We start from the raw sequence: 121896 nt of genomic DNA, 5'->3' as shown, positions 1-121896 counted from the left end.
ACTTATTGGAAAGCCAAGTATAGCAAAACTATTGTAGTTCAAATGTAAATAGCCTGTTTTTCTCTAAAGGGAAATCATTCTGCTTTCTGTCAAACATCGATAATCTATTATTTCCATGTGAACAAACCTCTCTCGACAATTTTCTTTTGTACCCACAGAGCATAGAGAAATCACTGGCATATTTTCAGGCTTTCCTAACAAGAGCCAACCTGTGCTGGAGCTTTTTTGGTGGCATCAAACCCAGATACTCACACATTTTTCACTAGAAACTCGAACTGATACAACAAAGCCAATGGTGTTTGAGCCCAAATACATCATGATAAATCTCTGTTATCTCAGTGTCATTGTACAGATTACTAAAGATGCCCTGTTACTTCTATGTTTGTGTCCATAGAATGTATTTATAATCTCGCAAACTGGAGTAATCAAAAATAAAATATCTATTCTTTCTGTATCTTATTGTGGTTCTCATGAATATAGAACATGACATTCACTTTCAGCGGGCGTGAAACCAGGAAGTTTGGTGCTGATAATAGTGTTTTTGTATATTTTGTATCCAACAAAATGATTATAGAGAGTTGTTTCTAAAAATTAAGTCACACAGCTTTTGCATGAAAGAATGAGGCCAGCATATTTTATCTTTTATTTTTGAATCAACAAATCCACCAACAATAAATTTATCCTGCTAACAAGTACTGACTTCACAGCCAGAGGTATGGCATGCCTCTGTGCCATTGAACCCATTGCAGTCCAAAAACTATTAAAAAGACAGAAAAAAAAGAGCCAGACTGGTGCATTTGGTGACATATTCTTTAATTACAATGAACAAACACAGTGTAGCTCCTTCCTCACAGCTCGTCAAACTAGCGAAGCAAAGAACCACATGCCCCAGCATGGAGCTTCTGTCCAGAGAAAAGGCTGCTGCAGAGTTGTGTAAAAATAAACTAGATTATCACCCAACGGTGTTGCAGTTTTATATGGTTTTAATGGTTTTTGGATGGCGATGGAGATCTGTGGCGCAGAGGCATAAGCTACAAGCTGTGGCTGCACAGACAGCACTTGTTAGCAGGATAAATTCATTGCTGTGTTTTGGTATTTTTTTTGGGATTTGTTGGTAAATAATAATAATAAAAAAGATGAACTAACACAAGCTTAGTCCTTTAATGCAGCTTTGGTTGCAGCAAACTGTGGCAGCACTGTAAGAGTGGAACAAGCTCAAGTGCAATGTACTATTCAACAGTAAAAGGGGATGGTTTTGTTTTTATGGAGGTCTAGTAAAGAACAGCAGAAGCCCATAGTTCATCTAGTACAAGCAGTCCCGCCTGCAACCGGCCTAAAGCTGCCTGTCGACTACATAATGATCTGCCCTCTGCAAGATGGATGGCCTGGAGATACCACTGAGGCTGCTGAGAATAAAGCTTGCACGCTCTAAGTGTGTGTGAGAGAAGTAACAACAGCGGGCAACAAGCACATTGTACGCCTCTACATGGTATCTATTCTGTTTCCTGTCCAGAAAACCCTGGTCCCTCAAGATGCTGTTTAACGACAAATTTTTCCTACCTAACAAGTACAAACTTCTTCTCCAATCCCGCTGGAAAACTGGACTAACAGTCCAGTTTTCCAGCCGGAGAAGAGGTTTCATGGCAAGATTCACCACTTCTAGAGTGTTTCGCTGCTTCACTAACTGCTCTTGTTATTCACAGCATTATCTTACAGGTTCAGAGCTATTTTGAAGAGGCGTTCCTAGCCAGCTGAGGCCAGACCCAAGACGCTATCTCTTAGTTACATCAGCTGGAGTTCACCATCAGATGGCAGTCCACTAATGCCTTTCTCAGATGTGGCTTACTGGTGGCAGAGGAAGGTTGCGTCAGTGGACCTTTCGTGTATGAACTCACTCGCCAGCCTTTGGTGCTCACAGAATACAGAGGACTCCCAGAGGACTTCCCGAAAGTATCTTATCACTTAGATCACATTACAATGACTTTCAGTGGCACTCAATTTGATTTTCAGTGCTAATCCAGGCTACCAGGCTTTTCACAGATCTTTCAGATCAAATACACTGCAAGTTTCACATCAATATCTGAGCTTACTCCTAAAAAAATCTGCACCATTTTTTTATGTGAAAACTACTGGAAACATCCTTTGAAGTTAAGCCTATTTTTGCCCCAAGAGGCTGAGACGTTCATTCGTCAGTGATGCCTAAATGTTAGTCCTGTGAAGTGAATTCTCCAATTTTTCTGACAAATTGAATAGATGATTGCATGGTAATTTTTTAACCCAAATAGCAGATATTGTTAAAACTTAATCAGAAAGTTTAATAAATGTCTGAACTCACGAAACTTCTACAAATGTATTTTTAAAGATGCAATAGTTTTGCTGATGGGAATCTAATTTGAAGCCCACCATATCTCAAAAGGGTCCGTTTGCCTTCAGTGTTTACGCATTATATACAATACACTTACAATACAGTACAATCTACGCTCTGCCGTAAAATACATTTGGAGTACCTGTTATGTTATTAGTTGTGGTAAAAAGATGACAGCTAATCCATTAGAAATAAGCATCATCTCAACCACAAGAACGTTTCACACCACTGAAAAACATAAGAAAATTCAGCAGCAGTCTGAACTCTCATTTCTCTCTAAATGTTGTTTCTATTCTATTCGCTCTCCTGAAACTACTGATTCACTGGAAACATTTTCACAGCTGTAAAGATGCACTGAGATGTCTTTGTGTGACTGACAGCTTCCCATCTTAGTACGATGCAATAAAGAACATGTTTTTTCCTGCCCACTAGGTACTGGAGAGCATGGCATTTGTTAAAGTGATGTTCATTGTCACTTCCTTTTACACATTCACATCTTTACTCCCTATTCTCACCAGTGTTCAATATATAACCAGAGCTTACATTTTACATTATTTAAAATACAGAGGCTCCATAATTATCAAAAATATTTGCGCTCTTTGATAAACTTTGTGTTGTTGGCTTGACTCAGTAACGATTTCGAGTAAATTGCCTGTCTGAGTTGAAAGAGGAAGGGTGAAGTGGTGTCGAGAAATCCCCAGTCAGCAGTGATGTAATGGCTCATTTGAAGTCCAGTGAAGGCTGGATGAGTCACATTCTTCAAGAATGAACTCCTCTGAAAGTAATTATACTGCTTTCCTGTTCTATACAATGAAGTCTGGAGCGTAAGAGACCAAAACAGGAAATTACATGGGCTATAGGTCGAGACTTGGATTTACGTGACAGCAACCACAAACACATCCAAATAAGCCATGAATATGTTTTCATTGCACTTTTAAATGAGGGAGTAGTGATTAAGTTCTCCTGAATGAGTCGAGTATTGGCTTGTAAATCTATTTCACTTCATAATCAACAGAGGAATTATTAATGTGTCCTGATGCTTTGAAAGTTTTTTTGCATCAGTCATTTTGGTAAACACAGCAGAAAAACTGTTCAAATGCTAAATTATGATATGTTTACAAACACAAAATGCGGATTTTGCATCTTTAAGATAAACTCTTTAATTAGTATACAAATATCACTCAAATAAAAAAAGTAGTGGACCGACCAACCAACTGACATTGCCATCCCAGAGAGGCTGTCACGGCTAAAAAATGTAACTATGCAAGACTGTTGTATAGTCGCGTACTGCCCTGTTATGACATTAAATTAAAATAACCAAGAAATTGTTTTACAGTATTTATGGCTTACAAGAATAACTCACTTCCCTTTTAAAGTGGTGTCATGTGAGAGATATTATTTCACTCCACCAAGTCATGTAATGGTTCAAGCTCCTATTTCTGCCTGTTGTGAGCTTGTGCAAGAATAACAAAGCAGTGATCACAATCCTTGATCCGGGCTCAAGGAAGCGCCTCAGTTATGTAAGACCCAGTCAGAATCTGATAATTCAGTGTGTGTGTGTGTGTGTGTGTGTGTGCGTGTGTGTGTGTGTGTGTGTGTGTGTGTGTGTGTGTGTGTGTGTGTGTGTGTTGGACGGTTGAGCCAGCTAATTCCTTGGGAGAGCGTTGTTAGCCTGGACCATTTGGGGATCTCTCAGGAGAGAGGCACTGCTCCGTTCTCTCATCAGACAAATGACAGAAGGCTGCGTGCTCTGCATGCTGCACTCATCTAGGCCATGATAGCTTCACTGCACAGGCCATATCTCTGCTTCATTTACTCATTGTCTGATAATAACAAGTGTCTCCTTTCTGCTATACTCAATTACATCGTCATTAGCCTGCTAACTAGCTTAAAACAAACCCGCATTGTGTGTCAAGATTTTAAGTTGATGTGACATTTATTACCAAGATGCCTGAGTCTATAGGTGAGGGCCGAAAGGGGAGTAGCACAATATTTATTATGTCTTTATCTACTCTCAAGACCATCCACTGTCTCATCGTAACATTAATTCATTCCAATTTATCAGCTAATGAACTCAGTTAATTCATAATTTCCTCTGTTATCTAAACAATGCGACTGGCTGACATATTGGCCCCTTACTTTGGTTCCCTGCCAGTGAAAAAGTGTTCTCATAGTAATTAGCAAAACAATGGGGGGTTCAGAATCAGATCCAAATGAAGAGCAAACTAGTGAAAGCCATACAGCATAATTGGCAGCCGGGGAGTTTTTACGTACAATTAAATGAGTGTGAATAAGAGCAGGGAAATGCGGCAGCAATGTCGAGTGCCAGACCAGAAACAGCTGCAAACCTGAGACACACTGTAACAAAACCACCATGGGAAACACAAAGGGAGAATTCCAATCGAATGCCTTTTAGTTTCATCTGTACTACACTGTCACATTTCCTGCATTCTTGCATTCTTTCTCTGAAAACAGGATGTGCCCCTTTGTTTGTGAGGGAAGTTCCATCATGTCAAAGCAAACTTTGTTTGCTACCATGCTGAACAGCTGTGGCCTCAATCAGTAATCCTCGCCTTCCCCGAAGTAGAACAGACAACACAGGAGGAGCAAGTTACTTTATACCACCCATGTGTATTCCCCCATTGTTTGAACACTCTCATTTCCCCCTTTGGTCTCTCCCTGTTCCAATTATTCCTCTTTGCTTTACTGTAATGTCAAATTTTCAGCTCATTTGCTTTCACCACCATACCCTTCGCTCCTCGAACCTGCGCCAACTCTCATCCCAGTCACCAGGGTTAAATACTGGGCCAGAGTTCAGAGCAGTGAATTAAACAGAACAAAAGTGTCTTTTAATGAGACAAAAACAGACAGGAAACAGTATCTTGAATATCCAGCATTCCTTCCTTTGTTCGCTGCCACTGACATGAAATCAAAAAGCAGGTCCACCCAAGCAGTCAAACTATAATACATCACCAGGGCTGGGGGTATATATGGCAGGCCGTTTCAACCAGCTGTCATGGGATTTTTAACGAGAAAACAATGACAATTTAATATACTGCTGGTTCATGACGTCTCTGTTTCCATGAGGCCAATACTTTTCCTTGGCTCTCAACACTCTGAAACCAGAGTCTTATGCGGGATTAGAATAAAATGTGCAGCTAAATACTTCAGAGATTGTTTACTGTTGATTGTAAATCCTCATTCGACCTCATCCTGAAGTGAAATCTGGCAGTTTCCTCGTAGACTAAAAATATTTTTTCATTCTTCAGCTGGATTATGCAGCACGTCACTCAATGTAAAATCACAAGTCGCTAGTGATGAATCACACCTTACAACCGCAACATTCACCTCGGCCTTGTCTGTTTCTCTAAGCAGTGTTGCTCTGACAACGGAGAGGAGACACCTGTAAATGAATCGGTGAAGGCAAATGACAGCGAGATATCAACAAAACCATGGTGGAAAAGTCATTGCTAGGAAAGTGCAAGATGCTCTTTTACAGGTGACTCAAACTAAGCAGAGCAAGTTCTTCCTTTTGTTCAAAGCTTGGATTTGTAGTAATAAGTTACAGCAGAGTCAAAAAATTACAGCACAATGTCTTAATGAGCATTGTTTCTCACAGCAAAGCTGACACACTTCCTTTTTTGAAGCTGTCTTCACATGGTGTCTGAGCTAAATTTGTGGGTTTCCGGATTTAGAGGAAGAAGTGAAACTCAAAGCATAACCAGTACCGACATACAGGAAGCATATGCAAACTAGGGCGAAGGGCTCCAAAGACGTGTGGTGTGACAGAAGCAACAGTCAATTCAGGAGATACTGAAGGTGGAGGCACATGAAGTACAATGTGTTGTCACTACTGTCGGAGTATTTTTTCAGAAAGGTGAAAAGCTTTCAACATTGCATGTTAGAACCAGACATGGCCAGCAAGGTCAGCCTTTTCTCTGCACTCAATCTGAAACTAAATTGAATTAATCAGATTCATCAACAATAACAACAAAAACGTCTATGAAATTCAATGAAAAGGCATCTTTATTTATGTGCATTCATCTGTACAACAATTTATAAAAAATAAAAATAAACATATATTAACAAGAACTGTACACAAAAACATAAACGTAATTTGATTAAACAACAGATCTGAACCCCTTGGACAGTTTAAAATCCATAATCTGTCATTTGTAACACTCTCCTTTTTAAAAATGTAAGTATTTACTGGCATAATATTTAATGTAATTGTCAAATGTGGTACAAAATGCTTTCTAAACTCTGTGCAGCGCTTTCTTGTACGGCCAGACAGATGGAAGCTGTGTCTGGTTTCTGGAATATGTCTCACATATCCGATGCGATGCTGCAGGGATGTAGTCTTGCCGGCTGGACGCAGCGTCGCCAGGGGTCTGAGGGTGTTCTTGCATTTTGGAATGGAGTGCCCTTTTAATTTCTGATGTTAACCTTTTCCCCTGGAGCAGCCAGGGGAGCATTTGCTCCGTCAGATCGGCTCTGGTGTAGATCTGCCTGTCTGCTCTGCAATGGCCAGCCATGTCGCCCCCGGCCTGTTTCTCCCCTACGTGGCTCGCTTTCTCTTTCTGTTCACATCTCTGCAAAAGAGAGGGGAAGAGAAAACTACAAAAGCTCAGGAGCCAGAATAAGAGGACGCACCGGCATATTAAACACAAACAGAAACATGCACCGAGGTGAGCCTTGTGAAGATGCAGTGGAAGGGGGGAGGGGTTACAATTAATTTATTAACATTCATTCTCTCTGCGTTAAGACCTCTAATAGCAGCAGATGTTTTTGTTCTTTGAGGTTTGTGTGTGTGCACAGGCCTCAGAAACACCACTGCGTTGGTGCTGATAGTAGAATCATGGTGCTCATGCAGTCAAGTATGCTATTACCACAAAAGGTTGTGTAGATAGTCCACCTGAGTCTCCAGACATGGCATTTACACACAAGAGGTGCTTAGAGATAAATGGAGGTGGGGGTGGGATAGTAGTACAGGGTAGAAACAAGGTGGCTACTACTGGGGACTTTTCAATTTGTAACAAAACATGCACTCTCTCTGGCACTCTTCTACCATTACACACTGCTGCCTGCTGGCTTGTCAGCTTAAGTGCTAAAGGAATAAAGAAAAGACTGAGTAGGAGGGGGTGTAATTCTCTTAAATACACACCTGCAAGTTCCCGGTCCAGCATGTCGATAAAACTCTCAAGTTCCCTTGTGTCTCCCAGCTTGGCTGCGGAAAGATGACAGAAAGAAATGGGATTTGAGAAACTATAGAAAAGCAGTGGAACATTTTTGTGGAGAAATGCAGCTCAGTTCAATGGTATTTCCTTTGGACCAAAAGCTAAAAACTAATCTAAATCACAGAATTTTGGACCTGAAGCTTTAAAAGAAAAGAAGAAGAAAAATGTCAGATTCTCTTCTATAATCTGAGATACAGCTGTACAATCAAGGCAGTTTGATGCTCCTACCAGGATCTCTACTGTAAATATCTTCAGGTATGCTGCGTAAACACAGACAGAGCGGATGCCACCTCCTTGTTTTCATCCATTGAAATCTAACAATAGTCTTCTGTGCAGCTGCATGCAACAAAATGCAACAGCTCTCATTAATTTACACAAACCTAACACAGTCTCATTGCTACATAACAGCACACAGAAAAGAGAGAAGGGGTCTGAGACGTCACAGTCACAGCGGCAAGAGCTTTGTTGTGTAAAAACAAGAGAGCTCCCAGCCTAATGTAAAGGTTTTTTTTGTGTGGTTGTGATAGAGATCAGAGCAAACGTGATAGTGATCACTGTAAGAACGAGGGCTATCTGGATGGAGATAGGCTGATAGGAGCCTCCAGTACCTTTCCGTGCCAGCGTTATGCCTGCTGTGTGAAGCTCTTCCTCGCTGGTGTTCAAACTGTTTCCCAAAGAAGCTTCGCTGCCTGCGGGGAGACGGAGGGAGGGAGGAGAGAAGAGGGGGAGCGGAGATAATAAACAGAAGACAAGCACTAAGGCCAGCCCGTGCAAATGAACATCAACAACAACAATGACAACAATTTTAAAACAATGCAGGAGCTGCTCATAATGATAATAGCATCCAGTAAATTTAAGATAAATGCGTGTTCTCGGTTAGAGATTCCCAAGTGTCAGCTTTTGAAACGTTCGGGGGCCAGAATGCTCTCAATAATGACGACGCATGGGAACAGAGAAACACACTTCCTTCTTTTATCTCATGACTGTCGACAAACGCACAACAGCAGCAGCAACACACACACACAAAAATTCCAGACAATTACGGAAGATGGGTTGTGCGTAATTGCAGTTCATTCTGGTACACCCACTGCTATTCTCATGCGCAAAACAGCCACTTTAATCGAAGTGTACAGTGATGTGTCCTCTTGTAACACTAATTTCATGCAAATGAAAAGTGTCAAGCTGCAGTTGTTTGTGCTGATAAAGGGGCTCAACCGGCACCCATGGGAGCTCCAGCAATGGACACACTAAATAATGTTCTTCCTTTCACACGCTTTGTGAACTAAGCAAATATCATCTTTATCACAGCCGCATTGTTTTAGTGTGATGATGATTTTGCCACTCACTGTAGTCCGAGTCCTCGACGCCGCTGTCGTCCCCGAGCCCTGCGCGACCTTTGGCCTCCTGCAGGACGTGCTGGTATGCATGAGGTTTGCTTTGAGAAGGGGCCTTCAGCTCCTTCACCACATCCTGGAACTCCTGCAGCAACTCGCCCAACTCCAAGTCTGGGGAAAATGTGACAGCAGTTGGAGAGAAACCACATTACTCCACTAAAAGAAAATGTTCTCGAGTTTTTTTTTCAGAAATCAAAAAATAGTCGAAGTACTAAAAAACTAACATTTACACATGTATATTTTTGAAATAAAACCAAAGAACTAAAATCTCTTAAATATTGATGAATATAAGAAATTATAGGAAACAACAAATACATTCTTAGTTAGAATCAAATTAAATGCAGTTGAAGTTTGTCAGTGAGTTGAATCAGATAACTTGATGTAATAAAATACACCTAACAGCCCATAAGGCATATAAAACATCTAATAGCCTGTAAAACATCTGGTCTGCTTACTGTGATACATAAATATTACATTTTAAATCCAAAGTTCTACGCTTTGGGCTGCAATGAAACAACACTTTTGGACATTCCTTACATAATCATGAAATAACGGATGACCACACCTCTGTTTAACCGCGTTTTATGATTATGATGATAGAGTTTTAACAGTTCCCCGTGGGCAAAAGAAAGCAAAAATAGTAGCAAATGTTTGATGCAGTAAAACAAATATATAAGCACACACACTTTCAAAAATGGCAATGTCCTGGTACGTTGTGAAGGAAGACAGCCAGCAGGAAGTATGACATTATTAAAACGTGTAATTTACCCTGTAGTCTGTTCAAAATGCATCAACAAATAGGAAAGCATGCTGAGGGAAAAACATATCAAGCTACATTATTAATAAAACTGCTCACTTTCAAAGTGTAACTTTCATTTGTATTAACTATGTGATATATATGTTTTGTTTTAAAGGATCAGGCAAGTGTGGAATTTGAAGAGGTGAACAATATAGTGTACACTACAGCCTCTGATAAATAATTATACAGGAGTCAGCAGTTTGTTACACGATCACTGATTAAAACTAATGGCTCAAGTAGTCATCAGGCTCACCTGTGGTAATGTCTGCGGTCATGATAGAGCAGGGCAATGAAACACACCGGGCTGCTGCGCGTCTGGATTCACAACGGTTAAAGCTGACAGTCAGGGCGGTAGTTTTATTATGAAGCCCTCCACACACTCACACACACACTCACACACACACATGCTCTGCTAGCGGACCCAAACAACCAATCATGTCGCAGAAAAACCTCAGCGTTCTGCTGTGACTGGAAAAAGTGGGCGGAAAGTTAAAAGGAAAACTCTCCACAAATGAGACAGACAGACAAATGAGAAGAAGCCATTACCTAACTCTTTTTTTCCCTTGCTTTGAAATCAAGAAAGAAACTGTGTGTTCATAATATATGTAGGCCTGTCTGGGTTTTTTTTGGCACGTGGATCTCGCTACAATAGGATTTTACATTAAAGAGGAATCTGAGTTTGAGTGAAGTATTATTGAAGAATACAAACGGGGATGATGTGCAACCACTCTGTAAAGGTGCTGTCACACTGCAGTCAGATCCTATCATCCTCTAAAACATCTGGGATATTTTACTTAGCCACGTCGTTTTGATCGGGTGAATTTGTACTTATTCTTGACTCACTTGAATCTTGTGCACTTGAATAGAGAAAAAAAGTATCCATGAGTCATAAAACTTTTTAATAGCATAATTCTGCTGAGCAGTGCAGTACTTTGCTCCATCGATAGAGGACCCTCAAGTGCAATTTCTGTTGTACTCTGGTCCCTAACTTGAAGTAAAGGTATTAGGCCTACGAGGGTAACACACTCCAATATAGCAAATTTATTCTAACGCCTTTGACAATGCTGAGGCTAGTGTCTGATTCACTGCTTCCAACTTTGCACGGTTAAGAAAAACTGAGAATGAAGGTTTTTTTGCAATTCTAACTGTGGTGCAAGCTTAGGATAGGATAAGGCTTGACTCTGTCTGAAACCCACTTTCAGATTTGTGAAAGCTTTACTCTATTTGTAAGTGTGATTTAGATGTTGCTTTCTTTACATCTAGAGCACATTGAAAAACAATATACTACAAAATAAGAAGTCATTTAAGTCAATTAAGTCATAGTATAGCGTGTCGAAACAAAATCATGAAAGTCACAGGTGAAAAAACCTGCACCTCGGCACATAAAATAATGTAAAATAAAACAAAACACCCTTCTTTGTGTCTTGTTGTTAAATAGCAATTGAAGCAGTTTGGAGTATTTGCTGAATGTTATGTATTTGCATGATCTCTGCAATTTTGAAGATATATCCACATAGTGGAGTGCACTTTTAAGGAAGTTACTTTGGCTAAAAGAGGATGTAATGGTACTAGACTTCTTTAAAATTAGCTTGAAGAAAGAACTTACTTCCTCAAAACTAAAAAGGAAATTTACTTCAAAATTCTTCCAAAGAATTACATATTTTGATAGTTCTTCAAGATATTCCATTTTTCAGATTTTTTCCAAACTAATCTTTCATACAAAAAACAAAAAATGACTTTACAAAAATACCAATTGATGTTATAACTTTTATTAAACGACCACTGGATCAAAACAGCATACAATGAAAGGAACCGGTGCACTCAACAACAACAACAATTACAGTTTTCATTTCAAAGAGTTTAGTTGAAAATAATGTATGAATAAATAGACTTCAACATCCAGTGACTGTCAAGAAATATTCAACACTTGGATGAGCATAAAACTCTAAGTGAAATTTTGCATCGCTCCAGACTTTGGATCGGAAAGATCAGACATTTTAGCTTTAAAAAGGTAGTGAACTACACATCCCAGAGTGCACTGCAATAAGAAACAAACAATCTTAGAGCATCAAATTAAAGGTTAAATTAGAACTTGCGCTTTGTAGAGCCTGCTGTATAAATCCCTAAATTTGATTCAGTTCACCTTTAAAATCATTTTGGAGCAAAATGATTACAAACAAGTCACAAATTGAAGCTACTAATGTAGCTTCAATTTGTGAGATTGTAAAATTAACATCATAAGATGAAAGGCAAATTGTTATTCAGTGGATAAGTTACATGTTTTCGTAGTTTTGTTTGAGCCAGTGACAGCTACAAACTGGCCTCCTGCACTGGCCCAAGCACTTAGTTCCTTAGAACAATAGTTCCTTCTCAGGTTTACCTTAAGGTGGATGGTGGGAATGAATGGCTGAGAGGTGAGAGAGAAACATGACATAGATGTGAAACAGAGGGATACAATCTTGTCCTCCCACTCTTTACAGTTTTTAATATATCTTCTGTCATTAATGTGGGCAAGAACATCCATGACAAGCTAATCTTTGACAGAGAAGTGGCTCATAAAGAAAAATACAAAAAGAGTCTCAAGTGAAAAGATCAAATCTCAGCTCCCCTGTCTAGCTTAACAAAAGCGCTATGAAACAATAAACAAATGTCTCAGATCAAATTGCTCAGGATGATAGATGACTGCCTGCTTGTGGGTTAGATCCTCATGAGGCTCAGTAAATGCTAAGGTCAAACACTGAAAGTGAAGAAGCCAAACACTAATAGTTAGTATCACTCAGTGTGAGAGAAAACTGAAGTCTGAAGTCTGAAGGTTGTGCGTTCAACCCTGATGTGGTGCAGTGCATTTGGAGGTTTCACACCCACTGTTGGCTCTGTGGCTCAGAAGGTACAGCGGGTCAGTGGAGTGGTCTAAAATAAAAATTAAATATAGGGAGAGAATATTAAGTGCAAGTGGAATTGCTGGTTATAACTGGTTTGTAAGGTGCAAATGATGAGTTAGAGTCCTCACACTAGTGTCCAGAGACTGTCTCCTCCTGTTGTATTGGACAGACAGAAGGAGGGCTTTATGAAACAGAAAAACACAAATTGATTGAAAATGCGGCAGGCCAGCCCAACATGGGGTAGTTAAGACCTTTCATGCAGCACAAGACACTGAACGTCGCAGAGAAATTCTGTTGTCTTCAGTGTTCCAGAAGCCCTGCCGTCATCTGAGGAGAAAAGAAGAGAAGACATAGTAATTTGAATCCCATTCAGACTTCTGTGCCAACAACAACAACTTCTGCAACAGCTACTACAACGTCAAACACAACTAGTACAACAGTTACAACAACAACAACTACTACTACTACTTCTACTACTTCTACTACTTCTACTACTACTTCTACTCTAGGTTATTAAGGTTTGGATGACTTGATGACCTTTTAGGGAGCGATCACATGATCGAGGGTCGGCAGGAAAAGTGTAAATTCTGACATTTATTTACACTTTTATGGCATACAATACAATGACATTTTATGATACTATATTATAACATTTTGCTATGCTTTTTTATAACTCTTATGATTTGCTATAGTATGATGTAACCCTGTTTTGTTTAAGGCTATGACTTTTTAAGTATATTTTTAAGACTATATTATAACAATTTACACTATATTATTACATTTGCTATGGCATTTTTATGGTTAGGACATTTTCTGACATAAAATATATAAAAATGTCATATCAAACATATAATATGCCATATTGTACATTATGGCAACTGATAAGACATATGACATATTCCAATGCACTTTATGTTTTTTTATGACATCCAATATTCTATTTTCATGAAGCTTTTCTGACTCATTTCTGACATTTTATACTATGACATTTTTTACATTTCTTATGACTCTTTCATGGCATACTAGGATATGTTATTTAATTTATTTACTATGCTGTGATGTTTGTGATAACATTTTTATGACACATTATACAATCATATTTGTATGATATTCTTTTAGGTTATTATGAGATTTTCTGATTGTGATATGGCATACTATACTTAATCATACTGTAACTATAATGATACTATAATCAAAGTTAAAAGACAACGTTTTGCTTAACAGGTGTTTCCTTACTCTGAGTTCATCCAGCATCCTCTGCTTGTCTTAGATCGCGTCTCGGAGTCCATGAACTGCATGAAGCCTCCCTGTGGTTCTCAAGCTGCTCCTCCGGCACTTTCTGGGGAATGGAGACACCAACAAATACATTGCAGACAAAAAATCATTCTAATATAGGAATCATGTCATTTGACTGTTGCAATTTCCAGCTGTGTTCAGATGGTAAATTACCTATTTCTGTGACATTGTGACTTGGCATCTGCCTACAATTCAAGAAATAAAAGTCGGATTTTGTGGCCAATTGTATCACATAGAAAAATAGGGATGTAAAAAAAATAGAAGATATGCTGCCAAATGTTGTCTATGATGCCTCAAGAATGCACACGCACACACACGGCAGATTATAGCCCACCCAGTCCGTTTTACCTGCTGAAATCCCTCTCAAGGGACAATACAACCCATAAAATGCAGTTTTCCACTTGTCAAATAGTGACTACAGATCCTACCGTGTCACTGAAAGGTTATTTTATGCTTCAGTCTAGAAAGTCACTTTAAGGCTCTGTCACTTTGCTTTGCTCTACAGCTTTTTCAACAAGGGCTCCGACCCAATCTTACAGAAGCTTATTCATTCAATATGGAACAACAGGGTGTTTTAAAGAAACATTCACATTCTGACCATTAATATAGCAGCTAAAAAACTATTGGCCATGCAGAGACAATAATAATTGTCTACACACGCAGAGAATGAAGGCACTCTCCGTCTGTGTGTCTTTGTTTACATAGCCTGGCCAGCCGCATCTGCTTTTAGTGCATGTGAGCGTGGCCCACTGGTTAGCCCACTGCTCTCATACAGCGGTTACAGCCACCCAAACCACAGATGTGTCACAGTAACGTAGAGCCCACCCTATGGCTCCCCCTCAGGTCAACACTGTTAGCTATGTCAGCACTTTCAACATAGTTAGCACTGTTAGCACAGGTAACGTTGAGATGTAGGCCATGTTGAAGAATCTATCAAAATGTACCAAATCTCGGATCTAAAACAAATAAAATCCAACAATGAATGTGTTCTGTGATAATTCATAATTTATCTGTGTTGAAAGGAGTTGTAGTTGCTGTTAGCGGTTAGCTGTAGCCTACTAAGGGCAAGATGTATCCCATGATTGGGTCAAGTCTGTTGACAAACTAGGCACGTGTGCGTGACAGTGCTGCTCTCAGAGGCCACACACAATGGAATACCATAACATTCACGACTACTACTATCATGTGGATTTGTGCCGTTTGGGCTTCAACCAAAATAATAAGTAGAATATCGTGAGTGTAATAAAAAATGTGTGGATTATCCTTAGTGTACTAGGATAATATTGTAAAGCATGCGCCCAGGGCGTATTAAGCAATCCATGGATTATATATATATATATGTGTGTGTGTGTGTGTGTGTGTGTGTGTGTGTGTGTGTGTGTGTGTGTGTGTGTGTGTGTGTGTGTATGTGTATGTCTAGCATATCTTTTGAATTTATGGTGATATAACCATTAATACAAAAGGAGACCATGCGGATCAAAAATGGCCTTGACCACAGATGGATTATGGCACGGGTAAAGTGGACACGTGCCTTGTGCCTTGAGCCAATGCAGGGCACTTGGCCTTACGATCTATTATTATCTTTTTATAAATAAAATATTTTTGTAAAAAAAAAAAAAATGGGGTAAATGTGATTTTGAAAATGTTGTATGATCATGAAATTGTTTGAATGTTTTGTAAATACATTAGCTGATTAAATAATCATGGTCAAACTCTCTCTGTCAACAGTGAGTACTTTGCGTTTATGCAAACACTTACGCAAAGTGCGTTTGCATAAACGCAAAAAAGAAAAAGGAGCTAAAGATATCGCCTTGGTACAACAAATACCCTCCGTTTCAACATTTTGATTAAAACACTGTGGAAGGTGATGCTGGTACTGTTACTGACGCTTCCCGTCAGCAACTGCGAGGGAGAACGGTCTTTTTCGCAAATGTCCAGGATAAAAAATTAACTAAAAGGATGACACATAGGCACCTCAACATGCTGTCACTCATGGTATTTGGATCGGATCGCATCCGTTTTTGTTTTTGTACTGTGGTCGTGTATGGCTCTGTACCATAGGCTGCATATAGCTCTGTACTTAATTTGATGATCATTTATGTATTCTCTCATGGTTTGTTGTTGTTGGTTTTATTCAAGTTTAACAAGTCAAAATAAGAGATATAATTTCAAAGTACTCGTTATATTTTATGATGTTATCGCCTTAAAACATGGGGGAAATTTGATTTTGCGTGACTGTGGTTAAATAAATGTAGTTTATGAAGCTGTTATTGCTGCTTGACTGCCTCATTGGGTGCTTCCCTTGGTTTTTTTAAACTGTTGTTTTTTTTAAAGCACCAGAAAATATGGTCTGACGCAGAATATTTCGTCAGATGAAATATGTAGTGAATTTTGGAAATGATTACATCGATCTTTTTTTCAATACATATAGACTTTTGACTGAGTTAATTGACTGAGTGCTGCATCGCTGACCGTGTGTGTGTGAGAAAGATTGAGGCTAACACTCAATATTAACTTGAATGAATAAAGTGTGCGTGTCCAGGGCCCGCGCTCATGATAATCCATCCAGGGCTTAGACAAGAGGGTTTTTAAACCAACATGAAGTATGAATTAGGGTTGCCTGAGATATAAATAAATACTATATAAATAAATAAAGATTATTAAAGTACTTCATTTTTATTACTGATGCTCACCTAGAAGAAACTACTATTTTTACATGTTCCAAAATGAATGCAACAACAAACATTAAGCATTATTTACGCTGTATTGGTATTATTTAAAGAGGTGTTATAGAGGCTTCTGGTCATTTGGACAAAACAAACAAAAGAGAACAAAAAGCTGTTTCAGAGACCATTATGAAACAAACAGGAGGCAGGTGTGCAAATAAAAAACAGGTGTGTTAGCATATTTGGTAATAAAACATTAATCCTGTCCCATATAGTTTAGTGTCAAGATATGTACACACACACATAAGCCCCACACTTGCTCATTGTTTTATTATTGCGCAAACCATGCGTGTGCAACTCATGCAGGTAAACCTGTTGATCCTCTGACTTCTCCGGCGTCAGTCTGACACGCTAGGTAAGTGTTGTAGGCGGGGCATGTAAGGAATTATGCCGTCAGCTGGTGCAGGTTTAGGTTGCTGCCTGTCCTCAGCATTCACTCACTGCCGGGGGAACTCAGGTAGCATGTGTGAGGGCGATGGGCCATGGGACTCCTGATAATATGAACTGGGCTGGACTATTGCAGGTCAGTGAGTCAAAGGCAATGCAAGGATTTTCCATTCTGATCGTTTCTAAATACTGTGTCAGTGCTTTTGATTTAGAGAAAGGGTGTACCTGGAATGTTACTCGTCTGTGCAATTTTGTTGCGAGTAGCTGGACAGGCACTGAATTGTTTTTTATTTTAAACATTTTACATTTTTCTTTGTAAAGATTAAAAGAAAAACTAATAGAAATATTTGTGCAGATATGTATGCAAATGGTATTAGTATTTTTGTAAAGCCAAACACATGCTCATGTGCGGTTTGTGTGTGAGAGTAATTGAATGGAGACAAGTGAGGGGTATCGCATTACCTTCATTGTACGGTTGCTTGCTTTTAAAAGAGCTCACTGAGGCATTCACTTTGAACCTTATCACCACCAAGGAAAGGTTCTATATGCTGCAAATCAAACAAAGTATAATCATAACCCGATTCAAAAATACTGGTTCTTTTAAAAAGAAAGAATTACTGCTCACAGTTTCTCTCTTTTCTCGTCAGAATCTGCTGGTTGTGGTCCATCTGCAGCAGGTCATATGCGGTTCTGTCCGATTTTCTATCCCAGAGGAGCAGGAGCCTGATATTCTGGCAGGGTCACTTAGTAAACACTTTCCACCGCCGTACCAGCTCCTGACCCAGGAGTATTTGTGGATGGACAAAAACACAGGGAATTTCTACACCACTGAGCAAAAGATGGATCGGGAGGCCCTCTGCCCCAAGGAGACAGAAGCTGAGGAATGCATTATTTTACACAATGCTGTGGTTGGGGCCTCTGGAGACCTTATTCAGTTTCCTGTAATCATAGAGGACATCAATGACAATGCACCTCATTTTGAAAACAGTGAAATACACCTGAGGGTGTCTGAGGATATGACTGTGGGCACCAGTTTCTTACTAGATGACCAGGCTCAGGACACGGATGCTGGGCAAAACGGCCAGCTGCATTATCACCTCGAAGATTCTGATGGAGTTTTCCATTTAAAAGTGGAAGAAGACGGGCCTCTCATCATGCTGGTTTTGCAAACAGCTCTGGATAGGGAGACTCGTGACATGTATCACATGGCACTGGTGGCCACTGACTGTGGCTCAGGGCCTTTGAGTGCAACAGCAACTTTAATAGTCACAGTGACAGATGTTAATGACAACTGTCCAAGCTTTGGCGCTGACAGCCCCCGCAATGTCACCGTCCCCGGAGACTCCCTGAAGAACATGCTGATTGCTCAGGTCAGAGCCACAGACCAAGATTCAGGCCCGAATGCTGCCATTGTCTACTCCCTCAGTCCCAAAGTCTCAGAGCGAGTGAAGCAGCTCTTTAGCCTCGACAGCCTCACTGGACACATCAGACTAACACATGACCTCCAGAGTGACAAATCCGAGGTGCTGCTGTTGAACGTGTTAGCTAGCGGCCATCACTGCCCCCCAGCAGACACTCAGGTAACCGTATTCGTCCTCCCCAAGGCAAACCAAGAGCTGACGATCAAGATCGGGTTCATAGCAGAGCATCACAACCAGACTATGGTGTTACCAGAGAACCAGCCCCCCACCGTCTTAGCTGTTTTAGAGCTTGAGGGTGACAGCAGCTTTAAAGACTCATCTCTTGCCATTGAGAGTGAATTGCCTTTCACTTTGAGCCCACAGAATGGCAAATATCTGCTTTCCACATCAAAGCCCCTAGACTATGAGATGAAAAGTGAACATTATATTTCGGTGGTAGTGCAGGGGAGATCAGCTGAAGGATCTGTGATCATTTTTTCCAGGCGGGTGATCAGGGTGTTGGTGGCAGATGTCAATGATAATACTCCACATTTCTTCCAGTCTCACTATCAACTGGAGGTTGAGGAAAACAACCAGCCGGGGAAGTTACCACTGAGGGTCTCGGCGTCAGATGCAGACAGTGGATACAACGGCAGAGTGACCTACAGGCTGGACAAACACACATCTACCATCTTTAACATTGGCCCCGAGACAGGTCAACTGTCCGTGTCAGCCGTTCTGGATAGGGAGCAGCAGGGTGTGCACAAGCTCACTGTGTTTGCACGAGATAGCGGCTCACCTCCCTTGGAGTCAGCGGCCACAATATCCATTCGTGTTCTGGACCAGAATGACAATGCACCTGCTTTTCTAACCCCTCACTTCATCTTTTTTATCCATGAGAATGTACCACCGTTCGCCCCGGTGGGTGGGGTTGAGGTCACAGACCCAGACGAAGGAGAGAATGGGAACACAGAGTTGCGTGTTGTAAACAGCAGTGGACCTTTTGTTGTGGATAACACCAAGGGGACGCTGCGCACCACCAACAACTTGGACCGCGAGACAGACGATCGCTATGAACTCTTCCTGCTGGCCAGCGATCATGGGCACCCATTCGCTTTAACTTCTGCTGCCAGGGTAACTATCTTTGTGGAGGACATCAATGACAACCAGCCAAAAGTGATCCTCCCCAGCAGCAACTCCTCATGCCAAACTGTCTCTCCAGCAACCATTGCAGGCACCTTTGTAACAAAGATCTATGCCATCGATGAGGACTCGGGGCTGAACTCTGAGGTTACCTACACTGTTGTGGCGCCAGAGTCGGTGCAAAACAGCAGCCCCTTCCAGTTGGATTCAAGGTCAGGGAACATCACCGTAGCTCAGCAACTCCTACAGAAAGACCTGGGAATGCATCACCTGTTCATTGTGGTCAGAGATGGGGGGAAACCAGCTCCCCTTTATACCACTATCTGGGTTAATATTTTGGTCAATGAGAGCATGGGGCCCTGCAACTTAGACAGGGCGCCCACCTGGACAGGGACTTCGGACTTGGATCAAACCCCCTCAAAGGCCCCTATCTGTGAGGTGGAGGAAACCAGGTCTGCTCAGCTGACACTGTTAGTAGGCCTGGGTATGATGCTGGTATCCTCATGTTTGCTTGTGGCGACAGTTGTTTTATACCTGAAACAGAAGAGAAAAGGTCTACAACAGACCATGAGGGGGCACGTTGAGGAGAATGAGATTCCACTCAGGCTCAAAGATAAATATTACTCTGATGATTAACAGAATAAAGCAAGCAATGTGTGTAATCCTCGCTCGCACTTTGTCAAGGATGAAATCAGACTGTGAATTGAATACATTCTGAATATTTGATAGTGGGTTACGGGGTTGCATGAATATTTGTCGAAGGCTTCTTGCCTTTGTCGAAGGCTTCTTGCATTTTGATAATCAAATTTGTTGAAATGTTCAGCTACACAGTGTATGCAAACATTGTAAAACTGCAACATTCTGTGGAAATAAAGTTGATCCATTTTCTGATAAGCTGCCTGGAAAGCATAAAAAAGGTGATCTGATAAGCAGGGGCGTAGTTTGGCCTATTTTAAAACGCACAGATGCCAGTTCCCTAGGGGCTAAGCCCCCCCCTTTCCTTGAATCCTAGAAACGCCCCTGCTGATAAGTGCAGTATTTTAAGTTACAAGCAGAGACTTGCAGACAAAAGTAGAAGACTTTGATCTGACATTTGATGTCTACAGTGTGGTCATCATAAAATGGAGCATATCGCTAAAATACCAGTCATTATCGTCAGGGATTATTCAGTGACAAGAAGACGGAGGTAATGGTCCACTAAGTTGATTGTGTCTTTCTCAGATTTCCAACTCAATGTGGTGGGGAGTCTAAAGTATTTAGACACACAAAGAGGTTTAATGTTCCTCCACCGGGGAAGTGATGAAAGTCTATCAAGAAGCAGCTCTGAGACCACCACAGGAGGCAGAGTGCAGCTGTGGACAGGTGAGAGGCCGCCGAGGGAAGGCACATTACCATCTCAAGTCACCGCCTCACACCTGTTACCCGATAGCGCTGCTTCTCACCGACAGCGCTGGATCGCACCCAAAAGGCAGAACACTCTACTGTACTGCACCCAGTAGCCCAACAGGCTCGTTGTTTTGATGACAGCTGTGTGGAGTGAAATCACACTGTGTTCAAAGAAATCGTTATAAAAGACAGTTGCTCGCTTCATGTGTTACTGGTACATTTGTGTGCATGGGGAACAATTGAGATATCAAAACCAGGTTAAGTGGTGCATAAAATATGAATGAGTCAGGGTAAAAATGTGTGAACACACAATTACATAAAGAGGGTGGAATAATTGTTTTAGCATTTACAAAAGAAAATGTGTGTTTTATCTTTACGGTATCATAAACTATTGAGCGATGCTTTTAAGATACACCTGTGTAAGAAGAAAGGAGGAAAGCCACAAGTCAAAGCCTGTAAAACAGAATGTACAACAAGCTGGTTAGTGGAGAACAAGGCTTGTATAACATGAGTGGTGCGTCTCTGAGGATTTCTGAGCTAGCGGCCCAAAAATAAATAATCTAATAGGGTTGTGCTGTCACACTAACGGCATTACATTTGAAAAATTAAAAGGGCCACATTACAAAGTAATTTCAGATCCCATTTGATTCAAAACGTGTACAAATTAGTAAGAAACTGTGGTGATTCAAAAGAGACATTTTTGACCTGTTGTTAATGTCTAACATCCATACCGACTGGATTTTAGGACCGGCATGTTTATATGCTTTTTGACTAAACTGAATTCTCTCAACAAAAAAAATAGTATTGTGGGATAAAACTTGTCTGCTAATGGCAAGAGAAAGCCTGCCATCTGCTGGACACAGATGAAGCCAGATCCGGTCCTTTATTTCTGGTATTTTGCCAGAGGGTGTAGATGAATCAGAGGGCAGTCTCTCACTCCGCCAGTCAGGTCACCTGAGATCAGTAATGCTTCCCTGCTGCATGCTACTCTGCTCTGCTCACAGCACATCTTAAACAAATTCTTTTTTGTACTAAAGCTGAATATTTGATCGTGGGTTACGGGGTTGCATGAGCTGACATGGACAAAGAGCCCAGCTGGCATCGACCCAAATACCAGTGGATTATTTCCGAGATACACATCAGGGGTTTTATGATCACAAATGACATAACAATCCAGTCTAATTAAAATAGCAGTGATGTTTTTCTTATCAAAGGAACTCTGTAGTGATGATATGAAATACCCCTCTTTGCCCCTCAACTATCTGGCTTAAAAGGCTCTATCTCACTTGATTAATCCACATATTCATGGTCTCTGAATGCAGCTTTAAGCTTGCTTTAAAATTAAAAAAAAGAACATTGCAGTACTAAATAGACCCATTTAAGAGATAAATGATAAAGCTCATATCAATTTTTCCAGCTGGGATCTTCTCATGTTCAGTTCTGTATCTCAAACACTGCAGTCAAACAGATAGTATCTGACCATTTCCGAAGCCTGGAGTGCATCGCCTGACTGACCACAGGCTCATATTAATGGTGTAACTTCAGACAGATCTTCTTCACTAACCACAGACATACAGCATCTCATCATTCCCATATAGACTATCTGCATAATCCATCAGCTGTTTCTCATATACCAAATCAGGCTGAAAACGTTGCTATAGGCTTTTAAAACAGAAGGCCTTGGAGAACCAAGGACTGAATGCTCTAGAGTTGGGATGGCCAACTCACAGAGGAGGCTCAAAGTGGTTTTAATATGGGGGGAGAAACGTTCCCTGTTCTGTATTTGCATATGAAGTTGCAAGTGGCTCTCTCTATATGCAAATATGCGTCAACAATGAACTAAGGAAATTTCTGCAAGCGCAAGAACCTTGACCTCCTCATTATTCTCCGCCTTGAAGTTCATTGAAAAGCGACATTGTTTCTTTAAGATTGCAGTCGCAGTCATCAGCGGGTCTGTCCATTGTTGGGCGAACAGAAAGCGAGTTGAGGTTGATATACGGGGGCCGGAGACCAGTTGCGCATATCATCAGTGGACCAGCTGCGGTGCATGCAGCAGTAGTCGACGAGCCTTGAACGCATCCTTCCAGACATGGGTAAGAAACTCCAGCCACTTCTTAGCCTTCAGCAGATAGAAGACGTCGCCTTATTAAATCTGCATTTTATTTCACGCGATTGCACGCTGATATGTGAATGGGACTATGGAAGGGCATCAGAAGTTATTAAGTTTCTATTGTCAGTTTAGAGGTCGGCTACTCAACGGCTGACGCTCCATTGATATTATGAGATTTATTTCATGCTTGAATTGGCAGGGCTACTTTCAGAGCAGACTTGTCGCATTTGCTTTCGGTCACAATCTTTCTCAATTTTTTTTTTTTTAAAGAGCCGAACTTGGCTTCAGCTTTGCATTTTCCACCAGGACGAGGCCTGTTTTCATTTGAGTCACAATCGAGAGACTGTGGGCAGCTTTGGCTCAGGGGGCGCTGTAGCTCTTTGTTCGGACTGGTAACGTCACTAATTTGTTAATTGGCACAAGGTGTGTCTGGTGCTATATTGGTGTTTTAAGGGTCTGGTATGTGCATGCCGTATACTTGTAGGCCAAACGCTACTCGTGGTGACCAGAGTTCTTGGTGACTTTAATACTTTCCTAATATAACAATACTGGGAGGGAAGTGTATTATTAGCTAGTTTTCTGACAGCTTATCAGTCCGCTTCCCTCATCCATACCATTGTGAAGTTATGCCATCTGAATGACAGTGATCACAGTTTGTCTCCCACATACTCTGAGCAGTTAAAGAGCTATCTATTTGCCCCTCCTGCCATCTGTGTTTACTGTAATGGTACCAACCACAGTCTGTCTGCCACCATTGTGCGTGTCTGTGTGGATGCAGGCATGCAAGCGTGTAATGGCACACATGCACACAGTTGCATTGTTTGTTTATAGCTTTGGCTTTTTCCATCCTCTTCCAGCACAGACAGCACCCCACTATTGCTTTCTTGTTCCCGTGTCTCCCCAGAAGGAAGTCCATGAGTATGTGTGTGTCCAGCATAGAGGTGCCTCTGGCCTTTGTTTGCTTGACATTGGTGGCCCTTGTATCCCCATGTTGCTGTGGGACAAAGACTGTTGTCTCTGCAGTCACAAAAGCTGCCTCTCTTTCACTTTGTCTCCTTTCTGTCCTCCCCCTTTTCTCACACTCCATGCTGGGTAGTGAATGGAGTCAGGGTGTGAGCTGGGGTCAGAGCAGACGCATCCCCATGCCCTTGTCCCTTTGGCATCCATTCAACGGGCATATGCCTATTGGGGAGAATGCACCGCTTTACGAAGGGAATCAAAGTGTTAACAGCTGCAGCTCGGTCCAGTGTCAGCGTAGCATCAATTCAGATTTGAAATTAATTATTGCTTACCTCTAGGTGTGGAGACGTTTCAGTTTTATGTGGCCTTGTTTTGAGAGAACCATTGCTAAGATTTCTCCCTTTAGTCCAGTTTAACGGATTCTGTGTGGCGTTCACACCATTAAAAAAAAAAAAAAAAAATGATAGTGCTCCTCTGGATAATCCAACTCATTGTGCATTACTTTTTTCCCTGTTTACCAAAGAAACAGTCAGTATGGATCTGTGAATCATCCAGCAAAACAAACATGTATTGATTTGTGGATCAAAAGAAATTGAATCTCCAATAATTCCATATTGGATTATTTTGAAGATGTCAATTTGGGCTCTAAGAAACTGTGGTAGACATTTCATTTAAATGTTTTAGACTAAAACAACAGATTGGTCAATAATGATGGTTGCAACCCGAGTTACAAGCAGCACAAACAAAATGTAATTCACTGTAATGAGGTGGAGCCAAACAATCTCATGGAAGGATATCTCAAAGCCAGTGCATGGCCAACACTTTAAGTGAGCAATTTTCTTCAATTTGGGTAAACTGACCGTGTATAGGTTACATGTCCTTATTACCTTAATAGAGAGGAAAGAATAATTAAAAAAAAAAAAGATTCCTCCTTCACAAAGCACCGCCACTACATTCTGCTGTGCATCATTTGCACATTGGAACAAAGTCTGTCTGTCATATTGCATCAGTTAATGATGTGCCTGTCACGCTGCTGTGTCCCAACCATCAGGTTGCTATGACTGCTGTATGCGCTGTTTGGGTGGAGTGCCGTACTGCTCCTTGGTCGCCACACTGCTGTGTTTTTCTGGCATTGCCCTCTTCTGTGGTTGTGGGCACCAGGCACTCACAGAGACGGAGAGACTCATCGAGACTTACTTTGCCCGTAACCTTCAAGACTACATCACCCTCGCCTACATGTGAGTGCTAAATTTAACCTTTTCCATCATTAGAGAGACATATTTTTACCCCCCTCAGGTTCTATTCAGAAGATTTAGGTTCTTTGTAACCCAGAATTTTGACTTTTTCCCCTTCTCAGCATCCAATATTTCCAGTATGTCATCTATGGTTTGGCCTCATTTTTCTTCCTCTACTGCATCCTGCTGTTGGCGGAGGGCTTCTACACCACAAGCGCTGCCAAGCAAACCTTTGGAGAGTTCAGGAGCACCATGTGTGGCCGCTGCCTTAGTTCCTCGGTGAGAGGGCCCAGAGTGGGACAAGTAAAGGGGATTGAATGGGATTAATACACATATCACTTCCTTGTGGGTGCTGAGCAGAAAATCTTAAGGTTGCTAAAAAAAAAAAACCTTGCAAAGATAAGCATACAGTGTCTGTGTGTTTGAGCGGTTCGGGGGGGGGAGGAGGAGAGTGAGATATTAAGTAAAGCTTATCAGAAAAAGAAGTGACTGGTCATTCAGTGAGTCACTGCTCATAAAAACCCTCTTCGACTATGCATCAGTTTATTATGATGATGCAGCCTAACGTTTATTCTGCTCCCTCCTTGCACAGTTTATAGTGCTGACCTACGTACTAGCCGTGCTGTGGCTGTTGGTGTTTGCCTTCTCTGCCCTGCCCGTCTACTTCTTCTACAACATGGACGCCACCTGCCACACTATTGACGTTCTGACTGAGACACCAGCGAGTATCAACCAGCTCTGTGTTGATGCAAGGCAATACGGTAACGAGACAAGCTTCTGACACTAGTTCATATCCCACGAAAAGACCGACATCTAATTGTTCCTACTGATGGCCTGTGTAGCCAAATGTATTCCTATATGCCATGTGATGGCATTCTTTAAAAAAAAAAAAAACAGCCATCCCAGTAGCTCCGTGAAGCTGTCCTTGGGCTCAGATACTAATACTTCGGCATGCATGCGAACACGCTCGTAATGACTATGGCAAATGCAGAGTAAAGCTGAGATTGATGGGAATGTCATTAGTTTAAGCAGGTATTTGGTCAAAACTTGGACCAAGATATTGGTTAAAATTGTAATATTTTTGCCAAATTGCAATCCATCCAATAGCTGAGACGAAAGTCTGGGGAACACCCAAATTAAATAGGATTAATCTTCTGGACACGATCTCTGAAAAAGATCTTTCCGTCTGGACTAAAGCCCAGCCTACATTGACGTCTCTAGAGCTCCTCGAGCCACACAATGAGCAACACTGTTGCACTGGGTGGTATGTTCTTTCATGAACATGGGCACACAGTAGTCTATCCCACATTCACTGTACTGATGCCGGAAATATTCACCACCTCGTCAAATATGTATTAATTTGCAGCTGAAGATATTTCCCAACAATTGCACTATTTACTGACGCTTTGCAACATTTGGATAAACTACTACTTTGTATTCATGAACCTAAAGTATATAGATTGATGCTTTCAAAAAATACATCTTCAATAGTAAGCGCTACAGACGAGGTAGGAAAGTAAAATAGTATTGCAAATGAAATGACACGACACGTTGATGGTGTTTGTGGAAAGTAAGAAGAATATAGTATACATTTTTTATATTGTCACCGTACTTGAGAGGTAGACTTGAATGTGGAAATCTTATTTTTAACAGGGCTCCTGCCATGGAATGCGGTGCCAGGGAAAGCTTGTGGTATGACTCTGTCCTCTGTTTGCAAGACCAGAGAGGTAAGAACCAGCACATAATTAAAGCTCCACAGTCACGTCCTACAATTTTCTGCAGTTTGCCTGACATGATACAAAGACGCACGTCATCACCACCAACACGAATCTCCTATCTCCTTTTAGTACCGAATGACCTATGACCTCTACATTGCTGCCTTTGCCGGTGCGGGCATCACTCTCTTGGCTCTGGTGAGTGATTATGCTTCAGATGGGGATAATTTGGCTTCTCTTCCACAGTGGGGCACAGTAGTGGTACGGCTCATGTGACTCAGTGACGCTCAAAGTGTAGGCGGTGAGGCATCTCAAACCTCCATGACTGATGACTTTTATACTATTGCTCTCTGTTCCTCTTTCTCAGCTGACACAAACATCATAATAGTGCCGTAATGTCTGGTAGTTTTCCAGCCAGGCAAATGGTGCGCCCATTATGCCAGCATGCTCCATTACAGAAGCTGTTATACGGATGGGATCTGCTGTCAAGTTAATGCCATTAGCAGTTAATCATATTTCTTTCTTGTTTCTGGATGTTGTGGATTTTTATCCTCTTCACTTCTGTTCTGACACTTTCTGTCTCTGCTTGTCCTTCCATAGCTGACCTATACTGTGTCAACCACCTATAACTTTGCGGTTCTTCGGTATCTGGGGAGAAAGGGCATAGGTGCACGGTGTTAGGCTCACCAGCTTCCTGCTGCTCTATCACTACTCCACCACCAACATGGGGACGGCAACAATTCTCTCCTTCCACATCACCTGCACAGAAACCACTTGTGGTCACGGACTCTTAAAAATATTATCTTTTTTATATTTTTACTTTTTGGGAAGAATGTTACTTTTTCTTATGTGTGGGGTTGTCTACTGTTTTTACATGCAGTTAGTCTTATTTCAGTATTTCTTATGCCATGTCACCAAAATATTTGTAAATTATTGTTCTTGTTGCGTTAATGTCCTCAAATTAATTTCTGCTTCCCGTTGCCTACAAATAACACATCACTAATGAATTAACATATGTAAGACGTACCCATCAATTTGCAACACGCATGCTGCTAGAATGCAGCTGTTGCAGAGCAATGGGATTATAGGTTACAATGGCTACCATCCTTCACATCTGGTTGCCATGGTGGCAGACAAGCATGCATTTGCAGTCTCAGGCTGACCTCAGGACTTTTCTCACGGGCCGGAGAAAAGCCTCAACAATGAAAAAAGGAGCCGGTTGTGGGGGCCACCTGCACTATGAGTCTCTGCCAAGGGTTATATTGCATGTCAAGGGAGAGGGTCCTCCTAACAAAGGGGGTTAGACCTCTCTAAAGCCTCAATGCAGCTCTTCTGGGACAGCAACCCCACACACACACACACACAGGCTGCTGCATGATCCCCTCTCCCCCCTATCAATAATGAAGTGAGGGGACTGAAGGCATTTTAGATGATATTTTTAAGTAGTTTCTTTCTGACAAAGGAACATGTGTGTTTAGTTCTGATCTAGAAAGGTCTGCAATTGTTTCTCATAATTTTGAGATGTCAGAAGCACTAGGTGCTAATTTATCGAGTGACCTCACATTATTAGACCTAAAACACATTGTTGAGGTGTGACCCCCCCTGCTGTTAATGCATGATTCTGCTTTTATAGAGATGAGACAGCTTTGTTTTGTCTCTAATCCTTTGGGAATTTTGTTGTAGTTATTGTATAACACATCTTTTTACTTACTGTAGCTGAATTTACTTCTCTTTTTTTACACTGTGTATTACTAACCAAATCTTATGCAGCATAATGAGTAGATTATTCCATTTGGTGTAAACTTTACCCAACTGTGTGGTGGATTTGTCAAATGGCAGCTGGCTGTTTGAAGATTTTTTTGTGTTGGTAAAATGTGATAATAAAAAGAATATTCTTTTGACAGAGTGCCTCTGAAAACATTTGTTCATAGTCTGGTGTGCCACAGTGTTTAACTGGTGCTCCATCCCTGGCTTTCTGCCATATATAGGGGCCAAGGTATTTTGTAAGGTGTCTTGTATTCATTCCTCTTGTGTCCACAGGTGCACTGTTCCCTGCACCTGGCAATGAATCGGGTGTACCTGAGGAGGCTGGGGCACAGAGAAAAAGAGAGGCGAGGCTACGACCTGTATGGGAGGCTGCAGAGGGACAGAGGGGGGACCCTGTGCTCTCCGTATCCTGCAAACACATCTGACATCTCCTGACAGCGCCTTAGTTTGGCTGCAGGAGCCTTATGATGATTATGACAATTGAGCTGGTTATCAACTTTATTTTGTTTTGAAAAAAGTGTACATATTGATATTATTTGGCAAATTGACTCCCTTTTATTATTTTGAAGTTTTCACAAAAAACATGGGCTACTGTGTGTTCCTATCTAATTTTGTAAAATACAGGGAGTCAAAAAATGTTGTGCTAATTTCCTACAATGTGTTATTGTCTGCTTTAAGGAAATATACAGAAAGAATATTTTTTTTTTCTTCTTCTAGCCTAGTCTAATTTTAGAGTATGTGGTGCATGCTAGGTTTCCTTTTTTAATGAATCCAAAATAAACAGTGTTCACTGTCTCTCGGGTTCCCACATATTCTTGGTCATTCAATGACATTGAGGGAAACCCAAACGTTTGGGATCAAAATTCAAGACTAGTGTTTTACTCAAGCTCTTGTAGAGCAATATAGTAATACTCAATTTTAACACTGCTGCTTATTACTGCAAATCTAGTCATTTTTCCACAGATGGTAAAATGACTTCTGAAAGGTGGAGAGCTGAGTAATATTGATTAATTTGAGTGACCTATTTTCATCTTTAAAAAAAGGCACACGTTCATGAATTTCAAACGAGATGGTTTCTCCATTTGGTATGTTGCATGTTTTATTTGTAGCCAAGCACTGGAGAGTATTCACCGCCTTGCCAGCATGTTGGCACAACCATTTGTATCCCCCGTAGTGCAAAGAGAGGGGAGTTGCCCATTAGATCGACACATAATCAAGATGAACGGTCTAACTTTCACGCAGATTAAATCACTCTCGGGTTGAGCACTGAGGGTAAGACAGACGTTCAGTGTCATTTTGTACATCATTATAAAATGAATGCCCTTTGCAATTTACACACTCCATTAATATGGACAGCCCAAATAGATTACTTTTACATTCATAAATATTACAGCAACATTAAAAAAATCTGACATAAGACAGGGTTGCAGTGAAGACGGCATCATGGGACACACGTATGGTTATGCTACCAGCTGCTAAGTACCCACTGGTTCTCAGGTAAACACTGATAAGCTACATTATCGGAAGATCTTTTTTAATGGTCAAGAGAAAGTATTCCGTTTAATCCAGAAAACATTAACACTGACAAATGATAAACAGCCCTCATTTTTGCTTTGAATTAATGTAGGCTACCAGCTTGATTTAGTTAAAATGCCCTACTCAGTTCACAGTTAATTAAGTTTCTCTCATACTGCTGCGAGTACTCATACTCAACACCCCTACGGTAACCACATGAATAAGCTATTATGAGCCTACATTAAAGCAAAGAACCATGTAATAAGTAAATATGACAGTACCTGATTAGATTCACTTTAACAGTGAAGCTCTTGTAACGTTCACTATTAGTCTGCACACGCATTCAAATATGATGCAATTTTTGACTTGGAAAAGGAAAATCTCAGGCTGAGAGAATACGCAAGATCTAACAAAACTTCACAGGTTTGGATGTTTGACTAGACGCAATAAAAAACACTATTCCAGCAGAAATCAAAATACAGATGAGAATGAATTTAGACCATGTTAAACTTTGTTCGAGGCTTTGAATATCAGCATATCATGTTTGGGACTACACAGGCAATGCCCTGCATGGCCATAGAAGTAAAAACAAAGGAAGCCTGTATGTAAACACATTAAAATGAAAGTAAGGTATCACCAAGGTGAAAACAAGTAAACATTGTTAAATTGCCAGAATACTCAGTTGTATGTTTCACTCAACACTTTATGAATACAGGAGAGGTGATGCATTATTAATAATAGCTTGTCATTGTGCTCAGGTTAATTCACATTCAGCTGAGACCTAGAATAACCAGACATGTAACATGTAATGTATCAGTAAAGCACAGAACAGGCAACGCGAAAGGACTGGAATGTAACGGCAGTCACAGGATTACGAAAATGCCAATATTATGAAAAATATTGATCATTTAGAAAATTATAACCACCTCTATACATTAGAAAAACAGACTAAAATCAACCCTTGATCAAACAGAATATCACACGTCGTCTGCAAAAGAAATAATACGTCGGTCTGAGGATCGAAATGTGCTTCACAGAAAAAATAGGCAGTTTATCAATAACAGCAAAAGCAGTATTATTTTTGAATTTTGAGTAACACTGAACCTTACTTAGTAAACAGGCCCATGTACATTCATCATGGGAAATGATCAGATAATGCCTAACCCGTACACCTGACTCCTCCTCCAGCTACACATTTAAGCATTGGAAAAACATATAAAAGACAAATAGATGAGGGCACAACAAAAGTGCGTACCGAGTGCTGACAGTAAGAGCTGCTAAATTAAAGCTTACAGTTTCCTTCCCATTGAAGACGAACAAGGTCATCCTGCTTTTGTGAGTAGCAATCATTTTAAATTCCTCCTACCTAAAATCATACTGGACATCACACTGATGTTGGGAGTGCACATGCATAATATCTGCCTGGGTTGGGAACACTGTCACTCACAAACACTATCTGTGTCCAGAAAATACATTCGCTCTCCACTTCTGCTGAAAGATCTGAAGACAAGAAAATGTGATGTTGTATTCCCTCTAAAACCCAAGAAAATCAGCTCAAGGACAGACTGCTGAGCAGATACAAGTTTGACTGTATGTTGCTGTGCCAAAAGGTAGAGTGTGCTATTCAAGAGAGGAGGGGCGTATTCTCCCGTCCACTGTTTTAACGAACATTTTCATCATTTCATTTAAAATGAATGCTCTGAAAGCGCTATTTGATACAGCTCCTGCCTAGGCAGACCAAGCTGAAGCTGGGAGAAAATGTGTTTGTGCAACACAACTGAAAGTAGAGCAGAGTACAAAGGAAGAGTGTGCCTGTTACAGTGTGCCTGGACCATCGGTCTGTACCTTTGATTAGCGCAATAATTCAACAACCGTGACTCCGGCTGAATCCTCGACACAGCCCTCCACAGAGCAGCTGCGTCTTATCCACATTATCTTTAGGGGATACCGTACTCAGTACCTTGTACCTTCAGTACATTTACCATTAAAAATACCTCCTGGTCTTTCAAAACTGCCTTGGGCGAGTTTCAGCTAGACACATTAAGACAAGGTGGAGTCACACCTGACCGATCAGCAACAAGACGCACGAGAGATTTTGCGGTTGCCATGGAGATCAATAGTACTACCCAGTAGTGCGTGATCAATCTGGTCCTCGGCAGCCAGAACCTCCCTGACAGCTGCCTCGAATGCAGCGGTGACGTTCGTGTCATCCTTAGCACTGGTCTCAAAGTAAGGGCAGCAGCCGTTCTCCTCGCACCAGGCCCGTGCTTCGTCCTCCCCCACTTCCCTCTTCTCCATGTCTATTTTATTGCCCAGCACCACAAAAGGGAACCGCTCCGGATCTTTAACATCTGAGTAGTACATGAACTCCTTCTTCCAGCAGCACAGGTTTTGGAAGCTCTGCAGGTCGTTCACAGCGAATGTGAGCAGGCAGCAGTCGGCGCCTCGGTAGAAGGGCGTGCGCAGAGACTTAAAGCGCTCCTGGCCGGCCGTGTCCCAGATCTGAAGAGTGACCAAGCGCCCGTCCACCTCCAGGTCCCGGTTCAGGAACTCCACGCCGATGGTGTGAAAGGACTGGGAGTCAAAGCGGTCTGTGACATAGCGGTTCATCAGTGAGGACTTGCCCACGCCACCGTCCCCCAGCAGGATCACCTTCAGGAGTAGGCTCTTCCCGCTCATCATGTTTCCTTCCACCCAGCAAGGCCTCCACACCAGGTGGCAGACCAGGGTCAACTGAACCTAGAAAGAGTAAGAAACGCAAAAATACTAGACGTTCAAAAGGGAAACCAAATCACTAGTAGGGTATAGGAAATTAAACATACTGAATTCTCAGAGAACAATAAAACACCCAAGCCAGTCTGTGGGCTTGACTTTGTGGATGATTCAGTGGAGATAATAAGGGGAAACGACTGCTGTTCTAGCAACGAGGGAGACGTGTAATGGTTGACTAGTTTCAGGGACACATCAGGGGTGAAGGACCGAGATGTCTGCCAGAGGTCTGTGGGTGAAGCTCTGAGCTGTATGACTAGTTTACTACCTGACACAGTAATACTGACTCGTGATAACCTACACATGTACTCTGATAGACAGCCACAGAGGAGGACATGACAATTATCCTACAGAACTTAACACAACATTGTACCTTAGTTATTTGTTCCTACGCCACAATAACAGGGGCGAGTCAAGATCATGAGCCGACCACCGCACATGCGCAGACCACGAACATGCACAAGCTTGTTGTGACTGGCAGCTAAAACTCTTTGATTAAACGGCTTCGTCGAGGCTCCGTGCAGCTGTTCACCGGGTGCTTTCAGAACGGAAGTTAACGAGGAACCGAAACAAGTCAGAGGCTTTTTAAAACTGCAATGCAACGGAGAGTAAGAGGGCGGCGGCTTCACGAGCATCCCGCCGCCTAACAAGCTAGCCGGCCGGTGTGGTGGCTTGTTGACATCCCGCCCTGCAGGCTAACCGTTAGCTTCAGAGCTTATGAGACTCAAAACTAGAAGTAAAGCAACAAAAGAACACGTGTTGCCACGAGGTGATGTATCTATGAGTGAATGCGTCCGATACAAAGAGAAAAACAAAACATAAATGTGGACTCACCCTGTTAATATCTGATATCGCGTGGTCCTCCCTCCTCCCCTACATCGGACCGAGGTTTAGTGTCGTGACGTGCGCGCCCCCATCGAGAAGCTGCACGTGCACACGCCCACACAAGCCGAGGTCCTAAAACCCTAAATGTCATTGTATTTGTTTTATTGTATTATAAATGATGACAAAGTGTCAATGTGAGGTGTTGTTACTGCACAACGTGCATTTTGAAGTGTTTTACCTGATAATGTTTCTATTCGGTGCTACTTTATACTTACCACACTACATTTCAGATTGAAATATAATTTTACTCCGTTGCATTTATGTCACTTTGCATATTAAGATTATATACAACTAACAATGTATAGATCAAATCTACCCAAACACAATTCATAATAATAGGGTCCAATATTCACAGAGGATCAAAACAAGTAGCCTACTTTTACTCGTGGTACTTTACATATATTTAGCTCCTAATAGGTCTGTACTTGTACTTAAGTATGATCCCCACACCTGTTTAAAGCAGAGGAAATCTGTCAACTGTGCCTTTTAGAGAAATATATTTGACAATGATGAAGGTAGAGACTGCAATTACCGAGTAAAGACATACAATTGATATAGGTGAGGATAAAAAAAAGTAAAAAAAGTTCGACCTGTATGAAATTCCTCATTTATACATACAACACAAATCAGAGAGAGCATGGATACTTTTTATGAGAGGCTTGTCACATTTACATGTTGTGACTCTATCGATAGTATAAATGCACCAGACTTGTTTGTATTAGTAGATTTCTCAGCTGTTTTGACTTATGACCCCTTTATTATTATTATTTGTTTATGTATAAAGTAGGCTATTTGCTATCATACCTTTACAACGATCATCGTCTGTGGTATGTACGTGCCTATCGTATTCTAGTACATTTAGGGTTGAATGTGTCCAAACTGAACATAGAACAATGATGTTTTGCAGGTTGCAGTGGTCAGACATCTATTAGAGCAACATGCACTCCTGAGCTGCAGGTGGCGCTGTGCTGTTTGGGTTTGTTTGCTACTCGAAGAAGAAGAAGAAGAAAAACTGAAACGTAGAAGAAGAATCCGTCTGTTTTTATTCCCTCTGCACCGTTGGCTCAGCAGACTCCACTTTCCTCATCACTGCTCCTCAAAACCAACTCATACGGAGACTATCTGTATGTTTCCGGCTTGAAGAATCGAGAAAAACGAGAAAACTTCCCTCCATGTGTTTGCTGCGGCTCTAATGGTAGGAAACAGGGTAGCTGTTATGTGTGTCGATATTAGTTCGATAGTTGCTCAGACACCACTGACACGTATGATTAAAATGTTAGAGTCAATATTGCTCATGTTTGGTCACCGACGTTAGCTGTGAGGAGCAATACTTTAATGTGGGTTGTGCTGAGCACCAAAGCTCATCACGCCTATTGTAAACGCATAAACAGCTGATTGATTCGTTTGTTTGAATGGTGACCCACTTGTATCAGAGTAATGCAAGTCTCAATAATGTATGCTGTTGTTTTTTCTTTTTCAACCTTGTAGATGGCGGGTCGGGTCAAGCTGGTGCCCTGTGCGTGTCTGGGCCTGTTTGGTGTCCTGTGCTGGGTCTGGGTCTCTTTTGCCTCCTTTCCAGATGACCAACTTCCCCTGGAGTCTTTGGATGCAGTGGACCGTGGAGCCTTTCAGCCCCAGAGTGCTCTGTCCGACATGGAGTTTGCCTCCATCGGTCCATACAGAGGACCTGGCAACAAAGACCGCCGCAACAACAAGGAGCTGCCCATCCTCCTTTGGTGGAGTGGGGGTCTGTTCCCACATTTCCCTGGGGACTCTGAACGCATCGACTGTGCCACATCCTCCTGCCTGGTCACAAGCAACCGCAAGGTACCCGAGATATATAACCTCATAAAGCCTTTTACTGGAACTCTTGGCTCAGACAGGGAGAAGGTGCATGCTCACATTAATAAGAATCACGATCTGAAGTTGTTCCGACTGCCAGTAATCTTGAGTTTGATCTTGAAAGGTCCAGCTGTACAAACGGGCCGCATCCATCATCTTTTATGGAACAGACTTCCGGGCATATGAGGCGCCACTCCCTCGCCTCCGCCACCAGACCTGGGCACTGTTCCACGAAGAGTCACCTATGAATAACTACATCCTCTCCCACGGACCGGGAATCAGGCTGTTCAACTACACTGCCACGTTTCGCAGGGAGTCCGACTATCCTCTGACCCTGCAGTGGCTGCCTTCTCTGGATTACTTGCTGGAGCCTGTGGCCGTGTCCCTGGAGGAGAAGAACCGGCTGAGGAGGGAGGGCCTGGGTCCTGTGCTCTACATGCAGTCTCACTGCGATGTGCCATCAGACAGAAACAGATATGTCCAGGAGCTCATGAAGTATATTCAGGTACAGTACAGAGATGCTCTTGAAGGCCATTTTTACAAAGATGTATGATTGAAGAGTGAAGCTGTTTCCAGATAAGTACCTGGTTTGTTAAGACTCGTATATGAAAGCCGTATGCTGCACAGTGAGCAGCAATTTTCCAATTATTATAACCAAGGAGGATTATAGTTCCACAATCCACATGCTGTAACATTTATGTATGTAAAATAGTTCGTAGGCACATCTCCTGGATTATTCCTTCCTTTAAAAAAAGAATAATAATAAAGTAAGGTTTGTTGTAGTATTCTTTAATTTACCAACATTTGCTCTCAAATGAAATACTTTTTTTTGGTCTTGATTTGCCTCTGTCCTTGTTCTAAAAAAATGTCATGAACCATTTCTGCTTGGTGTTGAATACCATTTTCAGTAGTATCCTCAATTATGAACCCTGCCATAGCCGTTCTTTACAATAAAGCTTGACTGGTTCACACGTATTGAACATCTGTAGCTCTACAGTCTTCCTCGTGTACACTTGCACATGTTTTTGCACACAGGTCAAGAGGTAAAAAATATTAATCCTCACGCATACAACTACAGTAACACCTCTGTAAATGCGTTGTAAATATAGCCTGTTTGTGAATCCCCCATCGAGGAATGAAATGTCTCATCAAGATTTTTTTTAAATTGTAGACCATTTAAAAGTGTGAGATTAATAATCTCCTCAAGGTTTCCTGAGTATGCTCTCTCCTTTCTCACTCATTATTTTTCTCTCCAAAGGTGGACTCTTATGGGAAATGCTTGAACAATAAACCTCTGCCTGTACATCTGGAGGACACGTCCACAGCTACCGGCGAAGAGGCCAACTTTATGAATTTTGTCGCACGCTATAAATTTCACCTGGCGCTGGAGAACGGCCTGTGTCCAGATTACATGACGGAGAAGCTGTGGCGGCCTCTCCATCAGGGCTGTGTGCCGGTCTATCGAGGCTCCTCCGTGGTGGCAGACTGGATGCCCAACAACCGCTCTGCAATCATCATAGATAACTTCCCCTCACCAAAAGCTCTCGGTGAATTCCTCAAACGCCTCGACGAGAATGATGATGAGTATGCTGAATATTTAGAGTTCAAAAACCCCAGCCGCATCACTAACCCCCGTTTGTTGGAGGCTCTGGAGACCCGTGAGTGGGGTGTTAATGACATGAGTAAACCCAACTACCTAAATGGATTTGAATGTTACGTGTGTGACCAGGAGAACGCACGACTAGCAGCAGAACGAGCGCATAGGAAAGCCCCCAAAAAGAACCAACCGCCTCAGTTTAAAATGGCCAACAACTCTCACATGGGCTGCCCCCTGCCCAGCCCGGGGTACGGAAATGTCAAAGACTTACCAGCAGATGATGGGTGAGTTTGTCTTAAACTATTCCCTGTGCCAGGTGTGAAAGCCTTCTACTTTCTGTACTTTAATGTGAATAACAACGTCCCGAGGGGAGCGACGTTGGTCTATTTTAATGGTCTAATTAAAATATTCTCTGTGATGAGCCTAATCTGTTCGTGTATCTGTCCGCAGATGGTTGCAAATATGGCCTCAGGATTACTGGCAGAGCCTGGACCAAGCAGAGGGGCTGGAGTCTTTGATAAGACATAACGAGTCAGACCCTTCGCTGCTGTGGAAGCACATCCAAAACATTGCTGTGAGCAGAGCCAGAGGAAAACACTGACACATGCCTTGAAACAAACAGGAGGCTGGAGCACTTCCAGGATTAGAGGTTATGCATCCTCTCGGTTTAAATGAGGGCATGAAGCAGAAATCACAAATACTTTTGCACCTGAGCCAAAACTTCTTTACCCTTATGATCAATTTAGTTACACTATAATAGATTTTGATATTTTGTTCAGCTGATATGATACGTTTGTCCTTTATCCCAAGTTCAGTAATGGGGAAAATGTTTTATATGCTAATATTTTCAAGTCGTTTCATTGCCCTTACTCCGCCTTGTATTGTTAACATTAACTGTGTGCCATGCAGTTGTTCCACAGAGGCACATTCTCACGGGAGGCCGGTTTTCATTGGACTGGGTCAGAGCCAAGGGAGCTCTGTCTAACTGTGTGTGAAGACCATCCAGATGGGAGCCAATGAAGTGCATGAGCTTCTTTACAGTTTACAGCAAGTAGCTGATGGTTATTAGCTAAAGTCACATTTATGTACACGGCTGTTTTAAGTGTCTATGCAAAGAAAATATTATTTCACCAAGGGAGTGGTGAAAGTCAAATGTAAAGTTAAGACACAACTCCCCTGTGGGAATTCACCACTGCTTTCACAAAGTAGTCCTCAGGAACAGCTCATCTAATTAATTTCTTTGGCAATTACTTTATAATATTGTCTGAACTGTTTTCTGTTACATGATGCTAAGATATTTATGTGCAATACTTTTTAATAATGCTTTTCTAAAACATTTAACTGTGTGTCTGCATTACATGATTATAACAGGATTATATAAATCATTTTATTTTTTTAACAAAGCATCATACATGTGGACACACTATTTTGTATCAGGAAGCGAAAAAGAAGTAAACATTTTCTAATAAAGTAATGTTCAACCGTAGCTAAATGATATTGTTGTTCCCCACTAGCCAGTATTAGTCCGTTCATGATACATATCCTTCATAGTTTACGGAGGCAGATACAGCTTTCACCACGAGGAAGAAAACACTACACAAGCTTATTTAACATGTTTGAGACATTTTAACTAATTTAAGAATCAACAGTAAATAGTCCTTTTTGATCACCCTAAACCACATTATTCCTGAGTTCAAACCAAACAGTCCAAACAATGAGAACGATGCGAGTTCCCACTTTCCATGCAAATGATCATGAAGGGAAGAGTGCGAGGACAAGCGGCTGCAGACGGGCTCTGATCATCAGTCCAAGGCGTTGCTGTAGCAGTTCTCACAGTGGACTTTCCCATCATGGAAGAACATACTGTCGAGAAGGTCTCCCATTGGCTTCCTACACACACCGCACTGAAACATTGAAAAAATGTATTTAGGAGAAAGAGCAGTGTTTTCATCCTTTAAACTCACTCATACTAATTTACTGCTCCATAATACACAATAAAATGGTTATACCCTTGATTCCTACACTGGCAATAGCTAAATTCAATTTGTATTTAGGACGTGTAGAGTCTTAAACACAAAGTATTAAGATACTACAAGTTTAAAAAAATCCTTGACCAATGGATAGTGCTCACACTGACTGAAGCTATAACTGGCTGCCGTCTGTAACATCACATTAACTCGACAGACATTAGAGAGTAGTATCAATCTTCTCATCGAACGCTACAAAAAGCAAATAAACACATTTACCAAAATGTCAAACTATCTTTTTTAAAGGGGAAGAAAAGCTCACTTCCTCCAGGTCATTGCCCTTCAAGGACTTTTTATAGTCCAATAAATACCAGATTGCATCTTCAAAGGAGCAGACGGATGAACTACCTTGAAGCATTTGGGGTGGCAGTTGATATTGAGGTGCTCGATGGTGATCTTGGCATCATCACCCACCAGCTCGCCGCAGAAGTTACAGGAGGATGACAGCGGGCCACTGGGGAGACGCAGCGATTGAGACAAGTTACTTTGGCCGTGACTCAAGTAGCTTTAATGCAACTGCAGCTCTGTCTGGAAAAATAACCTGTGACCTTTTCTTTCCTGTGCAAGTGAACTGAATAAGTGTAAATAATCCTTTGATGTCCCCGCTTTGCCTCCTAATGAGCTGGCTCGTTGCAATGTCTGCCCGAGTGCTTACACATATCTAGTTCCGGCAGAACTGGAAGTAACAAGGCAGGGGGAGAAAGGGCTTAGGCTTATGACTGGTTTAAAGCAGGCTAGGGAATTCTGTTGTTACCAGGAGTCAGTGGAGGAGCTGCGTAAGAGAAATGTCCAATAATTTCACTCACTGCAGAAACAAACTAAAAATATTTAGCATAGCAGTCACAATACAAACACTGGAAGTAATTGAAATGACACTAAAATAGAAGCACTAAAATAATTTGAAGTGTAGGCACTGAATTAACTTACAGTCTTACGTTAAATGTTAACGCTAAAGACTAAAGTTTAGTTCAGTTTTTGAAGTGAAAATGCTGAAAGGAGCTGAAAGTGTCCGTGCAAGAATTGTCGACTGAAGTGTAACAGCAGTTTAAGTAGCTTGTGTATGAACAATGACGGTTGTGGAAGTTTTTCTTTTTTTTCAAACGGTGAAGATCTAAACAGGTTTGAAGTGTGTGGAAGCAAGTGGAAGCATTAAAAGGAGTCAAACTGTCAGTTGATGTGTAATTGATGAAAGCAGTTGAATCGTCATCTGAAGAGCAAAAGATGAAAGCAGCTGAATGCAGGTATAATAATCATTGAGGGAATTGTGCCATTACCTGGAGTAAGTGGAGGGGCTGCTGTAAGAGTAGTCGGCGGAGCTGGATGTCAAATAATCTGACCCGCTATAGAAAAAGGAGCAGTTAGTAAGTCATCATAAGAGGAGCGCTGAAAGGTTTATTCAGCCAAATTTTTGTTTTAATCAATATTGTTATTTGATTGTTCTGCATTGGTCCTACATATCAGTTGAGTCTCTGGCATTATGCATGGACAGCTCTGATGCATTGACATACTCCTTCACGTACACAAAACCCCTTGAGCAGTGGGAAGATCAAAAAGAAAGATCGAGTTAACGTGCATGGTTAAAAAATATTAGCCATCACTTTCATCTAAATGTCTAGTTTGTTAAAATCACTCACTTCTTGGCCTCAGGTTCTGGTGTTTGGACACGTTGGTCTTCTTCTGTCTCGCTCCTGGAATAGGTTTCATAACTGGAGACAGAGTGCAGCAGTGTAAGCCTCATCTCTCACTCACTGACGACAGCAGTGTGATAGGTTGTACAGAAGGACTCTACATCTGTCAAATGTAACTCAGGAGGTAATCATTTTCTGCCATCGCTTGTAATGGCGTGCTGTTTAACGGGCTGTGATTTGACAAAAGGACAACCCTAATACACATCATTAATCTGACATCTGGAGACTGATAATTAGAGGGAAGGAAATGAGGGCAAATTGAAAGACAATGGGAGAGCAGATCTTGTCATTTAACTTCAGTAATAGTCAGGCGTCTGTCTAACCAGGAATCATGCAGCAGGAGTTGCAGGTAGCATAGAGCCACACTGCAGTATTAAACAGATACAGCTGCATTCCCACAGGGTTTGGCCTAAATGTATCGCTGCCTAATTTGCAAACACAAAAAAAGGGTGGTGAAAGTGTAACACACGCCCAGATGGCTAAATATTAGATGGTTTGTGTATTTATAATACATTTCATTTTCATGCAGTACCACATCCTTGCTTACAAGACAAGACACAAAGCTCCAGTCAAAGGAGACTTTCTTTACAAAAGTAGGAAAATCAACAGACCAAAAAGCAGAAAATAACACTCTGGAGAAAGTATCCTTGCAATATGATGTGTCTGACATTAAGCTCATAAACTTACCGATCCATAGCGAGCTGTTGTCCACTGTGTACCTCCCTGGAAAGTAAGAAAACTATATTAGACTTAAAGTGTCGGCTGGAGTAGTCAACAAGCTGGACACATTCCATGAAGCAAGAATTGTACAGTATGAGGCTGATCTTTCTTTCTCTGCGGATCCAGAGGGGTCTGGGTTTATTTACCAGGTGTGGTCTCTTTTCTGTTGTATTGCAGCATTGCCGCATTCTGAGGCCTCTCTTCCCCGTGCATTGAAATTGAAAACATCACCCAAATGCTTCTCATGCTGGCAATTCCTTTTTAATTCCCCAATTGTTCATCATAAGAAGTGAGTTTTAAGAATCAAATCAATCATTCAAACCTGATGGTGGTGATGGTTGTGACCGTCTCCGTCGCTGTATACCCTGTGCTACTAAACAGAGGACAATCTTGCATTAAAAACAAGTCTGGCAGTACAGGTAAATAAGTGACAGTATAAAGTAAAAAATAACAAGTTGAAAAGGATTTGATTATTCTCAGGCTAAGCTGTGAAGAAGTTTTAACTTGTATTTAGCTTGCTTTCAATTAAATGGTTGACAGACCTCGCATTTTAAGATGCTGTAATGACTTCCTGCTGAAATTGTGAAAAATAAAGTGATTACATATGCATTTAATGAGCCCAGCCACCATAGCGATACCTTTCCATCTCCATCTCCTTCTCCTCCTCCTCGTCCTCCTCCTCTTCTCCTGTGGTGGTAGTGCGGGTATAGACAGTGGGTGATGTCCACCTGTCCCATGGGGAGTCATTCTCACTGGACCTTGAGCACAAACAAAGACATCAAGTTGTCACATGCGATGATGACATATTTACACACTTTATATTGTGTATAAAAAATATATATATATATATATATTTTTTAAAGCCTTTAAGGGGGTCTATTTATCGAAGTTGTGAAGAAAAGTTGTTACAAATATATGCCTGACCTATTTCCATCGGCACCAGTGCACAATGTTTTCTGGCTCAATGAGTAGATGCTGCAAAAGCCTCGTTAGGAGGTTATGGGAATAAAAAGGAACAGATAGACACACAGGGCTTTTAATAAAAAAAGATGACTTACTTTCTTTCAAACATGACCAGCGTCTCCTGATGTACAGTTTGGCCTCCTGGTACGGCTTCTTGGCTGAGAGGGGGCATACATTGAAAGGCTTTTAGCACATAATGGACATGGATGGGGGAGTGTAGATGAATGAAACATAGTGGACGATATTGTGTGGAAGTGTAAGAGTAAATCAATGTGTGTCATCACCTCTCTTCTGTGTTATCATCCTGCTGAGGTGCGCTGGTTTCCCATGTGCGTGCCCATGACCGCTGAGTGCTGAGACTGGAGAGAGGGAGAGGATGGAGAAGTTATGATAGATCAAGCATTTTAGACCATAGTGTGTGCACTTTGAGAGAATAATTTCCATTTCCCTGCACGTCTCATTCATACATTCATAACACAATTATGCACTAAACCCAGTTTAATACCTTGTTGTTTCAGTGTCGATAGGGAGGATGTCGTCTGCAAGGGATTCCAACGCATTACTGCTAATACTGTCAAACACACGCACACACAAAAAAAGGGGACAATGGCGTGAAGTAAAACATTAGAATTTCAGGAAATGGGATGCCTTGGGGTTTAAAGCACCAACTATGAACCACTATGCCCCGCTCTTTGCTGGATGCCATTTCCTGTCATCTCTCAACTCTCTAATAAAGGCATAATAACTGCTATAAGACTGGATAATAAATCACCTCTGGCCAGATCCACCCTCAGTTGAATCATCAACGTCAACATCAATAACATCACTGTATATACTATATTTACACACTTCATATACTTTGCTTTTTTATTATTTCATTTTCTTAAATGTCTTCTATGTAACTCTGCTTGCTGCTGCCACAACCAAATTTCCCCTTGGGGATGAATAAAGTATATATACTATCCTATCCATAATGTGCCCAAACACACTTTAACAAAACATTTCAAGTAATTTATTGGAAGAAAACCCCCCCAAAAACTTTGGTTCCAGATTCTCAAATCTGAAGATTTTTGCTTTATATCATAATTTGAATACATTTGGGTTTTTGCTTATTTTAACGAGACAACATAAGCAATTTGAAGAACTGACATGGCCTTTTTCTTTACTTTTTACAGCCCCACTTGACTTAATATTTAGCTGGACCACAGAGAAGGTGTTAGATGACACTTACTTGGTTTCTGGACTTGGATCTTTGTTCTCCATGAAAGTAAATGATGCCCTGAAGAAATAATAATTTAAAAAAATTATCAATAAGGTGTACCCACAGAGCTGCTGATTATGAACACAAATGATTGCAATGATAAAGTGAAGCAGTTGTAGTGATTCTAATATTATGTCGCAACGTGACAATATCAGTGCCACAAACAAAGGTTACAATATAGAAAAGGGGGACTTTGCATTATCATTCCAGTACCTGTTGCTGGAAATATCAGAGTGAGGCTGGAACAGGTCAGAAGCCCTGCAATAGAGAAAAGTGGCTCATAATCAGAAACTGCTGCATTATGCATGCAGAGATGCTATCTGGCTGGCTGGAAAACAGTCACAGCTCCAAACCAATATGATTACCTGTTAGAGGATGTGGTCCCTATCGGATATGGATCAAACGGATCAGCCGAGCTGAAAAACAATTTCACACTGATTTCACTCTCAATTGTCAGCATGGCCCATCTTGTGTCAGAGGAATGTTGATCACATTGACTCATAATGGAAAGATTTAATGCAGTTAGAATGGTAAACAGAAACACGGAGGAACCCGGGGCCAAACTCAATCAAAATCAGAATCTGGATGTCTTTGACAAATGGAAAGACTACTTTGCTGCTGAATGTTGAAATCAGTGTCGTTAAGCTTTACTCCACAACACTGAACACTGGCCTTTAGTCTGTACCAATTATTGAAAACAAAACAGATCAAATCTGTTTGATCATAAGAAATGATTTCCTAAACAATTAATTGATATTAATTGCGTATTTAAGTGGAATGAGAATCTATTTTACGATTGAATCCCATTTTTAAGCATATGCCTTTTTTCCACTCAGTGTCAGTGGAGTAAACTATTCCTAAACACATTTACATACATATTGCAATGACTTTAACGCAGACATCTTTAAACACCAGCCCCATATGTGACGTGGCAGTAAATAAACTACCTTGATTCAGTGAATGTGGTCGTCTCACGTGAGCTCCATGGATCTGCATTGTCCTCTTGGCTGCACGGAGGCGTGACAGAAAAGTAAGTGAGTAAGGAGAGTGGTACGGATGAATGACATGATGGGAAGGGAAAGGAGGGCAAGTAAAGGTGAGTGTGGTTCTTCTCATACACTATTTACAATGCCAGTCCATTAGAAAAGCTTGGAACCCACTGAACAATTTAACGAGCATAAAAAACATCTGAATATAGGACAGAACAGACTTTTTTTTTTTCTGTGTGTGTGTGTGTGTGTGTGTGTGTGTGTGTGTGTGTGTGTGTGTGTGTGTGTGTGTGTGTGTGTGTGTGTGTGTGTGCGTTCTTATACCTTTTCTCAGTAATGATCATAGTTTTAGTGGTTGTAGTGACTGTCTCTGTGAGGCTGGCGGGAAGAGAGACACAGCAGAGTTTCAGGCAGAGTTGGTATAAATCATTACAAGACATATCTGGATAGAATGCATTTCTTAGCAGGAACAGCTCTGCATAGATAGATAATTGTTTAAGAGCAGCCTGTCATCTCCCTCTACCTTTGTGTTCCTTTGGCTGTTTCATCTGTCTGTTCCTCCTCTCTCCACATGCTGAGGCGGATGGAGACAAAACAAAGCAGCAATACTAATCAGTACAGAACATTCTCTTCTATTTCCAGTCGCGACGCTTTCTGTTTCAAAGCATTGCTCAGTTGATTCAGGATTCTGCAACTTTGTTTCTATCTAACATGGTGCAGGGGTTAAAATAGAATGCTGGAAGTGGAGGAGCCCGGATTTATGGATCAAACTTGAGGCGGATAGGGTTTATTAAAAATCGTACACCTCAGGGAGCTGTTACACTTGGCTCCTTCATCTGCAGTGATAAGAATTAATGGTACACAAGGATGGGAGGGACGGGGAGCAGAGGCCATCACAAGCCTGTCTCTTTCTCACCTGCGTGACACTGTGTTGATTGGAATGACATCGTCAGCCAGCAGATCCAGGGTGCCACTTGTCTTTGTTGGGATTAACACACTAAAAATATAAAAACACAGAAGTAAAATACAGACAGCTCCCTTGAAATCGTACCAAACTCTGGCAAAGTAATTCAAGGTAATGCCTCTGCTTGCTACGGGCAAGGGAGCTATTGATTTTCTACTCATGAAAGGATAATTCTTTGCGTAACATCTGTATTTAGGTGAAATAGCTTGTATACCTTTCCCTGTTTGGTCCACTAAGCAGATCCTGACTCCAGCGTCCTGGACTGGAGGGGATGGGCTCTGCAGACTCCTCTGGACTGCAGAGGCGGAAGGATGAGAGGAAGAGGAAGAGGAGATTGTAGTGATAAACAAAGGTGGGTTTAGGATACAGGAGATTTCAGGGCAAGAATAGGCGAGTTGAGGTAGAGGAGCTGGGGGTCATTAGAAGTCCAACAGTGCCACCTTGTGGGTAGTATTAAAAGACAATGTCTAATGTGAGGCTTTCTTAAAATAGCAATGTATTTCTAACGAACCCATTGACGAAAGCCAGGAGATCATCCGTCACTGGTATACTGTTGCTGAGCTCTGGCTCCTCTTCAACACTGCAGACGGCAAGAGAAAACAAATGAGTGCAACTGCTTTGGCACGTATATCTCTATATTACATTTAATCATGTCTAATTAGGGAGACCCTCTTGTGTGAGGTAGTTTAAAGGCACCTGAAATAGAGATGTGGGTTATTTTGTGATTACTTCAAAGTGAACACAGTGGCAGTTGGCCATTATCTAATTTCTTGCCAATCCTATGACATGAATGAGGAAGTTGTTTGTTTTATACCCGTTCTCTATGGTTTGAATGTTTGCTGAACCTGCTTCTTCCTCTGCCAGCACTGGCTCATCATCCTTAAAGCTGGAGAGGAAATACACTCATATTATCAGATGCTTGTTGAGGCTGGAACATAAAAAATAAAAATAAATGTCGTATTGGTTTCTGCTGCTTTCATCTGTTTCTTTTTCCAGTACCTGGTTGAACTTGAGTCGAAGGCAATGAGAGTGTCGGACAAGGTGGCGAGCGTGTCAACACTGGAGCTGTGAAAATAGATGGAGAGCAAACACATGACATTCCAGGGCAGCTTTCAATCATACACGTGAAAAGAATAAGAGCAAACACACAAAGAAAGCAACATGAAGGCGAAGCTTGAGAGCTTTTGCTTAGGAAATATGATATTCATCATTTTATTATATAGAAGATATCTTGTTAGACATTATGTTGATGTTTGAGGCTTAAAACCACTGTGTTAGAGATAAAGTATACTGATGAAAACACTATGCAGTGGTGGAATTATTCAGATCCTTTACTTAAGTGAAAGTGTGTATTAGGTTGATATTTGTATTTATAAAAATGAATACACAAAGTACCACCACTGATACTATGTTAAAATATGTGGCAGCACAGATTTTGTTGAGTGGAAATCTAACCTTGGCATTTGAGATGGTTTCGGTGCAATTTCTAGTTCTGGTTCGTTCTTCACTAGGATCTCTGTCACAGCAAACACTGGGGCAGGTGAGAAGGGGACAGGTGAAGCCAGGGCAGGTGAGAGGGCGACAGGTGAAGCCGGGGCAGGTGAGAGAGGGACAGGTGAAGCCAGGGCAGGTGAGAGGGCGACAGGTGAAGCCGGGGCAGGGGCTGCTGAAGTAGGTGATATTGGGGTTGGTGACGCTGGGGCGAGGTCAACCAGAGGGCTGGAAACCGGCCCAGAAATGCCTGAATTCTTGGGTTCCGGCTCTGTAGAGACTGCTTGAAAGCACTTTGGGATGCGCACAGGGAGAGGAGTGGCATTGTAGCCTGGTTCCATGTCTTCAAATGAGTCCTTTACTGTAACAGACACCGGGGCAGGTGAGAGGGCGACAGGTGAAGCCGGGGTAGGGGCTGCTAGAGTAGGTGATATTGGGGTTGGTGACGCTGGGGCGAGGTCAACCAGAGGGCTGGAAACCGGCCCAGAAATGCCTGAATTCTTGGGTTCCGGCTCTGTAGAGACTGCTTGAAAGCACTTTGGGATGCGCACAGGGAGAGGAGCGGCCACCTTGGTGTAGCCTGTTTCCATGTCTTCAGATGGGTCCTTTACTGTAACAGACACTGGAGGGGGGTCCTCCTTCACAGGCTCTGGGGCAGGCTCCACGGCCTTTGGTGCCGCCGGCTCGTTAACAGCAACATCAACAGCTGTTTTAACACTGGTGTCGATCCTGTAAAGAACACAGGGAATGAATACGTTTAAAGAAAGCACTTGTTGCGCTGGATGTAGAAACGCGGGACAGGACTTACACTCTCCATGGCTTGGGCTCGGGCGCGGAGGCAATGACGGGTGACGGGGGCAGAGCGCTGGCAGGCGCTGGTGTCGCAACGCTCCCATCATCATCAATAATCTCCACCCTGCACATTTTTACATAGTTGACAGACAATGTTACACTTGAAGCTTTGACTCACAGGTTTGGCTTTTGGTTTTAAGGGGTGTTAGAGGGAGCCTTTACCTTCTAGCCACAAATGCTGGACTGCTGTTGACCAAAGAGGTTTCAGGTGCCATTTCTTGAGACCTGAGGTTTTTCCAACAAACATGTTTTCATAAATTCCTCTGTAAATGCCCAACATTTCTCCATGTCTTTTAAAACTCAGTCCTATTGAGTGTTAAGATTAGCATTGGGAGAGTGACATAAGACATACATACTCATATTTCTTAGCAGCAGAAAGCACATAAGACCGCTGCCTGACTGAAGATTGCTTCAGAACATTGCTGGCAGCCTCCGTTCTGCAAAATGAGTCATTATGATGTTAATGTAATCTCTTTTCCGGGGCATGCGAGTTCAAAATGCACGGCGTGAGGACAGTCGTACCGTTTCTCCTGCTCCTCGTTGCTAAGCTGGCTCTCTTGGTTCTCTGCAGCGGGCCTCACAACGTAGGGGGCTCTGAGGAACAGAAGCGCAAACACCTCGTGAAAATACATTCTCACTCATCTGCCAGCGGTCAACTGGGAATCAGATTTGTGTGCGCTCACATTTTCTTGTAGCTTTCAGAGGGCTTTTTTGTGAATTGTGTCGTTGATGGACTGCAATAAAAATACAAAATAAATCACATTAAAGTGGGAATGTCTAGTCACACAATTAACTTTGCTTGTTTGAGCAGGAGAAGCTCTTACATAACGCCGTTAGTTGTTGAAGATGAAGGAGACTTGTCTAGTTTAGTGAAAATGCCTCTGAAAGAATAACAAAAAAGTCACTAAATCCATCCTTTTTTTCCATCAATGTAACATATAGTTCAATTACAAAACACCCCATTTGGTCCCATTTGTCAGTGCTCAGATAAATCTACACTTTGGTTTCAAATTGGATTTCTAAATGTGCAAGTGTTAATCTTACCTAATCAGGAATCCTGACGTCGGTGCTCTAAATTGAGAACAGAGACTCATTGTCAGCACAGTGGTGTTGTGTTGGGGGTAGGTTACATAACTCGGTGACATTAGACCTCTGTGTTTACCTCTCAGCGTCAGACTTGGTTGGTGGCGGAGTGGATGTTGTTGGTGACGACACTGGACTGCTCTCAACAGGGGCTCCATTCACACGGCTGGCCCTTACTTCCGCTAACCTGCATGTTTTTACAGGAACTTGGTTTTATCTATTAAAGTGGCAGAGTAATGGATAACAGGTACAGAACCCGACTTAAACATGTGTCTCACCATGGTTTCTCCTTGTCGGTTTCAGCCTGAGCATCAATGTTGCGCTGCCACCAGCTGTCTCCCTTCAGCTTGGTCCGCACTTTGGTGGTATTGAACACGGACTCTTTTTCTCCCACTGAGACACAAACACGTGCATGTCACATACCCACACACCATCTGAGAGATCACACGCGCGGTAGGCTGCATCTTAAGGACATCCTAATCATTGTATGCTTGATGGCATGCGCGATAATCAGTCCCCTTTGGGCCAACACACAAAACATAATCAACCACTTGTATTTTTTCCATTTACTCAATGACAGAAGAGCAGAAATATCAGTCATCAGCTTGGCGCAGAGACACACGGGCGTACGCACTCTGCTTAGGAAGCACGTCACCTCACATTCAGATCACACCAGGCAGCATACTCACGTTTTGACATGCTTGTTTTCACGGAATCTCTCTCTTCTTTGTTCGGTTATCTCTAAAGGTCACCTGAAAAATATTTGGAAAAACCACATTGTGAATTTGCTGATTTTTTTTCATTTATTGTGACAGAGTCCTGTTTCAACAGGGCCCTTCCCACGCCAAGTTCCCTCCCCATGAAGGACATGGGCTCTGTGAAGCATTCCTCTGTGTCATCCTTTAGACATGTCGATGATCCTGTCCTACCACCTTCCAAAGAAATACTGCCTTTGCCTAAATACAAATGGACTCACACGCACCTATTATTTATATATATATATATATATATATATATTTGATTATTTTTTGTTTGGATACAAAATACATTAACACAGAATTATTTAATTGGTAAAAATTGCTTCCTTCCATACATATTCAAATTAAATGACCACTCAAGTTATTTAAAAGGTCAATATGAAATACTCAACGGGAAACCCACTTCCCCTGGGAACTAAAGAAGAAAGTAGGTGCGGACTACAGCTCATGCAAACTTGTAGAACCAAATTCAGAATGCAAATATAACGTGTAAAACTCCTGAGGCTGTGAATTCACTCCTTCACAAACATGTCGCCACAATATCTCTAGAGAATATTATCCACGGTATTGGCGACAGAACAAATACACTGAGAGCTCAGAAAGCATTTATCTTAGGTTCGACACACCAGTCCAGACAGGATAAATTATTGATGAACAATAGCATTTAAGACAAACAAGGAGCCGGATAGACAACTCTACTCACAAGCAATCATGAAGGGAGGGAAACACCCAGAGAAAATGAGGGCAAACACCAGTTAAGACTCTCAGCAAACAGTTGATGGTAACGTGATTGATTACTTTTAGATTGTCTGTTCTTACAGCTGCGGATTACTGACGCTCTGAATACAGAATCTATCCTTATAATTTAAATCATGCTGTGAATAACACACCTGCCAGACAGCTACATACCTGCTTTTACTTTATATCCAGCAAAGAAATGTCCACCAAGCTCGGTCGAGAGTCTGTGACCAGTGTGTCCCTCTGAGTGGCTGCTGTGAGCAGAGGGAAAGTCTTTTTGTCTGACAGGTGTCTCGGCCTCTGTGCTAGCGAACAGGTACGGGCGTGAGCACTAACAAGCCAAGCTAGTCAAGGAAGGTAGATGTGGGGTGGAGCCGAATATGTTCGTGCGTGTGCATGTGTCTCTCTGTGTGCGCGAAATAGAGGTTGCTATGAACTCATTTTTGTTTACTACATCCGCATTTATATTCATGGGAGTTGGCACGCACATACCTGACATACAGGTGTCTGACATTCAATTCTGAGGAGGAGCCAGGCAAAGGGAAGAGGGCGACGAGGTGCGCAGCACGGCAAACATGAAGGAAACAACTCGCAGCAACACCTCCTGTGGGAACGCTCCTCTCATGCTCACTGGGTAGGAAAACCCAGGAAGCACACACACACAAACACATCATTAAAATTAGATCAAGAACAGCACACACAACCGAACTGAGACAAACAGAAACAGCGGCCCACACGTCCATAAAAAAAAAAACATCAAAGCAATCTCATTTTGATGGTATTGAATTCAAATTTTATATTTGAAATAAAGTGTACTTTCATTTGTTTTTGTACAAAGAAAACTAAAAAGCACCACCTTAAAGATCAACTATCTTACATCATCAGTCTGGTAAAAGTCAGCCATGACTTTGTTTAACCTTTTATAGTTCATTGTCTCGTGACTAGTGAGGAAGGCAGACGAGGCTTATTACAAACAAAATGCTTGATCAATGTGATTGACTGTGTTCATGTTAAGTGAAGGACGAGAAAATGTACACGCCTTCACACAAATAACCAACAATTTCTTTCACAAAATGCAACAAAAAGCAACAAAAAATGTACAAAAAACGATCTCCCGCATGTACGTGTGTGTTTATCAAATGCCTTTCAAGTCAGAAGAGTGTGAATAGATTTCGCAACACACGAGAGGGGGTGGAAGAGGACATTAGCATGTCTAAGAGACAAAGTTTCACTCTGGTGAGCACACTGGCAAGATTCAAACCTCAGGTCTATTATCTACCTGGATCTCTCTCTCCCCAAAGCAAGAAACCAGTCAGACGGCCTTGCCTGCGACGCTGACTCGAGCAGTGAATCATTAGGGTGCTGTTGGCGTAAAATTAAACCGAGAATGCAAACCATCTGAACTTTACCCCCACCTTGTTGTCACCACCCCAAGACAAGGAATGAGAAAAATGCTTCACCTAGAAAAGGCAAAATCGTTGTGACAAGTTTGTCAGTTTTTTAACTTTATCATTAAAACAAAAATGACAGCTGGAATGTAAAAATGGAAGGATTACGAAAGCCTACGATGCCTTTACCTTGCCCATCCCGTCATTGTATTTGATGACTGTCCTTGAATAGTGTTTTAAACACAGAGCGTAACTCTTAGAAAAGCATGCCATTCGGATGATATACAGTGTACTAGAGATACTCCAGTATCGGCGTGAAGATACAATGTGTTTGGAACCTGAAAAATGTGTGTGATTTATGTATCTATTCAAAAACTCTATACGAGCAAAAGTATGCAGACAGAAACCAGTTCCATATGTAAATTATTGATCGCTGCATTTCTCCCGTCCATACCACCAATGAAGAGACCTTCATAATGCAACACTAACACAAGTCCTGATTTAGTCATATCAAGTGGGTCACCTAAACAGTTTCTGTGTTTTTAGCAAAGCGTTTCCTTGTTTAGCTTTCTTGGACTTGTACATAGTAGGTTTGGATGTTATCCCTTGATGCGTTTATCTAAAAAAAACTGCTAATGCCTCATATTAGCTTTGATATACATTTTTTGCCTATAATGAATGAAGCCTGGATTTGTCGCCCACTTCTTGCATTAGAAATCCCATGAGGAAGAGATCTTTTCATTGTCAGTATGGACAAGAGGAACAGTTAGTGTCACCAAAACATGCTTTAATGTGAATATATGTATTGTCTTCAGCCAGACTTGAAAATGGTGAACCTACACTCTAAATTATAGGCAGTAATATCCTGCTCTATATTGCAGCGTCCACTCTTACGGCTTTCCCCAAGATTGTGAAACCTGGTGAAAAGGCTTGCCTTGCAGTTGTCATTCATATTCATCCTGAGGGTGTTGAATAGGGATGAGGTCAGAGCTTCAACAAGTTCTTCAACACAAAGCGCAGAAAACTTTCTTCATGCATGTGACGGTGGTCACAGGGGTATTCTTTAGTTGAAACAATAAAAAGGGACAATACCAAACTGTTGCCAAAGTTGGACAAAAATACACATATCCCAGTCCACATACGTATGGCCATATAATCTAGAGTCAGTCATTTTAAACAATATTTTCAGGCAAGGTGTTGTGGGAGAATCGTGGTTTAGTGGAATGTATTAAGACAATTTGACATAAACAGCAGCATCTCAATGTGTGTACAGCACAAAACTGAAAACATACAATATTATAAGTCTTTCCAGTTTTCACAGTGCAAGATTAGTATATTTATGTTGTCATAAACGGTGGTTTTAACTGTTCACTCAGTGCTTTAAAACGTTGGATAGGCCACACTGCAGTGTGTTGACGCAAATCAGAATGACTTGCTGCCATCTGCTGGTGAAAATGGTACATAAACATTGAAAAGGCACTAATATGCTTCACATTGGGAGGTTCGGATAAAGATAAACTTTCTGTTCCCTCATTTGTAATTTTCCATTCAGGGTCACCTTATCCTAGAGTGAGTGTAACTGCACAGGCTTACATGTCTCAACAGTCTTGGCCTCCATTCCACCCTTAAGCTCCTTGTCTGAGGTGAGGGTAGCTCTGCACGGTGCGTGCTATGCCGTCCTTCAGACTGACTACCGGTTTGTAGCCCAGGTCCCGCTTGGCACGGTCACAGCTGTAGTAGTGATGGGTTCCAGCCAGAGCCACTCTCATTGGGGTAAAGGTGGGTTTAAAGGACACTAGAGGGCGCAGGATCAGGGCCAGCAGCCAGAGAAGCAAGGCCAGGCCGTACACCAGAGTGTAGGGGAGGTGGTAGCGGGGGGCAGCATATCCCAGACCCACCAACACCTCAGACATGAAGTCCCAGAATCTAACCGGCTCGTCGTTGGTGATGTGGTATGACTGAAAGGAAAGCGGAAGATACAAGACGTATTAACTTTAAAATTCTGTTTGCAGCGCATTCACAAATGGAAACTATAATCCTAAGTAACAAAAGCAACATGATTGTATGGACAGAATTCTTTGAACCGGCTCCGTGTTGGATTTTATTCTAACTCACGTTTCCACATGTGGGGGAGTCTGGCCTCAGGCGTTCAGCGGCCAAGATGTGGCCATGAACTACATTCTCCACAAAGGTGAAGTCCACCAGATTGGTCCCATCACTGCAAAAAAACAAAGACGGAGAATTAAAGAAAGAAATATACCATTAAGCGCCAAGAATAAAAACAAATAAAATGAGTTTCATTCAGCACACTGGTCCCTGGGTCTGAGCTCCTGTCTCTAAAGTAATTTAAACTTTTTAAGTGCAGGGGAGAAGTGGGCAGGCCAGTGAGAGAGTGCAGTTTAAGAAGAGGGAGAGTGGAGAAGTAAATGATTTGAGAGATATAAAAAAAAGTCAGTACAGTGTGAAATTTGCAAATTTGATTTTAGAGATCTATTATTATGGTAAAAACAAGTTGGCATCAGTAACACTAGAAAGGTGAGCAGAACAAGTGGCAGCCTCTGAATATTGGTGCTATGCTAATATTGGTAATAAGCAGCGTGCACCACTTTGTGCACCTGTATACATATTTGAATATGTAACTATTTACCGTGATTATTGCTGAAACCAGAGTCAGATATTCCATTTCTATTAGATTTTACTAGTTGGTTAAACCCCTACGACATACCCAATGATGAACTTCATCTTGCCCCTGCGAGCCGCGTCCACTAGAATTGGAACCAGCTGTGGGTCCCGAGGGCCAAAGATGCCATGAGGCCGGATGGCGACTGTGAGGAGACCCTTCTCCTTGTCAGAAGCCTCAAGGACCAGCTGAGATACAAAGACAGTGGGAAATATTCAACTCTGCATCCTGCTACACCGTTTATTCCGCTCATCTTTCTTGTGGGTGCGACTGTCTGCTCAAGAGATTCAAGATATTTTTATTGTCATATGCACAGATAACAGGCAGTTATTCTGTACAATGAAACGCCTATTTTGCTGGGTCTTCCTAACACACAGAATTACAATAAACTGAAGGCAAAAAAATAAAAAAAAACCTCAAAAAAAATATTTTGAGGGCATGGAGCCGATGTACTCATCCCTGCTGGAGGTTCGATTGTGTTGTTGTAAGATGCTGATAAAAATAAAGCCAACAAAATATGTTACTCGTGAGTAAGTAGTAAATTCCCCAAACTATTAACTATAAACGATTTATTTCTTTTTTAAATTAGAGCTGAAGACTGTGCTAGCATCCACTGGGTTCAGTATATCACAGGACGAAAACAGACACTCAACATCACAACTATGTGCAATTTAGAGCGTCCATTTCAAACGGGCTGTAGTTTGAGGAAGATCACCTATACTAAAGCGGAGAAAACAAGCAAACTATGCAAAAAAATTAACAACCCAAACAATCTAGTTTTGGGGCAACAGCACAAACTGGTGAAACCAATATGGAAAATACCACTCTCCTACCTTTTCTTGCTCAATCTTGGTCTCTGTGTAGTAGTCGATGGGCTTCTTGGCGTATGGTAGATCCTCTCTCCCATTCTTAACATCCTTCCCTTCAAACACCACACTGGCGCTGCTTGTCAGGACCAGTTTCTGGCAACAACAAAAACAAAACAACAGATCAGTTAAGCCACGTCAATGGCATCTTTTATCCCTGAAAAGTTAATAGCAGGCTGCCTGCCCCACTGCCTCACCTGTACTCCAGCCTCGACGCAGGCCTCAATGACGGTGCGCGTGCCCTGAACGTTGACCCTCTCAAACAGCCTGCGGTCATCACTGGCGGGAGCTGGGGAGGCACAGTGGAAGACCAGGGACACATCCTTCATAGCAGACAGCAGAGCCTGGAGCAGAATGGGACACATTATATATATATATATATATATATATATATATATATATATATATATATATATATATATATATATATATACCAAGTATTTATATGAGATCAGACTCGACTAGTCTCACCTGTTTGTCGCACAGGTCTCCCAGGTGGAAGCTGACACCAGGCAGTTCGTAGCTCTGGCGGATGTCAAACACAGACACGGAGTAGCCTCGGTCCAACAGCTTCTCTACCAAGTGTCTGCCGAGGAAGCCAGACCCCCCGATGACTGCACACCGTTTACTGCTCTGTATCACACGCAGGCGGGGAATAGTGATACATGTCAGGCAGACATCATGAAAAGTTCAAACAGATTTTGCACAATAGAAAAACGTCTCAACTCACCGGTCGGACGCGCGTGGACATGGTGATTGAAAAGTGGCAAACAGGTGAGCGTGGTTAAAATGTGTTCCCTCGCAGGTGAAATAGAAAGCAATATAAAACGCGGGGCTTAAATTAGACAACTTTTAACATAAAAAGCACACAAGAGGCTACTGTAGAACTTTATCTGCGGTCAGCGAGTGCAACGAAAACACATATAAACCATGAACTGTATGAATGAGCTGAGTGAGAAACGCTCTGTGATTGGTCGAGCCAAAGCTCAGCACGAGGAGGATGTTTGAGATTGGCCAATGGCGTGCAGGATACGTCAAAGAACGCCACAATGTAAACCAATCGTAGACCACAAACTAGTCATTTCCGCCTCCTCGCTAAGAGACCACGCCCCTTCTATGCCTCAGACCAACGATGTGAGAAGTGAGAAACTTAATGTTTAATCTTTTTTTACATAAGCAGACTACTGATTTTTTTTTTATCCGAGAACGTTTTCTCTTCTCTTGGCCTTTTAGTTTACATTCTTGTATTTTGTATTCCCATGAATATCATTGAGTAAAACATAAAGGAAAAAACTGAGAAAATAAACCAATGTCCATATTCCAGTTGATTTCTACATTAGTTCAAATAGAACCGCAGCATTACGAAAACACGTGTAGGCGAATAGAAGAAAGAAGTGAGGAAGGGATAATATTAAAATAATAAGAAAAAGAAACAGCTATATAAAAAAAGAAAGAAACAGCTATAGTGTCAAACAAGTATTTAAACATATATTTGATAACAGTAATATTTGAGGTGAGTAGGCTATCGGAATATATCTGTACTATAAAGTATAAAATGCTTTCTTCAGAAATGACTTGGTCAGCCATGGATGTTGCTTCGCAATAATTGAAACTTGTGCATATTTTTTCTTTACATATGTTGACCCTTTAATTATCATAATTAGCTATTCCCTATGTCTCGATACCATCTTATTTTCCGTTAAAAAAAAAAGCTCTGCTCTGAGTTCTGCTGACACTAGAGGGTGTATTGAGGCAATGTCACATAGTTGCACGAGCAAATGCACCATTTATACAATGCAATACGATGTATTTCGCAATAAATATGCAACAAATACTTCCCCGTGCTTCATATTCCGTTGCGGTGTTTTATATTCCGACAGAGAGTCAAAAGAGTTTTCATTTCAGTCTCCAACAGCTCTGAATGTTTTCATCGTGACTTGCGCCCCGTGATCTCCTGCAGCCAATCACCTTTTTGCCCGACTGGTGCGTTTGATTTTTACTCCCACTCGTGCCGGACTGTATCCTGCTTTAATTGCTCAACAGAGATACAATAATCCCCTTGTCTTCTGGCACAAGGGGTGAACAAATCAAACGCCTGTGGCTCAATGACGGCAGCTCCTGGACAGGAAATCTGTACATGTTGTTAAGCTAGAAACGTACAATTTCTGCGCGTTTTATCAGCCTGCGAAATAAAAAGAAGGTTTTGAGGAATAGGAGACCATCTTATAGTCAAGGCAATTAAACGGGTAATGCAAGCAACTGATGCAAACCGTTTCATCATCTCCTCCTCCCTAAATGATAGGAAGGCTTCATAGACCAGAGGAAAACACATTGCCAAATATATCTGCAGCTCCTTTTTGTCAATTAAATAAACAGCAACTCATGGTGAGTTTAAATGGTTTATTTGAACCTGAATGTTTGTTAGTGTGTTGCATTTGAGTCGCAGGTGATGGGAATATAAATAATTCCTTTATCGGTCGGGGAGGTGCAATGTTTTCCCATGCACCTCTCTGATTCTGTTATCTCTTGTGTCTCGTCTGCAACCACTGAGTACCGTTTCCCCTCTGCCTCCCCTCCTGTGTCCTCACCAGGCATCCAGTGCCAAGAGACCGTCCCTGCAGGGTCCCGTGCCGCCGCCTCGCAAGAAGACGACCCCCAAACCAGAGCTGACCGAGGAGCAGAAGCAGGAGATCCGGGAGGCCTTTGAGCTGTTTGACACCGATGGATCCGGATACATCGATGTCAAGGAGCTCAAGGTAAAAGTAAAACATCTCACGTGTGTCAGAGGGGTCAGTGACAGTTGTCTATGAGCGCCTCACCCTCTCGGCCTTTCTCCCACTGTGCCAGGTTGCAATGAGAGCTCTGGGGTTTGAACCAAAGAAAGAGGAGATCAAGAAGATGATTGGCGACGTGGATAAGGACGGCACAGGGAAAATCTCTTTCGCTGACTTCCTCTCTGTCATGACACAGAAAATGGTAGATATGTCATGAAGTATACTAAATATGCAACCCCAGCTGTCTTTAGTTTTAAAACGAGTCACCGGTTTTGTCCTGCAGTCTGCAGAATAGAGATTTTAAACCAGTTTATTTACCACATTTAGATTTGCTGGTATTGCTTTTCCCATTGTCTCTTCTTCGACCACATACCTCCTGCAGAATGTCAGTTTGTGGCAAAACTACTCTCCATCTTCTCTGATTTTAGGCCGAGAAGGACTCCAAAGAGGAGATCCTGAAAGCTTTCCGCCTGTTTGATGACGACGAGACGGGCAAGATCTCATTCAAGAATCTGAAGAGAGTTGCCAAAGAGCTGGGAGAGAACCTCACGGATGAAGAGCTGCAGGTAAAGCTCATCATTGTGGAATAGAAACTTATGTGAGATGAATGAAGCCACACAGCAGACTACTGTAGCTCACAGGCTGTTTGTGTTTCTACCACAAATGTTTGGAATCGTGTCAACGCGCCAGTTTTCTCATGAATGCCACTAAACTTCCTTGATTTGCTTCCTACGTTCTTCCTTTCATCTCCTGTTATATTGTGTGTCTCTGAAGGAAATGATAGATGAAGCAGACAGGGATGGAGACGGAGAAGTGAACCAGCAGGAGTTCCTGCGCATTATGAAGAAAACCTGCCTGTACTGAAGGAAGTGCACGACAATGGGTCTGTCCATGTGGGGGTTTCATATGTAATGCTGCTCATATCTAATTTACCTTTCCTTAAATATTGTGTTGTGCCATTCACTTCCACTTATGAGTCAATCAAAAGGGTCAACTGTCACACATACTGCACTGGAATACAGTTGTAAGACTCGTGGCCAGATGCCAAAACACCATCCATTGACTTACATGATAATCTACATTATATTTGCCAAAACAAGAAAGATCACTTTCTTGTTTGGAATGCTGCATACTTTTATGACGAATACAGTTACATCAATAACATGAAGGTTATTCATTGTCAAGAAATCTCAGTGCCTATGTCAATATGGTGACAAACACAGTACATTCCAATGCTTTGTTTGTTTGTATGCACATTAAGTTTGGTTTACACTGGTAATGCCGGTGTTTCATGTTTTAGCTGCTGTAACCGCTGACGATGGGAGAACGCCGTCTCACCTCAGTGCTACCTGCGGATTTGTGCCTGTGCTTCTTAAAACGGGTGCTCCCACTATCTTTAAAATATGATTGGTTGTGTATGTATTTTTATTGTAGCATTGATTATTTATCCCTCTGTGTATAACTACTGTACTGTATACAATACTCTGTATTCTTGAATGTTTTGTAAGATGCACAGTGACTTTAATGAGTAGATAAACAGCATATAAGTGTTTACAGTACAAATTAAATATCTTGAAGCAGTTTGCCCTGTCTTTTATATTTCCTTATTATAAGCATCACGTAGTTATCGGTGTCTGAACAGCTTGACGAGGTTATTTTTTGATTAACTCACACCATTCACTTTACTGCTATAATAAATGGTTTACAGGAAGATGCTGCTACCTTACCACGGCATATTGATTCAGCTATCCAACCCTACTATTCCAAACAATCAAGTAAATGCAAAGCGTGATGCAATAAATGTGGAAAAGCTGCTGTGCTGAACAGGAAGATACGGCTCTTCTCTTTCAGGCAGCCTAGTTAAAAACAATTATGTGTAAATAGCAGCTTTGTAAACAAAGGTTTATTATGACAAATTTTGGTTGTGGACTTTGTTCCAGAGTGCAGCCTGTCGTATCCTTTGCTGCAGGTCCCGTGAGCGGTAGCCATAAACAAGAGGAATAAGTGACACCCCAAGGTTGTAGATGATGGTGGCTGCTATATCCAGAGCATCACTGTGCAGGTAGCCAGGGATCAGGTAGCTGTTCATGACCATCGGAACCGAAAAGAGGACGATCTGAGATACCTGGAGGGTCAGGGTCACACAGCCTCTCTTGGTGCACAGTGGTCCTGCACGCATGTCCCAGCAAAGCAGACAGAAGCATCCCAGGATGGTCAGCGAGCAGAGCGGCACCACGACAGCAGTTCCCACCGTGCAGTAAAGTACCAGAGCCGATGTCCCCGACAGGCAGGGGGTAAGGATGAGAGGACTACAGCGGGGGAGGGAGAAATCTATCTGGACCGAGTTGAGGCTGATGACCAAAGCCCCGCAGCTGAGCACAGCTGATAGTGTCCATATGGCTGCAACAGTTGCTCTCTTCCTTTGAGGACACATCAATAATTCATAGCGCAGGGGCCACTTGACGGCTACAAAGCGGTCCACAGACAGAGCTGTGGTCAGGAAGAGGTTCACCTACACAACAAAGTGAGGAAACAAAGTAGATGCATTTGTTTTCTTCTGTTACCTGCCATGTCAAGGTTTTATAAGTGCAGTTTTCATAATAGGTGAGTCAGAGCAGGAAAGAGTAGCGCATGAATTTATGCCACATTTATGTCCATCACAGTACTTTTAAAATGAGTCATGTTCTTCTTCATGAATTACCATGCTGACCCTTTGATCTCTACAGTGAATAATTCACCCTGTATCATGTTAAGCATGAAAACTCAAAACAAATGCAAATTATTAGCAGATGTACATTATCAGGACTACACAATAACTTAAAAGAGAGGGTCACATTTTTAAAACAATAATTACATGACCATTGTTAAATGTGTTATTGGTCTCCTGTCCATACTGGCCGTGAGGAGATTCCTTCTTAATGCCATCTCAAAATCCACAGTCTTCAAGCAAAACATTTATTTACACAGATTGAGGATCCAAAGAATTTTGTCCCACTTACAGTGCCTCGGAATCACATTAGGAAGAGATCTCCTTGGGAAATATGGACAAGAAGGATCATAAAGGGCAGAAGAGATTTGAAAATAATGTGAACGCATCCTTTAGTTAAAAAAATTACTTCTGACCCACGAGCTAGAGACTCTGCCCTCTGTCTACATATTCTGTTTACAGGACATTGTGGGGCTTCAACATCTATAAAAACATAGCAACCAGATACCAGATCACAGGCAAGCATCCAAGAGGAAGCCACACAAGCGCCAGACACCGCGCTGCAGATATACCAGGCAAGCCAAGCAGATAAAGCCTGTTCCAAGATGAGGTTCAATCTGAGCTCGTCTTTCCCCCCGAGGTGAACCCTTTAACCCTTGTTGAGCCGGGGCCAACTTGTGATTATAAACCGCAATCGACAAATCCTACTCAATGTGTCTTTAAACCCGAGTACTGCCAATGCATATCCCAAAGAAACAGACATTGTCATAGCTCAGAGTGACGAGAACAAATATGCATCTCATAAATATAATCAATGTGTTACAAACCAAAGAGCAGGCCTGGATAGCAGAACAGAAGCCCAAACACTGGATCACAGGCATTCCTTCCCTGGATCTTACGAGAACTGCTTTGACTGTCCAGAGGAGCTGCTGAAAAGGTAATGATGGTGATCATTTAGGTCAAAGGGCATGTTTTCATCGCCTCAGTTGATTTAAAAACTGAAGAGCGTAGCTCTACCTGGAGGTTTTCACACAAGAGGAGGTGTGTGAGGAGCAGGAAGCGAGTGTGTCTGATGAGGGACGGGAAGCGCGTGATGACCAGGAGCAGAGGAACACTGAGTGCGGTGTTCAAGGAGCAGCTCACACACATGCTGACCATCTTAACCAGGTGGTAGGTGGTGGAGTTGATCCCTGTCTGAGTCTCTAGTATTGAGGTCACATTGCAGGAGATAGCCATGACATAAAGCTCCCTCTGATCTGCCCGTCAGATAGTCTTGATAAAAAAATGATTAAAACAAAGTTTTAGCACCTGCATAGCTTAAAGAGGAGATAACAATCACTTGTACCTCATCTCAAACAGGTAAATAAAGATGTTATACACTCACCTCACATCTGGGTCAGAGACGCTCTCCTTTCTTGAGCATTTCCAGTGCGCACAGCAGACACATGGTCAGTTCCTGTCTGATGACTGACTGAGGCTGAACCTACTGGTCATGTGCCAGCATCACAGGCTGTCCGTTGACTCAGCTCCCTCATATCGACGTGTCAGACCTCCGGCATACAACCTCACCGCTGAGGACAGTGATGTGTCAACAGCTAGTGTTTGTCATCAGGATCACGTTTGCATATATAAACACAAAAGATCTCGGACAATATCAACGCATTTGTACAGAATTGTATTTCCCCCGGTCAATATTTGCCTGATAGCAGCGGTAGTCATGGAAAACATAACACCTTCTTCTCACACATACACCTTATGCTTCAAAGTTGGACTAGAAAATGAAGAAACTTATTTTACTTGCAAGTAATTTTGTAACCCAATAATCCCTTTGTGTGGCAAGAGCAGAAACCGTCAAGAGATAAATGTATTAAGCAGATTATTATGATACCTTTTAAAACCACGGGACTGAAACCGGATTCATAAAATGACGTATTGCATCTTCCAAAATCTATAACGTTTTCTGGGTAAAAAACAACAATTGAAGAAACTAAATTCAAAATGTAAAAAAAACATTTCAACTTTATTTAGTTCCTAAAAGGAAGATTACAAATAGTCAAATATATGGATCAAATCAAACCATTACTGTACCACACTCACTCACTCACTCACTCACTCACTCACTCACTCACTCACTCACTCACTCACTCACTCACTCACTCACTCACTCACTCACTCACTCACTCACTCACTCACTCACACACACACACACACACACACACACAGTCTATAATCACATACTGATGAACACATAAATTACATGAAAAACATTCAAATAGATTAATTATTAATAGTCAAAGCTGCTCACTAATGCAAGATTAGTTGACTGAGGTATTTCAGAATGTGAACATGTTGTGCATCTCAGTCCATGGCTGCCAGTACAAAGAGTATCAAGATCTCAGCTTTGACTGAGTTTAGCCTGGGAGGCAAAGTTTGCACTAAGTTTCCGCATCACTTCCCCGTGGCTTTGTCCCGATAGCTCCCGCCGTACAGTCCCAAAGTTCTCTTTGACAAAGTTGGCGAATGCTGTGGGAGCACGCGGCTTGGCAGGCGTCAGTAATACAAGTTGCCCCGTGCAGAGGGCGCACATGAACCTCTGCGTGTCCAATGACTTGGAATGACGCCCGATCCTGTGAAGAATCATGCATTATATTACCCAGTGGGAAGTGGCACACAACTCTGTCAATGCAAGGTGGGTAGTAAAGAACGATAGGCGGTTATTAATGGTTCAAGTCAATCTGAAAAGAGTCACACATACTTATTCTGGCAGCGGGTGCACTGGTACTGGAATTTGTACTTGATGTCATAACTGTGGCAGCGGGTGACCATGGGTAGCTCGGGATGCGCCAGAGTGGACTTGCGAGCATACAGCTTCCAGAAGTTTCCGTGCCCGTCCCTTACACCATTAATCATCCAGGTTGCAGCGTGACACATCTCATGAATCAGTGTGTCCCTGAGACGATCTAGGGAGGGGGACCAATGACACTGATGAAAAGATTCAACCCAATACAAAGTGAGGTGACGATTTTACGATGTATGACATCACATATTTACATTCAGGGACTTTCAAGCAGACAGTTTATTACTTTCATATTTCTGGCTTACTAAAGCATTACCTGCAGAATCACAGACTTTCTCCGACAGTTCAATGCGGGCGTAGCGGTTCCCTCCACCTCGCTCCTGACCCGTGATACAGTAACCGGCTGTTTTCCGCATCTTCTTATTCCAAATCACTGACATATCAGTGGGGAGCTAGAAGTCATGTCAGACAAGGAAAAAGAACATACTCTGCATGTTAACAAAGCAATTACACAACGTAAAATATGAATACATTCAAAATCAGGAGACAATTCCAAGCTATTTGACAGAAAAGGAAGGAAACACTGTTGTTCATCACCTTATTGTCAAACACACTGGTATTGTACAGCTGGTAAAGTCTACTGGTGAGTTCTTCCTTGTTCTGCTTAAAATTGCGGCCATAGCTGGAGCCAGGGTTTGATAAAGACTGCAAGAAGCACCCGGGGGTATTGCACAACGGCAACCTAGAAACAACAAATGTCTGCGTATGAAAGACAAACTCGAGTGAGTGACATTCAAGTGTGGCTATAAAAACTGCTCAGTAGAAGTACCGGCTGGTGGTGCCGTGTCTGGGCTCCGTCTGACTGACGGTGGGCTTCAAGATGGTGGATTTTCCAGGTGTCTTCACACTCAGAGGTGTTTCCCCAAATGTTTTAGAGGCTGGTGTTACAGGTCCCCTTACAGGTGGAACTGACACAGGAAAAATATTTAATCACAAAACAATAGATATCAGCTAGAATAAAAACAAAAAGCTAGCGAATGTTTCAATGTGACAATCCAAATACAACAGTTACCATTGGTGGACTTCGGAGAGAATGTAGTGCCAGTGAACTTGTTTTTATTTTTCAGTCTCTCCAGTAGGGACGTGAACTCCTCTTCAGAGCTGTCCGATTCATGCAGCTTGGAAGGTGCGGATAGAGTGCGCTTTGGAGAGGCCAGTGATGTTAGAGTTTTGTGGGGAAGAAAAGAAACCGGAGAATGGATGGAAGAGAAAGGCAGTGATGGAGAACGGTCCTCTTCATCACACCGCAGAGCATTATTCTTGTTAACCTTTGATAGGGTTTTAGGTTTTGAATGGCGAGTCCTCCAAGTGCTCTTGACCACAATAGTGTCATCATCATCACTGTCACTAACAAAGACCGGAGAGGCACACTGAGACAGTGGTCTCCTCAGTGGATGATGGGATGCAGGAGTATTGTTCTTCTTAGGCACTGCAAAACAGAAGGCACAAAACATCACATATAGTTGTATGTGTCCATTCTTTGAAATGTAACAGAACGGCAGTACAGATAAGGTAATTCAAAGTTACCTTTTAAAGTTGATTTTGGCTTAATAAAGTCATCATCTGATGAGAAGTCATCCACTATGAATGTTTTCAGGCTTCAGAATAAACAAAAGATAAAAAGTATTTTTTTTTAAACACAATTTTCCAGACATCGGCAATGCTTTTTTAGGACGGAAAACATAAAAACAAAAACTCACCCATCTTCAATCCCACTCTCTGATATTTTCTTGACAGTAGGAGTTTTCACTCGTTGCAGAACTTCAATGTGCAAAATGAGAGTTAATGAGAGAAAGGTGAAGTATATCAAGATGTTTTCCTCGTCATCTAACTCACAATGACTAATCTATTGTCAGTGGTTACACATACAGACCACTGCACCCAGAAGAAAAAGGTCCCTTACATGTCTCGAAACAGTCGTCATCGTCCGAGCTCAGCACATGTGAACTAAAATAAAAATAATAAAAAATGTTGAGCATAGAACTACCATGACCCAAACTAGAAACAACAAGATGTTGCTTGATGACATTTTTTTGAGCATTCCATGTTTATACCGGTCTTTCTTTGCAACACTAGATGGTTTCAGTGAGGCAGGTTTAACTTTTGGTGTAGCCCTTCCCACAAGAACTAAGGAATAAAAGGTCAAATTAACACATTAGTGCATGTGTGTACTCATGATATAATTCAGCAATATGAATTTCTACAATTTAACTCACATTCGTCAAAATCATCATCACTGGACTCAATCAAGGGATTGCTTCTGTAATTGCTGCTTTTGGAGTATTGGTTCTCCTTCTCTGAATTATTTTCACTGTCAGAGAGGGAAAGCTGGACTGGAGAGGCCAAGTGATCCACAGATCGATGCCCACTTGTGGCAGTATGCCGAGTTTTGCCAATCACGCTTATCAGCTAGAAACAAAACAAGACAAGACAGACAGAGAGGCATTATAACCTAAATATGGCCAACATATAAATAGAGCTGCGACTAATGATTATTTGCATTATAAATACATCTGCGAATTGTTATGCTTGATAAAACAGTTAATCATTCTATTCATATTACTTGTTTTATTCGACCAAGAGTCCCAAAATAAATATATATGTATTACCTTTGCTATGAAATATGGAGTTAGAGATTTAATAGCCTTTACGAACTATCAATTAGTATCCTTGTAAACAAACGTTAATATGTATCCCAGTAACCCACAAAAATAAACACAAAGCTTATAGTTAGTTCACAAGCTAACTACGTTAATCGTCTTATTGTGTTAACGTGGGACTGTTTCCAGGTTATTGACGTGTGCAACGCACCTCTTTCTCGATCGTGTCCAGGCCTCCGTCGCCATCCCAGCCCATCTTTTGGGAGACTCTTTCAAACAGGCTGCGGGTCTCTTCGTTCATTGTTCCTGCTCTGTCAAAACAAACCAACTAGACGTTTAACATTTAAAGTCCAACGTGAACGTCAAACCTTTATGCAAACACGGAGTACGGCTACATGTTGCTAAAATAACCAACAACCTGTTTGTTAACTAGCATAACTTAAAGCTTAACTTAGTATAATTAACTAGAATTTCTTTAATCCACACACGCGCTCACGGTAAGAAAAAACGTTACCATTAGCGTTAGCAATGCGTTAGCTAACGTAATGTTTAGACTCGAGCTGACATTTTGAAAATGAATCATTTTGCTTATCAAATAATATACACTTGATTTGACATATGATTACCAAAAGCGCTTCTGCTGTCGTAAATAAAAGACGTGGAAGTCACAAACGGAGCTAAACGAAGGTAAAATTCAAATATTGTGCTTCATGAGACCGGAAGTTGTCGGGAAGACATTCGACCAATCGGAACGTGCTCATATATGACGCGGCGTTAAATTCACGCCCACCGAAAAGACGTTTTGTAGCATGAACCTTACAGGCCACTGTACGCCACTTCCCACGCAAGCGTTGTGATCGAATAAAGCAAACTTAACGGGGAAATTAGCGACATAATTACAGGTATAATAATGCCTCTCACATTTAATGTCACTTCATATCACATTTAATGTCACTTCATATCACACTTATATATTCTCTTAACGATCAACTAACTTACTTTATTAATGTTAATATATCTAAATGAATACAAATGTAAGTGACACAAGTGCATACATCACAAAGTACAATCTTAGTTTTCATAAAGTGTCTGTGAGTAAAATCGCTGCAGTGAACACAACTTTATGTAATCATAAATGTATTCCATAGTGACAAATACAGCATACTGTATACAAAAACGTCAAACAGCTATGCAGGTGTCAGAGCTCGCTGTGATGTCATACACATTCTCTACTCACCTCACCTGGAAAATCGTCATCACCTGCACAAAACCATTGTGTAAATTAGCAAAGTCCGGAAATAAAGTAAGTGACAGCTCTCGTATGATCACTACATATCCTCATTATCAGCCCTAATGATAATGCCATGAGAAAACACAAGTATATCAATAAATACCGGTACATTGTGTTCACCTGTCAGACTTCCTTTATTAAATGATACAAGGGTTGTGGATGCTACCGATTGTCTCAGTCAGTTGCTGTAAATATATAACTACTACAGTGAAACTTGTGATGGCTATGTCGCACGATATATACTCTGGCACTGTTAGGACTGCGTAGATGGAAGAACTGGAAGGGAAAAAGTGTTCTTCCTCTCCATGATTCACCGTAAGGACCCAATAATCAGCTAATTTCTATGCATCAACATTCATAAAGCGCTTTGAATTGACCGTTAATGGCTAAATGTGGGCGTGTAGAGCCTGAACCAGCTGCTCACATTAACATTTTTAATTTAGGACGTATAAAAGGAAATGGCTCACTGACAGACATACGCAAGGTTTTATAAATCTGATTGTTTTTTGCCGTACGTGCATTTCCTAATTTGTACTTACACAAACTTTTTATTGTGCATCTGACGTACGGTTTTATAAATGACACCAGGAACCCAGAAAACACTAAAGTGCCTCAACATTCCAACTGGTTTATGACTTTGTGAATGTTGAACGCAGAACTTTTACTCATAACATTGGCATTGTGAAATCTCTAAATTTACTTGCTTAAAAGATATGAATGCATGCTCCTTTAGTGGTCTTTTTTTCTCTCACCATGTTTAAGTGCATGACAAACAAAAAGCAGTTGAAGTATCTTGGTCACCATGGAGAGCACATATACCTGGCAACCCAAAGGTTTAGATTAAACAGCTTTCATATCATTGCAATGCATCAAACAGGTATGAATCTACTTAAATAACTATCAATTTGTCATTTACAATCATCGCCACAAAGAGCAAAGCATCCCATACTAGCTGTCTAAACAACAAAAAGGCTTTTACTTGTTCCTACCAACAACTGAATCAAGCAACCGCTAAAGACAGTATCAGAGTTCTGCCATCTCTTTATTCTTTTTAATTATATTTAGAACCTTGCGGCATCATTGACAGCATACAGTTAACGGACAATACAAAAACAAAAAAAAATGCTTAGAAAATACTTACCGAGGCCGTTCCTGGTTTGTGTGATTAAAAAACAAGATCAATTTGTGAACAGCTTTGACATCTAAACTGAAATTTAGGCCCTTTCCAATGAATTGAAGCTCCTTTGACCATCTTAGTCCAATCTTTTTTACAAGCATGGTGTGACATCAAACAGGACAACGGCCATTGAACATATTCCTCGACTGACAGAATTAGTCAAATCTGGCATTTGGTGAAGGGAAGAAGTCTTCATTTAGAGCATATTCCTCAAAACTTGCACATCAACTCATTGTAGTAATCCAACAGTTTACGACAAACTAAAGAGCAATCTCCGTCGCAATCTAAGTTTTACAATTGCATGTTAAAGCTGATGAAACTTAAATGTTACAATGGTGCAACAGTGTCTTTTTAAAACACAACACTCTTAATCCATTTATAAATAGATCAACAAGAAATGACGGCTGCAGGTAATCCTGTACACACACGGACAGGTGAAAAAAAAAAAAAGAAGGTCCACAGATCCAAGTACAGAAGGGTTAGCAGGGCATTCACAATCCTCTCATGCGCACCAAATATACTGTGTTTTAGGACAAGAGTCTCAGACGAGATGCCTGAAAGTCTCAGGCTGCATCTGGCTCAGGAAATGCAGATGTGTGATGCAACAACGGATATGATGGGGGCTTGGGGGACGGGACGGGACATGTACATCTGTAGGCTCCTGTACAAATAAGAGTCCCATTTATATTAGATGAGAGCAATGGAGACAATCATTGAGGGGGAGCGCTGGAGTGAACACCGACCAGTCCAACCAAGTGTCAATAATGGTTTAAAAAAGGAGGGAAAAAAGACGGTGAGGTCTGGACATGACTGGGCTATAAAGGGACAACAATGCAGCGTGCTTCCAGTTCAAGCATTCTCACTGGCCTCTACCGAATGGACATTGATCAGGGGTTCGGGCTTTTTGCCATTGCTGTGGTGCTCCCACATCTGCAGATACAGCCTCTCCAGGTCAATCGTGTACTGCTTGGTATTGAAGAGAGGGCTGCAGATTCGCTGCTTCCAAACGCGTGCTCGGACCATCTTCAGGCTGACGGAGACAAATAAAAAAGTCAGACTTCAGAGTTTAACACGTTTTTTTTTTCAAAAGAAGTCGATCAAATTTTACTTACAATTCCATGTCAGAGCCCAGTTTGACTGCCAAATCCTCATAATCCTGACGACTCTGTGCTATTAGCTCAGGGCAGCCCAGACAGTTGAGTTGTGAGGCAGCCACACGGGAGGCAAGGGTCTCACCTTGAAAAAGAGGTTTTACAATTAAAAAGGCATACTTGGTATTTTGTCACAGGAGATACATTTTCAAATTCGTAAAATGGCTGTAAATGCCGAGTATTGCCGTAAGATCGACTGAAACATTTGTATCAAATGAGCAACAGTTGGCAGTCTGTCCCTTGATAGTTTCCTAACCTGGCATGGTGACCATGGGTGTTCCAGCCCAGAGAACATCCATGCCTGTGGTGTGACCATTGCACAGAGGAGTGTCGAGACACACATCCGCCAGCTGGCCCCTTCTCACATGCTCCTCCTTGGGGGCCACAGGAGAGAAGACGATGCGAGAGCCAGGCAGACCCATGTTCTGAGCGTACTGCTGGATGTTGGGCTCGCCAACAGCCGGGAATCGAAGAAGCCACAGCACGCTGTTGGGCACACGCTTCAGGATCTGCAGGGAGAGGGGAGTTTTAAAGCAGCACACAGAGGAACACCCAAAGCAGTTATAACCAAGTTTATCCAACTTACGTTGGCCCACATCTGAAGAGTCGGGGGGTCAATCTTGTAGAGCTGGTTAAAGTTGCAGTAGACAATAGAGTCTTCTGGGAGACCATACTGGGAGCGGGTTGTCACAACGATTGTGCGTGGCACCTCCTCCCCAGTGGCAGCTTTGTTGTTGATCTAAAATGGGAAACAAAACAGTATTGCTTAGTGGCGGCTTCATCTTAATGCATGGGAAAGATCCCAACTGTTTGAGCAACATAATGGTACCAAGCCTACTGGTGATAATATGGTGGTTGGAAAGCCAAGACCGTATTTTTTTTTTTTAAGAGCAAATCCATTGTGCCACCATTTCTCTAACAAACAGCTCTGTGCTTCCACTTCACTTTCATGAAGTCATTGTACCTGCAAGGGCACAGTCTCAGAGACTAAAAACGTATCTGCTTTAACGACCAGGAAAAGCAGCACGCTAAATGAAATGGCCGCTCTTGTCTTGTTTTCGCATTTTTAGATGTTTTGTACACATGCTATACCCATCAAGATTCACATTTACATGGACTAGTGTCTAAGTTAAACACACCTGTGTGGTTGCCAGTCCATTGCTGACAGTGAAGCCATTGATTGTGACCTGGATTTGGCCTTGGTTGATCATGTTGATGATTGCTTCAGCTGCTGTGTTCATGGGGATTACGGGCATGGACAGAGCTCCGTTTGTGTCCCCAGTAGTTTCCTGGTTGTTGTCACACTTCATCTGGTCACAGAGAACAGTTTCAACTTAAATGCAAAATCATTCAACAATATGATGGGTTCAGAATTTATAGTCACTTATTGCAAATATTTTCACCCAGAAAACTTTAACTGAATCAGCCGATATTGGCAAATATTTCAGAAAGAAATTACAAAGTGATTTATTGTTTTGCTTTATTGTTTCTTCGTCAGGACATTTTCTGAACTCACCTTTATCACTTTCACATCTGGCAGACTGTCCAAGTAAGCCTTGAGATCAATACCATTTAGAACAATGCGGTTGTCAAAGATATGTCCATTCGATTTGAAGTCAATCACAGCCTTTTTCTGTGGGGCCAAAAAGAAAACAAATATTTGATTATATTTTACAGTGTTTCCTGTTTTGCTTTTGTTTGGTATTTAAACAAGACTCTCAGCTCACAGGTGCAAATAGCAGAGTTGTGAGAATGGACAAACCTTGAGGTGGGGGAACATGTTGGCGTGGTCTCCGATGAAGAAAGTATGGGGCATGTAGGCCAGTTTCTCAGAATACTGGTCAGCTACATCGAAAGGTGACGTTTCCTTGTCAGAGATGATGTAGTCCATGAAGGGAGCCCCACTTGTTCCAGGGTAACCCAGCCACATAGTCTGTTGAGATCACATTAATATAACTGTGATGATGCAGTTATGTATTTGCACAGGTGACGTTTATCCCCAAGCTATAACTCTGAGTCTATCAGAAATCATATGTATTGCTCACCTGAACAGGGGCAGGGCGGAGGGCAAACAACTCATTTCGGGCTCCCTTTGTGTATCCGTTCATGTTGACCAGAACGTGAATTCCATCCTGGTGAATACGATCAGCTGCCTTGCCATTGCAAGGAATCTAGAGGACAGAGGTACCAGTTTCAGCAAAAAAAAAAAAAAAAATGTTTTTGACATCACACACAGCAACACTTATATTCAAATGAACAGTCAGTTAAAAATCCCCATCCTTAAAGGTGAATAGAAACAAGAAGCATCTCTAGAACTTAACAGTTACCTGTGAGAGGTCTGTGAAATGATGAGCCTCTGCTACCACTTTCACACGGAAGTTGGTACTATCATCAGGACTGAGCGCATAGCAGAACACCTGGAGGAGGAAAAAAGTGTTGACTCGTACGCTCATATTTACTTCCACGCAATTTATCAACTATTTCAGTCGATTAGTGGCAAGACCATACGTTGTAAAATGTATTACATTTACCTTGTCAGGTCAAGTTTTCAATTTCTAGAATTTATATTACAATAAAGATCACCTACCTCAAATTTCTCGGGATTGTGCATTCCAGGAATGGACTGCATGAGGTGGGAAGTAGGGTGGTTGCCGAAGTCAGAGCTGACGTAGCCAACACGCAGACGACCACCGCTAGCTTTCAGGTCCTTTGGATGCTCAAAAGCAGGTTTGTGCAGTGCATTGATCTGTGGAATTAGCAAGTGTAAGAATACAACTACAGCAGGATAGGCAAGTACAGTTTCACTGAGTTACACATACTGTAGCAATTTTGGACAAATCCATCAATAACAACCATCGATTCATCTAAATTCATGTCCAACTTTAAACAACACCCCTATCCCTGCAAGCAACCCATTCCCCACCAACTTTCACCTCCTTTTCTACAAACTTAAATACATCCAGTATCTTGCCCATCCCTTACCTTCCCCATATCCCTGCAGACAGCCACTGCCATCACCAGCCACCTTCCATCCCCCCCAAAAATGAATGAAAGTTTACTTGCTTTGATCAGTGCGTGTACCTTGTCCAGACAAAGGTTTCCGTGGCGTTCAGCAATGGCCTTGCGGAAGCCGTGAGAGAGTGGATACAGCATGCTGTGGTGTGGGTGCACTGAGGGCAAGCGGTTCTTGTCCAGCTGGTCAGCCACGATGCTCACAAGCTTCTTCATCCGCTCATCATAATCTGTCCAGTCACACACAATCTGGGAGAGTGAGGAAAAATAAGATTTAGTTTACTTTAATAGGAGCAAAAAATAAATGCATTTTGTATCTACTGTGTCATATCTACTGGCATATATGGACCTGCAGACAATGTGCCAAGTTGCAGTAAGCATCAGGGAAGTCCGGCTTGAGTTTCAAGGCTGTGCGGTAAGATGCAATGGCCTCTGGGATGTTTCCAGAATCCTAATAGTTAAGAGAAACATTAGAATACAAAATCAAAATACATCACATTACACATAAACAGATGTTGATATATGCAAGAGTACGTAATCTGCATGCAACTCCACAAAGCAATCATGTTATTTGAAGACAGAAACATTGCAATTATCCTTTCCCTAGCAAGAAGTTGCCTCAACCAGAAATTAAAGTGATATGAACTCATTAGCCATTCTACTGTTGACTAATTCCAACTGTTTATAGTACAAATATAATTTACATGTTATTGAGAAAATGATTGCAATGTCATTTCCGTTCGAGCTGCTGGCTCAACCTGGGAGGTAGGTAGAGCCCTGTGGTGAACTGACACAATTCTGAACAGTCATCATAATGGCAAACAGTGAGAATATTACCAAAGATAAAATTAAGAACCATTCCTACCTTGTGGATCGAAGCCAAATTACTGTGAGCATCAGCAAAGGCAGGGTTGATCTGGATGGCACGGGTGTAGCATTGCAGCGCTCCCTGTACATCTTGCATTTCCTTTAGTGTATTGCCCATGTTTGAGTAAGCATCAGCAAATGTAGGGCTGATTCTAAAACCAAAACAGGAAATCTGGTTTAGAACAACACCAGTCAACTATATAATGCCTTGTAAAAATTGTACTTAGTTTATGACCATCTACTTTAGAAAAGACTGCACATGGGAAAAAATAACTCTCAGGTTAAACTACACAGAACATGGAAATTGTACATGTTCACCAACTGAATATCTCAGTGACGTGGCCTCACACCAAAATCATTATCAGGTGCACTGAAGGTTTTGCATCAACTATTGTAGAATAATATAACAATAATTCAAACTAGGTCAGCAGGTATCTATGGCATATATTTAAAGACCTGATGGCCTCCTTGTAGTGCATGAGGGCCTCCTGGAGTTTTCCCTGCTGCTGCAGGACACTGGCAAGGTTAGAGTGAGCTGCTGCAAACTCTGGGAACACCTGATAAAAAAAACAAAAAGGGTTACCAAGAGGAATTGTACAGAAATAGCTTGCTCCCTTTTACAGCAATCATGATGGTCTTGTTGAACAGACCTATTCAGAGCAGAAAATATCAGTCAACTCTTAACTCACCTCGAGTGCTTTCCTATAGAGCTGAACGGCATCTTCAATGTTGCCCTGCTCACGCTTGATATTGGCCAAGTTGTTAAGAGAGTCTGCGTGGGTTGGACACAAACGCAAGGCTGTGTTGTAGCACTCTTCTGCTTCAGACACCTAGGAAAGACATTGACATTTTTAAAAGTGAAATTCATTCATTAAATGCTTCCTGAATTATAGAGACTGCATAACTAATCAAAATGTTGGCATTTCAGATCTTCAGAGCTGCCTTACATTGCCTTTCTCTTTCAGGGCATTTGCCAAATTGCAATAAGCATCGGGGAAATGGGGCTGCAATTCTATAGCACGGCGGTAGGTGTCAATAGCCAGATCAATGAGGCCTTGCTCGTAGTAGACACAGGCCAGGTTTCCATGGACCACCGCATGGTTGGGGCTCAGACTCAGGGCTCTCAGGTATCCAGCCACAGCTCTGGAAACAAAAGATACGGTTCGCCATGAAGACAGTTCTGTAGGTGCAATAAATCTGCCCTGCCTAAACAATGGTATGTGAACAGCTACAGGATCAACACAGACAAGAAGGTAATGGAATTCACAAAGTTATTGACTCATTTAAAATTCCACAAGGTGTGGTCGGGTGGTGCTGTTAAAAGACAAAGGTCATGATTTAGACTCACCTGTCAAAGATGCGGGCCTCTTTCAAAACATTTCCTAAATTGATGTATGCGTCAAGGAAATTTGGGTCCAGAGTCACTGCCTAAAAATTGAAACCAAGCTTAAAAACATGGGACAACAAGAATACAGACCAGAAAGTAGCAGGATGCCAAAATCAAGGCGCTCACTCTTTTCTAAAGAACATTTTCACTAATAATGTAGCTGGTATGACAGACGGGGATTGCGCCAAAAGTCTGTATGTTCCCCTCTGTGGAAGTCGGGTTTAAAAAAGACATGCAGTCCATCACAATAACTTATGAAATGGTCTCTTACATGCTTATAAATTATGACAAATGTGTCCTAGAATAATATAATCCAAACTTTAAGAGTTTCGGCTCCCTAAATTGTAATGTCATCCAACCTGCTGTGCCACCATCTGACATGACTTGTCAGTGTTTCCACACCATATCCGAGAGCAGCCTATTTAAAATACTCATGCATAAACTATCAATTGAATTATATGATCCTGAATAGGGCTGCAACAACGAATCGATAAAAATCGATTATCAAAAGTGTTGGCAACGAATTTCATTATCGATTCGTTGTGTCGCACGATTATTACGCCGGGCAATAAGTCGCGGAGAAAAAAAAAAAAAAAGAGCAGAGCAGAGCAACTGGCCGGCCAGCATTTCTGAGATCGGAGTGAGACACGAGAAAAGCTGAGGTTGTGATGTTCTCAAAAATAGAAGATCTTTGACAAGTCGAGTCTTGGCCAATCAGCGTCTTCATGTTTCTCAAACTTGTTTTAAATGGAAGCTAGTCAGCTTGCTATCGCGTTAGCTAACGTGTTTGGGTTGTGTATTGTCGTTAAAGTTACTTTATGTTCCGTTACAGTTCAGTCTTGCTTGTAAGAAAACATAATGTGATGAAACATGCCGTCACCCCCCCGGTCTGGTTCAGTTCACGCTGTCACTCGTTAACGTTAAACCGGCTCAACGGAGGATCTGGCTGCAGGTTTTTGTTTTTTTTACTCAAAGTAGAATGAAGCAAATCACGTAGTTGGGCTTAGCCAACAACGTGACGTCGTGGTCATAAGAGACCCAGAATGAAAGAGTTTAAGGAAGAGGACGCTCTATATGTAGCAGTACAGCTTCCCTCTGTCCCAGTATTTCATACATATTGATAACGCAGAGTATGCTAAATGCAGCCTCTGGAGGAATCAATTACAGTAAAAAGGGCTCACATTTGGCAGATGTAAAGTATACATGTGTATGTTTTTAGTGTTAGTCCATTTTATTGTTTTAATTAACAGCTCAGGGATGTTCAAGGAGCAACCTGTTTGTGCACTTTCTGAAGATGTTTTGCACTGTCACTTCTGTTTTTGAATAAAGGGTTGGAAATGAACGCTTTTTTAAATATTTTATCCGATTAATCGAAAAAATAATCAACCGATTAATCGATTATTAAAATAATCGTTAGTTGCAGCCCTAATCCTGAATATTGGAAATGGAGTCTGATATAGATAGCGCTGATTAATAGACTAGTAATAGACCACCACAAGATTTTCTGGGACATTTTACGTTTTTTTCTAATGACTGGGAAATTGGTCTACTGTTTTCAAGGGACAACTGAGAACCCTGAAAATGTGTGCAACTGACCTTTTCAAAATGGTGTATGGCCAGCCATATCTCTCCTTGAGCATTGAATACACAGCCCAGGTTGCTCCAAGCCACTGCAAAGTTGGGCTGAGTCTCAATGGCTTTCAGGTAGCATGCCTTCAAAGGGTTTACAATGAAAAACCATAGGAAAGGAGAAGAGGTAGAATGGGAGAGGTATAGTGTGTAGAGGGGAGGACAAGGGATGGTAAAATAAAAACAAATAGAAGATTGAGAATAAAAGTAAGGAAAAACAAAAAGGGCAGAGAAAGCAAAATTAGTGACTATTCTCCATCATGGCAAAAAGTGAGTCTACAGCATGGGCTCGCGTGCGCATAATTCTGCTGCGCTAAGCTGCATTGCTTTTTCCTACGCTGCGCGGATCCAACCAAAACCCACACGTATGCCCTCATCCATCAGTTATGACCACACTCAGTGGTCCCCACATCAGGTACAGTATGCTGTCCTTAATCAAATCAACATTGTTTGATTTTCAATGTTTATTTGAAACCCCCAAAGTACGACATTATATTAACATCTAAAAAAATCCCCAATTTTCATGTGGGTATGATATCTCACAACCGTGGATGTTGGACAGTCCGTGCAAGAGATGGTCCCTGTAATGCATGCGCAACAAACGCGAGCGCGTGGTACGTCTATTGCCACCACCACAATGCCCCAGATCATGCCGTTTGCGTGACCTTGCGCATGGCAAAGGTCATTTATCGCTGCTGCGCTCGCTAAATGGCCCGGTAAGACAGCTGCAGACCAACAACCCCTGAACACCTGCAACACCAGACTAGCACACACTCAGCACCCATAATATCTCAGAATGTAAGGGGATTGAGGGTTCAACCAGTGGCTACACTAGGACGTTAACATAGGCATGTTGGAAATAAACAGCCAATAAGAAATGCAATTTTATTGAATTGGTCAAATAGTTTTACTGTACATAGCAAAATAAGTGTTTTTCAACAGCCAATTAGGTCTGAGATTGCAGGGCATTTGGGAGCGAGGCTGGTTGTGACTGGGGAGAGATCCGCAGCCAACGGGCCAAAGGGAGTGACGGTGTGTGGTTCGCACGCTTGCGCTTTCCGCCCTTTTGGTAGCTCGGAGGATATCGCTGCGCGGCCCCTGCGCTACTGTAGACTCACAGCGCACTATCTGCATCATCATCAGAATGCTGCAACTCCAAATAAAGAAGGAAAAACAAAACAAAATAGGAAAAATATACACATAAGAGTTAGAGGGTTCTTACTTGTTTTTCACGATTATTGCTTCCAAATCCTAGTTTCTTTTTACTCAATACAGAATTGGGTTATTAGTATAGCATATTTTAAGAAATGCTTACTGTAATTTGTTTTGCTACTTTTTCTTTTGCTCTTCAAAGGAAGCCACAAGACAGAGGAGCATGAAGTGAGGTGGTTTTTCTTTTGTTGTCAGTTACAAACCCGTTACCATATTTTTGGACTTTGTCAGAGTTGTGGCCGCAGCTGGCTGGAAGAAGAGGAGAGGACTGAGGCTGCCCTAGTGTTCCTTTCCGCCAGGCACCTACACAGGAATAGTGTCTGTCACCCACCTGAAACCTTCTAAATAACAATATCAGTTGTGGAAAAACCAAAAAGAGACAAAATCAGAAAACAAGATCGTTAGTAAAAGTCTTCAAACAATACATTCGCTTTTAAATATGGAAATAAAACAGGTTCCTCCAAAACACAACAAACATAAAACAGACTATACTTAGGTTTTCATCCATGCAATGACTTTCATTTCAAAGAAAACAAAAGAAATGCTTTCGGGTAAGTGGGAGGGAAGAAAGGCTTTGATACATTTAGTTTTATCAGTTAAATATAGGTTAAATTCAGGTTTCATATTAAACTAAAGGAGGGCAGTTACTGGCTTGATCTTGGCCAAATGAACTGATCCCATTTCTTTGGGAATAGTATTACATATTTGAAGGAAAAGGGAAGAAGTATTAATCATTTCTTTACGCATTTTCATGAACTCTTTGTAAATCTTTGATTTCGTTATCCTGGCTTGCTTTCTTGAATCCTGGCCAATGGGTGGGAAGAAAAGTCTGTGGTGTAATTATTGGTATCTAGAAGCCTCCAAAGCTCTGAAATAAAGAAGTCATCGCTGTTGCTGCGCGTGCCTGTCTTTCTAACCCAGCATCTGACGCAGGTGGTGGAGTGCAGATTGTGAGCTGTCTGCCTGACGACACTTGGAACCATTTTAAGGCACTTGAGAATGAGCACTCATTCATAACCCCAGTTTAACACACTATTCAACAGCAGTGGATATCAGTTAGATAGCCAGCTGAGTACAATTTTTGTTCATCAAGCTTAGTCAAAAGAACTAATACATGTGTGCTTGAGAAGCATTGTCACGGCACTGACAGGGCAAAGCTGAAGGGTCAGGAAGGCAGCTCTCAGCGCGCACACTCTACCAATCCTTAGCGAGCGCGCGGGGGGTGGAGCGACAGAACAGGGGAGCTTGTGACTCCCTGATGCTCCTCCCCACTCCTTTACCCCCCTCTAGCACGAAATAAGATGGCATGTAACCACTGAGACAACTCCACATCTCTTTTAACTCAACCCAGGGAGCCCCTTTATATAGACCGAAGTCTTAAAATGACAAAGGGAAGTGTAACCCACACTGGCAGCAACTCTACTGACAGCAAACTGAGACCAAAAGCTTGTCACTGGGCACTTGATGAACCATATTGGAGTATAGTGGTTAGGTTAGAAACCATCTTACTTTTTGCACTGCAAAGATAAACTAGCTTCTCATCAGTTCATATATTCTTCAAAGACCGAGCCAGCATTTTCCCCCCAAAATCTATATGAAAATGCATTAGCCAAGGTTCAAAATTGACGATATAGATCAAATGTTTCAAAAAACTCCAGCCTTTCTTCCTGAAAGAAGAGGGGCTGACCATTGGTAAAAGGTCGGGGCAAAGCAAAGGACATTGGGACTGAAAGAGATACAGGTCGGGGACAATGTGATACATATACTACAAAACAAAAATATACTAGAATCATATAAAAAATATTTTTTTTAAACGGCAAAATTGATTGCCTTATATGGGTGTCTACTTATCGGAGCCGAAAACCTTCAAAAGTAAGTTAGGGGTGAGAAGCTTACTGCATCTCTGAGAAATTAGATGTCCTGTCCTTCACTGGGCTGTGGGGGTTGAAAGGACAGGACTTGATTTTGCTTTTAAATTTAAAAGCAGAGACAGGAACAATATCTATGGCCTTTTTTTGTGGGGGAAGGGCCACTAAAAACAAAATTGTATGGACAAAAATGAAAAAATAAATAAAATCTAAAGCAGAATACAAACATATATACAAAGGCCAATGCGCTGTAACATACCTTGGCCTCTTCCAAACGCCCAAGGGCTTTAAGCAAGTTGCCCAAGTCACTACGCACACAATAGAGATCCTGTGGGGGAAAAAACACAAACAGTTTAATTTGCTGCTACAATAAACTGCAGATCAATGTTTTCGGTCCAAATATGTTTGCATAATTAGCAAATAGTTTGCTGTAAATTGAAGGAGTAACTCAACACCCACTAAAAACTCATTTTTGTTGTCCACTAGTGGTTTCACTTTCCTGCAGTAAAATACAGATATACTCCAGGACAACGGCTGCAGCAATTAGTCGGCGTAATCAATGATGTTAACGTCCAAAATGTGTTGACATTAGTATTTTAAAAATCGCTGAATATTTTTATCTCTGTTCTTGGAGATGCTAAATACACTCAAAAAGTCAGCGTGCGACCATAGAATTTTCATCGAAGTGGATGAAGCGAAAACATAAACTTCTCATGCACACGGAGCCTCCCCGGCTCTGCCCAGACCACATTTGCAAAGTGAACAGACTTTTGCAGAGTGCCTCCGTGTGCTGTGGCAGGGTGGGAGACAGGATGCCGGTACTCGGGCTGCAGTTACATAGAAGTGGTATGTAATGAAGATTTATGGTGCCTTGTTGAAATGCTAGTCTATTGATTTGATTACAAACAGCGGTAAGTGTACTAGCAGACTGACATGGGGAGCATATTTTGAAACTCTCCATTACAATATTTATTTAATATTTCAGTGGTAGCGCATTTATTTTGTGCCAAATATACAATGACAATAACATGTTTGTCAACATCCAATTAAATGGTAAGGATTTTTTTGGGAAGAAAATGTATCATTTAGATTGATCGAGTAATCGGTAAAGTAGTCAACCGATTAGTAGTCAAGTCAACTTTTTTTAATCAAAAATACCATATGTGCAAGACATACAGAACCCAGATTAATTAGATTAGTTGTTAGTGGCAGCTCTATCTAGGACCTTGTGACATCACTGTTGAGTGTGGTTTCAGGTGCAACAGAACCCATTTCTAACCAAACCCAGCAATGCCTCACAGTGGTGTGGTAAGAAGTGAAGCCAGCTTGAGACAACCAGAGACAGCAGATAAACACTGATTTTCAGCCTGTGTTAAGTTACTCTTAATGCGTTTCAACAAATGGCAAAGCACTTACAGGGTTGTACTGTAAGGCAGACACATAAGCCTGCACCGCTCCCTCCATGTCTCCTGCGGCCACCAGAGCAGCTGCCAAGTTGATGTATCCATCAATAAAATCGGGTTTCAGTCTCAGAGCATGGCGATAATGCTCTATGGCCTCCTGCAGTTGCCCACGCTCCTTGTACACGTTCCCCAGGTTGGAGTAGGCCTCTGCCAACATTGGGTTCTGTTTGATGGCCAAAGTGCTGAAGTGAGCAGACCTGTAGAGAATAGGTACAGAATGGTCATAATCCTAAATAGAGAGTGGCTGGCAGTATTTGCTAGAGGCCTTGTGTAGCGGCAGCAAGAGGTGGCTAAATATTGAAACAGCACTTCAAGATGAATAGACTTAAAATGCTGAAAACATTGAGATAGAATTCAACACAGCTCACCAACTTCCATTCTGACAGAATCCATTATTTGAGTGCACAGAATACAAAGTGTAATGCCGCAGGCAGTATACTCCAAATTAAACAGTGTATAAAAGTAACCAAACGGTCATTATTTGATCAATTATAAAAGCATATAATTAACTCTGCACATTTTCTGATTCCGCTTAGTCCTTTGACAATAATAGGACAACACCTGAAACTTGATTTATTTCGGAGTATACTGCTGGAATTGGGCATACTGGAGGAAAAGAAGAGTGAACAAAATTGAATGTTTAAACCTGTAACTTGCAAGACCCGAAACCATGGCACCTGTAAAGCAAGGATATTGCCACCACCGAAACAGTGTTCGAATCACAAGGGAACAGAGCGAGATCAAATCGAGCAACAGGATTTCCAGAGGACCAATCAGTTGCTGTAATTGACTCCCCAGACCAGTTGTGTGCACTTAAAGTCCCATTGTTTTCTGCCACTGCCAACTGCTCAGTGTGCGTCGAGTCAGCTCCCCACACCTCACCTGTCGAGTCTTCGGCACTGGAAGTGGATGGAGGACAGGAGCAGCAGCACGCCTGTGTTATCAGGCTCCTGTCTCCAAAGCTGCATGCAGTGGCGCTCAGCTGCCTCAAAGTCCCCAGACTGATACTCCCGGTGCGCCAGTTCAGCCAACCCTTGGAAGGAAAGAATACGTTTTGTCGGTTCTGGAGCACCAACACATCCCAAGGAGGGGGGAAAACAACATGTTAGATGTGATGAAGGAATTAAAGCAAACAAATGAAAACAAAATTAAATAAAAGAGATGACGCAACGAGAGAAATCTTAGAGAATTTACCATTGAAATTTAAATTGTTGGGCCGGAGATTGGATTAAAGATGAATTATCTGTTCAGCAAATCTAATTGCAGTGTTAGTTTTTTTTTTATGCATGACAAAATATGAGTTTGTCATAAAATTATATAATTGCAGAAGACTGTTGGTAACAACTTTGGAGAATTAATCTCCTTTGAAGATAAGAAACTGCATACACACACTATATTGTGTTTAGTTTATAAATGTTTCAGCGGTATAAGGATTTTAAACAAGAACACTCGGCTGAAAGACCTTATCTAGGACTGTTTTTGTTTTTTTTATCCGACCTAGACGTGCTAGGTTTCCTGATTAGTTCCAATATGTTATACTGATCAACAACAAAAAATGATTAATGGGATACTGGTTTAAATAAACCTCAATGCATGAGATGAAAAAGGAAACAGGGAGGGGGGGTGATATACTAGCAGAAAGTTCTGGCAACAAATTGGCATTCACATTTAAAAGATAAAAAGCTTGACAATACAGCCTTTAGTTCCTTTTCAATACCATAGAGCCTTGATATAGCAGACATGTTAGATTGTAAATATTGATTTACTTTTCATCTTGTATGTGTTTTATGATTAGCCATTGTTCTTGTGTACACAATGGTATTCATTACTTTCTTTTTCATATATTATATATATTTTTAAAGGCTCTATGCCAGAACCGATGGGACAGTCGATGTCAGATGAACCTACAGAGTCACTTTGGGTCAAATGATTCAGGGTGTGGCATAAACAACATGCCACAGACACGTCATGCATGCATGGTGTACAGATAGATGGGTGGAGGAGCTCTGATGTTTTGGGCACATTCCAACTGGTGTACAGTGGATGCACACTGATGCCAGAGCACACTACGATCATGGCAGATCAGGTTCATACATCCATGAACATTACGTAAATAATGATTGAATGGAAGATGGACAGCTTCGATTACATAAAGCACCCTGCCATAATGCAACATTAACCGTTACGCTAAATAACGTGAAGGACTAGCTGCATTCGGATGCACTACCAGTGAGCTCGTTTAGGATCAATACGGAAGTGGTTTTAACACACAAAAACAGTCATTAACCATGTGAATCTACGATAGGCAATGACGTTTAGGCGGTCATTTTTAGCAGCATGACTCTGCAGGGCCTGCGCGCGCTAACTGTGATACAGGTCTCTCGTGCCTTCCAACGTTTATCAGAACCAAGAACCGTTTTCAACGAACAAATTTTTTCTTAAAGTCGCTCAGTGAGCTAAATAATACAACGGCGTCGTTCTGACTAGCAGGCACGTTAGCTTACTTAGCTTCTTTGCAAACTGTTTGAGGCAAACACACAGACTGTATAGGAGGGAAAACCCCTGATGTTTGCACACTTGCCCGTCATTTAACGTTAGATAGTCAAATAGACACTCGTAAACTATTTCAAGATATCTCTTTCAGCCTGCTACGAATTAGCAACGGCAACGTATGTTAACGTACCAGGAAACTGAAGCAGGAATAATACTGGAGGCATGCACTGGGCCTACGTTGCCAATACAATTAGCGCTATGTATCGATGTATCGATACATACTGCATCGGTGAAAGCATACCCGTTGGTACATTTGTTTATTTATTAACTTGAATAATCTTGAGCTACTTTCGAGGCGCTCCAACCACCCCACTGCCCGTTTTAACACGATAACGTCCTCTTCGCACCTTCATTTCGCTAACGTTTAACGCTAAATAATATCAAACCAACCTGTGCTGTCAGCCACGTTTCCCACTGAGGTCGCCATCTCCTCAGTCTTCGAGTATTTCACGGTGGTCGTCAATGTGTCTTCGGGCCGATTACCGTTTCAGAGAAAAGTGTGCGACGAGCAGTCGTCTTTGTCGGCTACTACCAGCAAACACGTTGCCAGGGAAGCTAAGTAACGTTAGCTGGCGTCCCGTTACCCCTATCTTCTCTTTTCCGTACAGCGCTCGGTGAAGCTCTTGCAGTGGTCTGTGAATAGTTAAGCCGGGTATAAATGCATCATCTAACCTCTTTACAATCCCTAACCGCTAACCTCCTACTGGAAATATGCGGTTGCCTTATGGTTCAAGGTGGTTTCTCCTCACAACAAAGCTGCTGTGGAACATAAAATGGCGGAACGGGTAGAACTCGTTTTTTGAGAGAAACTAGTTCCGCATATCGTCATTACGGAGAGACAAGCATACAGGATTGTAATAAATGTCGTATTAGCAAAACAATAAGTCATATGATGCAGGATTAAAGTATTGTTTGCTAATCCGGTGTTATACATTTAATAGCTGAAAAATAAAACGATTAGAAGATGATGTTGCGCGGAAGAACACGTTGGTGCAGTGAGCCAGAGTGCAAGACATATCCATATCAGAGTGTTCCTGAGAAAATATTAATTACATGGTTTGCTTATCGATTACAACATGGCATGACATCTAAATATGTCTGACATGCCCAAAGTCTGCAGTCTATATAAGGTTATAGAACGAATAATACAAGGTCCTTATATAATTCAGGCATGTATGCTGGCTTGTATTGTATAATTACTTGTAGTGGGCTGTACATTCAAGTTGGAAAATGTACCTTACACACTTAAGTATACAGCTGTACACACTAAAGTACCTGCTTTTTTGTTGTAGTTCAACTACAAATTCTGCTCTGAGTATTAGAAACAAGTTAGGACAAGTTATGCCATACAGTACCACAAGTTAACACTGCAAACATCTTGTAGTGTATACTGTTTTACAACCATAACATTCTTTACCAAGCGCAGCAGGGACAGATTAATTAGTTAGAACATAACTTCCTATATTTTGCATTGGCTATAATGTAGGATAATGTAATTATTTGATTTCGTTGGGCCGTTTTGTGTAGCACATGTGCCGTTCCAATGTCCAGGGGAATACGGTATTTTCAATTACATTATTTCTAAGATTTAATTACATAAAAGAAGAAAACTACGCCCAGTTATGCAGAACCCTACTTGAGTGTAACAATGTTGTTGATCTGTTATTGAAGTTAGTATAAGGGATCTGTAGCTTGACCAAATGTGTATGCAATAGGCATCCAGTGAAAGCAGGCCTACTGAATGTGGGCCTCTATACAGATGGTATGCAAGATGCAGTATCACCAACAGAGGGCAGCCTCTGTAAACCTATATAAAAGAAAGATTTCTGGAGCCATGCAAAGTGGCTTTGAACATGAATTTGCCTTGGATTTAGTTATTTTTGCAGGTCCTACATGCATGGTATTTACTTGTCTGTTGTTGACAATAAATTACCCTGGGTTGTGTTTGTATTCAACTATTACATAGTTGTTGCACATTTCATACCACAGGAGACCTTTCTTCAGTTTGTTAAAAACGTATATAAGCATTTTGGCCAATATCACAGTTTTTTTTACAGACCTCAGGCAATATTAATTTGAAACCTAAATTAAAGGCAACCCATGCACTCATCTTATTCTCCCATATGCACAGTATAGTCTCAATGAATTCCTGGTCAACACGTCAGTTTTAAGGATGTGGCCCCTGAAGTGATAGTCATTAACATACCATTCTGCCCTGAAGATGTTGAAAAGGGGGCTACTGCTTGCTGCACCCCAGTTTTTCCCATAGTCCCTCTATGGGAAAGTAGTTGACATCATTGCCCATGTTGGCTTTGCTCTGTGTGCTCAAAGCATGCCTATGGTGCAGGGTTTGTGTACTCTTCCTCGCGTTCCTCTCCTTTGCTCTCACTCTTCCCACTGATTAGCGGTCACTTGTGCACAGAATGATGTCATGGGCACTGTGTGTCTATGACAATTGCATCTGACATGCTTTATCTTTGTGCAGGCTACAGTCAGTAGGAAGGCGGTCAGGGTGAACGCATCTTCCCCTGCCTAAAGGGTCGGTGACAGCTCTCCACAACAGACCCTGCTTTCACACAAGCTATTTTAGGAAACATGTGAGAGCAAGCGGTTCATTCACTCACGGGTCAATTTAGCCGTTATTAAAATCTCAGTATAGCCGGGAGATATTGGGAGTTTGTTGTACCGTTTAATGGCCAGGCCAGAAAACTCTGCTACCAAAAGAGTGCCCTAAATTAGTTCAGCCCACTTAATTGAGGAAAAGATCCAATGCAAGTTGATGACCCACATTGTCTGTGGTGCTTTGGTATGCTTTCAAAGATACTTGAATAGGGTTGCTTTGGGACATATAGGGATTTATTCGTTCATTAGTTAGATATTTTTTGCTCTGTTCGGTGACTCATAACAGAAAACTGTCTTACATTGCATGAGCTAAGAGAAAACATATTTACTGGAATGGGGGAATTTTCTCTTGCTGGCACACATCTGGAACAACCATCATGGATCTCAGGCCTACTTATCAATGAGTCCTCCTGATTTTATGCTGTGTTATTCATGTTTTCCAGAAATTACTACAGAAATTATGCTCTAAGTTCTGTATTAGAAATACATAAATTAGAGCAGGGATCCTAAACAAGTATTTATTGAATTTCCAGGATATAAATAGACACAAACCATCAACTAGAAATTCACAAAGAAGTTGAATTTCACTTTATGATGCTGATTGGCAAGATCTAAGTGACAATGATAAGTGACCCAATTACAGCGAGTGCATCTTTCAAGGAAGGGCCAGTAGATGGACTATGTGCTTTTAGAATTTGTCAGCTGTCTTCACACAGAACTCAGTGAAAAAAACTCAAATAAATGGCTGCACTTACCATGGTGTGTGTCTGCATGAGGGCAAGACTTTATTGCTTTACAGCCTGCAGCAACGCACATATTTGTCACTCAAAGCTTCCCCTCTTTAAGTCAGACAGAACAGTCATTTCCTCAGGAGCATCTTCGCTCTTGTGTTGCAGCCCATCACACCAAATGTGGCTGTTGACACACTAACACACAGTGAGACAAAGTTGAGTCACTTTTATGTGTGAAGCTTTAAAAATATCTTGATTGAGGGTATTGCTGTCCCTATATTTTTTAAGTGTGCTAAGAATGACTGCACTTTGTGGAAAATAGGCAAGCAGATATTGGACTTCTAGCTGCGAGCTAGGTTAATCATCAGGTACTAGCAGCTTGATTCATGCTCCTGGCCTTTATTTAGACATTTGTCAGGTGCAGACTGATGTTTTATAGCCACACATTTTGTGGTTGGAAGTTGTGTCTGAACAACACAACTATTTAGAAAAATGCACTGCTGTAAAATGTCTGTTTCTGTTTGAAGTTACGTTTAATCTCTCTGTGGTTGTTGATTAAAAGTGATTATGTGCAGGTGGAAAAATACAGATGGGCTCTATTTTAAGTTAGTTTCACACTCTGCCAGGGGGAAAACACAAATTGGAAGATCATCATCGTTTGTCATAATTCAAGTCACATAACAAGGTTTAACCCTGTCTGTTCCTGTTCATCAGAGTCAGAGAGCAGGAACGGGCCAGGCCAGTGGCGGTGTGTGCAGTGAAGGTGCAAGGGCCGGCCTGGAGAACCTTTAAAACTCGGCATTCATCATGTTGTCCATTTGTCTCCCTAACCTCTTTCATTTCACCCTGTCCGCTCCTCTTCGTATGTGTCCCTCGAGACTGGCAGTGTGTAGCACCTGGTGACACCTCTCATGACAGCAGCTGTCAGTCTCTGCGATCAATTACACCGGCTGACTGACACCTTCTCCAACCCTGATCCTGGCTTTTATTCACCCTCTGGAAATTTCTACCAGTTACGACAGCAACCACCTCTGGCGTAATCACCACGCTCCTGCAGACCCCCATTTCTCTTCGAGACTTCCTCCTACAGCCCGAGGAGAGCAGTGTATTGTCAAACATTACTTTTCTTCTGGTAATGTTTTAAGGAAGCCACTGGATACGTTGCACACTGCAGTGCATTTTAATCTGGAATATGTGACTTCTCCAAAGGTTTTAGACTAAATCGCCCATGTAAAAAGTCTCTGCGGATGGAAAACTCCACTGATCCCGGCTTTGCCAGATCTCATTTAGATCCACCTGAGGGGGCATCCAGTGGCGTGCAATCCCAGAGACGGGTTGTCTGGGGTGGGGAAGGATTAGAGGAGACTCCCCCTGGCTGCCCGTGTGGATGTGTGCTGTGCAGATGATCGTCTGATATTGTATTCTACCCTGTGAGACTAGCAGAATCACTCTAATTTTTAAATCACTTGTCTCTCATGTCTGCTTTATTAAGACTCTTTGTATCTTTTTCATCCTGCAGCTATTTTCTTTAGATGTATTTAATGAGTGTGATCTTTTCTTTCACTTGCTTGTTAAAACACGTCGTCATGTAAAAACGTATCTCCATGATTTAGCTTCGGTTTCTTTTATAGTGTTGTTAACTTGTTCGTTTAAAATTAAATTGACTTTGCACCAACCAGGCGTCTCCACTCTATAACACTGGGAACGTGCTCACCAGCCTCCTCCTCTGTGACGTCTCTCCTCTTTCCCACTGTAAACAGAGCACTTGTTGTGGCCTGTCCCTTTGTTGGTTTAAGATCAAACGGAGGTGGAAACTTACATGGAAAACACAAATAAGCTGTCAGAGGTTAACCTGTAATTATCAACTGTACATGCACTATAAACACTGTAATCTCAGGTTGATTGCTCCGTGGGCCTGAAGTACTCACACACCCTGATTCCACCAACTATATGATGGTCCTCTCTCTTTAGATTCACGGGGCTGGTTATTCACCTTTCAGTTTCTGCCTCTTTCTGTTTCCCTCTGCATCATTCAAATGGCTTTCCTCACCAGTGACAGTTACAGCATAATTGACCTGTGGCCAGCCTTGGGCAAATAGGACTTGTGTTGTGCCCCATTCTCACGCAGAAGTCATCCACTTTGTCAAACCTTTTATCCAGAAAAATGGATCATCCATCCCTAACCCCACTACCCTGTTGTAGCCCCTTTCCTCCCACTGGTTGCGTAATCAGCCATACCTTGCGAGTCAGCCATTGTGGGGGGAACATTTTGTTCAGAAAGAAGGTCACTGCCGGAGACTAGAAATCAGCCTCTGACCAGGATCAGGGCACAATACGCCACTGTTCAACCCAAAACCAAAGGTCTCCGCTTACTGCCTTCGTATAAGGTGCTAAAGAGGAAGCCCCCGTGTTTGAATTGTACTTATTGCACCTGCTTGCTTTATAAGTTGACAGTTCATACGGCATGACCAACTTACTATGGTCCTCCACTGTGTGTGAGAAATTTTCCCCCTCTAACTTATTGATGCCGTTCCAAGTTATGTAACTGCACACTATGCCACAATAAAGGATTAGACCCACTTTGAGGAGATAAGCTTCATAATAATAATTAGCGGTAGCGATGGTGTTCTGAACTCTGGTGTGTTTATGTTTGATCTATAATCTCATTCACCATCACCCAGTCATAATTCACAGGTTAAGCAGTTTAGTCTGGAGTCTTATTCTCATATGGCTCAGTTTATTTGTCCATCTCCCTCGAGGTGACTCACTATTTCTAATCATACAGTTAATGTACAATTATTTTTGCATGCAATTGTTTGAACAGTGTACCTCACATTTCAGTGTGTCTTTTCCCACCCTGTTCTTTTCCTCTCTATGTATCCTGTTTATATGACACACACAGTTGTAGAAATATTGCGGAAACCGGGACTCATTTCAAGACACAATACACGCTTGATTTGAATGTGTATAAAGGCAAGATTTTGTAAATATTGTCACTCTGATCTAATTTTGCTCGAGGTTGTGTCTTTCCATTTGCCAGTTTGGATTTTAAAAAGATTGCCAGGGTTTTACAGTGTTTTTTTTCTTTCAAAAATATGCATGTGTGTTGCTTTATGCATGTGCAATAGTGTACATGTGCAATCATGTCTGGCCAATTTGTATGTTTATTCTGTGTTTCTGTATCTGTGTGTGCACAGCATAGGTCGGAAACGGGTTGGACCACAGCGGTTGTGGAAGGAACAGGGAAAGAGTCGGGAGGAAAAGGCGTAACTGCTGCCTGTCGTCCACCAATTTCACTGCCCTTACCACAGAGTGCAATAAAACACCCTCCAGACCATTTCACACACACACACACACACACACACACACACACACACACACACACACACACACACACACACACACACACTCCTCTTATAGCAAAAATGGGAATACTAGGAAAGTTATGCGGATATATGGAGAAAAACTATTAATGTTTGTGGGACCGGACGACTATTGCTTAAGTACAAGAAGACTTTTTCTAAGGTCACCTTAAATTTGCACTGATCACACCCTGTTCTCACCTTAAATTGAGCTATTAAGTACATGCAGTGATTATATCATTATCTATTCTACTAAAAGTCACACACCCTAAATTAAATTGGAGATTATTGAACAAACCAAAAGAACATTTAGTTCACTCACAACAATAACAAAATAAAAAATGTTGATTATATTTAACTTTTTCGGAAAGGGTGTGAACTATATCAGTCCTCATGCTGAGAAGAGTAATCATAAAGGAAACAGCGTGGAATGACATTCAAACATAGCTGTGGTGGTAAAGCTGCAAGCGTCAAATGCCACCAAAAGAGCAGAGGATAGTGCAATCTACTGTCTAATATTACAGGCAAGGCAAGCTTTTCTCTAACGTCCACAAAGAGATAATGTTATTTTCTGGAATGTCACAATGTAAGTGAATAATTGCTCTGTTTAACCGGAAGCTGTTCAGAGTTAGAGGATTACAACTTCTCTTTTTACTGTGTTACTGTGTTATCTCTTGCAAAACAAAGACAGGAATCGTGGGAACTTTTGTCTCGCTGAGCGTACAAATAAAAAGTGAAAGATCTAAATGTCCACTCTGATAATATAAATCATTATTTTTTTGGTTTTCTTCATTTCATTATTCTTATGTCTATTAGAATTCAGGTTGTGCGAGGTCAGTTTAACAAATACTTTCTGTGAGAAGTTTCTGTGAGAACAGTCCGGTTGTCTGTTCCTCAAGGTTCCACGCTCACACCTGTTTATCAGTATATTGACATTAGGGAAGCAGACTGGTCGTTGCACGTTCCAGCCTTGTGAGAAAAGACGAGGACACGATTCTGCTCCTCTTTGACAATTTAGAGCCAATGAAATGTTAAATGTTCATGACGGAAAACCGTGTATCAAAGAGCCGAACTTCCGGCTGTTCGGGGTGTTTTTGGACGGTCAGCCTGTGTGTTGACTGGACGACTCCCTGATATCGAGATTGCAGCACTTGTTACTTTACTTGTGATCAAGGAAAATAAATTCAGAGAACTAGAGAAGTTGTTTGACTAAGTTCTTCTGGACGCTACACCAGGCATCCACTACTTATTACGCATTAACAACTCCATGGTGACTACATAGTGTGACAATCGGAATCTGACAGAAGTGTTGAGAAGTGTGCTTCTATGTAACGTTACAGGTGTACTCAAATCTTCCCTCCCTTGTTAGCAGCTCTGTACTCTTAAATGATCTTTAACCCTCTCTCCACAGCTATGGGTCCCTCCCAAGAGATATGCCCCGGGAGAAGGGACCAACCAGGGGGAAATATTGGGGTGAAAGGTCAGGGGTTGCTGATGCAGAAACAAGGGTCAGTGAGGGAGTGGATGAGGTGGTGACCTTTGACATCACAACTGAAAGAGTAACAGTTTCCAAATCTGGAGCATTTTGTAGTTTATTACATACCAATATATAGGTAGTTTAAAAGCACTCAATGAACCTGTGGAGGGGCCTCGTTCGTCATGTGGGATAATCAGTCCTCTGCACCGTTGCATAAAGGCCATCAAGCTAAAATGTGGTAGATTTTTGTGTGCCAGACGTTTAGATTTGTTTTAGCAAGTACAGCAAATGTATCACTAATGATGGCTCTAATTGGTCAAATACTTTGACCCATTACTGACACAACTATGGAATATTATTATTGTTATTAATTACACCTGTGCTTTTCCTGTTATGAGCTGTCAGTCACATATCTAATCATTATGATTGCAGTCAAAACTCAGGCTGGCCTGCATTCAGCATTTAGGCAATTGATCAGATGTCCTAATATTGGGATTTTTTTTTTTTTTTTTTTTGCCAAGACATTAAGTTATCACTGTGACGTGGACCCTTATGGGAACTAATGTAAGGCTGTGTTGAATTAAATCAAAACAAATGATTTATGCAATCAAGAAGATATGATAAAGACTGTGTGTACTGTGTTTTTAGCAGCACAGCAGCAAGCCGGCTGACTAAAGGTTGCAAGGTAGCTATTAGCTAACCAAAGCTACTTGCTAACTCAAATCCATTTCCTACCCCGAGACAGCTATTTTCCCAATTATTCTTTTATTTTTACGCAAGGAATAATAATTGGACGAACTACATACATGTGTAATGACAATGTGAGGGCAATAAGGTGGATTGGTTCAGGAGGAGAACTGTAATGGTAGCTGATAGTTTGGCTAATGAAGCTGACTAGCAATGTTAGCTAGTCATCATAGCAAGGAAATCTTCACTTGCCTGTGTCTGAGGGGTCGCCGATTTACTTATTTGAAACAAAATGCGAGATAAAGACAGCAATTCAGAGGCAGATTGTCGTGGGCCTGCCCCAGCATTGCTGCTGGACCAGCAGGCTGTTGGGTGATGCTTTGAAGGCTCAGCGGTGGGACAGAGCTGAAGAGGGGAAGTGCATACAGTATGAAATGGATATTGGCACAGAGCACTGACTCAACTACAAGTGAGCATGTTTGTTCCAGATAAGGGCCATTCTTTTTCTGCTGAAAATAAGAGAAAAACACAACCATGTGAAGGAACTGAAGGACGTTGGCTGTTCCAGAAACTCTAAAAGAGAACATAATATATCAACAGCAGTGTGGAAAGGACAGATTACAAATGTTGACCCAAATGTTTATTCACTTTGAAGTATGGCAATTTTCAGGCCAAAACCAAATGAGAAACACTTAGCTAAAGGACAATGGAGACCTGTGGCAGCGCTGCGTCATGTTTGCTCCAGTATGGTTGACTGACTTTCTTTCTTTAACTAATTCCTACAGAGTGAGACAGGCTCATAAGGCGAATAAATATTAGGATACAGATTAAGGCTGACAGAGCAGTTGTCAGGATGATATAGGTCTATGGCCATATAATAGACTGGCAATCATTGTTTTAATATACTTCACTGTTATCTAATCTAATAATATATAATAATATAGTATGTACTATCTGTAATATTTGCATTGCTTGCATGTTTGACTATTATCTGGCATTACTTTAATATTTGTCAAGCAATGTGTAGATGCCAGTGGTTGCTGTTGTTATGCTTCTGTTATTATTATTGTTAAAAGGAGGTACAAAAACATTATGTAGTGACATAACAAGTAATTCAGACATCTCAGCGGCTTATATGCAGTGGGTGCAGGCCTGTTTTTTGGCATGGCCTTGGTTTGGAGCAAATCCTCTTTGTGTGGGACACAATGCTGAAACCAACTAGCTCATAATGAACATTGCTTGGCAAAGACCTGCCCAGTGCACCTGGGGAAATAGGAGTGGAAGAGGGACAAATGGATGAATGGTTATACGGGAGTCATATACATGTGATTTGCCTGATTGTTACCACCTCACAAAAGGTCTTGTACATACTGAGGATAAAAACAATATTGGACGGCTTGGCTTGTCCAGTCAGAAATGGTCATGGTTCGGTTATTTACTCTGCAAGAGCAACACCATATACCACTGGTCTGCATACTAGACTTTATCATTGCTGTCAGCTGTAATAAGTACCCTTATAGCTTATCTGCTATTTTCATGGGAGCACTATGTCATTATGCCTGTGGAGCACTGTAGCTGCACAATTTGTGGCCATCCCCTATTTGTGCACCCATATCAAGCATCTGGTGGGAAATAGGCTAAGAATCAACGTTGAGGCGACAACATGTCATTATAATTCCTCGTATATGCATCTCCACTATACATTTTACTTTGATCAGTCGAAAACAAGCATGGCCTAACATACAAGTTCATCTGTGGTCATCGAGCGGGAATACAAAGGATCCATTTCAACATGTTAAACCAGCTTTGGCGTTAAGGCCTCACCAAACAGCACTTCAAAGGAATTTCCATGTCAGTCAGGGTTCAAAGAGCCGGTGAAAGACCCACTCTGTGCCCAGATCGGTGCCCATGGACCCTACAGCTCTGATGTGCCACATAGTGGCACCCTTCTCTACTTTGATGCCCACATTGTCACTGACTCCTATGGAAGTAATCAGGCGTGCTCTGTTTATGCTCGATCACAGCACCAGCGAGAGCGGGACATTGCGACTGGAGTGTTTCATACTCGACTCCTCTGCGGGTCACTGGAATTGACTGAGATCATCTGAGATACACAGAATTCACTGTGGGGTCTCCTGTGCAACAAGAATCAAAACAATGATGACGCCAAGGCGAAGCTGAGAGGGATGTCTTACATGGACAGAGCTGCTGTGTGGGTGTGCAGTGTGTAGTGACAGCAGTTCTGACAAATTCCGTCAACCGACAAGCATTAATGTGCGTACAAATACAAAAAACAAGCATCAGTCTAATGCAGTCAGTATATGAACACACAACTTTGATTCATGATGAAAACCAAGACAATAAACAAATGAGCGAATTGAATATTCTGTGTCTTGGAATTAGACCAGTGGAGGACACAGATTTGAACCAACGCTTTTTGTTTTTATAGACATTGCCTCCCTCTCTTTTTTAACACCCCCCTTCCCTCCTCCTCTTCCTCCTCCTCCACACCTCTTGCTCAGGTCACAGTTGGAAGACCATTGAGAATGCACCTTTAGTATATCCCCCAGCATGCCGAATGAAGGGGGCGTTAAACAAGAGCCCTGCCATTACCATTCACATAAGTGTGTGTTTGTGTATTTGTGTGTGTACCAGGGGGTGATTGTTGTGTCTGTTGTGGTTGTGTGTACTCTGTCGAGCCCTTGGGTCAGTCAAGATGCGTTATTGCCATGCCCCATTTAAGTTATGGTATGATTAAGTGGTTCCTCTCTGTTGAATTTCATTGGTCGCAATACACAAACGCAGCAGCTCTTTATGCTCTCTGGGAACAACAGGCAGGTGTGATCAGTAACAACAGGATGACAGGGTTCAACACCTCTACTCCCCACTGACTTCCTTTTACACCCCAGATCCACATTCAACCACACCTAGAGCAACAAGCAACACAACTCCCAGTATGTCTGCCAACATACAGTATATGTGCACACCAATGTGTGAGTGTGTATGCTCTGTGTTTGAGTGGATGTGGGCTTGCACTCTGGTTTTAATCCCTGAATACCTTCACTGAGTTAATCCATTTAACTGTAGGAGTGTTCATCTTTTCAGACAATTGTAGTTAACCCCAAACAGTTGCTGATAACCTCTGAGCCCAACCTGTGACCTCTGACCTTAACCTCGGGACTCTTCAAACAAGACATTGGCCTCTAGGGATACAACACACATACCTTTAACGGGTCTCTTTTTCTAACTCTCTCTCTGTTTTGCCTTCTTCTTCTTTGGGTCACACTCAATCTGCTTCTCCAGTCTCCCTCTGGTTTTCGTTTAAGGCCGGCCCAAGATAATCCTTTGAGCCTGTTTCCTTTAGCCCATCCTGAGTTTTCACAACACAGAGCCAGAGGCTGCTGTGGCGTACACGTGAGGAGTCAACAGCAATGACTAGATCTCTTTCTCTTAACTTCTGTGGGCGGGGCGATACTTCTCATATGTACACAGTGTAGTATTTTACAACTAATACCTAAGAACCTGATTCTCCCCTATTTCTTACCAGATATCAGTCATTAATGAAATTAAATCAAATCGTTTGCTTAATTATTATTAAAAAAAAGTTATTATAGAGGGAATAAATAATTATAATTATAGTTATAATCATCTATATATGGGGATCTCCTGGAAGACATTCATAGGTTGCACTCGGTCACTTCACATGGAACATAACAGAAATAGTCATGTAACAAATGAAAAAAAAAAGTTCAAACCCTGACTCCTTTTTTTCTCTATGGTGTTTGTGAATTTAGGATTGATGGTTTTAGAAAGTCTTCAAAATGGCCAATGTATGTATTTCCATCACTATTTATATCTTTTGAATGCCAGCTGATTGCCCATGGAGGAAATAAGAAGAAACTAAATGATCATGCTCAAACCTTTTCCAATCTGTCTTGCTCAAGAAATGAAATAAAACAAAACAAAATGAACTGTTTGTTGCAGTCCTCAGTTCCTGCAGAACTAGATTATTAGTTATTTATATTTGGTTTCACTATTGTGATTTACGTTGACAATCCACTGCAGTCAGAATTACCTGTGCAAAACAACGGTGTGATTTGTTCTAAGTACGAGTTATGTTTGTTTGGGTGTGTTGTGCTTTGGTTGTCAAGGACAAAGAGGCCATTATACTGACACCCTGATTTTGACCTTTGATTTATCATTTTCAAAATCTGAACCGCTTCGATGCCGTGCCTTTCCAAATATTTATGGCATAGTAAATTTCCATGTGCATTGTTTATTTCCACGCATCATTCACTACTATTTAGGCTCTGTCTCAGGCTCTCGGTAAGTCCTTTAGATCCTGTTCATCATGTAAAGTGGTTAATGAAGGCTCAAAGAAAGTGATAAGAGGTAGTAATAATAGTAATTGGTGGGGATTGCAGTGGTTCTGAAGTGGTATATCTGTGTGAGTAAACAGAAGCCTGGTTCCCTTCAATGAGCTCAGCCAGAGTGCTCTCTCTTTCTCACACCACAGCCTAGCAACAGCCCGTCCTTCCATTTTACTGGGTTTTGACCAAATAACTCAGCTGGCCATCGCAACTCTACATTGGTCACTCATCCTTTTGTTCCCTCTCTTTTCTGCCTCTGCCAAACATGCCAGATCTCCATGTGTCGGGGTGAGAGGAAGGAAGGGAGAGAGGGTTTGCACGTGGTTTCCAGAGAGCAGAATAAACCCCATGCTGTCTTCTCATTTATCTGACCCACATTAAGTCATTTCACCCTTATTCTGCTGCTCTCAATTACCGGCTTTGAGATCGTCTGGTCATTTCAAATGTGTCTATAACTGCTGTTTTCTCCATGATGACTGCTGTCACATTTAAGGTGACTGTGGGCCTTTGTTTTCAAGAACACGTCATACTCTCAGCAATACTTAAAGGAATAGCGTGACTTTTGGGAAAATACGCTTATTCACGTTCAGAGTTAGATGAGAAGATCGATACAAATCCCATTTCTTGATGCTAAATATGTAGCGACAGCCAGCCAGTGTATCTTAACATAAACACTGGAATCAAGAGGAAACAGTAAGCCTGGTTCTGTCCAAAGGTAACAAAGTCTGCCTGCCAGCACCTCTAAGTTCACTGATTAATATGTTAGATCTTGTTTGTTTAATATGTAGAAAACAATTATGTTTAAATCTGTGGTTTTACAGGGGGATAATGTGCCAGTTCATTTATTGGTTTGTTTGTAGCCCTTAGCTAACCGGCTGATGGCTGTAATTTCATATTAATTGGACAGATATGAGAGTGGTAGCTTATCGATCAAAGTATATTTCCACTGCTATTTCTTTAAGCTATCTCACAGTTTAGATGTCTTTTTTTTTAAGTTCCTACCACCACTATAGAGACAGAGGCCAGCCCAAACCAGAGGCGAAAGCAATTCTTGTCAATTCTGTCTGGCAGCAAATAACAGAGCTACAAACAGGAAGAACCCAGAACCAATTTGTATGAACTGCCGAATTGTATGAACTGCCGAATTCAGAAGTGAGGCATCAGCAGGAAGAATGAATTTTAGGCTACATTTCTGTCAGTTAAGGTGAAGCATTTTGACAGAAGGCAATTTCTGTATTAAGAGTGAGGATCATTTAGAGAGCTATGCAGTATTATGTTCTACAGTAGCTTGGTAACTTGTGCCATCATCATTTTAGTTATCATAGTACACCCCTGGTAGATATATGGTGCAAAAATAATCCTTTGACATGCTGAAATCTGATGTTTTTGTTTCAGCCCTTGGGTGCATATTGTGGCGCCAGCACTGATTGTTTTTCCCTTTGGTGGGCGTGGTTTTCAGAGTATGATGCTTTGCTCTGTCTCTATGACGTGTGCCCTGAATGTCCAGTCGCTCACTCAACCTCTCCAGTCTCAAAGGCTTCCTCCACAACACTAAAAACTGGGCCTTTGGCTCGGGGGTTCTGGGGGCCCAAGGGTGCCTTGTTTTACCAACAGCTCCAGTGCTGCAGCAAAACGTCGGTTGCATTGTTATGCAACAGTTTAGTGAGGATGAATGGGTTCTAGCACAGGCCCAGTGAATGCCAGGGGAAATGATGGGAAGAGGGTGCAGCTAGGTTAATCCAAGAGGGAGTCCCCTTGGAGCCTGGCCCTCATAATTCCTCCGTGTTTTCCTTTCAGCCTTAAATGTGTTGGTTGAAGGTCCGTCGTAGCCACAGAGATAGCAGAACGGAGGAGGTTAGGTTCTGTGGGTGCAGCAGCAGAGCAGGCCGGTTAATCCCTGCAGCCCCAACACCAGGTCCAGCCAAAACTCTGGGCGCCCTCAGGCACAAAGCCAACAGTTCCACTGTCTCTTTGTGGGTGACATCACTGGTTGGCACCGAGAAGCAGGGGGAGAATAATTAGGTTTAGATGGTTGAAGTAACCATGTGTGTGTGCGTGTGTGTATGTGCATCTTGAGCGTGTGTGTGCTGATGTAGAAGGGGATTTGCAAGAGTTTACTTGATATGAAGCACGTAGACGTTACAATCGCTACTCAAACGGAACCCAAAGGAAATATTGCTGTTTATCCGAATGCTTTAGCTTAAAGACTGTTAAAATACAGTTAAAATTAGCATTTTTTTTTGTGCAATACAGTTGGCACTCTCATACAGCAAGATGTTTAGTGTTTTGGCAATATTTTTAAGAAAATGCATTAAAGCCAGAGTGGCATGGGATGAAGAATGTGTGGTTTGGATGGTGGGGGAGGAAGAGCAGGAGGCCCTGCTTTAATAACTCACTATAGACTCCATACATGACCACCCCAGCAAAGCCCATCCGTTCACTGCCCTTGGTGCTATATACACAGCCTACTTAGGAAGAAGCCTTTGTTTGTACGACGCGCTTTGTCAACCTCTATTTAGTGGGTTCTTTACAACAGACCTGGCCCTTTGAATATTAACTGTGTGATCACTCTTGCCACACAAGCAGCCGCTCAGGACCCCCTATCAGCGCAGCCCAGCTCCCCTGCACTCTGCTCCAGGGCTTTTTGCCCAACCACAGCTTGATATACAGACTCTTGTGGTCTCTCATCAGCCGGTTAGGGAGACATTTACTTTCCATTGCTTCATTGACATCATTTATGGAGCGCAGATCAAATATGAGAAGAGTCTTTCATTTCACAAAGAGATTCAAGAAAAATAGTGGAAGAAAAGGGCTGATTTGTGATGTCGCTGTGTGTCACTGTGTCATTGTGAGCCTCTAGTGGAGTGCGACTGTAGTTCTGGCTGGTGTAATGACCGTAGCAGCTGGGGCAGGAAGGCGACCCAGGGTGGGAGAGTCTGGGCTGGTGTTTTTGCAGGCCAATAATCCCCTTTATTGAGTCTCAGGAAATCCTAATTGGAGTCGGAAGTGGCTCTAGTGGCCAGATGTGCAAAGACAAACAGAGTTGGCCCAACCCCCAACTGACCACAAGCACCTCAGCCCTCCTGCCCCCTGCTGAGTTTGATTTAAACACACACGCACACACACACACACACACACACACACACACACACACACACACACACACACACACACACACACACACACACACACACATACACACACAGCCTCCAAATGCAAGGACAACTGACCACAAGTATCTCCACAAGATTCCCCTCCATCCAACCTGGGGGACTTATTAACAATACAGTCGTCACACACACACACAGACACACACAGACACACACACACACACACACACACACACACACACACACACACACACACACACACACACACACACACACACACACACAATGCTAAAAAAGGTGTAGTAGTAGAAATCTTGGCAAACATAGAAAAGCCTCACTTAGGACCAAAACAGAGTGAGGTGTAGAGTTCAGTCATGCCTCTCTCACTCAATAATAAAGCAGGAGCTCTAGCCAGTACTGTTTCAAAATCCCAGTTGAAATGCAGTGAAAAAATGATATACATGAAGCCTTAAAAAAAAGACAGGAATAAAGATTCTACACACAGCCAAGAGATGAAACACTCAACAAGTGAAGGCTTCCACGGATAGATCTTCTTAGCGTGGTTTCCTCTCTCCACAATTTGACTGACAACCCTTTCATCTTTCTGTCTCCATAATGTTTGTATCATGGTCTAATGGCCTGTCTGTGACCCCCTAAAGTCACATTGTGCAGCAGCAGTGTGTGTCTTTTATTATCATGTATAACATATGTATGTGTAGGAGTGGATACACTCAAAGCACTCATGTATGGAGCAGCCATGTGTGAGTGCATATGTGTGTTTGTGTGCCAGACAATTTGGGAAAAGGAGGGCAAGACGCTGAGCGTGTGTCTGTGTTGTCTGTCTCTTGCTGTCTCTCCTTATCAGGCCGGTGGTCTGACCAAAGCCAGAGATCCTTGTCACGCTGTTCTGGATAACTGCACATGGTCTGAGTGCAGCCAGGAAACCAAGAGAGATCTGAGAAAGCTGATTTTGATTAGGAATACCTCCTCAGACCTACTGCCCCAGTCTGGGATCAGACCCAGGTGTACGTATGCATGTGTTGTTTTCACACACACATACACACACTTTGTGTTTCATACCCCCGCAGAGCCGCAGTCACACTGACCTATTTACTCCACCATGGAAATGGTCAAGACCCAGGGGGCCGACCAGACTGGCAGAGTAACACTAAGCCCCCATTCAGTTATATCGATGGTTTCACATAGAATAGTTTTAAAGCCACTTTTACACGCTATATAAATGGAACATCTGGGCAAAAAATCTATTGTATTGATTTCTTTACATCCGGATTCATTTTCTGCAGTGTGAAAAACCAATTGCAGCAGAGGCCACCGCATAGAATTTGATACCCATAGCAAAAGTACAGCATCAAACAAATGTGTTTTCTGTGTGTGTTTTTTCAGTGTGAGTCCAGCTCTGATTGTGTGTGCGTAAGTTAGGGGTGGAGGGAGCTAATAGCCTTCACCTTCACGTAACCCCTCTTGGACTTCAAAGCGACATTAAGAAGGGCTAACACTTGATTCATGGCTGCAACCACCCCACCATACTAAGCACCGAGCACCTGATGGGGTCTCATCTGTTAAACCTTTTTTTTCCATTGAGAGGAAAAGGTAGTAGGTTTTCTCCGGGGCATCAAACAAATGACAGGCGTATGAACCAATTTTGCACGTTTTCTTTAAAAAAAACCTGCTATTTCTTACCAACGTACTTCTACGCAGCGGAATTTAACTTGAAAGCATGGATTCCCCCTTCACACAAGTTCACACACAAATCTTACACATGAGCACCCTCATGCACATTCATTGACTAAAGAATGGGCTGAGTGAAGCGCAGACTCTGAAGCTCACTGTTATGCAAAGGGGGGCACCAGCTGGGAGTGGGCCTGTAAACACATCACAGACGGTTTTGTCTCCTTGCGATGTAAGTGTCTTGGTGAAACAAGTGAGGGTTGCCAAGTTAACTCCTTACCATTCATTAATCAACGTTGTAATGTCCGCGCTGCATGAATGCTGGCATAATATGTGAAATCGTGCAGGGTTGTTCAGAGCCTTTATGGACTATAAAGCTGCCGTCTCTCACCAGTGGCATTTCCTTGTATTCTGAGAAGTGCACTGTACTCAGAGAAGTGAGTGACTGAATAGAAAGTGAAGTTTCCTGAGAGAGGTTTATTCTGGCACGGGTACACTATGACATGCCCTGCTGCACCGGCACAATAATAGCCAGATCTTCGGGGTCGTAACCCCCTAATTACTGCAGAACCCAGAAGTGATGACGACTGCCTGTCAGCATGTCCTGTGATATGGGCTACCTGAGCCGGACTCGGGTGCACCAGGTGACATGGGCCAGGAGCGCTCCAGCACCTCGGATGAAAGGTCGGTGTTATGGGTCTACATCCCAGAACCTGGGCCATTTCAGCACCCAGAGGGACTGCTAGTCTTCTTGGCTTTCACCTATGCCCTGCTCATGGTACAGGGAGGAGCTGCAGACATCATTTCCCATGTCTGATAGCCATCTGCTCCCTCTCTCAGGTTCTCAATAGCATACTCCTCTTAGCCTGATCAAGGCCTTCTGCACCAGTTGCAGATCAGAGTCGTGCCCACGATGATGATTACCCTGAAATAGAGACATATCATGTTGTCAGTACAGATACTGACAGCAGGCTCTCATTAGATTACATTATTGTCAAGGCGCTATATGAGAAATCACTGCCATTAAAACAATTCCTCTAAAAGATGAAAGAAAAACAGGAAATTACTTTTATATTGATTGTGTTGAGGATATTTTATTTAATATAGTGGTATAATATTATATTATAATGTATACTAACATTGCAAACATACCAGACATTCAGTCCCGTCACAATATCTTTAAAGTCTGAAAGTGGAGTAAAGGGAGTTACGAGTGAGTATACTTCCACCTGGAAACCCCTAAATTTCGCCGATGGGAAAACTGGGAGGATACAATGAGGCATATGAGCGAGCGGGTGCGCGCGGTTGCGCGTTCCCGCTGGACTGAGTGGAAGTTTCCCTGCAAGTTGAGAAAGACAAGAGGACTGCAGCGGGTGGAGCGGCACAAGTCACTGAGATAAAGGGGACACGGGAAACGAAAACCTGGGATTGAAGAGTACATTTGTCGAAGTCTTCCATACAATTCGGCCGCGAGCTCTGGTTGGTGTTTGTGGGTTTTCCTCGCTGAAGAGTAACGTCAGCCGTAACGACAGGTAAGTGAAATAACTTGATTGGCTAATCCTGACATGAACAATAGTATGTCAACTTTTAATTGAGGCATAACTTGTATTATAAGGTCAACTTAAAATGAACAGGGATAAATGACCGGGGTATACGAACCGGTGTTGTAAGCTTAAACTAAATGATATTGCAAAAATATTCTTCAATTACAACTTAATATAGGGGTTAATTCCGCAGTTTTTATTTGACTGAGAAGTCACTTTCCCCGAAACTTTTTATACTTCCCATGAGCTTTTTGGCAACATGACATCGAATGATTTTATTTTCCGCTTGTCAAGATACAGATCTCATGAAATGATGCAGGGCGAGATCACCGGCTGGGGTTTTAGCAGCGCGCTCGTGCGGCGCTCGGTGGAACAGCATGGCACTTACGCGCGTCCCTGGAAAAAGTTTCCCATAAGTTCTGATTCATGTTACGATTCATGTTACGAGCGCGAGACACGATGAGATGTGTTTTTGGCCAAACGCTAAGCCATGTCATGATTAAATACTTTTCCTTGAACCAGTCACCTAAAACCTCTGAGTCACACTAATTGCATCACTAATCCTGTAGGGAACCTGCTTGTGCAAGTGTGTGCAACCAGTTTTCAGATGTTAACCTCCCATAACGAGGAAAAAGTCACAGTTGGGAAGTTGCAGACCCTACATTTCTCATCTTTGTGGTTAACTGCGCACCTTATCTTGTGGTGTCAAGGTCCATGTATTTTAATTAGAAGGGAGAAGTGTGTGTTTGCATGCAGTGAGGTGAAGCCGAACAGGATGGGACAAGAAGTTCAAACAGCCAACAGAGGGGGAGAGCTCCTCTAGCTCGGCTCGTACTTTCCCCCAAACACCTTGAACTTCCACCGACGGTTGAACCAGGGGTTACATGTTTAGCTCCAACCACTTGTTAGGTTAGTCAATGCACTGGAGTCATGCTAATGAAAGGAGATGTGAGGCCAGGTGTCAGACAAGCTCAGTGACGTCATCAGCCTCAGTTAAAGTGATGTCTTGCTGTTACGTAACTGCGCGACAACACTGAGTTCCTGTGTTTCTCTGTGTTCAACTGCCTGAGATAAGATATATTGTTGTCCCGTTTCCTATAGGCTGGAACTATTGATGGACCTTTGAACTCACTGGAAACTAGACAAGGCGTCTCTGACTGACTGAGCAGAAGACTGCTCGCCCGTTATCTCCCCTTCCTCTTACACCCATACAGCCTCTATGCTTATCAACCTGACGGTGGCCATCAAGGAATCTCGAGCCTTTCATGGAACACAGCCTGCCCTCCCCGCCGATGCCCCTGACACTGTGGGAGTGACAGCCATGGAGTCGCGTCCGCTGCTGGTCGCCCCTCCACCGCCTCCCCAAACACCTCCACCTCCACCGCCTCCGCCTCCCCCTCCACCCCCTCCGCCGCCGCCTGAGTCCTCCTCGCCTTTCAGCCGGTCCGACAGCGCCCGTCGGAGCCGGCTGAGGAAGCTGAACTGGGAGCGCATCCCCAAAGAGAAGGTGGAGGGCAGGAAGAGTGTGTGGAACGGGGCGGCTCCGGGCGAGGACGAGTTCCCCATCGACCTCCATTCTCTGGATGAGCTGTTCGGTCAGAAGGACAGCAAGCCTCAGGACAGGACCAGCACCCTGAGGCGCCGGTCTGCTCTGCTGCGCTGCAGATCCCCGCAGAACAGCTCGGAAGAGGTCAGATCATGAGGATGGCGGGGATATTTTTCAGCTCTTTATAAAGACAGGAAAAGTTCTTGCACTTTCCTTCCTCTTAATTGTGCTCTTTTCCTTTTTACAGATTTCCCTGTTGGACTCCAAACGCAGTATGAACATTGGAATATTTCTACGCCAGTTTAAGATGTAAGCTTCCTTTTACAAACTTGAGCTGAAATAATGAGAAAAGCCACAGTTTGCAGACTCAAATGTGATGATTTGCTGTTTTGTATCATCGTAAATGTAATATCTTTGGGCTTGGGGCGTCCGTCGGACAAATCAAGACATTTGAAGACGTTGCATCAGGCTTTAAGAAATTGTTACGGACATTCGTTTTCTCAACTTCTCAATCCCAAGCCCAGGTATTGGTATTGGTGTTGGCATCAGGACTGAAAAGGTTGAGCATCCGTGCATCCTTAGTCACCGTCAGTCAAAATGAAAGGGAAGGAAACAGAAGTGTGTACAACTGTGCCCTGGGGAACAGTCCGTCCCTTCAGTTAAACGAGAGTGTGTGGCCATAGATCAAAGATGGTGTGTGTGTGTGTCAGAAGTGTGAAGTCTCAGGATGTCTGGTGTCTGAGAGGGGACACAAGTATATTGCAGGGGACAGGTGCAGGGGAGGGTGCACACTGAGCAGCAGGACTGGGGGACTTGTGGGAGAGTGGTGGTTAAGTGGCCGGGTATGGGTTAACACCTGCTGATGCCCTTAGAGAGTGTCTAATGTTAAAGCAACCCTTTACAGAAAGAGACTGGTGGCTTGTAGTATTCGCCCATCCCCATCGCCTGCTTGGCATGCCGGCCTGGCTCTAACAAAGCTTCCCCTCTTGTGAAGAATAGGGCTTTTTAAATCATCGTTAGTTTTATGTCTGAAAGTTTGGAATTAATGTTTATGATTTAGAAATTCAAGACGTCTGCAGTGTTTGCAGGTCGCAATAATGATACAAAGACATGGAAAAGAAGTGCTGCGTTGCGATAGTGTCACGCCTCCACGTGTTCGCAGAGACGGAAGAGCAGTTCTTCTTTTGTCCAGATTTGTCAAGACTTGTAGCGAAAGCCATTACGTGAAAAGAGCTTCTTGTGCACACAAACATTTGTCTTGTTGGGAGCTTATTTGCCCCGCTGTTCGAAACACAGACAGAGCTGCTGCTGAATTGTGAGCGTAGTTCAAACAAAATACGGTTTTGTGTTGTAGTCGTCACTTTTTATTATGTGATAGTTCAGTTTATAGGCTATTTCCTTATGCGTTTTGTTTTCAGTAGAAAACTAGTTGGGACAGATAACAAAGTTTTGTTCCAGTTTTGAAAAAAGAGTTCTTGTTTGAATAATTTATCTAGCTCTGTCTAGATAGATAGAGCTATCAGGAAATCTATTTAAGTGTTGGTGTCAAAGAATTGAATGAATATGGATGTGAGCGTTGAGCTATGAATGAGGAGAGTAAGCCGTTAACAGTAGCGTAATGAGTATGAGCATGTGTGATGGGCCGTAAGATGAGGGGAAGGGGAGAGGATCAGGGAAAACTGCTGGACAGATGTGTCACTCAGAGGAAGTAAGTCAGAGGTCAAACAGTCAGTTCTGTTTCTGTTCTTTCACCTTGACATCCCAAAGGCCTTGCAGACATGTTCTCTGCATGTCTGCCTTGTATTTGCCCAGTGGATATGCCACTTTATGTCGCCAGTGTGGCGTCGACCTACCCTCTCTCCCCAACACTTGGACTGATAAGAATGGGATAAGCCTAAACCCTGTGTGATCAAGGCAAAACAAAGGGCAGATACTGCTCATAACATGAGTTTTCCTGAGGGGTGTCAGGCTGAAATCCCCATCGCACGTTAACAATGATGTCATACCAAAAACATGTCCGTTGTAATTTTTTCCGCAGGCCTGCCAAGGAGATAGTTGAGGACATCAGGCACGGGGCTGGGGACCGTTATGGAGCAGAGAAGCTCACAGAGCTCTGCAAATTGCTGCCTGACAATGAGGAGGTAAAGTGCCTTTTTTTGCATACAAATACAACAGTGACAACCCCCTTTCCCTTCCCCTCCACTTCTCCCACTCATCATCTGGCTCTGGTTAGGATGATCAAAAGTTTGCCATTACACCATGTTGTATGATGTGGCCTTTTTCCGGAGAAGGATCGCACTGAAAGATATTGGAATTGACTGTGAACGGCATGTTTTTTTTCTTTTTTCTTTTACAAGTGAAGCTGCTTTTTTTTGTTTTGACTTAGCATCTGTTCTCTCTTTTAGGAGTCCCGTCTGAAGAGGTTCGGTGGGGAGCGGAGTTGGCTTGGAGAGCCTGATCTTTTCCTGCTGCTTTTGGTAGAAGTCCCCAGGTACACCCTTAGTCCTAGATTGGATAAAATGAAGCAGAAATATACCCAGTACTTTCCAAAGAATCTTTTTTCAGCATTAAGCATTAGTTTATTTTCATGTGATACTTGTCCTGCTCACATGCTTTATTATGTGATGGCGTGTGCTTGGTTAACAGATGATTGATCATGAGTGCCTTTTTGTCGCCACCATCACTCACCCCTGTCCATTTATCCATCCATCTATCCGTTCGTCCCCGTCTTTCCTCTTCCATTAGTTTTCGGTTTCGTCTGGATGCCATGATCCTGCAACAAGAGTTTGACCCCGCTGTGACCTCTCTGTGTGTGGCAGCCAGATGTCTGAGGGAGGCGGCCCGAGGTAAAGTTAACAGCAGGGAGTTGTGTACACCACCACTATAAAGTGTCCCTCTTAAATGCTCCTATCTAGAATTAGTCTCGAGTGGTAAAGTTTGGAGCCAGAATACAAATGTGATTAACATTCAGAATAGTGTCATACTGATTAAGGAGAAACCTGCAATCAGTTCTATATTGTTTGGTCTAAAAGTTTAATTCACCGATCAGCTTTATTGTCAGTTCTTCAAAACAAAGTCGCTGACTCATCTTCAGGCCTTGATGCCAGCTGCAGGCACGTTCATCCTCATTATGCCTCAACCTTGAGGCACATTCACAATATTGAATCTCTGTCTTCTCTCCTAGAACTGCTGAGCTGTCCTGAATTACACTCCATCCTTCGCTTGGTGCTGAAAGCAGGGAACTACATGAACGCTGTGAGCGCTTCTTTATTATTTTTCTTTTCTTTTCTTAAGGCCGACAAAGCGGACTCTTTTCGGTGTACAATGCAGGTCTGGGTGTGTGCTCAGGGGCGTCACTCTGACTGTGCACCTGGGTTTTGTATCATTGTTTGTTTAAAGTTGTCATATATTGTGGTGTGAGTGTGTGTGTGTGTTTGTTATTCTGACCTTGTATGTGGCCTCTCAGGGTGGATATGCGGGGAACGCTGCTGGTTTCCGAATTCCCTCGCTGCTCAAACTGGCCGACACCAAAGCCAACAAGCCGGGGATGAATCTGTTGCATTTTGTTGCAATGGTAAGATCTGAAAAAACAACTATTTATGTGCCAACTACCTCCTTTTTTATCACTATTCCACATAAAAAAATGATGTATAGGTATTTGTAAGGTATTTGTGAAGAGCTTTACAGTAAAAATGTGCTAATATTTTCTGGTTGAATTTTTTTTGGGGAATTTCCTTTTAGCACAGTTTTTGCAAGAAACAATGTTTTTGAGAACCGTAGCCTCTCAAGCCTGTTCCACCAAGCACATTATTTTGTTCACATAAACAAATGACGTGCTGCTTCTTTAGAAACAATAGCTGGATAATCATTTGTGTTTGTCTCCACAGGAAGCTGTGAAAAAGGACCAGAGTTTACTGTCATTTCCCAGCCAAATAGGCCATGTTGGCTCCGCCTCCAGGTCAGTCTCTTCCCAAAACTCAGTTCCTACACTGACTGTGTCTGATGGAATATAGAAATCCTGCTTAAAAACCTCAGTACACCCCAACAAAACAAACATAATGTAAAGGCGCCCAGCTTTTGCAATAGCTAGCTGCCTGAGAGAAAGTGGGTCATGACAACATTGATACTCCAAGCCAATATTTAAACTATGCTGGAAGGTTTATCTACAAGGTGCTAAGGAAGGACCATCCTTATTCTGCTTTATAAAGTAAATAATGTCTTGCATGCCACTGCAATCTTGTTTTGGGTGCATAGAGTCCATTTTAAAGTACTGAATTCATTCCTGGACACTTTGAATAATTGTTATATATTTATTAACTGTTTTTGATAATGACACCTCTATCACGATATGTTGCAGAGGCATTTCTCTACCGTCCTTATTCAAATTGTGTATTATATGTCTTCTCTCTCTCTGCAGGTTGAGTGAGGAGTCGGTGCTGGAGGACTTATCCAAGTTAAAAAGCAGGGTGGTGGCCCTCAAAGCAAACATCCAGACTGAGGCAGAGATTCAGCAGCACACTAAACTTTTCCTGGAGGTATGAAACCTAGTTTGTATATTAAAAACGTTGTCTAATGTCTTGATTCCGAAGATGACTGTGTAAACTGTGTGCAGGTGGCTGAGGAGCGGCTGAAAGAGGCGGAGGATGAGGTGGAGGGCATGAGGATGTCTAGCCAGGCTCTGGTGGAATTCTTCTGTGAAGATGACAGCACCTTCAAACTGGAGGAGGCGTGCAGGGTCTTCCATTCGTTTTGCCTCCGCTTCCAAAGATCTGTCCAGGTTAGCTGAAGAAAATATCTGCTGATAAAAACTTGCATCTTGTCAAAAACAGTCTAGATTTAACTCTGCGCTGACACTTTCCCTTTTCTACAGGAGAATGCGGAGCGGGAAGTGAAGGAGCAGAAACGCCTGGAGCGTCAGCGTGAGATGGTGGAAAAGCGTCGCTCCCTGGCTGTTTGTACGGGGCTGGACCTGAGCCTCAGCCTCAGCCTCGCCAGAGAACCTCAGCTTCAGGAGAACCAAGGAGAGCTGGAGAAACTGCTGGAGAAAAATTTGAGCTACTCTTGGAGTCGACGCAGCCTGAGAAGCTCTGAGTCCCGCAGACACTCCCATTACCTCCACAACGACGCCATGCTCAAGAGCTTCCCCGAGCTGGGCAGCAGCCCCACCTCGACCAGTTATCACTCCAACAGCTCCTCCGACCACGAGACCACCGCTGTGCTTGGTAGTTCCCCAGAGACTGACCGCATATGCTCCCCCATTGACCAAGAACCTGTTCTGGGTCAAAGGAGCAAGTCTCAGCACAGCCGAGCAACAAACGGGAACATGGATGCCGTTCAGGGCTCGCACGCCGCCAGGTCTGGTCCCTCTCAGCAAGGACGTGGCTTCACAGTCAAGCAGCAAGAGGCTGAGAGCATTTCGTACGTGCTGGGAGGCCAATCGAAGACAACAGGACTTGAAAAAGAAGCTGAGATTTCGCAAGAGCGAGTGGTTTCGATGACCACTGAATCTTGTACAAAATCTGTTGCTATACCGACCAATAAACCAGCCATTTGTGTGAAAAACCAGACCCCCACTCAGAGGCAGAGGTTTGGCCTGCCAGGTACAGACAAGACTCAGCCAGTTCAGAGTAAATCTAATGGCTCTTGTGTGACTGAGTCAGCACCTCACTCTCTTCCTACAAGTGGAATACTTTCTCACAGTGACACCAGGACTGGGTCGTTAAGGTACCAGAGATCTGAGAGTCTATCACAATCATGTGTAAATGCTCCAGAGAGGATCCAGTCCCAACCACAGGCGAGAGAGACGCCCGCCGTAACACCAAGTGCTGTGATGCCTTTGCCTGATGGAGGTTTAACAAAGCCCACCAACACTGAAGTGGCGTCCACACCTGTGGAGGAAAACTGGATGCCCTCCAGTCTACCGGAGTTCAGCCAGTCACAGCGAGAGGATTACTCTGACTTGACTGAGAGTGAGTCGGCGTGGCCGTACTCCCGCGTGGGCGAAACACTGGAGTGCCACACTCTGGTGAAAGGCCTCCGATCCTATGATGCCATGTCAACCCCAACCATCCCACTCCCACGACCCGCACCGAGCCTCTGCTCCAAGTGGAGGAAAGAGAGGGAGGGAACTCCAGGGTCTCCTACATCAAAGGAGGAGACTCGAACCGCGAAGATCCCCGTGCGTAGTGGAATAGGGGCCAAAAGGGGACTTGTATCCCGTGCAGGACCTTCCAATAGCACAAGCATTCCCAGGGTGCGCTCCAAAACTGAACCTTCAAATGGGGACCCAACCCCCGCTAACACATCCACTCCCAGCCGGCTGTCTAGTCCTCGCAGCATATCCATGCGCTCGTCGCCTATTACGCGGCCTGCAGCGGTTCAGATAGATGTGAAGCGCAGTCATAGCACACGGGAGAGAACTATAAGTGAGACACAGACCACAGGAAAGCCCACCTTAACCCGCAGGACCTCAGACAGATCCGTACCGGAGAAGGTCTCAGGCAGCATTCAGCCGGCCTTCGTCAGAGGAACCCCTCTCCGTGTGTCAAAAAGACTCGCCCCAAACTCTGAGACTCAGGCGCCCTACCAGCCTCGCACTGCCCACAGCCCATCATCCGCCACAGCCAAGACAATACGGACGACTGTCAATTCTGCTGCCCAAAATAAAACTGCCAAGACAACAAGCACCTCTCCTGCCAGCTCTAAAATCCCTACAGTTTCACGGATACCTGGTCTCAAAATGACGCGGGCTACCGCAGCTTCGCCATCGTGGAGGTGATATGTGGAGAATAAGTGCTTATACAGTGTGGGTCTGCATGAAGTGTGTTATGACATTTGTATGTAGTTTTGAGTGCTTACGTTCTACATATGTAAGAGGGAACTGCACTGGGAGCATCGGGGACAATTTATCTCATGTGTTTAACCCAATAGCAGAATAAATCCTACCTCCTTTTTACACCCATGTGTGTCCTTTGCAGGCAATAGGACACCACAAGACCAACCATCTTACAGTAACTCCTCTTATATAAAGAACAGCAGTGAAACAGGAGCAAATCGGTCAGTGAAACACAACCAACTGACATTAGTGTGCGTTGAAAAAAAAAGATATTCGGGAAACTGTTTCAATCTCTTGAAAAAAAGTAGTTTTGTCCAAATGTTATGAATACTGTGACCCCTTCGCGAAGTGATCTTACTGTACAGTCCGAACTCTACTCAACAAGGAACTCGGTACAATATTGACCTGTTTATCCGCTTGTTGAGAGGCCTCATTATTCTGATGCACTTTAAAAAAACGGCGAGGAGATATTACTGTTATATTTGTCATTTTTATTTTGTTTCAAAAGATTCTATAACTTAATTGAATAGCATTGGTTGTTATTCACTGTATTATGTGGATTTATAAAAAAGAAGAAAAAGAGACGATGAATAAAGATGGTATTCAACGGTTAAATTAAAAAGTACCTGTGTGTGTGTTTTTGATATTAACATTTCTTCTTTTTTTTTTTTTATTCAAACGAGCGCTTGCAATGAGAGCTTTCTCTTTCAAGGTCTCCACTCTTCCTCATCAGTTGCTGCTCTTGCATCTTGCTGTCCTGTCTTCCTGACACCCTCATTCTTCTCTCTCCCTCCCGTCTGAACTCCCTCTTGTTGCATCTCTTGACACAGTCACCCCCAACTCTGTCAGTGGCTGTTGTCATGGAAATGCCACAGATGTCCCGGGGAATCTCCTGGCAGAATAGTGGGGTGCAAGGGTTGGGGTGGAGGGTGACTGTGGGTGGAGGGTCCCAGTGGGAATTCTCTCTTTATAAGCTGCAGTGACGCCAGAACCCCTTGGGAAAGGCAATAAACCGGTTCCTCTTTGTGTTTTTGAGTGTCCGGTTGTCGGTCAGCGTTGGCCTCTTAACCTGCCCATGTGTATAGAGGTGACATAATCAACTGGTCTCCAGGGGTGCAGGACAGAGTAGTCCAAAGTGGTTCCTTTTTTAGCTGCCTTTATGTATCCCGCATTGATCTAAAAGCACGGGCTTGGTGAGAATAAGTACTTGTCTGAAGGTAAATAAGTAATATATGGGCTTTAAGACCAGTGCTCACCACAGAGAGGATGAGGTCTAAGAGACAGGATTGGTTTACGACCTTTGTCTGTGGGGTATGTAGCACACACACACACACAGACACACTGGCAGAGAAGGTCTTTAGGCATCCATGCAGTAAGGTTTACGTGTGTCCTTTTTCTTTTTGTTGTCACTTTTGAGAGGTTATGCAGTCTATGGTTTTTACAAGGTGTAATATAGGTATTTCAAGTCCTAATAATTGTGGTCGAAGGGTCCCATTCATGGAAAACAAAGCTAAACTATATTAATACATCTGCCAGTTATGACCTTGAAGGCAAAGGTGTGTGCATGTGTTTGTGTGTGCGTGTCTCTCTCTCTCTCTCTCTCTCTCTCTCTCTCTCTCTCTCTCTCTCTCTCTCTCTCTCTCTCTCTCTCTCTCTCTCTCTCTCTCTCTCTCTCTCTCTCTCTCTCTCTCTCTGTGTGTGTGTGTGTGTGTGTGTGTGTGTGTGTGTGTGTGTGTGTGAGAGAGACTGGGGATAGGGGTGCAGAGTAAGGTACATTTAAGTACTCTACTTAACCACAGTTTTGAAGTATACATAGAGGCCTACTGTTGTTGAATATCTCCATATCCTGCGTCTCTTTACTTATACTGTAGTATTAATTTCAGTATGGTACTTTTAAACTCACATTTATTTGAAAGCTGTTTGCAGATGTATATTCTAATTACAATATATATATATATATATATATATATATATATATATATATATATAGATATATATATATATATCTATATATATATATATATATATATATATATATATATATATATATATATATATAAGCAATAAGAGCTCCACTTCAATCAGCATTAATATGCATGCATATTTGAAAGCATCAGTAAACCTAAATATAACAACGGGAAAGAGGCCATTCTACAAAAAGATGTTTCTTAAGTCTCAATACTTCTTCCACCACTACAAATAAACCACTATTTAAGCTACCAGAAATGATTAAAAATCACTTTATCCTGATATGTCACTACACTTGTCGTTACTGTGAGATATAACAGTTGAAGTTTGCACAACAGTGCTTTTAACGCACAGACTGTCAACACATAAAAGTAAAAAATGTATAACACATCCCAGGAAAACAGAACAGTTCAACATCGCCATCTAGCGTCCATGGAGTGTCCCGGAAATAGCTACCGCACAATAAAACTACAACTCCCAGTTTGCACTGCTTCCTAACGGCGATTTTCACGTAATGGACAGCTCCCCGGATGCGGCTGTGATTGACTAGACCAGGCAAAAAAGAGATCGAAAGCCAAGTGGCGGTAAGTCACAAAATCCTCTGTTACAGCAAGTAACTAATTCTAAGACTTCTACTCTAACAACATGTATTTTTTTAGAGTCACTTGTGGGCGGTTATCGGGACCAGACCTCTTTGAGAAGTGGCTTGCAAATAAACTTTGAACTTGTTTGCTAACTAGCTCGCTTGTTAGCCGCTGAACGCGCTAGTTCCTTAGCTTGACGCTAGCAACCGGAGGTGGGGGGGAACGCCTAGTATCATAAGTGGACGCTGCGACATAATACACGCCTCACCTTCTGATTCACTCGTTGTCCTTGGTTCAAGGACTACAGTTGGCTCGGCACACTTTCCAGACGGTGTTTGTTTGTGGAAGTTAAACTCACCTATGTAACGTTAATTACGTCGACAAGCTAACTTTGGCGGCGGTTAGCTCGTCTGCTAATTGTGTGAAAAGTTGTAATACTGTAAAAAAGCAACTGGCGGAAAAAGTTACTTGCGGCAACTTCATTTTTTGTAATTCTCACTGGTGTTGAGAACTTCAGATAAGCATCTCGGTGCGGGAATAATATAAGTTACCCAGGTGCCTTTTTTTGTTGTCAGGTGCTGCAGCCCCAGTGGTCGTAGGCAGGATGCAGACCATAAAGTGTGTGGTGGTGGGTGACGGGGCAGTCGGTAAAACCTGCCTACTCATCTCGTACACCACCAATGCCTTCCCCGAAGAATACATTCCCACGGTGTTTGACAACTACAGCGCTCAGATGAGCGTGGACGGCCGCACCGTCAGCCTCAATTTGTGGGACACAGCAGGCCAAGAGGAGTATGACCGACTGCGCACGCTCTCCTATCCTCAGACCAACGTTTTCATCATCTGCTTTTCCATTGGCAGCCCCTCCTCCCATGCCAATGTCAGGCACAAGTGGCACCCTGAGGTGTCTCACCACTGCCCCAACGTGCCCATCCTGCTGGTGGGCACCAAGAGGGACCTGAGGGGCGATGCAGAAACCGTGAAGAAGCTGAAGGAGCAGAGCCTGGCTCCGACCACCCAGCAGCAGGGAAACGCCCTGGCCAAGCAGATTGGGGCTGTCAAATACATGGAGTGTTCTGCTCTGCTGCAGGATGGCGTTAGGGAGGTCTTTGCTGAAGCTGTGAGGGCAGTGTTGTATCCAGTCACGAAAAAGAACCCCAAGAAGTGTGTGCTGTTGTAATAACGGTTGCAAGATTTGGACTGTGGAGAGGGATGATGGAGATCCACAGATGCAAAGGCTGAGGAATGAACGTCGCCATCTGGCTGCCTCCATAACTGCAGTTAAGACTTTGATTTCAGCTCCTCTGTTACTCCTCTCTTCCTTATTCATCTCCTGGAGAATTTTCACTCCGTTGCCATCATCACCAAAGTGACTATGCCAAAATGGGGGCAACAGATTGGATCTCTACTATTTTCCTTACATTTTAACTTTTGATATTTACACTTTTCTCCAATTTTACATCTGTTCTAGATTTGTAGCTTCTCTGCTTTGCCTTATAAATGCTGATCATGGTTGTCAATAGCCATAATAACATCGGAACCAACCTACCAAGCTACCCTGATTGACTGGAGAGAAGAGATCTGCCTTACTTTAGGTGGAGAAATAATGACTACCTCATACTCTCACCTAGGTTGCATCTCATAAGTATCAAGCAACATCACCGTCAAAATGCTTTGACTTGCCTATTTAGATGTAATACACAGCCAAGTAGAGAGTGACCAAGTTTTAATTTCAAGCAGCTTAAATCCAGACATGATGTGGTTACTCCCAGACAAATGCCAGTACCCCTTAACCAATATGCACAGATTAGAGGTTAAACTCTCGAGCTGCAGTTCTCCTTGTGCTCAGTCTGGCATGTTGGAGCTGTCTGGCAGGCTGCCCTTCCAGCCTCTTGCACTGCTCTCTCACTGCCACGCATGGAAGAGCCAGTAGGCCTTTGAAGATAAGCGGGACCCATTGAAAGCAGCTGGCCATTTGCCCTCTTCAGTAATAGAGGAGCAGGTGTCACAAGGCCACGGCCAAATTAACCCACACTTGTACAGGATTTCTGGAGCTGGCATATCAGGAAGTCAGGTTGTAGTACGGCTCTTCTCTGTCTACGTCTTAACTCTTGAGGCTCACACCGAGTGCCATTAAAACATGCCTAAGAATTACTTTTTGACAGGGTGGGGTCAAAAAGACTATGTTGTCTAATTATGTTGAATTTACTCTGTAAATGATTTTTTGTTTCCTCAAATGTTTTTAACCTACGAGTGCGGTTATGGCCAAAGTTGAATATATTTTTTGTAATAGCTTATGTTTATTTGATCAGTAAGATGTTTGTGTGTAATAGTTAATACTCATATTTGATAAATCAGAACTCCATAATGCTCCCCTTGTCATTTACATTATTGCCTTACATTTAAGGTCAACAGACTATGACCACTGCCTAATAAAAATTCAGTATAGCATATAATACCAGTATATGTTTTACCTGACATGTGTTAGGCTATATAAATACTTTCATCTTGTATACGAGCAGGTTATCTATACCTAAGGAGCCCTTTATTTGGTCAGGTGCCTTATCTAAACCAAAGACCACAGCAGGGCTCTTCTGTTGAACCCAAAAGTTCTTATTATAGTGATGCAAGTGCCACGAGAACTTCAATTCTTAAAAATGTACTGAAGCTTTCTGCCAGTAAACACACTCCCACCCTTTGTAAGACACAGGTGTTAAACTGACACGTCTGTGTGCATTTGTGAAACAAAGCACATGAAGCGGCGCGCTCGTGGCCCGCAGCTCTTAACAGATTGTGGTTTACATCCCTGCATTGGCACAAGCAGAACTTGCACATACGGTTAGCAAGAGCTGCGGTGGTGGAAGGTGCCTTGTCACATCTGAAGATTTTTATGCATTTTATAAAAAAACATTTTTCTGTAATGACTGGTTGCTCATTTGTGCTTTCAGCCGCCAGTAATAACAGCATCCCTTTTAACAGTTCTATTCATTTACTCACTCGAGCGGGGTGTTTGACAAGTCAACCTAGATTGTGGCCAGCGTAAAGTCGAGCAGAACTGAGCACGAGCGGGAGATTTTGTGTCACAACGGGGATGTGGTTTGAGATCTGCCAAAGGATGTGTGAAATTTTCCCAGATCGTTGTTTGGAGGTTTGAATGTAAGTGCACAATATGTCAACTGTGGTGAGCTTTCTTTTTTTTCTTTTTCTTCCATGTCCTGATTTCACTCAGATAATGCTGTTGAAGTGGAACATACACCTGTGGGCTCTCTGTGTCCTGGAGCTGTATGCTGCCGTGTGCGTGGTACTACGCTTTTACACTGGGAACTTGATTTGTAGAAATCTGTTTGTAATTGTTTTATATATAACAAAAGCATATTTGTATAAATTAACTAACAGTGAGATGATTTTAAATTATGCCAAATAAAAAGGTGGTTTAAACCGTACACTGTTATATTTTCTTAAATAAATAATAGTTTTGTTTCTTTGCTTTTTAGACGACAAAAGAGCTCTATAAATATGCATAATTGGCACAATGCTGCACGACATTACGATAACAATGCAATAATTAAGTCATGCTATGAACCGCTATTTGTATTTTCATCTAAACAAACTACAGTATGTTCCTGTAGCGCACATTGTAACCTGAATCTAGCTCATTTCCCCTCCTGTATGTTATTTCAATACCATGACCGAACACTAGATGGAAACAGTTCCATATTATCCAGAACAAGTGCCTTTTTTCAAAGACAGTTTTTTCTTTTCATGCATTTGGAGTTAATGGCCTATACCCATCCGGTTTTTAGGGCCATCATTCAACTTGTGACACCCACAAGTCCAATCAGCTGCAGGAGCTTAAAAAGCCAGCGCGCTGCATACTCTGAAACATTCCCTTGACCTTTATGGGTAGTGGCTGTGACAAATGACAGATGTGTTGAACTCCACCAAAGGCTCATTACAAAACCACTGCAGCAACATTGTGAGCCCATTTATTTTTCGATTTGTCTAAATGTTTTACAACCAAGACAACGCTGAACGTATATTTACAGCCTGTAAAAGTTTCGCTATACTGCCTGTGTGGGGGCTTGATATATCGGTTCAGTGAACTCTGCCCAGTATGAAGTGATTGTAAAAGACGTCCAGGAGGCACAACTGAGTATAGTGTGATGGTTAAATAAGATGAGAGAGGATGAGCTACTGGTGCTGTCTGCAATGTGCTTAACTCAAGCAGGCGGATTAATGAGACTCGGGCCGGTTAAGGTGATCCATTGTTCAATGAGTGAACTGCAAAAGGAGTTTCCTCCTTCCTTTTTCAATGAGAGCTGAGCCTCATTATTTCTACGTGGATATTTTTAGTCAGCTTGATTGTTGATAATTTGGCACATGCCTGGATTTTCCAGTTATTCAAAATTGGCATTAAAATTATCTGAAGCTGTTGTCATAGCAACAAGACCATTAGCCCAAACCATATTCAGCTAGGTGGATCATGACCAAGACGGTTTCGGGTGAAGCCCAAACATCATCCCCCACTTCAGTAGAAATTTTCATGGCAATCTATTTGGTGTAATTATCCTTTAAAAATGACAATGTACATTTAGTTTTAGATACTCTGAGAAAAAAAAATACATCACCCAGCAAACTCACCATAAAAAGACCAATAGAACAAGAAAGAAATGGCATGTAACCATGGCATCATAATGGGACTTTATCAAATCAATACGAAACTATTAAATGTTCATTCACTTGCAAGCTGTGTGTTGTTGGATTTAACATTCAATCAACTCCTTTTTATATTATTACGATCATAAACAACAGACTTATCAGGATGGGAATACTCAGGCTGAGCCAAGGTGATCAAATACAACTGTGTACTTGAAGGTTTATTAGCTGAGCTAAGTTTTATTATAAGTAATGCTGCTTCATTATTTAATGAGAGTGAAGCTTGCCTATGCAGCACAAACATCACTCACCTGTGACGACATTGGCTCACAATAAATCATTATACATCAGTAATGAAAGTTTTGGAAACTATGGAAACATTATGTGGCACATTGAACACTGCGGGGACGCAAATAAAACTAGATTTAAGTCCATGAGTTGTTAGCCCTAGAGCATTGTGGGAGGTCTTTCTCCACACACACACCTCATATAAATGCTGATAATAAGTTTCTTATCTTACATGCTTTTATACTATTAAGACTGCACTGTTGAAGATAACGGCGTCCCAGATCTATAGACCAAACAGCGCCTGTTGTGACAGTCACCAATCTGAATGGGCGTTTAGTTGACGGTGTGCTGTTTTTCATGCCGCGTAGTCACACAGCGAACCTTGTCTTTGAACGTATCAGAAGGTGAGATTTTCTTCAGTGCTCCATCTCCGCCTGGTTGATAGAAATATACAGCTCAGGGTAAGACAACCAGCAGATATGCTTTCTGTGAGTCATCAGCGTGGAGCGAGTGGGAGTGCTGGGCTCCGTCGAGACCTTGATCTCAGCTCTGTCTCTTGCTCCTCAATCTCCCTTGATCTCTTCTCCCTCTCACTGTCCGTTTGATGATGTGCTGGGTAAAGCCAAAAGGATGGGCAGCTCTCGGCATTATTCAGTCAAGGAACTGCGGAGATTCCTCTTCTTCTGCTTGTCTAAAGACGAAAAAGCGAAAGGCCTTGATCTAGTAGACGGCCCGCGGCCAGACGGAGACTGAGAAAGTTGCAGTTCTGCATTCAAATCAAACTGTTCCAGCGGTAGGAGAGGGAAAATGTGATTGCAAAAGAACACAGCGGCGGATAAAAGCCTTTAGCTGTGTTTGCAACAAAATAGGACTCAGCAGAGGAGAAACTGTGTTTTGCTGAGACACTAATGGAAAGACAGCAAATGGGCCTCAATAATGATTGAGTAGAGAAGACTTTGGTCTTCAGATGTAAATTCAAAGAGATGGTTGGTAAGAGAGGGAAAGATTGGTGGATAAAGAAAAAAAGCAATGGTGATCTGACACTTTTCTATTTCCTGAGGTCCCATGGGCTGAGTGGTTGGTTTCACGGAATAGTTTGACATTTTAGGAGGTAGGCTTGTTCAGTTAGCTAACCCACTGCTGGCTGTAACTGGTTATCTTAGCTTAGCACAAAGACTGGGAACAGGGGGAACCCGCTAGCCTGGCTCTGTCCACAGGTAGACGAATGAAAACCAATAATTCATTTCCTGGCAACCTCACTGTGAAGACAAGACTCCAGGATGTCACTGTAACTGGCACAGGACCACGTTTAAAACCATCATTTGTTGTTTTCATGCCTCAGCTTTTGATTGGATTGAAAACAAACAATACAATGTGTTAATTCGTGATCTTTAGAAGCGCTCATTGGTGGATTTGGTTCGAGAGCCAGGCAAGCTGTTGCCCTTGTTTTCCAGCATGCTAAGCGAAGCTAACCAGTTTGTAATCAATCTTCTAATCTAATTCTCAGCAAGAAAGTGGATTAGCATATTTCCTAAAATATCAAACTAGTTCTTTAATTAAGCAGTTTATTTGAATATTTACGTTAATATTGCCAACAGCTCTGAGTGGAACCAACACAAATGAAGACCTGCAGGCGCTGAACTATCACGAGTGTGTAAAGAGACACGCGAACAGAGGCGCAGAAAAGAACAGACAGGTCTACTCCAGTAATAATGATGTTGGTTTGCAGCTCGGAGGCGGGAAACGGCTGTCTGCGAATTACTGAAGTAACAGCGTTGGGAACAGAAAGTCCTCAAGTGCCCTTTTCACATTTGTGTTGCTCAAACCCGTTTTCTGAGAAAACAAACGCTGAATGAAACCGGGCTGATGAGATGTCCTGTGTGTGGCCATTGTGGATGTGCGATCCCTCTAAATACACAAGAGGCCGTTCACACGCTGTCATTCAGCGATGTCTGTATTGCCACAGTGAGGAGAGGCCAGATGGCACGGGGTGCCGGAGCA

General features: G+C 42.3%; 13 protein-coding genes across 15 annotated transcripts; 6 read left to right on the top strand and 7 right to left on the bottom strand.

The window, feature by feature from the left end:
• Positions 1 to 6390: 6390 nt before the first annotated feature.
• On the bottom strand, positions 6391 to 10112 carry LOC306745637 (regulator of cell cycle RGCC). Its single transcript, XM_079228467.1, has 5 exons — positions 10049 to 10112; positions 8949 to 9107; positions 8211 to 8291; positions 7530 to 7592; positions 6391 to 6957 (listed from the first exon to the last, which is right to left on the bottom strand). The coding sequence occupies exons 1-5, from the start codon at positions 10068 to 10070 to the stop codon at positions 6950 to 6952; spliced, it is 333 nt and encodes a 110-aa protein (XP_079084593.1). The 5' UTR covers positions 10071 to 10112; the 3' UTR covers positions 6391 to 6949.
• A 7062-nt stretch (positions 10113 to 17174) lies between these two features.
• Positions 17175 to 20290, top strand: pcdh20l (protocadherin 20-like; the record flags this gene model as incomplete). Its single annotated transcript, XM_079228632.1, has 2 exons — positions 17175 to 17222; positions 17734 to 20290. The coding sequence occupies 2 exons, from the start codon at positions 17175 to 17177 to the stop codon at positions 20263 to 20265; spliced, it is 2580 nt and encodes an 859-aa protein (XP_079084758.1). The 3' UTR covers positions 20266 to 20290.
• A 2814-nt stretch (positions 20291 to 23104) lies between these two features.
• plp1a (proteolipid protein 1a) lies at positions 23105 to 29237 on the top strand (the record flags this gene model as incomplete). The annotated part of the gene is made up of 7 exons (XM_079228853.1): positions 23105 to 23108; positions 25137 to 25323; positions 25443 to 25599; positions 25913 to 26081; positions 26974 to 27047; positions 27168 to 27233; positions 29076 to 29237. 7 exons carry the CDS (start codon positions 23105 to 23107, stop codon positions 29235 to 29237), a joined length of 819 nt encoding a protein of 272 aa, XP_079084979.1.
• A 3150-nt stretch (positions 29238 to 32387) lies between these two features.
• On the bottom strand, positions 32388 to 32999 carry rab9b (RAB9B, member RAS oncogene family; the record flags this gene model as incomplete). Its single annotated transcript, XM_079228360.1, has 1 exon — positions 32388 to 32999. The coding sequence occupies one exon, from the start codon at positions 32997 to 32999 to the stop codon at positions 32388 to 32390; it is 612 nt and encodes a 203-aa protein (XP_079084486.1).
• Positions 33000 to 35459: 2460 nt separating this feature from the next.
• On the top strand, positions 35460 to 38049 carry pofut4 (protein O-fucosyltransferase 4; the record flags this gene model as incomplete). Its single annotated transcript, XM_079228663.1, has 4 exons — positions 35460 to 35798; positions 35938 to 36318; positions 37072 to 37694; positions 37861 to 38049. 4 exons carry the CDS (start codon positions 35460 to 35462, stop codon positions 38009 to 38011), a joined length of 1494 nt encoding a protein of 497 aa, XP_079084789.1. The 3' UTR covers positions 38012 to 38049.
• A 1126-nt stretch (positions 38050 to 39175) lies between these two features.
• On the bottom strand, positions 39176 to 51216 carry znf185 (zinc finger protein 185 with LIM domain). 2 transcript variants are annotated; one of them, XM_079228661.1, is made up of 34 exons: positions 51116 to 51216; positions 50138 to 50200; positions 49727 to 49841; positions 49528 to 49635; positions 49410 to 49436; positions 49190 to 49246; positions 49049 to 49099; positions 48888 to 48959; positions 48722 to 48802; positions 48528 to 48590; positions 48322 to 48429; positions 47478 to 48242; positions 47022 to 47087; positions 46837 to 46908; positions 46534 to 46602; positions 46237 to 46317; positions 45975 to 46055; positions 45582 to 45632; positions 45383 to 45436; positions 45017 to 45076; positions 44435 to 44485; positions 44283 to 44327; positions 44040 to 44087; positions 43314 to 43379; positions 43093 to 43167; positions 42904 to 42966; positions 42484 to 42603; positions 42168 to 42218; positions 41813 to 41848; positions 41072 to 41143; positions 40892 to 40966; positions 40712 to 40777; positions 39786 to 39891; positions 39176 to 39314 (listed from the first exon to the last, which is right to left on the bottom strand). In XM_079228661.1, exons 2-34 carry the CDS (start codon positions 50145 to 50147, stop codon positions 39213 to 39215), a joined length of 2967 nt encoding a protein of 988 aa, XP_079084787.1. In that variant the 5' UTR covers positions 50148 to 50200; positions 51116 to 51216; the 3' UTR covers positions 39176 to 39212. The 2 variants fall into 2 exon arrangements, with proteins under 2 accessions (XP_079084787.1, XP_079084788.1); XM_079228662.1 differs by having other exon boundaries at positions 42168 to 42215.
• A 2445-nt stretch (positions 51217 to 53661) lies between these two features.
• On the bottom strand, positions 53662 to 56629 carry nsdhl (NAD(P) dependent 3-beta-hydroxysteroid dehydrogenase NSDHL; the record flags this gene model as incomplete). The annotated part of the gene is made up of 7 exons (XM_079228852.1): positions 53662 to 54290; positions 54448 to 54550; positions 55058 to 55200; positions 55846 to 55974; positions 56076 to 56222; positions 56350 to 56511; positions 56609 to 56629. 7 exons carry the CDS (start codon positions 56627 to 56629, stop codon positions 53958 to 53960), a joined length of 1038 nt encoding a protein of 345 aa, XP_079084978.1. The 3' UTR covers positions 53662 to 53957.
• A 179-nt stretch (positions 56630 to 56808) lies between these two features.
• On the top strand, positions 56809 to 59704 carry cetn2 (centrin, EF-hand protein, 2; the record flags this gene model as incomplete). Its single annotated transcript, XM_079228851.1, has 5 exons — positions 56809 to 56880; positions 58470 to 58634; positions 58726 to 58854; positions 59081 to 59218; positions 59427 to 59704. The coding sequence occupies 5 exons, from the start codon at positions 56809 to 56811 to the stop codon at positions 59514 to 59516; spliced, it is 594 nt and encodes a 197-aa protein (XP_079084977.1). The 3' UTR covers positions 59517 to 59704.
• Positions 59705 to 60558: 854 nt separating this feature from the next.
• Positions 60559 to 62595, bottom strand: LOC306745987 (uncharacterized protein; the record flags this gene model as incomplete). The annotated part of the gene is made up of 2 exons (XM_079228850.1): positions 60559 to 61164; positions 62377 to 62595. The coding sequence occupies 2 exons, from the start codon at positions 62593 to 62595 to the stop codon at positions 60559 to 60561; spliced, it is 825 nt and encodes a 274-aa protein (XP_079084976.1).
• Positions 62596 to 63754: 1159 nt separating this feature from the next.
• gcna (germ cell nuclear acidic peptidase) lies at positions 63755 to 67117 on the bottom strand (the record flags this gene model as incomplete). Its single annotated transcript, XM_079228849.1, has 12 exons — positions 63755 to 63986; positions 64115 to 64319; positions 64473 to 64608; positions 64754 to 64898; positions 64986 to 65124; positions 65220 to 65645; positions 65744 to 65814; positions 65917 to 65977; positions 66120 to 66163; positions 66271 to 66343; positions 66433 to 66625; positions 67028 to 67117. The coding sequence occupies 12 exons, from the start codon at positions 67115 to 67117 to the stop codon at positions 63755 to 63757; spliced, it is 1815 nt and encodes a 604-aa protein (XP_079084975.1).
• A 2013-nt stretch (positions 67118 to 69130) lies between these two features.
• On the bottom strand, positions 69131 to 85013 carry LOC306746126 (UDP-N-acetylglucosamine--peptide N-acetylglucosaminyltransferase 110 kDa subunit). 2 transcript variants are annotated; one of them, XM_079228996.1, is made up of 22 exons: positions 84817 to 85013; positions 82756 to 82906; positions 81827 to 82070; positions 80670 to 80738; positions 77298 to 77414; positions 75663 to 75742; positions 75262 to 75457; positions 75004 to 75144; positions 74771 to 74871; positions 74313 to 74466; positions 73797 to 73898; positions 73499 to 73696; positions 73023 to 73181; positions 72763 to 72852; positions 72481 to 72606; positions 72198 to 72368; positions 71952 to 72068; positions 71575 to 71745; positions 71022 to 71174; positions 70692 to 70944; positions 70397 to 70520; positions 69131 to 70314 (listed from the first exon to the last, which is right to left on the bottom strand). In XM_079228996.1, exons 1-22 carry the CDS (start codon positions 84851 to 84853, stop codon positions 70134 to 70136), a joined length of 3135 nt encoding a protein of 1044 aa, XP_079085122.1. In that variant the 5' UTR covers positions 84854 to 85013; the 3' UTR covers positions 69131 to 70133. The 2 variants fall into 2 exon arrangements, with proteins under 2 accessions (XP_079085122.1, XP_079085123.1); XM_079228997.1 differs by having other exon boundaries at positions 73517 to 73696.
• Positions 85014 to 105237: 20224 nt separating this feature from the next.
• On the top strand, positions 105238 to 112342 carry fhdc2 (FH2 domain containing 2; the record flags this gene model as incomplete). Its single annotated transcript, XM_079228763.1, has 11 exons — positions 105238 to 105708; positions 105812 to 105873; positions 107603 to 107705; positions 107970 to 108055; positions 108310 to 108410; positions 108749 to 108819; positions 109031 to 109138; positions 109452 to 109522; positions 109982 to 110099; positions 110177 to 110341; positions 110435 to 112342. The coding sequence occupies 11 exons, from the start codon at positions 105238 to 105240 to the stop codon at positions 112340 to 112342; spliced, it is 3264 nt and encodes a 1087-aa protein (XP_079084889.1).
• A 2580-nt stretch (positions 112343 to 114922) lies between these two features.
• rhogd (ras homolog gene family, member Gd) lies at positions 114923 to 116386 on the top strand. The gene is made up of 2 exons (XM_079228699.1): positions 114923 to 114951; positions 115527 to 116386. Exon 2 carries the CDS (start codon positions 115556 to 115558, stop codon positions 116129 to 116131), a length of 576 nt encoding a protein of 191 aa, XP_079084825.1. The 5' UTR covers positions 114923 to 114951; positions 115527 to 115555; the 3' UTR covers positions 116132 to 116386.
• Positions 116387 to 121896: the final 5510 nt, after the last annotated feature.

This window comes from Taurulus bubalis (assembly GCF_910589615.1).
Source record: "Taurulus bubalis genome assembly, chromosome: 13".
NCBI classification, from domain to species: domain Eukaryota; kingdom Metazoa; phylum Chordata; class Actinopteri; order Perciformes; family Cottidae; genus Taurulus; species Taurulus bubalis.
The sequence above is the reverse complement of the archived record's forward strand: the minus strand, read 5'-3'. Positions and strand labels throughout refer to the sequence as shown.

Bases quoted from the DNA above. Each gene is read 5' to 3' on its own strand.
- LOC306746126 (XM_079228996.1), bottom strand. From the start codon at position 84,853: ATGGCGACCTCAGTGGGAAACGTGGCTGACAGCACAG. The intron at 73,899-74,312 runs GTAGGAATGGTT...CTTAACTATTAG, and splicing joins ATTTGGCTTCGATCCACAAG to GATTCTGGAAACATCCCAGA. The intron at 70,521-70,691 runs GTTAGGAAACTA...CTCTTTTTCAAG, and splicing joins ACCCATGGTCACCATGCCAG to GTGAGACCCTTGCCTCCCGT.
- rhogd (XM_079228699.1), top strand. From the start codon at position 115,556: ATGCAGACCATAAAGTGTGTGGTGGTGGGTGACGGGGCAGTCGGTAAA.
- znf185 (XM_079228661.1), bottom strand. The intron at 48,430-48,527 runs GTAAAGGCTCCC...AAAAATGTGCAG, and splicing joins CCAGCATTTGTGGCTAGAAG to GGTGGAGATTATTGATGATG. The intron at 46,056-46,236 runs GTATACAAGCTA...TTATATTTTTAG, and splicing joins AGTGGACCAAACAGGGAAAG to TGTGTTAATCCCAACAAAGA.
- LOC306745637 (XM_079228467.1), bottom strand. From the start codon at position 10,070: ATGACCGCAGACATTACCACAG. The intron at 9,108-10,048 runs GTGAGCCTGATG...CATTTTCCCCAG, and splicing joins GACCGCAGACATTACCACAG to ACTTGGAGTTGGGCGAGTTG. The intron at 8,292-8,948 runs GTGAGTGGCAAA...GTCTCCCCGCAG, and splicing joins CGTCGAGGACTCGGACTACA to GCAGCGAAGCTTCTTTGGGA.